The sequence below is a fragment of the Vicugna pacos genome, chromosome 5 (assembly GCF_048564905.1).
Source record: "Vicugna pacos chromosome 5, VicPac4, whole genome shotgun sequence".
Classification (NCBI taxonomy): domain Eukaryota; kingdom Metazoa; phylum Chordata; class Mammalia; order Artiodactyla; family Camelidae; genus Vicugna; species Vicugna pacos.
Genome location: NC_132991.1, coordinates 47,904,637 through 48,048,815, shown reverse-complemented (window position 1 = coordinate 48,048,815; position 144,179 = coordinate 47,904,637). Strand labels below are relative to the sequence as shown.

Below are 144,179 nucleotides of genomic sequence, written 5' to 3'. Positions count from 1 at the left end.
CTGTGCCTCAGGTGCCAGAAATCCCAGCACCAGGGATTCATCCCACTGGTCTTCAAGATGCCTCTGCTTTCAAGAATTTCCTCTTAAAAGGCAACCACTGCCTGGCAGAAGTAACCCGTTTAACACCTGTCAGCTACCACTCACCCGGGACTGATCAACCAACTATGTGATCAACCAGCAAAGCCTTCAAGGACAGGAGTGAGGAAAAGTAGAATCATCCAGTAGGTGGTGAAGAGCAGGGAAAAGGAATCTTGGATGGATTACTTCACTCTCAGGAAGTTATTACAAGAAGAGCTGCCCTTTTAAGTGACCTCTCAGAGCTTGGTACTTTAACACTGCACCTCATTTAATTTTCATAGCAGTGCTTTGGGGTAAGTATTATAATAATCTCCAGTTTACAGATAGTTAAAATGATGCACAGAGAGTTTAAATAAGTTGCTCAAGGTCATGCAAGTTGTGGAATTGTGAGCTGGAACTCAAGTCTGCTGGTTCTAAAGCCCAGGCTCTCTCCTCTATTCCAAGTGTGTGTATGTGTGTGCGCACGTGCGGGCCGCAGCACAGACAATACTGGGAGAGGATAATTTGAAGGTACTTGTTTAAAGCATCAAAAAGAATAACTCTGGCACTTCTACTTTTTGAATTTTTGTAAGTTATCTTGGGAGATAAATCATAGATGTGTACAAAGATTTAGCTAGAAGGTTTTGCTAGAAAGCAAAGGAATCTAATATTCAACACTGGGGGATTCATTTAAAAACAGTGTGCCATTTCCATATAATAAAACTGCTATGTGACCATTAAAATGATGCAGAAGGAAATGGAATGAACCCAAAGAGTTCACAGTATGATGCTAAGTTTGTTTGTTTGTTTGTTTGTTTAAAGCCTGTGTTCTGGTTACTATTGCTATATAACAAAGTGCCCAATTACTCCGTTTCATTTTTCTCAAAAGCTTGCAGTTCAGGAATTTGAGCTAGGCTCGGCGGGGCAGTTCTTGCTGGGCATCTCTTAAGAGCTTGCAGTAGGATGACAGCTCAACCATCTGAAGTCTCACCTAGACCGGATATCCAGGACGGCTGTCAGCTGGAGGTGAGCTGGGGCTATTGGCTGCAGGGTCTACACATGGCCCGTCACACGGCTTGAGCTGCCATGTTTGGGGCTTCAGGCAACAGCAGTTTTTTTTTGAAGGAATTTGTTATTTTATAGCATGGAGTCTTGTTTCATGAAATTCACAGCCTATAGTCACAGAAATGATAGCAACAGATTTTTTTTTTATTCCTCCTTAAAAGATCTGAAATAATTTTACCACTTTGGCTTACTGTATTAGTCTCTCATGTTTGTCAATACAGGGAAAATCCTGTGGAAATTTACAGGAAAATGCTATTCTTTCTCTCTTCTTTCAGGTGTAGTAGTCTCCAGCATCTTCTACTCCTGGGCATTGGAAGAAAATTGTCCATCTACCTGGCCCGACTTTTTCCCCAAAGGCTGTCCCTTCAAGGTGGTCTTTTGTCTGATACATCTTTTTCCATATTTGAAGTTCCTGCATGGTGGCTCGGGGCTCCAGCACAAGTGTTAGGAAGAACAAGGCAGCAGAAGTGGAATCTCCGTTTCTGAACTAACCTTGGAAGCCACCTAGAGTCACTTCAGCCACATTCTTGCTCGGGTAAAAGGCAAGAGAACAACTAAAAGAGTGTTGAAAAGTTTGCCACCATTTCTTCAAGTTGCCACAGCATACTATTAAAAGTTCATCTTATATAGTTGCATTTTTGTTAGATTGACATGTGGCTGGGACAGAAAGACTCTAAGACCACAAATAAAATATTGAGAGTGGTTTTCTCTGGAATTTAGATGAGTTTTATTTTCATCTTTTTCCCTGAAATTTTATACAGACTCTCTATTAATTTTGTGAACAGAAATAAATACAAGTATTTAATGTTTAAAGTTTGAAATGAACACTTCAATATTCTCCATATTCTTCACTAGGAACTTTCCCCCATGTATCCATCTTCCAAAATCACGGCAGAGCAATCTGTCACACATAAAACCCTCAGATACAAATTACACATGAATTCATACTTGTTTGCTATCACATTCACGTCAATAAATTTCCTCAGTGTCTTAGACAGCTGGTTATCTGCCATGCCTAGCAATCCATAATAAGCCTGGGAGCACAATCAGTGCAGGACACACTGAGGAAGTGATCATGGCCATGGCCTTGCTATGCGACACCTCCAGAGAAACTCACAAGAGCCCCAGCCTTGCTCCCCTGAACATGGCAATGTTTTTGGCAGCTCGGTATGTTTTTTCTCATAGGAAGTAAAACAAGATCTCAGAGAAGTCAGTAACATCTGCTTTTGAGAATGTTACACTGGGAAGAAAAAAATCAACTCAATTGGCTAAGTCTGCCCAAAATGATCAATGCCTTTCAATCAAATTGATGGAGCCTGATTAGGATGACCTGTTCATTTAGGATCCCTTCCATGCCGATACCGACTGCTGCAGACGCAATGAACAGATGTCTTTCACTTAGTGAGTGAGGCATGTACGAGACCAACATATTCACAAAAGTCTCAGAGGTTAGACCATATTAATGACCCTCTCTTTTTCTTCCTCCTCCCCTGAAAACACTATTAAAAACCTAAGGTCACCAGCTGTTGCGTGCCATCAAAAACCAAAGAATTTATGGCAAGAGTCCTATTTAATTACAGCTCATGAAACTGATCCTATGGTATTGCAGACCTGATATATAAATATTATTTATATCCCCAACTTTCAGGAAAGCAAGGTCTATTTCACAGCCTTGCCAAAGGTCAGGGAACTGCCCCTGATGTTAAACATAAAAGGTGTTGTATAACATAGCTAAACAGATTACAGGCTGGTGGGCAGACATGGTTTTCTTCTCCACACAACTAACTATAGCCTTCCTTCTCTGACAATGGAGAAAGAGCTCCATTCATGAAACATCTCCTTACGGCCAAGACTACCTGTCTGAAGAGTGTGTGCTTGATTCAGAGGCCCATGGGGAGCTATTGAGGGCTTACCAAGAAGGGAGTGACGTGATCTAAACTGTACCTTAGGGGGATTAAAACTGAAATTAGTAAAATGAAAAACAAAACTACATAAATCTGGAAACTGGTTCTTTGAAAAGACAAATAGGATAGGCAGACTCCTCTTAAGCTTGATTAAGGAAAAAGGATAAAACAGTTAAATTAGGAATGTGGAAAAGGGGGAGGGGTAAAATCTCAAACTCTAAAGAGGCTAAAAGGGCCATAATAGAATATTACATAAAACTTACATGACACATTTGAAAACCTAGAAACAGATGATCGTCCAGAAAAATATGATTTTTCTAGTCAATTCAAGAAGCAGTAAATGTTAACAGACCATGTACACAGAGAGGTAATGACCAGCCACTTACCAGATGAATCCAAGAGATGCTTTTAGATTGGAAATTGTTTGTAAGGGGTAAGAAACAGGTAGTTGAGGGTAATTCATTCTAACCTGGCCTGAGTGGGAACACTTATTTCATGCAGAGAAACCAGGAGGAGGAGATGGATTTAGGAGAAAGATAATGAATCACCTTGGAAACATCATAAGGTACAGCCAGTGACAATGTACATCCAAGCGGCATAGAATAATGGGAACCAAGTGTGGACCCTCACAGACTAATCAGGCTGATGCATTGGTATGCGAGGAAAAACAGGTTATATTTTGATCTCATCTTAACTCCTAGATGTATATGTAATTTTATTGTGTGTAAAATAGTGCTGTTGTCCAAATTTACCGAATATATGTATAATGCGGCAGATGCTCAAAGATTTTTTTGTAATATGGATGAGTAATGAAAAACATTTAGAGGTATATCCAGCCAACAGAATACTACTCAGCAACAAAAAGCCTGGAAAAGAAACAGTCCCAACTAAAGCACATCAGAAGGCTTGCTTTCTTTCAGAAGATGCCATTGATGCTTAATGCATTTATTAATCTATTAAAAAGAGATTTGTGCAATTTCGGGGAAGTTTAGATTGAATTCAGTGATAAGGACATAGATATCAAAAAACAACAATGACTTTAAGACAATGATAAACTCTAGGATATACAAAATATCGAATGAAACAGAAAAAGCATTAAATTACACTACATGAATAGCATTTACATAGACATAATTATTTAAATGCAATGCAAATGTTCACATAAATAAAAGTACCATATAACTACACTGAGTTGGATGAGGACATAAGAAATGTGTCTGTATTATGGGAGGAAGGTGAAAGAGTTAACAGCTCCATCTTCCAAGTAAGAAGTCAGTGTGATAATGACTGACATGGAACAATATAAGCAGGAAGTACCCAGAGAAGTATAAAATAAGAAGGTAAATCCCAAGAAGAAGGAAACATTATGCTTGACTTCAAAGACAGCAGAGACTCAAGGGAGAGAAAGATGAGTGAAAAATATTTACCATAAATGTAGAACCCACAGAACAGAAAAACCAATTCTGCCTAAGGACCTCTGGAAAGACTTCGCAGAGATAATGGGAAACCCCATCATCCTCCTTTACATAGTAGAATATGTTCCACTATGTCCACTTTGGGTTTTAACTGAGCATAAAGTCAGTAGAGATTCTATTTCCAGCCTCTCTTCCTGCTAATTAGGACTGTGTTACTAAATTCTGGAGGGAGCAGATGTGATGTTTGCAAACCTGGATTATATCCTCAAAAAGAAGCTTCTTGTTCCTTATTGCCTATTTTAGCTCTTCCTGAGGGCTGAGATGCAGATGTTAGTAGTCTATTTAGATCATGCGGACAAGGACAAAACCTTATGGGATGGTGGAGCAACAAAGTAGAAGGTATCTGGGCCCTGGATGACCCAGTGGAACAGCACGGCCAAACCCCAGCCTGCCCAGCAGCTCAGGCTTTCACATAAAATAGAAATAAACCTTCCCCTTGTTTGTCACTATTACATGATCTCTGTTAAAGTATCCAAATCAACATCCTAAGCTACACAGGGAACCCCACCTGGAAGGAGTTCATAGGCAAGGTGCAAAAAAGAGAGGCTCAGGGGGTCAGGAATAAGGAATGTGGGGGCCAGAGTGAGGATGCCAGAGGAGGCTGAAGGGAAGCTGGAACTCAATGGTGAAGCCATGAAAAAGAGTCTTCAGTTTATCTGATAAGAAACTGGGAGTTACCAAAGGTTCCTTCACATGGGTAGTGCAAACTCTTTCACTAAAATGACTATAATTATCTGAAAATAATCTGTAATCTAGTGCCTTTTTAAAACTACGTACAAATAGGTTATATGCAGATTATATACAACAGATTGCATACAACACTTGCTGTCTCTAAGAATATCCTGGTAGAAACTAGCAGCTTTTCTACTATATCCAAACGGGTCTTCCTGCATACCAATGATCATTTTAAAGTCTTGGGAAATCATTTACTTCATATGTAATATAGGCATTTCTAGTGATAAAGTTATCTTCATGGTATTAGCAAAAACTTATTATGAAAATACTATTGCCTTATTAAGCAATGTTTCTAAATAGTCTATAATACTGAATAGAAAGTTTAAGACTAATAAATTGATTGGGAAGAAATAAATATTTATAACTGCTGGAGGAAGGATTACTTGGATATCTGTATGGGAAAAGAAATTAAATCCACTTTACATATGATAAAATAATATAAAAATAAAAAGACTACAACTGTCATCCCAATAGTGGTACAAAGGAATTTATAGCAATTGAAAAATTTATAGCAATTGAAAAACATTATTGACAAGGTAGAGGAGAGCAACTAAAGAAAAAATGAAAAATGTATCCAAAGTAGGAAGAAGACAAAAGAAAAGAAATGTAATAAGTAGAATTACTTGCATTGCACATATCTATAATTCCACTATTCAGAGGCAATCACTCAATATTTTCACAAATTTCCTTCCACACTATTCAGAGTCAAATCACTCAAAATTTTCAAATTTCCTTCCAATGGTTTTCCAGCATACTTTCGTTCTCATAGTTGAATTCATAGTCTATATATAATTTTATACCCTGCTTTTTATTTAACATTACATCATACCTGTAAGTTTCAATGGTAGTATGATATACTATTATATAGATAGTCCATCGTTTCACATTCCATAGATAAATATTCTACTAATGTACATTTGGATGCTACCAGTTTTTCTCGATTACAAAAAACACCAACGGTTTATTAAAAATAAACCTTTTTAGATGCAAATCATGCTCAGCAAGAAAATCAGTTAAAAGACAAATAGTTGGAATAAATGGAATGAGAATTTTTAAGACTCATGTTACATTTTGCCAAATTTCTTTCCAGGAAGGTTGCATCAATTTATACCAGCAGTGACTGGGAATGTTGCCTTACAACACCCTTATCATGACTATTGTTACATTTAATCCTTGCTAATGCATAGGTGAAAAATTAGGCATACCATTCTTGTTTGAATTTACAGGTGGAAGTTGCTTTTATACATGTTCTTTTTAAATGCGATATTCTTCTTCAGAGCCCATGCTAATTCCCCTGGATTATTCCAGTTTTAGACATGTGAAGCAATCATAAGCCCTTGAACTTCCTATTACAACATGCTGCCTGCTGAAATAAAGTACATCAGCCATCTTTATTTCATTCATTCACCCTCTTTCATGCAATCCTTAAACACACTTTAGGTAAAGCACTTTGACAAAAAGTATCAAGTCTTTAAAGTTGTCGTACCCTTTAATCCCCTAGACTTTCTCCTACTAAAATGCCTTCTGAAGACTAGTTACATTTGATTCGGTCTCTAAAGAAACTTGAGGAAAGTAAACCCAAGGAAATAGCCCTCATCTTTTGCTTTTCTTTCTCTCACCTCACTTAGGAAGAGGAAAACATGACCAAGAACAGCTGTCTTGACAATGGTGGAAACTAAGCAGGTGGTGCCACCTGTAGCTATGTAATTACAAGCTCTGTAAGAGGCTACCCAGTTGGGCTGATATCCAGCTAGTCTCGATTTTTTGGGGAACAGCGCCAAGCCTGAACAAGAGTCTAGTTCAGAATTAGATAGATAGATAGATAGATAGATAGATAGATAGATAGATAGATAGATAGGATATAGATAGTAGCTGATGCATAGATGATTGATAAATGATAGATAGCTTCTAAAATAGCAATTAACAATCATCTCACTTTCTAATGTAATTTACTATGGAGCACATGCTCTATTAAACAGCTGTCATATCCGTCTCTATCAGTACGTCCCTGCTTGATCTATCTGTAAACCCACTACCCACCTCAGGTCTGTCTAACAACAGGTCTCTTGGTAAGAGAGAGCAGACTGGTGCAGATTAATTCTCTCACATCCACGGTCATTTCCTCTGCAGCATCACAAAAGTGCTGTTAATGACTTGTATGTGTGTGTGCTGGTGGGGACAGGTGGGTTGGAGAGGATTCTGTGAGCCTTAAATTGCTACACACAAATAGGCCTTCAAGCCTTATACACCTAAGCATGGATGCATTTGTTCATTTAACAAATGTGTTAGGTGCTTACCATGTGCTAAATTTTAGAGATAAAATAAGGAATAAGATGGATAAGATCCCTATACTCAAGAGAAAGACAGACAACATCAGGAAACAAATATATACACAAGAAAATGTCAGACTGTCATAAACATCAAAAGGGTCATATGGTAGAGTAACCGGGTGGGGGAAGGTTTGTCCAATTGAAAACTCCCGAGTCCAGGAGGCCTCTCTGAGGAAGTGACATTTCAGCTGAGATCTGAAGGGTGAGAAGACCCGGGAATCAGCCACGATAAACCTCCAGGGAATAGGGTCTCAGGCAGCAGAGAGAGTGGGGTCTCTAAGGAGCAGAAAGGTGACCAGCGTGGCTGGAGTAATGTAGGGGCTGAGGGACGGGAGGAACGAGAAAAGGTTTGAGAGAAGAAATTACCTCCTATGTGATCCTGTTAAGTGTTTAGACTTTCCTGGAGGAGCTGTTGGAAGCCCTTGGAAGGCTTTAAGTGTGAGGGGGATATCAGGGAGAGCTGCAATCGGACGGATACTTCTCCGGTCTGCATGGCTGTCTCCCTCGCCTCTAATTTCGTTTTAACTATTACCTGCCCACTGAGACCTCCTCTGACCGCCTTATTTAAAATTGTGGACACTGACCCTCCTCTCCTACTGCTCTCCTCGTACTTCTGATCCCTTGAAGCAGCTTGACCTTTTCATTTGCCAGGACACTTAGCACTTTCTAACATACCATGTAATTCACTGACTTGCTGCATTTGCCTTTTACTGTCAGTCCCCCGTGTGAATGTAATTTTCATGGGAGAAGGGATATTTGTTTGAGTCACTGACCTATCCCAAGAGCCAGGATCAGTCACCAGTATGTAGTAGTCCCTCAGTAAACACACTGATTAAGTGAATACATTTACTTGAGAGTAGTAACTAGTACATTCATGTTTTAAACCAGTTTTCCCCCTAGAATGATCAGAGAAAACACACTCTTATCCACAGCAACAAAGAACTGAGATGGGACACTTCAACATCTGATGTCACTCCTCTGTCCCCATCATCTCAATGGCAATTTTCTCACGGTATTAAGAGCCAGCTTCCTCAAGGGGTGGACAGATGCTGGTGCTTGTCTGTGGGCATTACCCGTGCTGGTAAGCCCCTGGACTGGCGCCGCGGCACAAAGCAACATACATTTTGCTTGTGACTTCTTGTGCTTTACCATGTAGTCCTGCTTCCAGTAATAATGGGATCATAAAGCTCATTTGTTTACTGGAATGGACTGTTCTGTATTATGCAGCTGTAGCTATCAGTACTGTTGCATAAATTTGGAGGTGTCATAATTAGCTACTACAGTTACTAAGGCTTCAAGCATGGAGGAGATGGACAACTTGCAGGATTGTTACATATTATTATGTAAGATCTGCTAACCAGCTCTGCTTCTGTTCCTCATACATTCACATGCTAGGCAGGGACATAAAACAGGACCAAGATGACAAGGCAGCCACGGTGAGCCTCAGATACAAGTGCAAGATAGACACCTGAGGGGTGTGGTCCAGACCCTCCTGGTGTGAATGTCATTTTGTTCTACAGTGTCTACTGTTTTCATCTGCAGAAGACAGAAAACACTCTGGCCATGCCTCAAGATTTCTGGTGAAGCCCCTCTTAATTATAATCTATTTTATAATCCCAAAAAATGTCATGAATAGAGCTAGAAAATATCAGAAGAGTGTCCTGAGACACTGAGAGTTCAAAGTCCCTGGTTCTGACAGTGGCAGCTGATTGGTTAATCAAGAGCGCTGCTCCCACTTTTCCAAAGATGCATCAGATGCTGCTGGTTGCCTGCCTGAGAGCCATTTCCCCTTGGTCCTCCTCCTGAGAAATCCCCATTACTTTGGCTTCCATTCTCCCTCAGTCCCATACTTCAGAGGGTGAGATGTGGTGTGCCACGATCTTGGCCAGTAAGACACAGAATCTTCTTGTGGGGATTTTGTAAAGATTTTCATCCCTGGTAAAGAGATATATGAGAAGAAACAGCTCCTTCACATCCCCTGGTTGCCTCTGCAGTATCTGAGAATGCAGCCACCTTGCACCAAAACCAAGAGACAGACTAGCACACTGAAGATGGCTCAGCAGAAAGACGTGAGAACCTGGGTGCATGACGACTTTGCACAGCTGATATCCTCTTAGAGCCACTTTGCTTCTGAACTTGATACGTATAATAATAAAGCCTTTAATGGGTAGAATGATGTGGTTGGCTGGGTAATGGCCCCGCAGCAATGTCCACAGCCTAATCCCTGGCTCCTGTGAATATGTTAAACTACAGGTCAAACAGGAACTAAGGTTGCAGAAGGAATCAAGGTTGCTAATCAAGTGACCACCTTAAACTAGGAGGATTATCCTAGATCATCTAGGTGGGCCCACTGTAATCACAAGGGCCCTTCAAAGTGGGAGAGGGAATCAGAGAGAGGACCAGAGAGATGGCAGCATGAGGAGGACCCAGCAGGACCCTGCTGGATGAAGGGGCAATGAGCCAAAGAATGCAGGCAGCCTCCGGAAGCTGGAAAAGGCAGGGAAAGAAACAGATTGTTCCCTAGAGCCTCCAGGAGGAAGCAGTGAACACCTTCTAACCTACAGGACTGTAAGATAACAAATTTGTGCTGTTTTAAGACTGTAAGTTTGTAGTAATATGTTACAGCAGCCATTGAACTAATATGGATGACCATACACTTTATCATCCAAATCTGGGCACCCCTGAGAGTGAAAGGGGTGTCATTGATTAGGACAGAAAAGTACGGGTAAATTGCAAATGTCCTGGGAACACCCCACGTGTTGCCTATATCACTGTGAACTGGGCTTTCTGACATTTGTGGTCCAAAATATCCTAATTATAGGGAACTCACCAACAAAATCCATATATTGGCAAAAATTCATTTTTGGAATGCTTTAAGATATTAATTTCAACACACTAACAGAGCCAACAACACAGGAATTAGTAGTTACCTCAACCCAGGAGCCAGCTACACATGTGGAGAGCTCCCTCACAGTAGAGAGTCCAATGCCAAAAATTAGCTCAGAGCATGGAGGAAAAGGAAAAGGAAAAGAAAAAAGAAACTGGCCCCCACTTGCAAAAAGTTTATAATCAAGTTGGAAAGACAAATGTCACAGAAATTAAGGGCCTAAGTAACTGATTTTTAGAAGTAGAGGTTTCTTGGCAGCCCTCAGAATGTTCCTATGGCAAATCTTTTTATTTTCCGAAAGACAAGAGAAACGCCAGACTAGTATTTTCACTCCCTGGTCTAAGCATCCATACTCAGACGCTGTGAGAGTTCTTTCCCCAAAGTGAGCCAAAAGAAATAGAAAGCAAAGTTTCATTTTGAAAAGCTTGATTAAAAAGGATTTTGGCATTATAAAAGAATGACATTCAACCTTTGAATACAGGAGAAAATATATACGCAAGGAATCTCACTTAAAGAAACTCTATCTTTAACGCAACTCTATCTTTACCCAAGAAAACAAGAATTAGAACTGGAATGAGCTTAGGGAATTTGCCTTGGGTATAAGTGGAGAATTCAGCAGCAGAATTAAGTGGCAAGGGCTAAATGCATAAGAACCCAGAAGGAATTAACTCAGATTACCTACCTATGAAGTAATGCAAGAAGAAAGAGGGACGTTCAGGGCTGCCGCTTGGGAAAGGAATTCCATTTCCTGGGGTCACTGGAGCAGCGCCGAGCCCTGCACCCAGAGCCGTCAGCCTGCGGAGGGATCAGAGGACCCTGATGCCGTGACAAGACTGGGTGTTCCTGGGGGTGGGGGCCCCATCTACCAGAACAATTTCCAGCATTGGGAGGAACAAGGGAAGATGAAGGGAGAGTGTTGATATAGGATGTATGTAGGAAGAGACTCAACCTCCTGTAAAGTCACCAAATCTGTCGGAAGCCGCAGGATGACTTTTTCTTTTAATTGATTTGTTCAGGTGTATTAGGAAATGTTTGGAGAAAAGTCAAATGCCCTTTGAAGACAGAAGGCAAGTCTATAAAAGACTAAGCAGTTTACAGGGAACAACTGCTGAGGCTGTGAAGCTGAGTTAAAGAACACTTAGGTATCCCTTGCAAAATAAGGTTTATGCCAAAGCAAATGTGTCCACGGGGAGCAAGCCACCTGGAATTCAGCTCCTTGATGGGTTTACTCCTGTGAGCGGGGAAGCAGGGAGCATTAAGGATATGAATATTGATTGGTGGAGAAGTTGAAGATCTGGTGTAACTAGGACATCTAATTGAGTCAAAAAGATCCATTCTCTCCAGCTTAACTTCCACCTGCGCCACCACAAAAAGAAACCACGGTTCCCATCTCCTTAATGACTTCTCCGCTTTTGTAAAGAAAAATGGCTCTACTCCATTCTGAATCTTCTTGAACTTTCCACAGCTTCCAGCCACTGATCAATAGCTATTATCTTGCTCCTGCGTCTGAAACATCCCCCTACCCCAGTTTAGTCAGTGTCCTTTCTTCCTTCCTTTCCTTCCTCCCCTCCTTCCATCCTTCACCCATTCATTCAATAAATATGTATTGATACCCCCAGAGTGCCAGATACTCAGGGAAGATGAATAAAACCCAGTCTGATTCACATCCCAAAGTAACACACTCTCCTCTGGCAACAGAGACAGAAAGGTCATTCCCATTTCTTTGGATTCACCTTTTCCAAATTTTCCCACTTGCCACCCTAAGCAAGACCCTCCAAATATCACACCAGGGCTTTATCAGCCACCTCATGATAGGCCTCCTTCCCCAAATTGCTCTTCAGAAAAGTACAATGGAAGTCTGGCTCCAACCCCAGTTTCCATCACCCAACTCCAGAGACCACAATAAAGTGACACCTCAATTTGCCCCCTGAGTTGCTCCTGTTACCAAGCAAGGGCTCACTGCCTGATGACATGCAGAGAAAGCAATACTATGGCACCGGCTCTTGAGAAAGGAAAGAGCTTTGTTGCAAGGCTGACCAGCATGAAGACAGGAGGCAAGGCTCTCAAATCTGCCTCCTCCATCCAGGCTCCAAGGAGAAATTTAAGGGTTAGGAGAATTTCAAACTTGGAAGCTGGTTGGCTACTCTTCAATTAGTCCATATGAGCTACTCGTGCTGCTGGAAGCCAGATTTTCCATATTGAAGGACTTCTCATTTTGTAAAGGGCTCCAGTGACAACATTCCTACCTCTTAAGTTCTGTAGACTGAAGATTCTCGGTTCCGGGTCATCCTGGAGACAGGGGTTCTGACTTGCACACATGCAGTGCTGTCTGAGCAAACTAGCTCAAGGCCTGAGTAATCAACAACCTATTTAAGGAGGCAAAACCAGTTTAAGCTGGTGCTATTTCACACATACCAAAAAATATCTTCCCCACCTGCTTCTACTGATCAGGCGAATTCTTAGGAGCTTCACTCAAAACTTAACAGATCCGAAACATTGCCTCGGGCCACCCCACTTAACTCATTATCTCTCCTGTTACCCGTGATGAACGCCCAACAAACACATCCGGGCACCTCTGTCTTCTCTTCATGTGTTGCTATTTAATTGCTCCATGGTTCTATGTATTTTGGCTTCCTTTTATTTGATATTCTCAAAGTACCTAGTTCAGAACTGTACTTAGTACATTTAAAATGTTATTCAACAAATATTTGCCTCACCATTAATTAAATGTGGAAAACAAGGAAATTTTCCTCTTCCTTCCCCAATTTACCACAGTGCTCTACTTACTCATTCCCATGGCAATAGCGGCATTTCAGATTCCTCCAAGGCCAGGAAGAAAAAAAAACAGACCAAGAGATATGTTGAGCCCACATTGTCTTCTATGCATCCTCTGTGACCACAGAGAAACACTACTGCTTTGAATGCCCACATCCTGTCCACTCTAATGACACGAGCCCATCTCCAAGAATTGGAGATAACATCCACCACTTCTCCCAATGGTCTCAGCAAATGAGGCGATGTGTTGAGTGCTCTGAAGATGGCCAGAGCACATCAAACATGCAGCATTGTGGACAGTTTCTCTCCCCAAGTCTTCCACATTCCAAAGTACTTTCTGGATCAGCTCCAAGTGGCAGAAAGTCACCATTGGCCTCTGGAGCTAGATAGGCCCAGGTTCAAAAGCCAGATCAGCCACTTACAAAGCATGTGAAATGGGGGACAATACTTATCCTCTCTGTGCCTCAGTTTCCTCATCTATGAACTGGAGATAATGCCGCCTTCTTCACGAGATCACTGGGGGCTTTAAACGAGATGGTGAATGCCAATGTGGTAGCTGTTTAACATTAATTCCCTTTCCTCTCACCCTGCTCTACCATGGCACCCACCTTACCCCTTGCTTCTTTGAAGGGCAGGAGTGGCTTGTCTCTGCCATTGGATAATGTTTTTGTTTTCATTAGATGAAAATAAAGGGATTTTGTTTTCTGGTGAAAATCAAAACATCGTCCAGTGGCGGAAAGACCTTTCTGAGGCAAGTGTCAGAAAGCCCAATCCAAACTCTTTCAACAGAATGGGACTTAATTGGGTCACAGCTGAGAAGTTCAGGGCAGACCCCGAGTCGAACCCAGCTGGACTGGGTGGGGTTTAAGGATGTCTCCAGGACCCAGCCCTTTCTGGCTCTTCACTGGGCTCTGCTCTGCTCCCATTGTTGATGCCCCGCTCAGGCTCCATGTGGTCCGTGATGGTAAAGCTGTTCCCGCCTCCTAGGTTCAAGTCCGCAGGAAAAACCATCCTCCTTTCTTTTGACTTCAAAAAAAAAAAAGATTTAGATGAATTCTGATCAGACTAGCTTGGGCCATGGACCCATTTCTGAACTCATTACTTCAGACCTGAGCTGGATTGGTCAAGCTAGCAAGTGAACACCCGTGAGCAGCACCGCACCGCGCACATGCTGAGTTGAGGAGACGGTCAGTTTCCATGGTAGATCTCGGCTTTAAGTTGGAGTAGTGGTTTGTGTTCAGCAGGTTAATGTCCAAGGGCCAGGAGAGGGGTGCTACTGAGCAAAGAAGCAGAAGGAGAATTTTGGAGATCTGGGAATGACTCTTGAGGGCTTCACCCTTTTGCTCTTGGCCTGTCTGGGTCATGGTTAAGTACACAGATTCTAGGCTGCCTGGATCCAAATCCTGGCTCTGCTTCCCTCTAGCTTGGATACGTCTCTTCTCTGTACCTCGTTTTCCTCGTGTGTGAAAGAGAAATAATTATGAGTCTTCAGTAAGCAAAGAGCTTAAGACAAGGCTTGCTCTTGTAAGCATCCAGTGAGCCTTCTCTGTTACTGGAGACCTTAGGGAAAGCGCCCCCAACACTGCCAGGAGCATCTATGTTGGATGCCAAGTGTGTGAGTAAAGCTCTTCCTGTGGAAACCTCTTTGGAGAAACAATGACCCAAACGTGGCATTCTGAGTTTCCAAAACCCCTCTGATGTAAGAGCAAAAACTTTGTATTATACATTTTTTTAAAAAGTGTAATTGAAATGTGCATCAGGTAAAAATTCAAAAAAGAAGGATGGCTATTGAATTTTCTAGGTCCTGGGCGCCTTTGCTCACTGAGCTCTCACACGCACAGGCATCTAACTTGCATTTCATTAAACCAGGAAAGCTAGAGGCTGGCTAATTGCATACCTGGTAGCAGTATGCATTACAGAGGCCCCTTAATCAGGTGGTTAGCATGAGTGATTCCCCTTAGTAGGTGACCTGACTAGTATCTGAAAACACTCAGATGTCCCAGCCCGATTGATGGAGGGCAGGAAATGTAACCTTTGACCAGGCAAGTGGTAACAATGTTGCCCTTTCCGCAACCAAGAACCAAAGGAATTAAAATTGAGTCAGTCACCAAGTAGATTGCATTTAGGGTCACCTATAAATCTCTCAGAGGCATTTACCAAAATGTTTACTTTTCTTAGTAATTTAAAACGAATGGGAACTGGCTTTGTACCAAATGTTGAAAAAGAAACTGGGTTCCTTCTTCGTGGTTTTATTCCAGCAGTCTGGCTAGAGTTCCTCTCGGGGCACGCTTTCCCAAGTTCCTTCTCCACAGGACCACGATCGTGCAAATTACAGTGAATTCTTCCGCGAATTAAATATACTTCTGCCCTTCAGCCCAATAAGCTGAAGTTATTCTTCAACGATGTACAAATGGGGATGACACTGAATTTCTCACAAACTGAAGCAAGGATGATGAAAATTCGTTTCATGTTATTTATTTTAAATCCCCTTTTGTTTTCCACTTCCCCTTTAATAACATTCAGGTTGTGTTTTGCAATGCCACCAAGAATCTGAGTGGGACACAGGGGACCCAGTTCTGTGGTTGTTCCTGTTTGTAGTTTCGCTGTTGATTCTACCGATGGGGGTAGGTGGAGGATGGAGATGTTCTTTTACAGTTAGGTTAAAACCAAGCCAATGTAAGTATGAAAGCAACTGAAATCTGATTTTCGGCTTCATCCTATATCGTAAGGTTTGGTTAGCAGAGTGTAAAGGTCAGATTGGAGCTCTGCTTATGGACCTTCCTCTCACAGATGTTTCAGCACTGAGCAGACTACTTAAGGACTGATGCGAAGTAAATGTAGCTCTCATAATGCTTCCTACTTTGACACTCCATCGCCATATCCTTCTCAAGCAATGTATTGATTTTAAAATTGGCTTCCTGACTGCTAAGTAATTGTCAATTCTTTTTTTTTTTTTAATGGAGTTCCTGTCTGGTGAATATACATTCTCTTTTTGTTTTTCTCCTTCTGTAAGTGAGGTACAGTCCGAGTCTCTCAGATTCATTCTTGTACTCTTCGGGTAAAAGAATCAAGGAGAATGAATGGAATGCTAATTCACCTCCAGGAAGTTTACTGTTTCATGAAGATTCTCTCCCCCTTTTCACCCTATCCTGAACTTGCACCTCAAAACCACATGTAACAGTGGTTTAGTCGTAAGAGAGATGGTTTTGTTTGCCTAGAGCCAAGATTTCTGTACGGGTTTTATATTTGTTGTATTAGGATGGTCCAGTTTGCTCGGCCTCTACCCCATAGACCCTGCCGGGACAACATGAGCCAGAAGGAATTTGCCTTGCCCTGCAATTTCACTTCTAATCTGGGCTTTATACATGTTATCAGGAATGAGTTAGAAATGCCATGTGGATCTAGAAATTAATGGTCACAGAAAAGGAAAGACTGTGAGGGTCCAGGTTAATTCTCAGAGAGTTCAGCTTCTATTAGGTTGAGTCATTTCTGAGAAGGCCTGAGATTATCTCTTTATGAGACACCCAGGTAGGTGGAAGTTTTTGTACAATGAAGGCCTTTAAAGGTTATAGAAAAGAAATGAAAAATAGTGGCAAGAGTACAATAAACTGCAGTGAGTGTTCCACCCAGGGCCTGCCATGGTCCCCCTAGACTGCCCTCTCTCACAGGGACACCAGAGTGACCTCCTGCTGTCAGGCCCCCAGAAGTCACCTTAATGCTATCTCTCTGCGGCTTTGCTTCAGCAGATTAACTGTCAATCATTCATTCAACAGTGTGTCTCGAGTGTTGGCAACATCTCCCTGAGACTCCAGCAACCACCACGCCTGCCCTGGGCCCGCAGTCTAGAGAGCGTGCTCTGGCCCATCCCCCCTTTTTTAAGCTGTGCTCCACGTACCCAAGAACCCAGAATTCCCTGTCCAAGCAGCCCTGAGGAAGAGGCAGAGGACTAGCTATGTTGGGGTAGAGGAGGATGGAGCTTGAGTGTAAGGCTGGGATGTTCGGGGGCAGAAGAGAAAAGGGAGTGGACCAAGGCCCAGGGCCTCGGTCAGCGGCTTAGCCTCAGGCCCTGCACGCAGTGTTGGGTATGAAGGAGAGCGACCCTCCCAGCACCCCAGGGGCCTCCAACCCAGCTAGGAAGGCCGATGGGGAAGAGTAATCAGATGGGTGATGGGTTCTGCAAGTAGGAAGCACAGGGTGCACTGGGAGCTTCCACTGGGGAGCAGGGGGTTGCAGGGGTGGGGTATGTGTGTGCGGTGGTGGGACGGGCAGGCACACCCAGCTTGAGTGGGGGCGGTTGGAGGAAAGTGAGAAAGCCTTTTCTGAGGAAGCCCTGCCCACAACTGCCCACATACCCAAACCAGAATCCATACACTAGGACTCAAATCTGTGATTTCTGTACTACGCACAATTCTGGGGTGCTATAGGGACTTTGTCACCTTTGATTTCAGCCCTCTTTTCCAGGCTAACTCATTTTCTTTCATGTTCTCCTTAATTGAAAAATACATTTTTTTCTTCCATCAGCAGCTGAGTGGTGTCTCAAGAGCAATATAAGATTTTTCTTTTTTTTAAGGAAAGAAAGCTATTTTTTTCTCTTAAATTGCAGAGTGCACAGTCCCTACCTTGCCCTCCATTTCAGGTGTAGCTTGACTCCCAGCTCTGCGACCTTGAGCAAGTCCCCTCATCTGTAGCTGGGAAAGAACAGTATTCGTTTCAGAGGCTGGCAGGAGGGGTAACGAGATGAACCCTTAAAGCAGATAGCACAGAGCCTAGAATGGGTTACATTTCAGTAAATGTCAGTCACACTTACCTGTCTCCCATTAACCTTAGAAACCAAGACAGAAACCGACTATTTTTTTTTAACTATTGAATTTAAAAGGAAAAAGAAAGAAATGCTATATTCTTCACACTCAATAATAGTCTGGTTACTTTAATGCTAAGAAGCCATGATTATATTTTCCACAAAGACAAGTACCTAATAAGAAATACATGCACACATCTATAAGAGAAAGATGGAAACCGAGAGAAAGAATGAGAAAGGTACTCCTTTAAGGTGAAAAGAAATACAACTAATGCAAATAACATTATCCAGATTTCTGTGTTATTTGCAACTAAACTTGTAAAGTCAGACAAATGAATTCCTGACCTGGAATGGCATTTTTGGAAAGATACTAAACAGAAGTCACGTGGTGTTGCCAGGGCTAAGGGCTGCAAACAAGTGAATGGATGCAGAGACATGGGTATCTCGCTTGACACTTGGGATCCCCTTGAATCCGAATGTTTCCGCGCCTTCTGTTGCTGTTTGGAGTGCAGACTCTCCACATCTTCCAGTCATCCTATCCTTGTTCCCCATCAGGCTCCCACGTTATAGACCCTACTTCCTAGTTTTACTAAAAAGCTTTCCAAAGATGAAGTTCTAAGATTAAGAATCAAATTCTGAAATTATCTAAACTCCAGTAACTGAAGACAAGAAAATCCTGGGTGGATTGATAAATAGCACTTTTAGCCTCACCTGGGGTTTCTGGTGTGTTATGGTAACATAACATGCCACTTTTCTCTACTTACTGTCTCTGCTTCTTTTATTTACAGGAACTGACAAAAGCAAACATCGATATTTTTGGTTTTGTGTGGTTTTGAAGGAAAGGTGTCTCTACAGGGATATAAATGCACTATTTTCAAGGTAATGTAGTAAATGCAGCCTAATAACATTTTTCTAAAGGCAGTGTGACTACCTCCATAAAGTAAATTTAAAGGTACATGCTGTTTGGAAGCCTGTTTTTAGTTGTTGGAAAAAAATAAGGATGCAATAAATAAAATGTTAGGGAATATGTATATAAAAAGCCACACGCACGTTTTCTCCCACTCACACAGTTACTTCCACTATTTTCTGGGCCATCTTTGTGGTAAGTGTGTATTTTACGAAGCCATCGTAATTTAAATGTCATTGTTCTTGCTTTCTAAACTTATAAACATATCCCTAGTTTTCTACAGAACAAACAAATTTTGTTCACTCACTCTGAGCCTGAATAATTTAATTACCATTAATAACTTCAGACACAATGAGTTATATTTTTAATAATCTCTGTCTTCTAAAGAATTCAAACTGTTTTAAGATAGAACCTTGGAAACCACAGCATAACTCAGAAATCCTCATAGTGCAGTGTTCCAGTTTTAGAAATGGAGAAACTGAGGTTCAACAGAGGTTCTGGGACCAGCCAGGATTATTCTTGGCAGATCCAGGACTGCAATCCAGGATTCCAGAACCTCAGACCTAACCAATCATAGCTGCCCAATCATAGCTGCCTCTTGTCAGCCTCCGTATGGCCGTCCATCCTGGGTGAAACTTGGAGTGGAACAGAGGAGAGGTCACAGAAAGATAACATCCCACCATCAGTTCTTCCAACTCAGGTGGACCGAGTACCTGCTTCTACACGGGGCTTGTTTGAACAGCATAATCCTCACCTGACTGTCCAACATCTGATTACCTCTCTGTCTTTGAAAAACTCTCCTTGATTTCATGGGAAGCCAGGACTAACTGATCCCAACACATTGCAGTCCTGAAGATCATGTCCAGATCTGGGAGCTCTGTGAACATGATATCTCCCTTTCTGCAAGTTTTATTGCCAGCGAGCCAAATCAAAGGACTGCGCCGTAACTCCCTGGACGTACCTTTGGGGAGGGACGAGGGCCTGGAGGAAACTCAGGGCTGCGTGACTTGTTCAAAGACATGGAGTCAAAGCCGGAAGCCAGGTCCTCTCTATGCCAGCACGACTCTCGGCAGCTGGATTCATGCATGAAAGATTTTCCTCGGGGCTGAAGGAATCGGTGCAGCCCACAGAGTCACAGGTCAGGCTCTCTCCCTGCGCCCGTCACGGGCCGGCAGAGCCCTGGGGAGGCGTTAAGAAGGCGGATGGCGACGGGGCTCAGCCGATCGGGAGCGTTCTGGCAGGTTCAAGTTTCCGAGATGGCCAGCTGAAATGGTGGTCCTCCTCGCTGGGTCCCAGCTGCCAGGCTGTCTGCACGGGAACCGAAGGCCCCCTCCCGGCTTCCCAGCTGGCCTCGGAAGCCACCGGGGGCGGTGACTTGGTCGTGGCGGAGCACAGCTGCATTTGAACTGCTGACCTACTAATCTGCACTAGAAAGGTCCGTATCCTTTTACAAATCCCCGGAGCCTCGGCATCTATTTGACTTGTTGCTCTTAAAGTTTCGCATCATTTTCAACATGCTAAGCCACCACTTCAAGAGTATTATTGAGCCTGAAGGAGAAAGCCGCCCCTGAGCCCGTTTGCCACGTTTGCCCTCTGCCTTCCATTTCACAGTTCACACACCCGGAGCCGGCAGGCCTGCCGCTGGTTTGGGGATTCCGAGCTGCGCTGCTCATTTGGAGGACCTGTCTACTGATTATCTATAGAGAAATCAGCACTTGAAGAAACGCATTAGAGAACACCTCCAGCCCGGTGCAGACAATCCTGCGTGACAAATAGTGACACAGCATCATCCTTGGAGATCTCGGAAGCATACAGATGGCTTCCCCCGAACAGTCAGGCATTTGTCAGGAATGTTAGACAAAGAGAGTTTTATGTTCACAACATTATTACTGCTGCCAGCAGCATCTGTTTAATACAGAACTAGCTGGCAAAAAAAAAAAAAAAATTCGTCTTACTTTCGCTTCGCGAGTAATATTGCACTTCACTGCGTGGCCCCGGAAATGACATGCTTAAAAATGCATTTCGTTCCTTTCCCTCCTTTCATCCAACCAACATATGATCATAAATACTTAGTGAATCATATGTATGCTTATTAAATATATATTATCTACTAAATACCCCAGAAATTGTATAAAATCTGACACAACTAGAACTTCTGGATCACTTCAGTTTGTTTGTGTATTTAATATTCTTGCTGTTTTATACAGCTTCCTAGTACTTAATGTATTTAAAGATGCCAAAATTTATCTAAAATCTAACACAATTAGCAATTCTGGAGCATGTTGGAATTGTGGTTTTCTCTTTTTTTAGTACGATTGTCATTTTTGCCGCTTTCTGGTGATTTACAGATCTAACGGCATTAAAATCTTTTACATTCCATCAAAATTGACAACTAGCTTTTTGCCCTGGTATAACTCTACTTGAAGAATTCTCCGGTGGTGAGGGTTTGGCAGCATTGTTTTTTATCTTATGTACTGATATTTATGGCAAGCCTGAGAAATGAATGTTCAGGGTATACAAACTCCTTCCCTTCACCCGTACACCCATTTTATTCCAAAAGAAAAGTGATGTTCTTGCTTATGCCATTTTGCAAAAGACCTAAAAAAGGGAACATAGGCAAAAAGCTTTCACAGTCTTTTGAATGTGGGGGTGGGGGGAGAAACATAAAGGCTTGTCATGAATAGTTTTCAAATAAACTGGCAAACAATACACACATTCTAGTAGCATCTTAAATTTGAAAGTTCCAGATAGAAGGAGAATTTTCCAAAGCATCTTTTTCCCAAGAACATGGGTCGTGGTCCCTCACTGTGGCAGCGCTGGGAAAATGAGTACAGTTTCCCTGGTGACCCTTAGAATTGCTGGAGCTTACTTTCCAAAGTCCATTTTCCAAAAGCATAGTTGTCTTTTTTTTGGGTTGTTTTAATTTATCCCCACCAGGTAAGAACAGAAATTTTCTTCAAAGTAGACATCTTCCAGCTAAAATGGCTTCACTACTGACCATGCCACAGGCCAGGTGTTAAGCCAGAACTGCCGCCCTTTTCCCCGTGCTGTTACACCTCAGTCTAGAACGTTGCCCGGAGACACGGAAAGCCAGCAGGATGGTCAGTATTACTTTGGTTACTGCATTTGACCTGGATTTAAGGAAGCTGGTGATTGAAGGGGTGAGCAACACTGAGGAAATATTCCTGGAGCCCTTGGCAGAGAAATTCAAATTGGACTGACCATGAGGGGAAATGTGATGTGCACAGAGGGGACATTAGATCCTGCACTGGATGACTCTTTTTGCTAATGGCTCTATGCAAAGCAAATATTTAGTAAACAAAGAATCTTTTGACGACCAAAGGGATTTTCTCACGTATCAATATTCCCAGGATGCCATGGGCCACAGCAATTACACCATATTAGTCAGCTCAGGCTGCCACGATGAAGTGGCTTAAGTAACAGAAACTTGTTTTCTCACAGTTCTGGACGCTGGAAGTCCAAGACTGAGGGGTCAGCTGGGCTGTTTTCCTCTGAGGCCCTCTCCTTGGCTTGCAGATGACTGCCTTCTCCCTGTGTCCTCATAGGGTCACCCCTCTGTCTGTGTTTGTGTCCTAATCTCCATTTTCTCTAAGGACACCAGTCAGATTGAACTAGAGCCCACCAATATGACCTCATTTTACTGAAATTGCTTCTTGAAAGGTTCTTTCTCCAAATTAGTCACATTCTGAGGTACTGGGGGTTAGGGCTTCAACATAGGAATCTGGACGGGGGCACAATTCATCACGTAATATATGCTTATGAGAAACACAAAGTAACTCTTAAGTGGTAATCTTTGTTTTGGTTACTCATAATGTTCCTATATAAATGTAACTTAGTGGTGGCACTAAGTTATTTATCTGCCTATATGGTGCTGAAAGACTGTTAGACTTGTAATTCAGGCAAACTTTAGAAAATTTTGCTGAGACTGTTAGAAGTATTTGCTATCCTGTAGCTGCGAGATGCAGTATACTCCAGCTGATAACAGTAAGGATCCAAAAGGAATTGCATTGTATCTGACATGTTTTTATACAGTCTCATGAGGTAGAATGAACGTTGTAGAGATTGAGAGAGCTAAGTTTTACACTTTTTGAGGAGAAGTGACTTGCTTTAGGGCACTTGTAGCTTATTTCCTCAGCAGAGGGAGGGTAGCATTTAAAAGAGTCGACTTCTGGAATGAAAATACCTAGGCCCAAATCAACCACCCATTAGCTGTGTGATCCTGGGCAAACTACTTAACTTCTCTGTTGTTTTGTTTCCTTATCTGTAAACAATCACAAAGACAGTGAGATTAAATGACGCTGAATATTCAAAGCACTTTTCACAGTGTTTATCATCATAGTATTCACCATCTTTATGGTCTACAAAATGCAAGGATTGAATAAGATACTTTCTAAAAATCTCTTAAGACTCTAAAATTAGGGTAGGAATGTTGCCATTATGTCTTATGATTCTCAGAGTTGCTACTTAGCAATTGTGTGTCAACATTTATGGACATTATAGCAATTTAGAAGCAAATTTCCTTTAGACTATTTACAATCATCTACTTTTTTATACTACAGAGCACCAAATGTTGTGAGTTATTCTGTCCATCATATTCCCAGAAACTCCTGAAATTATTTTGTATCAGTTCTTCAGTGTAATACTGTTTGCCCTAAAACACAAATAAGTTAGTGCCACATTGCTTTCTGCTGTGTTTTTGTATTATGCTGTAACATATTTCTCTTTTACTCTTATAATATCCAATATTTTATGCTGGGTAAGGGAAAGTAAGTAGCATTTTTTGTGCTTAATTCGTGAGGCTACTAAAGCATTCTATGACTAATGAAAAAGACAAACCACTATGAAGGTCCCTTTCATTCAAAAAATCAGGTATTCAGAGACTCCATCCTTTCAATTACAAATCCTTCATGGAAGTGGTTGACAATTAATTTGATAATTAAGTAACATGACAGATGAACCATGGACTGGAAAGATGAGAAATTATACCTATTAGAAGACAGTGGTCTGACCATTGGAATCACATGGCAAGATTGTTAGGAATACAGATTCCCAGATCTCTCTTTAGAGCTCTTGGGTGGGGACAAGTAATCTACTCTTTACTGAGTGCTCCAGATTATCCTTATGGCCAAGTAGGTTTGGAAAACACTGCAATAGTCCAGGCAAAAGACACTGGAGTCAGTCCTTGAGAGTGGCCGTAGGGATGGAAAGGTGGGGTAGAGACAGACACATTTAGAAGACAGAATTGCGATGGGCATTGACTTTAATGGTCATATTTCTATGTATTTTATTATCATTCCACTACTCTAAAAAGGGCTTAAAATATATTTAAAGGCCACTTCAAAACATCATAAATTTCTAATGAACGCCCCTTCTTTAAAAAAGAAAAATCTTTTACTTTCAGGATTCTTAAAAAATGAAACTTTTAAAAACTCACTTAGAAATTATTTTTAATCAGAGGAACAAAGCATGGTACATTAAGTGACATTAATTGTGCAGAAAATTCAACTCAACAAATACTTTTTAAGCATCTTTAAGGAACCATGGGAGGTGCTGCAGGAAATACAAAGATGGAGTCCTTGCCTTCAGTAAATTTTCCATCTAGCAGGAGACAGAAGGTAGAGTCCCGTGTAACTCTAGAGAAGGATCATGTGAAAAGTGGGAAAGAGGAAGATAAATAAACCATCATGGGGAGCCCAAGAACAGAGAAATGACATATTGTTCAGATATTTAGAAGCCTCATGAAGAAAGTGCTATTTGGGGTGATCAGAAAGACAAGGAAAATTTTTAACAGATGTATGGAATGAGGACATGCCAGGTAGAAACAAACTGCATGAAGGAAACTCAGAGAAAAGAAGGCACAGCGTGGGTGCAGGATTCAAAGGATTCTGGGACTCAGCTCCAACATGGGGGAGGGGAGTTCCCAACACCCCGAGGCAATGCAATTCAACTCTCATTCTCTACCTGGAGATAGCGTCAGGTTCCCCAGGTTAAGGGCTCAGTCCCACAAGTCCGCCCTTCACTTCAGACGCCACACCAGCGCTTCTGACCAACTGGGTATAGATTAGAGGTTCCGACAACCCCTTCCTTGGTTCTATTGGTTTGCTAGAGTGGCGCACAGAACTCAGAGAAACATTTTACTTACTAGTCACAGGTTTGCTATGAAAGAATGTAACTCAGCAACAGCCAGAGGGAAGAGGTGCTGGGGCAGGGTAGGGGGAAGGGGCACAGAGCAAGCATGCTTCTCTGAGAGCAACACTCTTCCTGCATGTCCACGTGTTCAAACCTGGAAGCTCTCCAAACCCTCTTTTTTGGGGGGGTGGAGGTGGGGTGGATATTTATGGAGGCTTCATTACACAGGCAGGGTTGATTAAATCATCAGCCATTTGATTCAAGCACCCACCCCCTCCCTTCCCCAGGGGTCAGGCAAGCAGGACTGAAAGTGCCAACTCTCTAATTATGTGGTTAGTTCTGGCAGCCAGCCCCCTAGACTTGGGTTCCATCCAAAAGTCACCTCATTTACATAACAAAGGGCAACTTTTCAACTCTCATCACTTAGGAAATCCCAAGGGTTTTAAGAACTTTGTGCCAGAAACAGGGATGAAGATAAAATATTTATTTCTTATTGTAAATCACAGGATATTATGAGTTGTCCAGCTTGATAGACTACAGCCCATATAGGATGGTAGCAGGTAACAGGGCTTGAGAGGAGGTAATACCATTCAAGTTCAAGCTAAGATGCTAAGGCTTAACTCAAGGGAAGCAAAGAGTCATTAAAGGTTTCCCTGGAAGTGATATGATGGGAATTTTCTTTAGGAAAATGTACCTAGTGATGATCAAGAGGATGGATGGATTGGAAGAAAGGACCAGAGCTAGGGAGTTTCAACTTCATAAAAGAACTCACATTTTCTCCACTTTCAAAGTGATTTCTTTCATGAAGTTGAAACTGAAAAATAGTTAAAGGTACTTCTTCCCAAACTTCAGCATGATCAAAACCATCTGAACATCTTGTTCAAACACAGCTTGCCACAATTACAGCCAAGGACTTCAACATTCCTCTCACCAATTGATAGAACCACCAGACCAAAAAAATCAGCAAAGATATAGAAGAACCAAACAACACCATCAACCAACAGGATCTAAATGATATTTATAGAACTCCATCAACAAGAGCAGAATGCCACATCATTCTTTTCATATGGCCATGGAACATATACCAAGGAAGACCATGTGTCGGGTCATAGAACAAATGTCAACAAACTTAAAAGAATTGAAATCATACATGTATGTTCTCTGACCATAATAAAATTAAACTGGAAATTCATAACAGAGAGACAACAGGTAAATCTCCAAACACTTGCAAATAAAAACAACACATTTCCAAATAATCCATAAGTGGGAGAGGAGAAACTCAAAAAAACTTTTCTACATTTATAGAACTGAATTGAAAATGAAAACACAACATAATAGAGCCATGGGATGCAGCAAAGGCAGTCCTGGGAGGGAAGCAGTTTTATATTAGAAAAGAGAAAGGTCTCAAATCACTAAGTTAAAGTTACTATCTCAAAAAACTAGAAAAAGAAGATCAAATTAAGCCTTAAGCAAGCAGAAGGAAAGAAATAATAAGAAAAGAAAAAAAAATCAATGAAATTGAAAACAAGAAAACAATAGAGGAAATCAATAAAGAAAAAGCTTTCTTTTTTAAAGCAATAAAGTTAATATAAAATTCTAGTAAGACTGATAAAAAGAAGACACAAATCATCTATATCAGGACTAAAATAGAAGATTTCAATACAGGTGCTGCAGCCATTAAAATGATAATAAGAGGTATACAAACAACTTTACACATAAATTGGACAACTTGGAAGAAACTGGACAATCACACCAGCAAATCACAAATTACCGAATCTTAGCCAAGACGAAATAATTCAAATGGTCTTATATCCACTAAAAGAATTAAATGCATAATTTAGAATTTCCCTCCCCAATTTCCTCATTCTGTATAGTTTCACTGGAGAATTCTAGCAGACACTTAAAGAAGAATTAACATTAATTTTATATACACTTTTTCAGAGAACAGAAGTGGAGGCAACAATTCATCTTACAAAGCTAGTACTACCCTAATACCCAAATCAACAAACAGCACCAAAAAAGCAACCCACAGACAAATATCCCTCATGAACTTAGACACAAAAATCCTCAACAAAATTTTAGACAATTAAATTTAGCAATATGTAAAATTATATACTACAACCAAGTGAGATTTATTCCAGGCATACAAGGCTGGTTTGCTATTCAAAAACCAAAAAGTGTAATCCAATAACTCAACAGGCTAAAGAAGAAAAAGCATATGACCATATCAATAGATGAAGGAAAAGCATTTAACAAAGTTACTCAGGCATTCATGATACAAACTGAGCAAACTAGTTTTTGCTGATGAGAAATTTCTCAACTTGATAAAAGCATCTACAAAAAATCTACAGCTAACATCATACTTAATGGTGAAAGACTGAATGCTTTCTCCCTAAAATTGGGAACAAGGTAAAGATGTCCTCTGTTACTGCTCTTATAGTTAACTCAAAAGGATCATAGTCTTAAATGGAAAGTAGAAAATTATAAAACTTTTAGGGAAAAAAAAAGAGGAGATCTTTGAGACCTAGGGCTAAAAGATAAGCTCCTAGACTTGACACCAAAAGAACAGCCCTTGAAAGGAAACTTGTGTAAGCTGGACCTCATCACAACTAAAATTTTTGCTCTGCAAAAGACCATGTTAAGAGAATGAAAAGATAAGCTACAGACTGGGAGAAAATATTTACAAATCACACATCTCAAGGACTCTCAACACTCAACAGTATACATCAAACAATTCCACTAGAAAACAGGCAAAAGACATGAACCAGCATTTCACCAAAGAGGATATACAGATGGCATATAAGCATATGAAAAAATGTTCAAAATCATCTCCTAGGAAAACACAAAGAAAAACTACAATAACACATTACTATACAACTATCAGAACAGATGGCTAAAATTAAAAACAGTGGCCAGAAACTGAATCACTTACACATAGCTGGTGTGAATATAAAATGATACAACCACTCTGGAAAACAGTTTGGAAGTCTTGGGAAAAAAAAAAAAACCACTAAATATGCAACTACCATATGACCCAGTAATTGTACCCTTGGCCAATTTCCCCAGAGAAACAAAACTTGTGTACACACTAAAGCCAATACAAGAATGGTTATAACAGCTGTATTCATAATAGTAAAAAAAATTGGAAACTACCTAGATGTCTTTCAGTCAGTGAGTGGTTAAGCAAACTGTGGGACATCTCTGATGTCATGGAATACTACTCAGCCATTTAAAAGGATCAAACTGTTAATTCGTGCAACAACCTGGCTGAATCTCAGAGAATTATACTGAGTTTTTGTTTGTTTTAATGAGGGGGGTAATTTTAGGTTTATTTATTTGTTTATTTTTTAAAACACAGGTACTGGGAACTGAGCTATACCTTCCCCCTCTATACTGAGTTTTTTAAAAAGCCAGTTCCAAAAGGTTACATACTATTCCATTCCATTTATATTACAAATTATATTATATTCCATTTATATAACAAATATAAACTTACAAATAATAAATAAAATTGAAATAATGAAATTATAGAGATGAAGAATAGGCTGTGGTTGCTTGAAGTTAAGGATGGGGTGAAGAGAAGAAGGGAATGGATGTAGTTCAAAGAGAGGACACAAGGGAGCCTTGTGGTGATGAAACAATTCTGTGTCTTGATTGTGATGATGGTTGCATAAATTACGCAAATCTGTGATACAGTTGCATAGAAGTACGCACACACACACAGCTGAGTGCATGCAAAATTGGTGAGGCCTAAATAAGTTCTGTAGTTTGCACCAATGCCCAGTTTCCTGTGTAAACCTTGCACTCTAGTTACACAAAACGTTAGCACTGGGAGAAACTGGGAGAAGGACCTCCCAGTACATTTGTTTTATGCAATAATCCATATCTTGTGAATCTATAACATTTCAAAATTAAAAGTTAAAGAAAATGAAATCAACTATTTTTACAAAGGATGAGGCACTCAGGAGAGGGGACTGGATGGGATCTGTCATTTTTCACTTTATGCATTTCTATAATTGATTGAGGTGAATATACCATAAAAGTACAGGTCTCAGGAGGAAAGACACACAGAGTGGTGGGCCCCACGCCTAGAATTTCTGATTCAGTAGGTCTGGAAGAGAGCTTAAGAATTCGCATTTCTAATTGGTTCCAGGTGGAGCTGGTCTGGAACTCACACTCTGAGAATCATAGATTAAAGGAAATGAGAAATCAATTCAGTCCTTGCTGTTTGATCTGACCTAAACATGTTTCTTAATCTGGTGGTTGGATAGCTGTAGAAACTAATCTGAGCTCTCATTTCTAATTTTACAGAGGCTGTTCTTCTCAAATAGACAAATATAGACAAGTAATCAGTTCAGATCTCATGTCTTTCAACTCAAACAAATGGCTGCTCAGCCCAGTCCTGGAAAATAAGTAAGTTAACAGAAATAAAGTAGAATAAAATCCATTTGTAAAGGGAGATAGCCAGATCTAATCTGTATCTTAAAGTGAATCCATCCTTCTAAAACATCAGGCAAAAGGAGCCTTTGTGAAAATCTCCTGCTCAACCAGGTCACCCAGAGCTTCATATTTTTATATCAACCAGCCTCAGGAAGGAAGGACACCCACCAGCTCCTGGAGAGAGAAGCTGAGTGTAGCTCAGTGAATAAAATGTTATTTTCTTTTCCAGTTCTTTTCTCAGTCACATTTCATGCCCTCTTCTCAGGATGTTTATCACCACCAAGAGTCATATTTCTGTCTGACTATCTGGCAAGTGACTCCCTGCTGAACAGGCAGGGCAGAAGCCCCATAGATCAGAGCCCTGCGGTCCACAGGCGGCCTCCCAGCCTGTCGTGGGACCCTCACACGTTCTTCAAACCTAAGGACTTCAGAGCAGCCCTCTTAAAAATAAAGATCCAGTTACTCAGAGCTGGAGAGCATTAGAGCGACCCCAAAGCTCCAAGCCAGGGGACCCTGAGAGGCCGTGAGTAGTTCCCTTGGCTTCCCAAGAGTCCCGATCAGTGCCAGCCCTGTGAGTTCAAGGCCTGCCTGCAAGACCGGCCTTCCCTGACATGAAGACTAGTTAGGTACCCACTGGGACAGCGGGAGATGGAAATAAAATACAAAATCATGGGTCTGCAATTATCAATAAGAGATTGTGACAATTCAATATAAGGAAGTTTGGCAAATCTGTAGTACTTTTACTCTTAAAAATAACACTTTGGGGCATGAACAAATTCTTCTAAATATTCCTATATCTCTCCTACGCAAATGGTGTTCCTCAGATGCCAACAGAGGCATCACCTAGCAACTTCTGCAAACTGAGACTCTCCAGGCCTAGCCAGGCCCAGCCTATCAGAATCTGCATGTTAACAAGATCCTAGGTGATTCGTTGGCACGCTGAAGTTTGAGCAGCCCTAGGGCCAAGGCAGCATACAACTGTTAATTAATTACAGCGGGGGGAGATGCTGAGGAAGGGGGAAGCAGAGATCTTGTGAGTGATTGGGTCATGACCACAAACTCTGCAAAACTACACTGGAAACTTAAGCAGTGTGGAGTCCAGGCCTGAATGATCCGGAAATCTGCTGTGATCTGTGGCGCTCTGCCCTCCTAAACATGCCCCCAAAGCCTAGAAAGCTCTGAGGCTCAGTCCTAAATTCAAACCTCACTTATTCCCAGAGAAGCATCAATGCAACTCCACTTATTTCCTAATTGAATTTCTTCTTTCTCAAATAACTGGTAGTTGGACAGTTTGCAGAGGTTTCTTGTTGGGAAAAATTTGGAATAACTGAATAAAATTCCAGGTGAAATGATTTGGAAAGACTGGAAAACGTATCAGGGAATCACTATGAGTGGTTCCTCATTCTTTCTTTGCTTGCAAACCTCTTGTTATTAGTTTCACTGAGGAAAAGGCAGGTGGATTGTGAATGGAAAGATGATGAACTTGGCTTTGGACCAATGAGTAGAACATGGCCATGAGGCATGGATTGCTACACATCTACACATCAGTGTAAAATTAAGTGTGAAATGGACAATTAGTACTAGAGGAACTGAAAGGGAGAAACTGAACAGACAGTCAGTAATAAGCAGTGACTGAGAGCTTTCTGAGAGATCTGTGACTTGTATTGAACCTTAACAGAGAAATGAATTGATTCAAGGTGAAGTAGGGTCAGATGATGGAGGGTCATGAAAGTACAGCAGGCATATTAGATTTGAATGGGTAGGAAATAGACACTAAATGTGGAATTTGGGAGCAGGGAAAGTTTTTGTTCAAGGCTTCCAGAGTTAAAATCTCTGTTGGGAGGAACAGATAAAAGATATATTTCAAAAGAAAAATAGATAAAACTTTGATTCCAACCATCAGGCTGTTGGTAGAGAATTGACTCTGACAAGGAGACTGGTAGTGCCAATGACAAAGACCAGAGACACAGATGGGAAAAAAGAGAAGGACTGTGAATAGAAAGGTGATGAACTTGGCTTTGGACATGAGCAAGTTGGAATGATAATGAGATAGTCAAAATGGACATATGTACAAGGCACAGGTGCAAAATTTACAGTGTCCCTCTCAAGTCTGGGGTCACACAGCCCTGAGGCAGAATGCCTCCTTAACTTTTGCACCTGGGACTTCAGTAGCTTCACCCTGCCCTGCTGGGCTGATGGAAATACGGAACTTGAGTTGAGATAAAAAAGATTGAAGATACAGGCTTGGAGGTAACAGCCCAAGAGCAATTGTATTCATGAGATTTTCAAAGTAGACACCAAAGAGAAGAAAGGACACAGGGCTGAGCCTTAAAGAACTCTCCTTTGGAAACCAGAGAAGAAAGAAGGGCAAACAAACCAAACATAAGAAGGACAATTGAAAAGTTAGGAAAATGCTCATTTCTATTTAAACATGATAGACTTCATAGATGCTCTTCCTGTTAGTCCCTTCCAAGTAACCACTGAAATGGTAAACAAATGATTTTTGAAAAAGCTTTCACTCACAAGGATTCAGAGAACAGGTGAGGAAGTGGCCGTATTAAAATTGTGGAAGCTTAGAAAGCAGTGGACAACTCTTAACTGTCGAGGCAGACTCAAGAAAACAAACTGAAGCCAGCAGTGGGGAAAACCCAGAAGCAAATATACTGGTACCACAGAACCCTGAAAGGTTCAGGAATTGGAGGCACTTGGTACCTCTGGTTATGGGGATGTGAATGAACTGAAAACAGAAGGATTGGTTAAAATTCTATGTATTCTATATAGCAATTATATACAACAGAACCCCTTCCCCAACTGAATTCCAAGAATGCTGGGAGCCTGTCTTCTATCTCCCAGGCAAGATTCCCCTCTGAAAAAACACTGAGCAAGCTAAAGGAAAGACCAATAAATGTGAACAGCTCAGCCACTGCCCTAATGAAAGAATGTGTCTCAGAGCGAAGCCTGGTGCTCATCCAGCCCTGAGTTGGACGCACGTGGACTCAACTTCCGGATCACATGGCAGAGACTCACTCTTACAAGTGGACAGACAGCCAAGGATCATTAGACATTCCAGAAACACATCTAGCATGAAAGACAGAAAAGAGAAAAGGAAGGAATGAAGGGCAGGGTGAATCAGACTTGGGGAAAACAGAAACAGTGCAGGAACAGATCAAACATTTAAAAATAAGAATGACCTTCAAAAATACATGTGATTTAAAAACATATTCAAAGAACAACAAAGTATTTTGGAAGTTATGATCATGAAATTTTTCTGAAAAGAAATAGAATGGTTGGATGATATAGCTCAGGAAAATTCCTAGGAATCAAATTTTAAAAATAAATATATGACTGTAGAAGAAATAAAAATGAAAAACTCAGATGATCTGTTTGGGAGGTTTATCCTCTGTTTATATCAGCTTAACCAAGAAAGAACAGAGAAAGAGATGGGGAGGAAATCACTGAAATAACACCAGAAAAGAACACACAGAGGAGAAAGGCACGGGGTTCCAGATAGGATGGCTCTTCAAGTATCCAGCAGAGTAAGTGAAAAAAGGCTGATACCAAAGCTCATAATCATGAAATTTCAGAGCTCTAAAAACAATGAGGAAATCCAGAAACTGCAACTTAAGGGCCACATACAAAGGATGGCGTAGGAAATCTTAGCAGTGAATCTGGGAGCAAGAAGACAACGAAGCAACACCTCCAAAATACTGAAGAAAAGTTATTTGCATATAAGAATTCTGATCTCAGCCAAACTACTGATCAAGTGTAAAGATAGATAAAAATATTTTTGGAAACGCAAAGACCAAAAAAAGATCTCCTGCTTTTTTTAATTATTAGGAAGCTAATCGAGGCTTACTACCCAAAGGGTAGTACAACCCAAAAGGATGGTAAAACAGGAAACATGAAGATGTGGGCTCCAACACAGAGAAAGGCACGGGGACTCTACGTGACTCTGGTAAAGGGCACATCTAGGGCTGCAGCCCAGAGCCCGTCCGGACTGCTGCAAGGTGAAAAGGGGATTCGGGAGGACGTAGCTAAGAAAAATGTTTTGTTTGATGGTAGTCAGAGAAAATTCACCCCTTTGTCCAAGATTTGGGGATAAACTAGAACAAAACAGAAAACTCAGCAAACAAAAAAGAGAAAGTCTGTTAATTCCAGGGAAAACAACAAAGTAGACCATAAAGGAAATGATAGATCATATGGCTTACCTGTGAAAAAGAATTACATAGTTATAAACGTCAGATACTGATCTAACCAAAATGAGTGAAGGTGCCTGGAGGCAGGAAGAATATGAAAGCCAAACCTCTTCATTAAAGGTAGAAAACTGATAGATAACACCTAAAGCTGAAAAAAATTTCTTTAAATTGTGGTATAGTTGATGTACAATATTACATAAGTTTTAGACGTACAATAGAGTGAATCACAAATTTTAAAGGTTATATTGCATTTATAGTTATAAAATATTGGTTACATTCCCTGTGTTGTACAATAGATCCTTGCAGCTGATTTATTTTATACATAATAGTTTGTACCTTTTAACTCCCTACCCCTATATTGCCCCTCCCCCTTTCCTTCTCTCCACTGGTAACCACTAGTTTGTTCTCTAAATCTGTGAGTTTGTTTCTTTTTTGTTATAGTCACTGGTTTTATTTTTTAGATTCCACATGTAAGTGATATCATACAGTATTTGTCTTTTTTGGACTTATTTCACTTAGCATAATATCCTCCAAATCCATCCATGTTGTTGCAAATGACAAATTTTCATTCTTTTTTATAACTGAGTAATATTCCATTGCATGTATATACCACATCATTATCCATTCATCTGTTGATAAACCCTTCTATATCTCAGCAATTGTAAATAATGCTGCTACAAGCATTGGGGTATATATATCTTTTCAAATGTGTGGTTTTTTTAAAAATTTTAACAGCAGTGTAAGGATGTTATTCAGAAACACAAATACGAGAACAAATTAGAAGAGTTACAGGCAGTTGCCACTGAAGAGGACCCAGGAGGGAAAAGTTGAGTCAGGTTCTGCTGCTCTTAATTTTAAGCCTTTAAAATACTTTGTCTTTTAAAATTGCATCTATTTACAAAAGTTTAAACAATAAAGAGATTAAAATAAGTAGAATCATAATATCCAAATAAGTCCACATTTTAGAATCAGATGCACTTATGATAATGAATGCATGTTCAAATTTAATGACAAAACTTAAACAATCTTTCAAGTCTTACAATTTCAAGTAAGTATACTTTTTTAAGGAAGAAAACTGAGAGGATTATGATAGTCTTACATAGCCACAGTATTAAATAAAGTGGTTATTGAGATAGTTTCAATTACATTAAGGACACTTCAAAATGAAAAGTGTGTGAATTCTTCTTTATAACATGTATCAATCGCTCTTTCCCAAGTACATGCTCACTCTGGTGAGTATTTAGAAACAACACTGTATTTACACTGATGTGTAAATTGTGGGATAGTTGATGTACATGTATTTTTCAGTTAAATTCCATTACTGATGTGTAAATACAAGATCTCCAGTCCTCAGAGGTTTAAAAAATTCATTTCCCATGTTTTCCAGATGTTTATCTGGTAGAATTCTTCACTGATTTTTTTTTTTTGACTCACTATTTGTATAGTTTTTCCCATTTGTAAATATGAATAGCTTCAAACCGTGGCTCACAACATATTTCAACTTAAACATGTAAACATTTTGGTGGGACAAAATACTGCACTTTATTCAAACAGTAGATTAAGGATGAAGTAGTGGTTTTAAGGTTGTTTTTGACATTTAAAAAGGCCTGAAGTATCTTTATCCCATTGCTGCCTGTTGTTTCTCTAGATACCCAATAACTTGGAAGAGAATACACTGCACATTATATACACTGAAACCCTGTCCAATGCAAAGTGATATTTTCCTTTCTATTCTTCATTTGTGGATGCTGGCTCCAGTCAACAATATCATCATTTTCTCTTATTGATTTTCTTATAAAATGCATCCTTGTTAGATTCACTGATGACTATACATCACCGAAGCACCTGATAAAATTTCATTGTGCTATTACCGCCACACAGGAAATGCCTTCTGCTGGATGAAAACGACTACATCTCAAGGAGAAGATGAAACTGGGTTTAATGCAGAATTCCCAAGAATGGCATCCTTATTTGAAAACTAATTATAAAGAACTCCTACCCTCAAATCAATTCAGTATTATTCACCACTGAGAAGATGCACTGTATCATTCTAGCTTGACCTCGGTTTCCCAATCTAAAAAAAAGAAAAAAAGATGAATTTTCCCACTTTAAACACTTGACAATTTAAAGTTTTAGCTCTTTAAAAGAATTCTGATTCTCTCATGACAGGCCTGTGCAGGGCACCTCCTAAATCTCTAGATAGTTTTTGGTGGCCTGTATCTCGTTAACTTGAATTGATTTGAGCTAGAAATTTGTTAAAACAACTCAAGTCAAATAGTGACTTTGCGTTTGTAGGATTGAATAATATATAACCCATAGTTATTTTTCCTTTTTCACTTGGGTATCATAATAAAGTGTATCACTGGGTTCTCCGTTTTACTGAGAAATATTAAAATTGTCTCTTTCATTTTACCTGAAATCTAGGCTTCTTAAAATTCCTAAAGCACCACACTGACAATAACAACAAAAGATACATTTATCTAAGTTTACTTAAAGGTTATGGATTATTCCTAGGAAGCCCACCTAAAAAGGAAAAGAGAACATTAAAACTTAAAAATTTGATATGACATACTCTTACCTGATCATGTATTTTTCAGTTAAATTCCATCTCAGCCTGTGCTGTTCCCTGTGGAGTGTTTTGTGAAGATACTGTTTGAAAGCATGAAGTTAAATTTTCTTCTTGGTGGGAAATGTTTTTTAAAATCAAATTTTTAAAAATTAGAATGATTATTAATTTTAAATAATGAGTGTATTCAGAACCCCAAACAGATTAGACAACAGCAAATGTACGAATAAATCTTTAAAATTTAATTTTAATTAAAAAAATTAAGACACTTAAAGCTAGCACTTTGCTACGTAAAAGATGGCACGTGATACTGCATCATTTCTTCATTCAATCTCATCTGAATAAGAGAATATTTTAAATCACGTCATTTTATTTCTTTTAATAATGCACAAGAACTCTAATTAGGTATTGCTGATAAGAGATTATTTAGGGACCTGATTGACAAGTAGAGAAATAATTCATAATTAGCATGCCAATTCCACAAGACTGGCTGCTTCCCCAGGCTTAAAATAGCATGTGCACTAAATTGTCCTTTGTAGATTATTAATTTGCTTAACAAATGCTTTCTCTAGTCTAGAGGTCTTGTCTCCATTATCAGAGTTCTTCTGACTAAGGAGGTTTCTCTACTGTCTATAGGCAGCACGTTGGCTAGATTTTCAAATAACCGGACTTTGCTCCTGATTACCCTGCTTAAACTGGAGTAAGTTATTCATCTACCTGCAAGCCTTAGTTTCCCCACTTGAAAAGTGGGGCCAAGGGTCTGTGCGAGGCCAAGTGAATCAAAGTGTTAAAAATTGAATTGGATCCTAAAAAAGATGACCAGGCAGATGGCATGCTCTCCATAAATCATTTTGAGGGACTTCTGACCACAGTAACATCCCACTTGGCTGTTGTATTAAATGTGTAAACAAAGCTACTCTTTTAGGCCTTTCTGAAAAAATATGCACTTAGGGACTTATAAACAGCATATTTTTATTCATTAAATCATTTTTAAAATAGGCTGTGAATGAGAACTTTAAAGTGTTTAAGAAAATATTATTCATTCTGCAAAAGCTACCATGGCCTAGAATGCAAACTGGTCACTTGGGACTATTTTAAAGCTACAGGCAGAAGGAGGCAGAGGTCAATGCCTGCCTCCCTCCATGACAAGCCAAACCTCCTCAGACTTGGCCTGTCCACTCCTCAGCTGGGTTGGATCATCCACTGGGGGTGCTAAAGCCTGGACATGACCAAGACTTTTGATTTGAGCAAGGCAGAAAATCCCCAAACTAAAAACAAATCTGCTGGAAGGAGAAAAAATGTACTTTGCTTTCCAAATTTTATTTTAAAACATTTATTCAGGCTTCTCTATGATTTCAAGCCCCACAGCCCAAAGGCATTAAACTGTATTGAAGCTTAATGGACTGAAAAGTTTCCTTTTGAGTTAAAGCACATCCAGTTACAAAGAGGGGGAGGGGAGGGCATCTGCAACTAATCTGAAAATTCCATTTCTGATCTTGGACTTTGAGGACATAAAAATAGCCAGCAGAACACTTTCAAATCACATAGGGGAGAGTATGTCTTCTGGGAGCAGGGTTTCTATACCAATGCTTAGTTAAGAGAATTTTCTGTTAGTAAAGAATGACCTTTAACATAGAGAGGTTTAGATGGGAGTTGAGAAGAAAAAATATAAGCTACATATGCTTCTCCAGACTCTGTTCTCGCTGAGTGATTCATTTATTTAGAGGCAAATTCTAGGACCTTTCATTTTATAGATAAAATGGGGACCTTAATTCCAACCAGTGGGCTTCAGCATAGAAATGAGACACTGGGTACAGGTAGAAAATTAATTTTTTTTAATTGATGCATACTACCTAGATCATCATCTTTAATTTTTTGTTTGGTATATACAAAGTACATGTAACATCCCCTCAAATAAACAAATGTACCTATGCTGGGGTACTTGATTAAGTAGATCCAGAGACAACTCCCCTAGACACTATACCTGAGGCACAGCGAAATTGTTCTGAACCTTCGTCCATAAAAGAATCCCTTGAGTGCTGCAGACACAGCCCCCACAACTCCAAAAATCTGATTAACAATAGCTCTACCCACTGGATTTTTTTATTATTGCATCTTGCTCCTTTTCCTTTCATAAAAATTAAATTTAGAAAAAGGGCTACTGTGTATCGCCAATAAGGGACTATAAGGAAAGCGCAAACAGATATGTCCTGTGCAAATCTTTTATTATCAACTGTCACTGTAAAATACGTATATTTGTGTTTGTGCCAAACAGAGAAACTCTGACACAATTGTGTTCCTTTTGATACCCTATTTATTATGGTAGCATAGATTATCTCAGGAACAGAGGCAGAGAAATGCTCATTATCAAAGTGAATGTTTTTAATATCAACTTCAATCTGCTATTTTTGAAGAGCTATTTTCATCCTCTGTACAAACAGGATATCAAGTACAACTTTCTTTTGTTGATTAAGTGTCAGTGTTTCCTCTTTTCAGTGTAAGTTATTTAGCAAAAAAGGAGAAGGGGTAACCTCTGAGAAATACGGATTTTTTTCTACACTTCAGGATGTTCAAAGCAAGAAAGAGTAACACAAACTACTATTTAAGGTTTTGAAAAATGTATTTTTAAATATCTAGATGCCTTAACATTTCAAAGTAAGGAAGAATCTCCACCCTCCAAAAGACATAGTTTCACATGAAAGGTTTCCAATGATCCTTGCCCACAGACATTGTATTTAAACCATTTTTGCTTTTAAAAATACACATTCTCATAGTTTTATATTTCATATGTTTTATTGAGATATAATTGACATAATATTATATTAGTTTCAGGTTTACAACATAATGATTCAGTATTTGTATATATTGTGACATGGTCACCACAATAAGTTTAGTTAATAGCCATCACCAAAATAGTCACAATTTTTTTCTTCTGATGAAATCAAATTTTAAGACCTACTCTCTTAGCAACTTTCAAATATGCAATATAGTACTGTTAACTATAGTCACCATGCTGTATGTTACATCCCCATGACTTCTTTATTCTATAACTGTAAGTTTGTACCTTAATATATTATGTTTTAAAGATAAAATACCTAGCAAAGTTAGCAAAAAAGTTGAGGAGGAAAAAAAATTCTCATGATTTGAGTAACACTTACATAGCATTTGCTCTTTACTGGGTCTGTTCTAAATGCTTTCAAATACTATTAACCTGTGAAATAGATACTACTATTCACATTAAAAGATGAACAGATGGAGGCCAGAGAAGTTAAGCAACTTGTCTGAGGGCACACAGAGACAAAGCGATGGATTTGATCCAAGTAGTCTGCTTCCAGAAACTGTGCTCTCAATTATGACTGCGACCGCCTTCATCCTGAGGCCGGGATGGGATCGTGATAAATAAGACAACTCCTCTCCATGGGAGAATTTATACCATGAACATCAGTCCTGATATCATCATTCTGATACTAATGATCCCTGGGATCATTAATGAGCTGTTTTTTTCTATCAGAAGGAGTAGAGAACAGGTGGGAAAGTGCTTAGGATAAACCCAGAAGTTATCTTTCCAGCCAAGCAGAGGGGCAGAAGCTAAAAAGGGGAGTTGGGGAAGGAGAACTGGGGACAGGATCTTTAGACCCTGAGCGTCGGGTCTTCCTGACCAGACATGCATGGAGTGGGCGCTGGTGGACAAGGTAGGGAGAGGTGACACCAGGCCTGGGGGACACTTGTGAACAGAAAATTAGCTAGAAGTAGAGATTAAAGTCTACATGAACTGATATAAGGACACTCTGGCTCTCTGTGGGTATGGCACATTGGAAAACAAAGCCAAACCACTCTCATCAGACCTTGGCTTCTGTGCCCATTCCACTCAGCAGACACTCATAAAAGGTCTCCTGTGAGGAAAGCACGACACATGACAGAAAGAACTAAGGAACACGACCCAGATGTTTCTCATCTCAGTGGAATCTTGATTGTGGGCTTGGTGTGCATGAGGTGTTTGGTGGGGACCTTAGCCACCAAGGGTGCTTGAGAGCATCTGACAGCGCAGTCGGAAGGGCTGAGAGCAGTGGGGCTTCTCGGGAGGACCGACCGTGGGCTGGAGGGAAAATAAGTAAGTAAATAAATGGGGGTGGGGAGCAGGAGCCAACATTAGTCAAGACAAAAGAAATCCACAATAGGAAGGTCAGCCACTCTAAGAATAACTGTCCTGCAAAAACAAAACCAGGCCAAGTATAACGCCTCCCACCTCAGCCAAAATCATCTGCCTTTTGAAGTCAGTGTTACATTCTGGTATTTTTTTCTCCTTTATTCCCTATAGGTACTTCTAAGGTAGGCCATTCTCTGTGAGAAGATATATGTGAGCAAGGTTTCATTTGACATCCATTTTCCAGCTATTAAATTTGTGGTGGTTATTTTTAGAACAAAGATAGTTTAAGAAATAATTAGGTGCCCATATATGATACAGGCCAGAGAGCAGCAAATGTTTTTAGGATTATGTCTACAAAATTCAAACTGACTGAAAAGTGGGAAAAAATAATGTGGATTTGAAGTTTACTAAAATGATCAATTTTTTAAAATTCAACAATATAGTGTATCTGTACCTCAATTTTCCTGTTTGCATGCCTCACTGTTCTTTGCATAAAACAATCCCCCTGACCCCTCCCAGCCCCCAGTCTGTGAGACCAGCGTGATCAGTTGGGTTTCCAGCAGTGGTGATGGATTTGCTGTGATCCACCCTCACCCCCTCTCCTGTTTCTGCCCATGATGAATGGTCACCATTACAAGATGGCGTCTGGGGTTAGGAGTGCAGCCTAGGGGAGCTCACCCCCAAGGGGGAATCAAACGCTGGACCTCGGCCTCTTTTGTGTGATGCCTTAACCTACTGAACTAATCGGTCACAGGAAAATAAGGATGCTTATCACTGACTTGCCAAATAGAAGTGCTGTGAGAATATATTAAAAAGAAAAAAGAAAAAGAAGGGCAATCTTAGAAGTGTTGCTTCCACAGTAAAACAGCTATTTAAATACCAACTAATATTAAGTCAGGAACAGAGGCAGTAGCAATAAAAGCTGTGTCTCTAAGTCAACAACTGGCTAGAGACTACATGTGTCTACAAAATGAGTTTCATAAGATCATGCTTATTTTAGAAACATCAATACTAAAACAGCAGTACCAGTTTTTCTCCTTAGTTTAAACCCTGCTTGGATATGCATTATATCCAGCCAAGCAATCACTGAACAAATTCCTCTCAAATTTCCCCAAGTTCAAGTACACAGCTTTGAGCACACCATAAGCTTTATAAAACAGCCTAGCTTTAAGTATGCAATAATCGCTCATTTCCTGACCATTAATTCAGACATCATGCAATCACTCAAAGGCATCCATTTTCCTTTGCTGCTATTTTGGGGACTGCCGCCCTATTGTCATCCCTGCCTTAGACCCCTGGCTTGGCTGTCTTTTAATTAGAGCCAGCAAGAACGACAGGCGGAGTCAGCCTGCTAAGGGTGATCCATCACAGGCTCACTTTGCTCCCTGGCCTCGCAGATGACAGTTTATAAACAGGACATCTTGGATATCAAGATAGCTGCTTAAGGAAACAGGAGAACAAATGGTGACCATCTTGTAAGCCACTTGCCTAAGATTACAAACTCTAGTCTAGGGCTGTATTTAATGACACTGTGTTTTGATTAAATTTCCAAATAGACTTTACAGATGATGATTCTTTGGAAGATGTTTTGTCTGAGCTTGTCCTCAAAAAACTGACGTCATAACCTAAGAGTTGCTCAAGGTGTTAACTCATATTCTTACAACTGAGCAACTGGACCTGTTTTTAATGGATCTGTTTTTTAGCTGAATCGCTTCCACACTGGTCAACAGCAGCAGTCCCAGTTCTGAAAAAGAAAAAACTCAACACTGGTAGCCTCATTCATTGTCATTACAGGAAGTACTACATATTAGCCGACAGAGTATTTAAACTTTGTTTTTTTGTGGAGGTGGGAAGGTGAGATAATTAGGTTTACTTATGTATTTATTTTCTTAATGGAGATACTGGGGATTGAACCATTGAAGCATGCGCTTTACCACTGAGTTATACCTTGCCCCCCCACTTCCATATTAGCCTACAGAGAATTGAACAGTATTTTCCAGGTAAAACTGAAGGACTGATTAATGCCTGCTGAAATCTAACTTCATTATAATTGGAAAGAAGACATATAAGACCCAAAGTTATACTGGGTTGTAATTCAACTCTACACTGTGATGAGCTGGTACACGTGCTAGGTGCTGGGTTACAGACACCCAGCCTTGCAGTGGGGAAGCTCCCTGTTGGAGGGAGTGGTGCTGGTGGGGCTGAGGGGTCCTCCAGCAGGACACACACAGAACCAGCAGTGTATGGTACAGAAGATGCTAAGATGCAGGCTAGAGCTGTTCTGCCTAGACTTGACTCCTAGCTCCTCAATTTAGTGTGGAGTATGACCACGGGCAGTTTACTTAAACTATCTCTGTTTCATTACTATTTTGAGGTGTTTCTTTCCAGGCTTCTGAGCATGTCTGTGTCTAATATATACACACATATACATACAACAAATTTGAAATCATTTTTCACATATTTATATCATATTTTATAAAGAGTACATCAGAAGCATTAGTCCATGTTAATATTATTTCTCATGCCTTGTAAGAATACATTGTGATATACTGTATGATATATAATAATGTATGAATATACATTAACTTATTCAGCAACTCCTTATTGTTGGACATTTACTCTGTTTCCATTTTTCACTATAATAAATTGTGCTGAATATTTTTTCCTACCTTCTAAAAGAGTTTAACAGCATTGGATTGAAATACTCCATGAAAGATTTTTAAATCTCAATAACATTGTTAAAATCCAATAATTTAGGACATAATTATTCTATAACTTTTTAATTCTTCCTTGGTCATGTTCTATTCCATTTTTTATAATAACACAGACTTTACAAAGACTGTACAATAGAAACTAAACTCAGTTTTGAACAATGGATGTTGACTGACCTCTTAGTCTATTTCTAGGCATTGATCTAAGTGCTGAGGATACAGCAGTGAACAAAACAGACAAACTTCAGCCTTCAGAGAGTTTACCTCCCAGTATGGGAGACATAAAAACAAACACATAAGTAAACATAAAGTACATCAGAAGGTGATGAGTACTTGAGAAAAAGCTTGAGAGGGAGACAGGTAGTATCTGACAAGGTGGGGGAGGTGCTATTTTTCCTAGAAAAGCCAAGGAATAACCCAATAAGAAAGTGATATTTGAGCAGAGACTGAAGGAAGAGAGGTGGGAAAGTGGTCCAGGCTGAGTGAATAAGAAACAGCATGGAGGCCCATTTGGCTGAAGCCAAGAGGGTGAAGAAGGACGTGGTAGGGGGTATGTTCAGAGATGTAGCAGGACTCAGATCGTGTCAGGCTTAAATAGACCTTTGTAAGGACTTAGAGTTGAGTTGGCAGACATGGGTTCTTAATAGATGCTTTCATAAACATGCTGAAAGTATCCACTTTTTTCTAAGATCCTTATACTCCAAATAACATTATTTGGTATGAGTTCTCTTTGATGTATTTTTATAGACCTTCATCCCATTCTAATCACCCAATGTAAGTCCTATGAGAATCATTCTTATCCAAATGCTATTCAAGAGTTTAAGAGCTCTGTTCTTAAAAGCTTTGCCATTTTGTCAAGAAGAGAGACATATAAAGGCGTTAAAAAAAAAAGGCAAGTAGAAGTAGACATCTTCCTGGACACAAAAATGAGTTTCCATAGAGATCAGAATTGGGACCATCTGATGTTTTATAATGACCCACAAGAGAGCACAAGAAAAGGCTCCAGGATTATAGACGATACTAAGATAGCTGAAATGCAAAATGCTCGTAGAAACAAAATACTAGAAGAATGTCTAAAACTCTGTGATTTCATATAAAATTGGGAGATAAGTGTTCACATTTAAAAGAAGTCATGCAAAATGTATCTATGAAACTCCAAGATCTCATTTTTCAGTTTTGCCAAAGGGTTCAGGGTTTTTCTCAACAGACACTGCCCTGGCTGGGAGTCAAGGGGATGGGGAAAGAAGTGAATAAATGTGGGATGGCATCAGAAAATGTAACAAATAAGCATTCTTTCAAATAAATATGTAGTGACCATAGACTATGTACCAAGCACTGTGCTTGCTATTGGAAATACAAAGTTTATAGTCTTACAGCATGACAAACTGATGGAATGTGATGAACCATCTCCTAGATGACACTACATGATGCTATATGGAAAAAGAACACATTATCTAGATGGTTGGGGGCAAGGAAGGTGAAAGAAGTGGTGGGAGTTATCTGGATGCAGGAGAGTTAAAAGGATTTGGTGTTCCAGGAAGAAAATAACTACAAGGGAAAGGGCTCACAGGGAGCCTGGGAGGTATGGATGAAGCTGTTCTGAGTGGCTGGAATAGAGGTGGAGAGATGGGGTCTGGGAGTGATGAGGGGTGAGAGGTGAGTACTTGTTCTTACTTCCTGGGCACAATGGTGCATCCATATCTGGAAAAGTGCATACAGTTCTGGTCCTTGTACTTCATGTCCATACACAGCCAGAAGCCCAGATAAAAGGCAACTACAACGATCATGTGTGTGAAGCAGTTTTCATAGAAAGGAAGATTAAGAAAATTAAGATTCCCCATCTACTAAAGACTAAAAGGGAAAATGTACCAAAGTTTATGAAATTGAGATAAATAATGAGTAGGGAACCATGATGTACTTGCTCATCAAATCCCACAGATCAAATTTTAGACAAAATCCAGCCAACCAGGGCATTTCCTACATTAACCCTATCTAAAGTCAATGTCTTCTAAACTTGCAGTTTCCAAAAGATGGGCTTTGGTATTTATATTTTAATACATGTCTCAGATGCTTCTTATGCTTAGACGAGACATACGCAGCTTAATGAATATGGTACGTGGGTGCTTCTAAACATATTTGCATTTCAATAGTTTGTAGTAAGTGAATATGTTCTAAATAAGAGTTTAATCAACTAGAATCACAATTACAACTGTTTCATGACCCAAAGGTTTAGAACAAGGGTAAGAAAGATCTTCAACAGTCTGAGTCAAATTTGACCCCCTTTCTTTTTTGGACATTTCACTGCTTGCTAAAATCTTCAACAAACAGCAGAGGAAAGATCAAAAATAATGACAGGTGTTGACTCACTATATAGGGATACTCATGGCCTGAAAAATCCAGAAAGACCTTTTCCTGGATAATTTAAAAGACCAAGAGAATTTTCTTCTGGGCAAAATTTCTCATATGCTAAACAAGTGCAACAATTGTAGAAACAATGTTTACAACTTAAAAGCTTCCAGCCAAGATCAGCATCATTCTACTACAATCAAGTAACTTCTTAAGAGAATTACTTGAATTTCTTATATAATAGGGAAAGGATGCCATCGCCAAAAGGAGGCTCTCCCATGCTCAACTTGTTATTTTTAAAACACATATTGCCCTCACGTGACAAGTCTGTAGGCATTTGATAATGGTAATTCACCTGTTCAGATGCTTTCCCAGGAATGGGCTGTATTCACCCTACCACTTCTGTTTCTCCATATAATTAAAGGCTGGCAACTTGTGATGTAGACTCTTATTTAGAAAAGAGGATAGTTCTCTAAAAATGTCAGCACTACTCATAGGTACCTATCAACCATCTTTCATTATTCAACACTTTGTATTACAAGACCATTTTCAAAATAAATTATAAGCCAATATATTCGTTCATCTGGTATGTTTATGGACCCTAGACACACATCAATGTTATTTTCTTATTTCCCCTGCAATTCACTGGATGATAGATCTTAGTGCTGAAATGCTTCTTTCAATTAAACTTGCAGTAGATCTGAAGATTCAGGATTGTAAACTCATTACAATGGCAGTAACATAGGAGAACAATACCACTGCTGGTGGCCCTGAATACCCAGATGTAAGAATACCCTTATAACAAGTTTCAAATTGAATCTTCGTGTGAGCAGTTTCAAAGACTATGAAGGAGACAGAATCAGACATCAAAATCCAATCAAAGGAACTCTGGGCGTGCAAAATCTGTAGTTGTGAAATATTAACAAAAGCCAAATACTGAACTTGGGCTGAGGGAGGAACACTTTGTTCCTATGGTGACCTGTGGGAGGTGAAATGGAAATGCCCAGTCGCACGCAGACTCAGACAGCAGACAGTGGCTGTGCGATCCAGCTGTGAGAGACTGCTAACTCCCTGCGTTCGGGGCTGTTTTCACTCTCAGAACCCTTCCCCTTACTATTTAATCACTCTAAAGTTTCTAAGTGATAAAAAGTAAGTTGTACCAGGGCCTTTGGACAGGGTTAACAGACAGATGTCTGTAAAAACAAAATAAACACACAGTTTGGGCTTATTTTAGCCACACTTCTGTGTTAAACTTCATAGATATGTAACCAACAACTAGGGTTGCCAGAGTTAGCAAAGAAAAATACCAAACACCAGTTAAATCTGAATTTCAGATAAATGATAAATAATTTTTTAGTATTTAAGTATGTCCCATATAATACTTGGAACATATAAAAACATACTCATTCTTCATCTGAAATTCAAATTTAACTAGGCATCCCATATTTCATCTGGTAACTCTACCAACTCACTGCCACAAAAGGAGACCACACTTGAGTCTACAGCTAAGAAACTACATTTGACCTAATTTGCCTGGTTCAATATTATCTAAAGACCAGATGTGCTAAGGCCAAGAGTAATAGACTTGGAATAAAGGAAAACCTCAGTGATACTTGTTCTTGCCTAAAGTAGAAGGGTACTGCATGTTATGATAATGCTTTTATTTTTGTTAAGTTCCCTTGAGTTAATATAACACAAAAATGTAATACTTTGCATTTTATAGTAGCCTGCATGAAACAGGAGGAATGCCACCTCTACGGGACTTTATGCACATTTCTAACAAGACTACGTACGTGATGAGGGTCTGAGTACACACCTCAGTTATATTTAACACAGGGAAAGAAGAGATTGTTGATGTGGCCCTCATACTTACAGATTGACAAATCTGGAGAGAGTTTACTTGCTGTTTGGGGTTTAGGGTTTGTGTATATGTGTTTGAGGGTTCTTCCTTACAATAGGGTAAATCTCAGAAAAGCACTGACTATTGCACCGACATAAACAAGTTACTTTTTTAAAGTTGGCAATAAAATACAATTATAAATATTTGGGGCAATGCAGAATATGTTTCTCTCTTTTTATAAACAGGTAATTGTAAAGGGCACAGAACACCTCTGATTAAACATTTATTTAAAAAATCAATTTTGTAGTAAAAATGACAAGGTGACTCAAGAGCAAAGATTATCATATATCATTCATTTCCAGTTATATGGGATATTTTTAAGACTGAGAAAATTATTCAGCCACCTACTATATTTCTTGGGTATTTGGATTTTTCTTTAGTATACGTAGAATCCTATTATTTCCCACTATGCATCAGGAAATCAGAAACTGATTTTAAAATAAGACTGAAATTGAACTTCTTTATTACACACATTAGTCTCCCTCTTTTTATCCAGAAATCACTTAAGCAGAAGAACATCTTAATTGTTTTTTTGTCCTTGCAACCTGACAGTGCCTCACTCACCACAGGTGCTCAGTAAGTTATGGCAAATGGATGAATCGATTCCAGCAAGATTTGTTTGGAAATTATCAGATATTATACACAATACTAAAAAGTGTTGACTGCCTTTTACTGGAGTTTCATCAGATAAGATTTTAAATGAGGTTTTTGTTTTTGTTTTTAATCTATATAGTCAGAGTCTAAAAAGACTGAAGTCAAGGCTGAGCTTGGCTTCAGGCTGTAGCTCTAAGCCAAAATGGTGCATTGGTTTTCTCTGCATCCAGGAAGGATTCCATTTGTGTCTGTGGGAGGAAAGCAGCAGGCATTCCTGGATCTATTCACTTTCAGAGGGAGACTCCCCCTGAAAGAAGATGGTTTATCTACCACTATCTACTTCACCAGCTCTTGTTTCAAATACCATTCTAGCAAAAAGACACATTCTTTTTTTTTCTATAACATTCTAACTCCAAATAAAATGAAATTAAATGTGAGTTTCTCCACCAACATGGTGATAATAAAGCCAAGATCACAGCTTTAACTTCTGGATGTGTCCCTTGGCATACTACAGAGAAAGACCGGGGCATGAAAATAAACCATAGCCCTCTCCATGCACACCTGCATTCACAATGCCTTAATAAAAGACAAGAGAGAGAAGAGACTAAAGCACGCCTGACATTTAACCAGCTTAGATCCTACAAGGTAAGCATTATATGCTCATTTTACAAAGAAACTCATTTCTAAGGTCATAACTAGGAAGCAGAAGTGCTAAGATTTGAACCCAGGCCTGACTGATTTCAAAAGCAGTGCTTTTGCTAAGGCATCCTGATGCCCCCAACCATCATACCCAGGGCAGATGGCTCACAGCAGGCCGTCACTGCTCGTGGCTAGTTAATTCAGGACATACATCTGAGTAAAACTGGATCAGGGGTGTCTTTCTACCTGAAAGGGCAGCGGACAATTCTGGTTTTTTTTTCTTTTATGGGATGACATAAAAGATGCCAGTTAGGACAAATCAGCTCTCACTAAAAACTGCAAATGGGCACATAAAATCAGATCAGTACAAAAAGAGTAAGATACATCATTATTTCTTTCATTGTTATTTTTGGATTTCTGTTCTCTGCGTTTTTCATACTAGCTGGCTGAAACATCAAGGTTAATGTCTCAGTCAGGTTCCAACTTCCCAAATGACCTTTATACCAATTACCCTTTGATGCAACACCTGCTTCGGAAAAATTAACCTTCAAAATGCTACTGAAATGGAACTTTCTTTATAGATCTGTATCCCCCCCAAAATAAGTACCTCCCACTCATCTTCCACTCACTTTTGGAGTTAAACAAGTTGATTATAAATTTCATTTGAGAGAACAAACAAATAATAGCCAGGAAAACAAAGAGCAATTGTGAGGAGGCTGGTCCTACCAAATATAACACATACTATAAAGACCTAAATATCAAAACAGTATCATTTTGGTGCACTAATAAACAGAATAATGAAACAGAATGAAAAACTGGAAGTAGCTCCAACTGCATATGGAAATTTAGTATATGATAAAGGCAGCATCTTAAATTAGTGAGGAAAAAAGGACTTTTTAATAAGTAGCATCAGTTTAATTCAAGAGCCATATGTAAAAATATAAAACTGAATGCTTTCCTCATGCCACACACCAGAAGAATTTCCAACCAGATAAGAGATTTTATACATAAAAAAATGAAGCCATATAAGTACTGGGAAAAAATGTGGATGTGTTCCTCCATAACTTGGATGTGTTCAACTGGTAATTTGGAATATATATATATATATATGTATATATATATATATATGTTCAAATTTATATATAATATTCAAACTCTCTCTATATATAATCAAATTCATATATAAACTTTCACATGATAAACAATATCATTAGAAAATAAAAAATACAAATGACAAAATGAGAAAAAAATTAACAACTTATACTGTAAAGGATTAATACTCCTAAATATATATATTTAAATAGAGAAGAAGATATCCAATAATATGATAGAAAAATAGACTAGAAAAAGAAAGAAAAATTGCCTTTAGCCATATGATAGGGTTTATGAAATTCTCATAATAAGAGAAATAAAAATTAAAAGTACAATGAGAGAAGAACTTGCTTCTGATCATAACAGATTAACTGGTACCAGATTTGCCTGCCCACTATATAATCTGCTAGAAAACTGGGTAGAATATATGAAACAACTGTTTTCAGACATTGGACAGCAAGCAGCACATGAATATGATCATAGAGAAAAGGGAAACAACAAAGTGGGCCCTAAATCACCCCAGTGTTTTGCCTGGAGGCACTTATAAGATATTTTGAACTGAATGATACTAAAAAGACTTCATAACTCTAAGCAGTGGCAAGAAAGACTTGATAGCTTCAAATTCTTATATTAGCAAAGGAAAAAATGTCTAAAATAAACCATGCTTCCACCTTAAGAAGTAGAAAAAGAAGAATAAATCAAACCCGAAGTGCATAGAGAGAAGGAAATCATAAAGATGAGTATGGAGATAACTGACATAGAAAATGGACAAAGTATAGAGAAAATCAATGCATCCAAAAACTGGTTCTTTAAAAACATTAATAAAATTAATAAACCTTTGGCCAGACTGAACAAGAAAAAGTGGAGAAAACAAATCAATAATACTATGCATAAAATAGAGGGTATCATTATACACCACACAAATATTAAGAGGAAAAGAAGGGAATTTTATAAAAAAAAATTCAGGCCAACAAATTTGGTAACTTAGATAAAGTGGACAACTCTCTTTAAGGACACAATTACTAAAGACAAGAAGACAGAAATTCTGAATGGTCTCATATCTGCTAAATATATTGAAATCATTATCAAAACTCCTAGAAGGAAAAGTCCAGGACCAGATGGTTTCACTGGTGAATTCTATCAAACGTTTAAAGAAGAAACAATGCCAATCCTACATAGAAAATAGAGGACGGGGAAAATTTTTCTAAATCATTTTATGAGGCCAACATAAATCTCTGTGGAACTAAAATAAGACAAAGGTATTACACATTTTAAAAACTATAACAGTTATCCCTCAATAACATAGGCGCAAAATTCCTTAATAAAACATATGCAATTTGAATTCAGCAATATCTAAATAAATAAACATGTCATCACCAAATGGGTTTATCTCAGCAATTCAAGGGTGGATTAACACGTAAAACCAACCAATGTAATTTATTATATTAACAGAATAAAAGAGAAAATTTCATTTTAATAGAAATTAAACAGAAAGAAAAACCACAACAAAATACAGCTAGAAGGGAAACTTCTCAACCTGATAAAGGGATTCAGAAAAAATTACAAAAAATTTCATGTAATGGTGGACATCTGAGATTCTAATATTGAGAATAAGGCAATATTTGATCTCACTATTTCTATTCAACAGAATACTGGAAGTCCAAGCTAGTACAATAAGGCAGGAAAAGTTAATAAGGGACATGCAGATGGGAAAGGAAAAAGTAAACTGTCATCATTTGCAGGTAACGTGATCATGTATGTAAAAACATCCTAACTAATCTACAAAAAAAGATAGTAGTACTTAGAAGTGAATTTGGCAAAGTTGTAGGGTATAAGAGAAACACATAAAACTAATTAAATGTCTATACACTAACAATGAATAATTAGAAAATAAAATTTTAAAGTGATAACATTATAATAGGATCAAAAACATGGAATACTTTTGTGATAAGGTTAACAAAATGTATAAAAACTGTACACTGAAAACTATAAAACATTGCTAAGAAAAATAAAAGAAGATCTAAATAAATACTATGATAATTAGATGGAGGAAACTATTTTTTGTTGTTGTTTAGATATCAATTCTTCCTGAATTTAAAGAAACCCCAGTAAAAATCCCAGAAAGGTTTTCTTGGTAAAAATTGATAAATGGATTCTAAAACTTGTATAGAAATGTAAAGGACCTAGAATCACCTCTACTTTATTAAAGAAGAATAACATAGGAGGACTTACTCTACCTGAATTCAAGACTTACTATAAAACTATAGTAATCAAAACAGTGTAGTACTGGCATAAGAATGGACATATAGATTAATTCTAATAAAGTGCCTAGAAATAATCTGACACATATGCGGTCAATTGATTTACAAGAAAGGTACCAAAGTAATTCAATATGGAAAGAACAGTCTTTTCCACAAATGGTGCTACAACAATTGAATATCCGTATGAAAAAAAAAAGTCTCTAACCCTCACAACATACACAGAAATAAATGTAAAAGTTAAGACACTAAAATTTCCAGAAGATAGTGGAAAATCTTCGTGGCTTTGGGGTAAGAAAAAAAAATTTTTAATGGAACATAGAAAATACAAACCTAGAAAGAAAATAATAAGTTGTACTTTATCAAAACTTACAACTTTCCTCTTCCAAAAACACTCCTTATAAAATGAAAAGGCAAGCCACAGCCTGGGAGAACATACTCGTAATAATGACAAAAGGCTTATACCTAGGATATTTTTAAATTTGGACAAAAGATTTAAACAGACACTTTGCAAAGGAAGGCAAATGACTGGCCAGTGAGCCTAGGCTAACATCATTCTCATCAGGAAAATGCAAAATAAAATCACAATGAGATACAACTACTCATGCCTAGAAAGGCTAAAATTTAAACACCAACACCAAGTGATAGCAAGGATATAGAGCAGCTGAAATTTTCAAATGTTGCTGGTAGGAATGCCATACAGCACAATCACTTTGGAAAATATTTTGTGGCTATTAATATAGTTAAACATACATGTATCATATGACTCAGCAATTCAACTCCTAGATATTTACCCATATGAAAATATATGTCCACACAAAAACTTATACACGAACATGAATGAATGTTTCTAACAGCTTTGTTCAAAATAGTCAAAAACTTAAAACAACACAAATGTCCATCAAGAGGTGAAAGTATAAACAAACTGTAGTATATCCATATATACAATCCATATAAAATGGATTGTAAAAAATAAGCAACTAATACCTGGACAACAGGGAGGAATCTCACATAGTGTTGATTGAAAGAAATCATACACAAAAGAGTATACAGTATGATTCCATTTATATGAAATTCTAGAATAGGAAAAATTAATCTATAGTGATAGAAAGCAAATTAGTGGTATCTGAGATCAGGAGTTAGGCAGGCAGTGAGGGTTGATAGCAAAATTTCATGAAGAACTTTCAAGGATGATGGAAAAATTCTAGATGTTGATTTTGATGATAGTCACACAGATGTACACATTTTCTATACTTGAATACTGTACACCTAGAATTTACATTTACTATACATAAATTATACCTCAATAAAATTGATTTTAAAAACTAGAGATACTATTTCTTACCTATCAGATTAGTAAAAATCAAAGAGTTAGAAAACATAGTTGGTTGATGAGGCTGTGAGAGGAAAAGAAACTCTCATACAATGGGACAATGCAAAACTGGATCATCCATAGGGAATTTGCCAATAGTTACCAAATGACATATACATTTACCTTTAACCCACATATCTCATTTCTAGGAATTTATTCCAAAGGTATATGAGCAAAAATATGAAAATATGTATATAATATTTTCACTAAAGTACTCACTGTTCTGCAATAGAATGCAGAACAATAGGAAAACACTTAAAAACCTCTGGAATGTGGTATATTCAGGACAGAGATACAAGTTAGACCTCTCTGAATATGCCTTGTGTACTTACACATATGAATATACTTATATTTATATTTCATAGTTCTGTTCACTAAAAATGCCTAAAATAATGATCAGCCCCAGTAGCAATGAGTATCTCAACTGTGTTCTCTAAGTATCATTTCCCACCAAAAACAGCCAGAGTTTTTAAGAGAGATAGCTGATCCCAGGTCTGAGAAAGAAAATGTAAAACTGAGTCACAGTAAAAACCAAGGAAGCTACCAAATACTATTCCAGTCAAAAGGACTCAGAAGCCAAACTGGAGAACCTCCCACTGGTCAAAGATTTGAGCATCAGCAGAGATGATAAATGCACGGATTGAATGAGCAAATTTTTAAAACTCAATTTGTTCATAATGATTCTAAAAATAACAACAAGAACAAATGTACCTGTTGGTCACTGAAGGATGTTAGGAAACAAATTCATTTATTTGGAAACTGGTAAATAAAGAGAAACAAGATGCCACCCGCAAATCCAGACTGCAGAAGAGGCTATGGGACAAATAACTAGTTTTTTCCACAACACTATGCCAAGAAAAAATAAAGAGATGGATGAGTTCTCCACAGCTTATACAAGAGTAAGTGACTCATCAACTTGACAGCAATGTGTGGACTTTATTTAGATCTTTATTCAAACAAAAATAATTTTTGAAATACCTTTATGAGACAACCAAGGAATATGAACACTGACTGCATACTAGATGATAGTAATGTGTTACTGTCAATTTTGCTAAGAGTTATAATGGCGCTTAATAAGGTTTCAAGAGAGTCCTTATCATTTAGAAATTCATACTAGGTTCAAAGATGGTATACATCATCTAGGGTCTGATTCAGCACAACACAGAGACCAGAGACCATGGGAATGGAGGTATAGATGAAACAAGATTGTCCACAAGTTCATTACCGTTGAAGCTGGGCAATGGGTACAGGGAGTTTATTATAGTAGGTTCTCTAGACTTTTCTATGTTTAAAATTTGTCATAATAAAAAAGTTTTTTTTAAAGTACCATATGCTAACATGAAAGAAAAAGGGAAATCAAAATATGGACATGTGAGCTAAAAATAGATGCCACGTACAAGAAAGATCAGACTTGGTGAAAGCTACAATACAGTGTAAAGAATTAATTCTAAAACCCAATCTATGCAAAAATTTAACAGTAAGACAGTATTTGATAAGTCTTGTTTGATGAATTAGTTAATTACTTGAGGCCGTGAGGTCACTGAAGCAGGAAGAGAAAAGCAGCACGTGGACCATGAGGAAACATGTACCCAACGAGAGCAGATGCAAAAAGAGGGGACCTCTGTCTGGAGGGAATAGTTAGCAAAAAATAATAGAAGGACAATGAGGATGTGAAACCAGGACCAAAGTAGTGGAATAAAAATGATGGGATGAATTCTAGAGACTATTCACAAGAAAAATTGGAAGTACTTAATATTGAAATGAGGAGGAGAGAGGAGTCAAAGATGACTCAATTCAATTCAACAAACATTTACAAAGCATCTGTGTGCCTTTTAGGGTCTCCACGATCTGGCAGTCTAACTGAAGAGATAAATAATTAAAACTATAACATATACAAATGTTTTATAACATAAATTAGCATGAGAGTTGTAGGAGAACACTGACAAAGGAGCAACTGAATAAATGGTGATATTAACTGAAATGGGGAAACTACTGGAGGAACAGTAGTTTAGAAAGGACTGTATTTTTTGAGGCTTATGGGACATTCCATTGAATAGATTCAGTAGGTTAGACATAGGGGTCATATATCAGCATGTAAGCAATGACTTCCAAATAAATAGATTAGTTAAGTTTGTTAGAAGACCCTGCCATCTTTAGACTTTGGTCCTATGAATACAATATTTGATATTGTCAGCATCTTCATCAAGTTTAATTATTTACTTATTTAAATCTTTCCTAAATGCTAGGTAAAGAATATTCTGATTTAATGTTACTATGAAGACTTCCTGAAATCATCTGAACCTAATGTAAAATTCCCTGATGCACCATTTAAGTGCATCACTTAAGACAGATTAAAACAACTTATTTATAAATGCTTGCCTTACTGCACTTATCAGTACAGATATAAAATAGCACAGTGATAATGGCTACCTTCAATGAGAAAAAGGGTTATTTCAAAGACAGAAATGTGATAAATCTTTGTTTTAAGGGTTACATAATGAGAGAAGGCAAATGCAGCTCTGCTGATGTAACTGAATGGGATAACTTTTCCAAGTGAAAACAAACCATATTTCTCTTTAAAAATTTCTGTATTCAATTTCTGAATGCTCTGTTTTAGAATTTATAGTTTTCTATAAAGTTAGAATTTACAGTTTTTGTGAAAACTCTGGGAAATTGATAAACTGTCTCTAAAGTTCATTCATCAATATTCCAAATACATGCAACAGAGCAATGACTCAGGAGTGTCTATAACATTTGCTATGTATGGTTAGACTGAAAAACACAGTTTTCAACATCAGTTGGCATCAGGAACTCAATATGTAAAAAGTGCAACACATTATGTTCATTTGGTAGGAACAGAGACAACCCCATCTCATTTTAATCACCATTTACAGTTATTTTCTTGGATTGTGAAAGAAATCCAGTAATACCATACGCAAAATTAAAGATGGCTATGAGCTATTGTTGAATATTTGCATATTAATTTCTTAAGTTTATTAGAAAACATAAGAAAAATCCTTATGATGGGCCATTTTCACCTTAAACGAATTCTATATATCTTTATAGTGAGAAACGAAAGTGAATACTCTAAAAAATAACCTCACCAACTTGAAAAATGAACCAACGTTGAGTAATGGTGTGGAAGGAAAGGTTTACTTAACTACCACCTCACGGAGACAGGGAACGGAAGGAAGTCTGTCTCAAGATTCCCAACACACAGAATGCGCGTTTTTATTTTTATCTAATCAATGTGCACAAAACAGCCCATGACTAAACATAATCCGATTTGATTTGTGTTGCAGTGGCTCTCCGAAGAACAAATCTGTAAAATTACAACATGTGAAAGCTTAACACAGTGATATAAAATGGCAGTGGCGCGGTTCGTATCTTAAACTGACAGACTGATGGTGATTATTGCAAGGACAATGCCCTGCATATGTCAAACGATTTGCAAATAATTTATGTCACCTTCCCCTCCACTATTGTTTTTGCAGAGGACATAAACTGTGTCACCAATATTAAACTGTCTGCAAAAAGAGCCGAGCTCAGCTCTCTCGTCTCTGAGAACACAGAGCCATCTGCACCAGACAAACATGCATATGGCCGTCATTTGTCCAACATCTTACACAGTGTGAAGGTTTTTTACTTGAAATGCCAACCTGGTGGCAGATGATGTATGTGTTTCCTCAGTCTCGTGATTACCAGGCGCGCGCCGCTGTGCCGCGCTCTCACCTCATCAGTTCCACAAGCTGCGCTCCAAGGTGGGTGAGGCATTTGCCGCAATATGGCTTCTGACACGCGCGGGGCGGGGGCACTGTGGTGTGAATATCCGGCCCCGGGTTTTGTTCCAAGCAGGGTCAGAGTCTGACCCGCAGAAATTAGTGTGGGCAGAGATTTAGGGCTCAAAAACAGCCATTTGAAAACTGGAATGAATAGATTTTGATAAAGGGGAAAGCAAAAGGGCACTCTTGCTGTCCCCTGGTTAACCGCTGTGCCAAATGCCTCGGAAATGGCCTGTGTTTTCTTCCTTTGGAAGAGAAGTAGTGTAAGGTATACTTGAAATTGCCAGTGGTCAACCCAAACGGCTACACCTACAGCTGGAAGGTGGCATTAGTTTCAGGGATTGCCATTACTGCAGACTGCAGGTAGAGGAAATTGTCATCCCTGCAGAAACACAGACACACACGCGCGCACACACACGCAAGGGAGATTATAAAACAACTTCTAGAGGGGAGGGTATAGCTCAAGTGGTAGAGTGCATGCTTAGTATGCATGAGGTCTTGGGTTCAATCCCTAGTACCTCCTCTAAAAATAAATAAATAGACCTAATTACCTCCCTCCACAAATAATTAATTAATTAAAAACACACACACACACAATTTCTAAACTAGTAAGATAGCTTTTAAGAGCTCTCCAGAATCCAGGCAGAATACAGTATTTTCCTCAGTTTTTATCAGGGAGGGAAGGGGAGCCATAGAGAAGAACCAAGAAGTTTAAAGATTGTCCCAAAGGGATCTGTATAGACATCAAATAACTTTTACAAAACCACACATTTTGATGAGTTAAGCATAAGTTCATTAGAAATATATGGATTTACTTTTCTATAAAATTGACATGGACATTAAATATCTCCCCAACCTCCCTTTTTTTAATGACAGCAGTGGGGAGGGGGAGGGTCACTAAAAGACATGATGTTTAGTTCTTGCCCACCACTTACCAGATTTGGACAGAAACGAAAAAGTTTTCAAACATGAACTTTGAAAATTAAAACAAAAGTACCTAATTTTAATTTAAAAATAATTATATGACAATAATATAAAATAGTAATTATAAGATGAATTTATAAAATAAAAATCTATGTACTTACCAAAAATGAAGCCTCCCATTCAGGACTAGTTATGCTTATGGGAGTAAGTGAAATAGAAGCCATTAAGGCCATTTTGTAGTGACTCAATATGATATGATTTCCAGAAATTGAATATTCTCAATTGAAAATAACAGGCAGTTAACAGAATTTCCATCAAGATTTGCCACTTCTGATTACCTGTAATTCTTTCAATTAATGACAAGAGGGAAGAAAATGGAAACAAACATATATTAATAATAAAATTATAGAAAAAAAAAAACAAGCATGATGAATTTTGTGAATTAACATTTAGGGAGTTTTTAAGATGTGGCCCACAGCCCCTCAGGAGTTTATCCTGACAAGTTTAATTTGCATGTTTTTAAATGAGCATTGTCAAGGTTGGCAGAGCTAAATTACACCCAGTTTACTGCTTCCCCGTCTCCAGGCTTTTTGTTCTCCTGTACTCTAAAAATACCAAGGAAATGATTATTAAAAATCTAGGTACAGAAGATTCTTTGGGAAATTCATTAAATTCAAATTGTGGAAAGTAATGTCTTTTTAAACTGCCTACTAGACATTTCCATTTGGATGTCAAGCTCAAGATGTCTAAACTGGCCTCCAAACTGTCAATGTCTCATGCGATTTCTGGCAACTCTCTTTTCTGCTATTGAGGCTCAAAATCTTTGATGCCATTTTTTCTCTTACCACGTCTGATTAGCTCTCAGCCCTGTATGCTTTTCCTTCCACATTTTTCTCAGATCTGCCCTCTATTTCCTTTTACTTGGTGATTTTCCTAATCCAGGTCTCATTACCTCAATTTAAATTAATCAAAGAGCCTTTTATTTTTGTCTCCTAGCTGCAGGAGGCATATGACACCTCACTTCCTGATCAACAGCCAATTTAATCATTTCATACTCTTTTCTCCAATCACACTTTGGACTTGTGGATGCTTCATTATCTACAAAGCACTTTCACATTAATTAATTTGTTTGATCTTTACACCAAGCCTGTGAGGCTGGCAGAACAGGTATTGGCATTTCCATTTTGTAGATTAGGAAGCTAAAACTTGGAGAGGGAGTGACTTGCCTGAAACCATGTACAGAGCCAAGGGTCCCACTCAAGACTTTTGACTACAAGTCTGGAGCAATTTCCACTACACCATTCTGTGTAGGATGACTGCACATTGCCTGAATGTTGAAATTGCTGAAGTGTACTCAAGGCCTTTTGTAATCTAGTCCAAATTTACATTTATAATTTCATCTTTCATGGCTATCCTACAGAAACCTTCTGATCCAACCGCAATCACTTACCTACTGTCCAAGAACTTGCTGGGCACTTTTTATTCATACTGTATCCTTCTAATAAGAGTTTTCCCCTATTCAAAGTCTACCTACTTACTCTTCAAATGTAATTTAGTTTACCTTCTCAATTAATCTTTCTACAACCATTCCATTAAATGTCTGTAATTTTTCACATGTTTAAACTCAGTGATTTTTTTTGAATACTGAACTACAAATTACCTGCCCCTTCTTAAATTGTTGCCTTTTTATACTCTTATTTAAATTTCCACACATTTTTGTCTGATCTACCCATATAAATTATAATCTTCTTGACAGCAGGAGCAATGTCTATCTCTCATCTCCTTCAGAAACTAACAAATGCAACATAAATATATAAAAATATTTAGCAAATACTTGCTTAATTGAATTGAATTCATTTTGATTTGAGTTTTGTTAGCAGATGGTTTTTAAATTTGGAATTTCCATTCTGGCATTGTAATATGGTTCCATAGACAGATTTCATGACTACCCTCTCTTAGATGCTTCAATGTAATTTGATATATTTTTAAAATTTTCCGTTAAATACTATATGTTTTATTAATAATCATTAAATGAGGAGTTTAAAATAAAGTAACTTTTTTCTTGGTCTCTTTTAGAAGTCAAGTTTTCATGTGACACATTATTTTCTGATTAGGTTTACAGAGAGAGGGTGTATACTGAATGCTCTTAGAAAACCAGTTGAAACAACTTCTATAGGAGAAATGTGTCATTAATCAGTAGCAATTATTAAACACAGTATAAAGCTTTGACAACATACTAAATGAAGAGGACATAAGCCTACCATTTGTTTATTCCTTTGTATATTCTTTAATCATCGTAAGAATTTTAACGCAAGCATAAACATAATAAAGTTCAGCATTTAAATTTGCCATTTCTATTGTTTGAAAATACAAATGACAGATATTTCAGGGCTTTCTCTTCTTATTGAAATGCATCTTCTGAAAAGTCCATCTTATTTGCACTGATTCAGTCCTTAGCACACTACCAAAGTTCTAACATCAGTTGTCTACCTAGAACAACACTTATTTTCCATGGCATGCTCTCGTCTACCTTCTTGAACATAGGTTATATATTTATAATAGCTGTTGTAACAACCTTGTGTACTAATTCTTTCATCTGTGTCATTTCTGGGTCCATTTCTACTGATTGATTTCTCTTCATGTTTCTTTGCATGCCTGGTGATTTTTCTTGCATGCCAGACATTGTGAATTTTACATTATTGGGTGCTGGAGATCTTAATGTTCCTTAAATATTTTAAGGTTTTGTTCTGGGATGCAGTTTAGTTACTTGAATTATTTTAGTTCTTTTGAGGCTTGCTTTGAAGCTTTATAAGGTAGGTCCAGACAGCCTTCTGTCTTTTTAGATCTGTTTAGATGTTTTACTTAAAGGTCTAATTTGGCCTTAATCCCCTTCTGAAGCAATATCCCTCTGAGGACTCCATTTGATGTCCATGTTTACCAGGTGATCTTTCCACTCTGAAATGGTGGGAACACAAACTATTTCCAGCCCTCCATGAGCTCTAAAGATTATTCTGCTTGTTTTTTTCCAATAGTTTTTTTTTCCTGAGTCTTGGTAGTTTCTTCATATTCATGTGATGATCAACACTCAGTTAAACACTAGAAGGGGAACCCTCTACAGCTCTCTAGAATTCTTTCTCCATACAGTTAGTTCATCTCCAGTACTCTGCTTTGTGAATTCTAGACATGTTGGCCTTTGTGAACTCTGAACTCTTTTGTCTCCTCAACTCAGGGAATCTACGGAGCTCTGTTTGGATTCCTCTCTCCTTTGCTGCAGCATGGAAATGCTCTCTAGGCAGAAGCTGGGGCAATTGAAGGGCTCACTTTGTGTTTTCCTTCATGCAAGGATCACTGTCTTGAACTGATTCTTGTTTCATATCTGAAAACCCTTGTTTCATCTGTTTGGTCTGATGTCTTCAGTTGTTTAAGGCCAGAAAATAAATCAGTCCCTGTTACTTCCATTATGAATGGAAGTGGAAGCTCTTAGATGGCATTAATGAAAGGTAAAGATTGCTATAGGAGTCAAAGTGAGCTTTTCTTATTTGGAATTGTCAAAACAAAACAACTAACCAACAGAAATGAAAGTTTACCCTTTCTAAAATAAGTCCTTCAGAAATGGTATTTAGTTCAAAGTAGACAAAGTAAAATATAGTGACTCTTTAGAGTAAAATCTTTAATTTATTCACATATGAAGAGGTAATTCAATAATTAAAATGTAATTTACCTAAACTCTTTTGAACTTACTTTAATATCTTAAAGATCACAAAAAATACTGCTTCAATAGCCAGAAATACTTTCTGATGTACTATTAAAATATAAAGAATTTGTCCATTTGTGTTATTTCAAAGCAAAAAACAAACATTGGTGTGACCGGCTAAACAAGACTGTTCATAGTCAAAAAAAAAAAAAAAAGAAAGAAAAAAGAAAGAGAATGGGGAAAGAGCAAGAAAGGAAGGAAGGAAATAAACAGAAAAATTGGTCTGAGCAAGCTGGTAGGTTTTTTTTTCCCTTGCATGCTCCACTTTGTATTGGTAAGACCAGATAATGTGTAGCACTTTTCCTTTGTAACAATTCATTAATCAGAGAAATGATCCTTGCTAGTGTTTAGATGTTTTACTTAATTTGGTACCTCTGGCCTGCTGCCCCACTAGTGCCAAAATTATTATTTCTCACCCAGCAGGTGATAAATAACAACTTCAGTTGTGATTAATACCATGAATCCTTCAACCTGACTAACGCAAAAAACTTGAGACCTACAGAACAAGTGGGTGATAATTGTTGTGAGAACTGTTGAAACTCTGCTCAGCTTGTGAGGAAAGAAATCCACAGGAAATGAAGCGTCTGCTAGCAGTCCAGCTGATCCTAAGAGGCTTCATTAAGCCCATCTCAGCAACACTCACCATTTGAATACCAGTGCTAGATTTTCTCCCCCCAACACTAAATTTTAAGTATCTTCAGAGAAAAGAAACTACTAACTCATTTTGCATACATTTAAATATTTATCAAATAGATGAATGAATGGATGAATGAATAATAAATGAGAAAATGGAATTCTTGCCCAAGTACTCGACATTGTAATATGGGTCATTTGAGAGCTACATATGGTTATCTCTTGTCATTTCTCTAATAATACAGTTGTGCACAAATGTTTTGCGTTTTAAAACCCATAGCAAAATTAACATTCTCTGCTGGCAAAAAGAAAACTGTTAGTAATGGCCAGTAACTAAAGCCACATGGTGCCATCAACTTGATTATTATTATTTAGCACTGGATACCAAGGTAGTATACCAGTCATCCTCAACTAAGCAGCTGGTACAGGGAATATGTATTGTTTGAAAAGCTTCCCAAGATATTTCATGTCTCCTAATTGAGAAACTTCTTTAAATGATACTATATATTTTAAGTCACAACAATGGATTCATAATGGTGGTCAACCAGTTGAACATGGCCTAACGACATTTGTTTGGCAGGCATGTTGTTTTAATTTTATGTTATTTAAATGCCTTAGGTAGAGGATGTGTTCTCTAGTTTGGCACTGCCCCCTATTCTCTGTTATCTTAATATCCTGTCTGTCTCACTGTATTCACTACATGCCTGACTTCTGAATTGAGTTTGTAATCCCTAGCTAAATGAAGAGATATTAAATAATAATCAAGAAAAAAACTAAAGAAAATATCAAGATATGTGGCTAAATATATCCTGAGATTTTTTTTCCAGAATCACAAATTATCTAAGCATCAATTTCCTCAGTTAAGAAATATTTTACCTCTACCCTCATCTAAACAAGCAATGCCTGGCATGGTATCAAGATCTCTTGAAAATTATGCAATGTCATAAGTGATATGGAAACACAGAAGAGGGGTATGTAACCCAGCCTAGATCTCAGGATAACTCTTAAGAATAGCTTTAGCCAGGATTTGAAATAAATGGAGAAAGGAACAGAATTAAACAAGAGCCCTCTTCACTCAGTAACCAAACATCTCATAATGCTTAATAAAAAGTGAAAAAAGTACCTTAAATTGAAATACTAGACTATTGATTTATCACTGATTTCACTCTTTAAGAGAAAATAGAAAACCTAAATAAATTAATGACAAAAAATTTAAATTGAATTGGAGTCAAATATCTACTCCTCCCCTAAATCCAGTAACCTTTAAGAATGACAATCCTTATCTTATATAAGTTTCAGAGACCAGAGTGTCACCTAATTCATTACTTCATATCGATTTTATTGAAGTATAATTTGCATAGAATAAAATTCAGTTTAAGTTTTGACAAGTGTATGCAACTTATAAACATCAAAATCAAAATATACAATTGTTTCATTCCCCCTTAAATTACTCTTATCCTCTTCTGTATTCAATCAAAAACAAAACCAACTTTCCACTGCCAAAACCAAAATACCTCACCCCAGGCAACCATTGATCTGTCAGTATAGATTAACTTTTCCTATTCTAGAATTTCATATATCCATACATAAAAGGCATACTTTCACTTCTGGTCTCTTACCTTCAGCATACATAATGGTTCTGAGATTCATCCACATAGTTGCAAGTAACAGTAGTTTATTCCTCTTTACTATGAGTAATATTCCATTTTTTTTTAATAAACCATATTTATTTATCTGTAGATGGTCTCTAGAATTTTTTTCAAATTGCAGGCTATTACGAATCAAAATGCTATGAACATTCAGGTACAAATCTTTATATGGATATGGTTTCATTCCTCTAGGGCAAATACTTAGAAGAGGATTTGCTCAGTCATATAGTAAATGTATGTTTACCAAAATGCTTGTATCAATTTATACTCCCACTATCAATGTATGAGAATTCCAATTGTTCCACATATTTGTTGACACTTGGTAATGTCAAACTTTCCAATATTAGCCATTTTAATAATTATGTAATGGCATTTTTTTGTGGCTTAATTGACTTTTACCTGGTGATTAATGATTAAGCTTGTTTTTGTTGGCCATTTATATATTTTCTTTCATATAATGTCTGTGTACATCTTTTGCTCACTTTTGAACTTGTGTTGTCTTTTTATTAAGTTCTAAGAGTTATTTATCTGTTCTGGATAGGAGATCTTTATCAGATATATTATTACAAAATACTTTCTCCCAGTCTGTGGCAAGCCTTTTCACTTTATAAAGTGCCTTTAGAAGAGCAGAGTTTTAAATGAAGATGAACTTTTCAATATTTTCTTTTTCTGTAAGTGCCTTCTGTGCCCAGTCTATAAAACTTCTGCCTACCCAAGAACACAAAGATTTTTTCCTTAGTGTTCTCTTCCAGAAGAGTTTTAACTTTTACATATAGATCTGTAAGAGATTGAGTTAATTTTTATGTATGACTGAAGTAAAATTTGGGGGGTTTTTTCCCATATGATATTGAGTTGTTCCAGAACCAACTGTCTAAAAGACTATCCATGCTCCTCTTTGAATTATCTAGGGTTTAATTGATTTTTCTCTATTTTGTCTGTTTTCTATGTCATTTTGGGTTTATTTTCTCTATTATTTGTCCATTTTCTATTTTACTGACTTTCATTCTGTTATCTCCTTCATAGTACTTATTTTGGTGTTAACTGCTTTTTTGAGGGGATGGATTCTAAAGGTGGAAGCTGAGATAATTAATTGCAAACTTTTTTCCTTTTTTTATATGAGCATGTAAAACTGTAATTTTCCCTCTAGGCACTCCTTAAATCAAATCTCATAAACTTGGATATATTTTCATTATTCCTAAATTCAAAATATTTTCTAATATCCTTTGAGATTACTTCTTTGACCCTGGGTTATTCTGAGGTGTTCTATTTAAGTTCCAAATATTAGGGGATTATCCATGACCCATGAACAAACGAGTTAATTTACTTAGTTACTGTTTTTTGAGCATCTGCCACATGTTCAACACGTGAGTAAGCTTCTGGAGCTAAGGGACAAAGAAACAGCAGATCTTCATACAGACTACTTAACCTTGCCTGCACAGTCCCTGGCAAACTAAAGATATTTATTGGGTGAATGAAAATAAGCACTTTGGGGGATGTAAACATGAAATCTGGCTAGAACTTAACTCTCAAGAGTATTAGTTAGTGATGAAGAATATGATTGATACCAGGGGATACAGACTACATGGGTATTCAAGACCTTGCCAAAGTAATGCTGCTTGTGCTATCTAATGAGAAATTCAACACTTATAAATTCTCCAAGGGAAGAGATAATGGATGCCTAATCTGTTACTGCTCTTAGTAGGAAAAAACTTTTAACATTACACAGTCAAATGACTGCCAAGAAATGATACAGTGGATCTACCCTATATGGATAATATGTTAAATTGTTTACATAATTGTGGCCTTATACGCAGGAATATATCATAGATTGTTAACTAATTTTCCAGTCTATTAAAAAAAATCAACTATCATGGTAAACAATTAGCTAGTTAGAGAATGATCTTTCCTATCTAAAAGCCTGGAAATTTAAAAAAATTCATTAATTGACTTACTTTCCTTATTTAGCTCTGTCTTTTCACTTTGATACTCCACTTTTGATACTCCATGTGTGGTCAGTATTGAAACTCTTGTATGTTCTTCCTCACGGCATTTTCTTCTTGTCTTTCAGTTTCCCTGTTTGTGATACAAATTCTCAATAATATCCTTAAGTATATACCTTGCTTATTCCAACAGAAAAAAAGTAAATAGGACTGGGAATTCAAACTAAATGTGTAAAGCAAAAAACTAAAAAATAGCAGTATCCTTAACGTTTTACTTTTAATTCTCTCTGGTTTTACAGGAGTGAAACATTACACTGATGAAAGTATATTTTATTAAACTCAGTAAGCCACCATTTCTGATTTAAAGAAAAAAAAACCACCAAAAAAATTACTCATTTTTCTTGTCTAGGTTATATTATAATAGCCTTTTAGACATCATTTTTAAAATAACTTTTGTTTAGTTTGCAAACCTAGGCAATGAAAAACAATAAGGAGCTAATTCCCCCAAAACAACTTTGCCTATGAATGGTATTTCTTTTGAATGTATAATTAAACCAAAGTGAAATAATTACATGCTCAACATTAACAAAATACATGTTATGTAGGGGCAGAGAGATTTAAGTATGCTCTCTCCACAGGAATACATTTCAACTCAATAATCACTGAAAGTACATATATTAAATATTTGGGTGTGAAACTCACAAACATACTGAATAATACCTAATATACCAAACTTAGGACATTGATCTAACAGTCAGTATAAATTAAATTAAACCATTTACCATTACCTAGTAATTAGGTAATATCTATAATTTAACATAACTGGTAAAGTTTTCAAAATACTTAGTAAATACAAAGGGTTTGATTGTTTTTTAATGTGTAACTTTTTACTTATTCTCTCTCACTGATGGAGGAAGTTAGGAATCAGGAGGAAGTTAGGAATCAGGAGGGAGAAACAGTTTTTCAAATTAGAATCAGTATTTTTTCCTCCAATACAATTACATCAGTAGGTAGGCAAGGATAAAATGAATACTATATACCTTTAGCATTTAAATAGAATGTGAGCAAATCAAATAAACTATGTTTTAGAACTTTACAAAGATTAATAATTGTGATATAAACAGATGTATCTAGAATTGTAGCAACAGATGTTATCAATTGGCACTAAAATTCTCCATTCTAATTATAACTGACTTTAGTAAAAATAACCATAAAGCATTACAATGTCCTAGAATACCTTCTTATTCATTCTGAAAAGTTATGCCTGATATAATTTCACTATTAATTACATTCTACTGCATTTTAATTATTTGGTAACTGAAAATCCATGTAATAAGTAATACTATAATTTATCATAATAACTAAAGTTAGTATAACATTCCTGGACAAAATATCAAATTGGAATTTAGTATGATAAATATGACACTTCGAATCAATGAATTCATAAAATGCTGTTGGAACAACTGGCTAGTCATTTGCATGAATAAGTTAATTAATTAATTAATAAACAATGAAGCCAAATCCTTAACTCTCTCATTGCTGGCCTCAAGATAATTTTTGGTTAGACCAAAGGAAGCACACAAATCAGGAAGCCATAATGAAAAAGAATGATATATCTCAATACACTTAAAAAATAATAACTTACTTCTGGAAAAAATAAAGTCAAAAGCAAATGGCAAGCTGAGGATAAAGATTCACAACACTTATGAAAACAATGGGTTAATTTATGCATGATACAAAGATCACATGTACATCAATAAGGAAAGAAACAACCCAAATGGCAATGAATAAAATCAGAGATTACAAATAACTAATAAAGGTATGAAAATATGTTTAATCTCACTTACATAGTGATACAAAATCAGAGTAAAGAAATACTATTTTTCACTTAGATTGGCAAATATTTTAAACATTTCATGGTAAAACAGTTTTATGGGATATAAACTGATAAAATTTAGCTATGTGACCTGAAACAAATTTCTTAATCTCTGAGCCTCCTTAGTTTTCTTATCTCTAAAATGGGGACATTATATCATAGGGTTATTGTAAAGAATTAATTTGTACCTGTAAAGAGCTTAGAATAATGCCTCATACCTGCAAAAACTGTAAGTCTTTATTAGATACACACACTTTTTAAAAATTAAGACTTTATTTTTCAGATCAGTTTTAGGTTCACAGCAAAATTGATAGTAAAGTACAGAGATTTCCCAGATACTCCCTGCCCCTACATAAGCATGGCTTCCCCCAATTATCAACATCCTTCACCAGAGTGGTACAATTGTTACAACTGATGAATCCACACTGACACATCATAATCACTCCAAGTCCATTGTTTACATTACTGATCATTCTTGGTATTATATATTCTATGGGTTTGGACAAATGTCAATATACTTTTTCGAAGGATAATTTGACAATGTATACTTTTAAAATTTATCAAAAGCAAGAAACATATTCTTTGACAAAAAAATTTCCACCAATAGAAATTTACCCTTCAGAAATATTTACATATAGATTTAAAGATATATGTTCAACAATGTTCATTACAATATAACTTATGTACAATGTAAACCACCTAAATCTCTTATTAATGAGGGCTGATAAACTACTTATGGTACACCCTCCTAAAATGAAACATGTAACCACTGAACGTGTGTCTACAGTATTCTACCCTACAGCCCATAAACTGTCAGAAAAGATATTTGTTTTTAAAAGAACATACCTGTAATAGTGGAAAACAACAAACAAAAAAAAGGGCTACCAGAGGGGCAGAAATTCTGAAGAACTTCTGCTTTAAAAAATAATGCAAATGGCATAAGATTGACACAAAAATAAGTTTGGAGGAAACCGAAGCTCCAAGTAGTAGCAGAAGGCTATCACAGAAAATAGCAAAATTCCCAAGAAAACTCCACTGGTAAGTGGCACCTTATACAAAGTGCAGGAAGGGATTTTGGTATTCAAGTGATTAACAAGGAAAATGAATTCAGACCAGCTGGGCTAGTGGGGCTCACCTCCCTCCATCTCCAGCTTTTGCTACAAATTAAGAAGCAAGTGCTCAACAGCAGTAGTTGCTCTCAGGATGATGTAGTGAGCATAAATCTGGGATTAGAGAGACAATGAAGTACACAAAGAGCTGATTCCAAGCATGAGGAACAACACACCCACAAACTGCCACCAAACTCTACTTAGAAGCACATCATGGAAAATGAGAAAAGCCAGATAAGGTACTATAATTGCATCCACAAACAAATGTTTGGCAATTCTCAAATACAAAAAAACATAAGCAGACAACCAAGAATTTGTAAACGTATAAAGAAAACCAATTCTATGAGAGAAAGACTCCCAAATTCAACAGAAAATTATCTACAATAAGAGTGAATTATGCAACCTAAAGATGAATTTAAAACAGTATCTTCACAGACTGAAGAGACTACTGTACCTGCGAAATCTTAGAAATTAAACATATTCTTATTTGGATATCAGCTTCAGCCAAGATAGATATAACAGGACCAGATTTACCCTCCAACTTGAAACACCCAAAACTCCAGATGAAAACATGAAATAATCACAACTGAAACATTATGCTGTACACCAGAAACTGACACATTATAACTGACTATACTTCAATTAAAAACAAAAAATACATGAAAGAATCATTTCAAGACATTGGATATCAGGCAACAAAGGACTGTGATCTCTGAGAGATGAAGAACAAAGTGCATCTATGACTGCCACCAGATTACTACGTTGAGTTTCCAGGACAGGGCAAAGGGAAGAGGAACCCAAGCAGAGCCTAGTAGACTCCCTAAAAGGAGGGGGAGGGGAGGGTCCAGGAGAACAAAGGCAGCTAGTGTTTGCAGGGCAGAGAAGTGGAGAGGGAAGAGAACCCCAGAGATATGCAGACAGTCCTCCAGCAGAACACTGATCAGTGTACATGAGTGGGAAACTATCTGAGGTTGAGGCCAGGAGAACACCAAAAAGGATTAGAGGGAGCAATACCCAGAGATCACAGAGGGTGAGAATAGTGTCTAGTCCTACCAGTGAGATTTTAAAATTTCACGAATCATACATTTGGAAGGGTCTTGTCTCAGAAAATAATTAGCCCTAGACTAAATGTTGTTCTTCCCATGTTTAATAAACCTTAAATACAAGACACCAAAAGACCAAAATGTTCCCAAGTAATTTAACTGCATCCCACACAAAGCTCAAGAATATTCACAGGCATATGAAAATATCCAGCCCCACCAAAGATAAAATTAACAATAGCTGACATCAAAAGTTATCAGGGATGCAAAGAAGCAGGGAAATACAACCTGTAGTAAGAGAAAAAAATCAGTTTACATGCAGCAAAATATAAAGTTTTCAAGAAGTTCACAAAAGAAAATCTAAATGGAGAAATTTACCATGCTTTACGAGCAGAAACTCAGTATGTTTAAACTGTCAATTCCCATCCAATGAACCTACAAGAAAAGGAACTTCCATTTTTATTTAACATTAATATACAGGTGCTAGTTACCATAATATGAGAAGAAAAAGAAACAAAAGCTTAAAAGCAACAAAACTGCCATTACCTAGGGATTATATTATTTTATCTATAGAAAACCAAAAGGGATCCTTAGAAAGATCATTAGAATAAAAACATTCAACAGGATTACTGGATAATTTCATACAAAAGTCAAGAACATTTCTTTGTATCAACAATTTAAATTTTTAATTAAATAAGTTATAATTTATAATAGCTAAAAATAGAAATTTGAAATTACCTAGTGAAGTTAAATAGACACATGCATGACAACCCAGGAATTACACTCCTAAGATATACCCTGGAGAAATTCTTGCACATTTATACCCAGTCATATGTACAGGATTATTCATAAGCATCATTTTTCATAATAGCAAAACTCCAGACACAACCAAAATGTCCACTGACAAGAGATCAGAGAAATAAAATATCATATTTGCATATAAAATACTATATAATTAACCACTGTTAGGTGCAACAAAATGGATGAAATTCTATAGTATTGTGTAAAAGATGCAAAACACAGAATAATGCATACAGTATAATTCCATTTATATAAATATCAAAAGCAAAAAAGTTAAGTCACGGGAATGATTTAACACAAAATTCAGGATAGTGGCAACCTCCAGTAGTAGAGTAAGGAGCTGGGATTAGATGGAAATAATGTTAAATAGAGGTCTTAAGATATGAGTAATGTTCTATGCTTAACCTAGAGGTGGATATGATCTACAAAACACCAAAATATTTTTTAAAAGAACATGTTTGTGTATTACATCTTAAAAAGCAGACTTACATGAACTTATGTACAACATAGATCATAAAATAAATAAAGCATAATAAAGAAGAATGGGGGTATAGTCTACCCTGATGGGAACTGCTGAAGCAAGGCAGTGGTTCATAGGCATATGGGAGTTCTTTTTATTATTTTCCCTTTTTTTGTATGTTCAAAATTTTCCATAAAACCTCTTTAAAATTCAGAACTTTTAACTCAATGACCATTTCTTATCTCAAGAATAAAAAGCAACCTATATATCCACATTTACCATTTTAGAATGTAGAAAGCTAGAAAGAGCATTTCTCCCACTCTTGTAATAATGATGAACACCATACAATCTACAAATTCACCCTGGTTCTTGAACCCAGCAGAGAGCTGAATTTGCAGGGTCAACAAACCCAAAATCTAAGGAGAGAAGGAACACAAGCACTTGTTTACCTGAAACAGACACTACTGAACAATGGTAAGAACCTACAATAATTTAAACCAATGGCTAAAGGCTGACTGTGAGCTAACAAAAGACTGTTAAAACCCTGGAGGCCACAGACCAAAGAGGAATTCACACTTACACACAAGATCCTCTAGAAGGACCTCACAGGAAGTTCACCAAAACAAACAAACAAACAAACAAAACTGGAGCCGTGGTGGGAATCTGAGAAAGTGTCCCTTGTGGTCCCCTGGAGAGGAGAACAGCAGCAGTTGCAGGAAATGCACAAAACCCTCAACTGGATCCTTCTTCCCTATTTCTCACATGGAACAAATATATCAACAAATCAATTGTACATCCACATGCAAAAAAGAGAAAAACAAAACTTAAGGTTCTTACCTCACCCCCATTAAAATCAACTCAATATAAATCACAGACTTAAATGATATAAGAGCTAAAACAACAAAACTTCGGAAAGAAAATATGGAAGAAAAACCTTAGGATTTTGGATTAGGCAAAGATTTCTTACATATAACAACAAAAGCATAATCCAGAAAGACAGACTTGATAAACTAGACTTCATCAAAATTTAAAATTTCTACTCTCCCAAAGACACCACTAAGAAAATGAAAAGACAAGCCACAGACTGAGAGTAAAGCAGTATGTATTATTTGAACACAGGCTCTGATTAAAGATATATATTGCAAATCCTGAATAACTACTACAAAGAAAAAATTTTAAGGCATAAATAATAAGCCAATAGTAGAAATAAAATGGCCTCATTAAATTAAAAAAAAAACTCAATTAATCCAGAAGAAAGAAGAAAGCATTAAAGAAACAGTACGAGAGAAAACAAAATATCTGGCATGATGATATATTTTAATACATCTATATCAATAATTACATTAAATGTAAACACCCTAAACACACCAATTAAAAGACAGAAACTGTCAGGTAATTCAAGATCCAATTCTAACCTGTTTATAAGAAAAACATTTTAAATGAAAGCAAATAAGTAGCCTAAAAAGAAAATAATAAATATATACAGAATTTGCAAACATTAAAGACACCTTGAGTAGCTTTATCAAATAACTAAATTAACTGAACTAATTAAATTAATATTAAATAACTTCAGAGAAAGAAACATTACAGGGAAGAAGAATAGTACATATCAATAAAGAGATCGGTTTTCCAAAAAGAAATAATAATCCTCAATATATATAGATATATATACCTAACAAGAGATCTTCAAAATGTATTAAGCAAATTGATAGAAATAAAAGGAGGAAAAAAGTCACAATTCAACACTCCTATCTCATCAATGTAGAACAAGTAGGCAGAAAATTAATACGGATATAAAAGACCTGAACACTACCAACCAATTAGAGCAACTTGACATTTATAGAATACTCTATCCAATAATAGCAAAATGCACACTCTTTGTCAATTGCACATGGAACATTCACCAAGATACACCATACTCTGAACCATAATGCAAACCTTAACAAATGTAAAAGAACTGAATTATAAAATATGTTCTAGAAATAGAATATAACTAGAAATCAATAATAGAATATCTGGGAAAACCTCAAGAATTTTCAAATTAAAGAATACACTTGTAAATAGCCCATGGGTCAAAGAAGACATCACAAGTGAATTAGAAAATATTTTGAACCGAATGACAGTAAAAGACATTTCAAAATTCCCTCCAAGCAGTGCTTTGAGGGAAGTTTATAGTATTAAATGCTTATATTAGAAAAGAAAGCTTTGAATCAGTCTAAGGTTCCATATTTAAAAACTACAGAATGCAGAGCAAGTTAAACCCAAAGCAGGTAAAGGAAAGAAACAATATTTAAGAGCAGAGAAGAAACTGAAACTAACAAAACTAGAGAAAAAAATCAATGAAACCAAAAACTAGATTTTAGAGTAAAAAAATCAATAAACTTGATAAACCTAGTGCACTCATTATCTATTCATCAAAAAAGTATGAAAACATATTAATTAGTCAATCTCTCAGACTGACATGTAATTTCTACTTTTCCTGGATTTAGGGTACCAAATGAATTAATATAATATCTACTCATCCAATATTCAAATCAATTAACAAGTAACAAGTTGGACATCTAGAGTTTCATAGAAGATACAAGTTGGCCCTTCATATCCGCAGTTTCCACATCCAGAGTCAACCAACTGCGGATCAAAAATATTCAGGAAAAAAATCCAGAAAGTTCCAAAAAGCAAAACTTTAATTTGCTTCATACCAACAACTTATTTACACAGTATTTACATTGTATTTATAAATATTTACATATCATTTACATTGTATTAGGTATTATAAGTAATCTAGAAATGATTGAAGTATACGGGAGAATGTGTATGGGTTATCGCAAATACTATGCATTTTATACGAGGGATTTAAGCATCCAAAGATTTTGGTATCTGTGGGAGGTCCTGGATGACTGTAGTTACATTAAACCCAATAATGCACATCATTCAGAAGTCATCAAATGACAGGATAGACTGTATCTATCTTGATTTAAAGTTTCTTACTACTTAATGACTTTAAATCACAGATCATGCTACTTACTTTAAAAATCAGTACACACCTAACTATTTTGGCAGCAAAGCCTTTAACTCTTTGGTCTGCAAACTAGCTTTCAGTGATAATTTTTAGCTTCTGTTACTTGGCTTGATGGACCCAAATTTAAAAGACAAAAGCAGGTAATTAAATCACCATAATTGAATGTCAAGTTTTTTATTTCTAATGCATTCTATTTTGATGGTGATTCACTCAACACCAGAAAGAAACAAGACCTCTCTCAGAGGGATCCAAAGTAAGTCTTAAGAGTAAATATCTCAACTTGGAATAAACAACAATTGTCTATCAATGTTCCTCATATTAAAATAACACAGCCAGTTGTGATGACTAAAATATCATAGACCATGCTGTAATATCTTTATTACAAAAAACTCAACGAAAAAAGTCTAGATTTTATATACTGAGTACAAAAGGTATTTGTTCAATGAAATTAATATTATGGGATTATTAAAAGAAAAAATTATCATTCAGAATAAAACAAATATACAAAAATATATACAAAAAAACTGTCATAAAAATTGTGCAAAAACACAAGTAACTTGGGATTTTTTATTTTAATAATAATACACATTACAAAATTAGTTCAGGAAAGCTGTAATAAATAGCAGTACAGTCAAAAGAGACCCAAAGTTTATGTGGAATTTAGGCTAAGGAGAACCTAATACATCCCTTATGAGGTATAAATCTATAATCTTAAAAAAACTTGTAGACCTCTTTAAAAGCCAAACAGATGCCAGACCGCCTGGATTTGAATTTCCACTCAGCCACTTACTAACTCTATGACCTTGGGCAACATATTACCCTTCTTTTTGTCTCCATTTCCTCTCCTGTGAACTGGGAATAGTAACCTTCATAGTTTTTGTAAGGATTAAATGAGTTAAAATATCTGGGGCATAAAGAGAAAACATAAAATACGACTACTCTAGACATTTTCAAGAAATGATTTTTACATCTAATTGTTTCATAGCATCCCTGGCTTTATGTAAAATATTAGATAAATTGGCAAAATATAGCATATAACCCTTAGTGCTTATATATAAATTTTTGTTGATACTTCTGTGAAAACTATCCTCACTTCCCCACAAAAGCAATAAAACAGTATTATTAAAATATTCTGTCTCAAAAAGAAGTTTCAGAAAAAAAGTTCCTTGAAACTATCCCTTCATCAAATTATAGCTGTTCTGTTAAAATGTTTTTAAGTTCAATAAAGTTTAGATATAAAAAATGCTCTTAAATGGTAACCTGTTCCAGAAGTTACTCACTTTATAATCATTTGCATTTTCTAAGCACATATTGTTAAGAACATTTTTCCCATGACTGGGCTCACCGTGTATCTAGCAAAGTAATCTTGGGAGTATGGAACACAAAGTATAGCCTTAGAAAAGACACTGTTTATTCCATATATAAAGCTCAGAGAGTGGCTTTCAGAAAGATGGGAAGAAAGTAAAAACACCAGCCATACAGTGGTTTGAGCTTTATTTTTATAAGCATATATGTGTCAAGAAAACAAAAATTTCAAAATATAGAATGCTACATTTCAAATGCCATTTCAAATGAAGTCATTCAAAATTATTTCAATGTGTACACAAATAACAGTATAAAGCACATGTATATGATACATTATATAATTTGTTTTGGTTTTAAGGTTTTGAAAAGCAGTGTTTTTGGTTTTAAAATTTTGATACCACTATCTATTATATCATTCAAGTAACATATATTTATATATTTCGAAAGTTAAACTTTTTAAAAATAATAACTAAATTAACACATAACACTAAGGCAATCTGATAGATGAGCTGCCTTTACCACGATCTTCAAAATAGTGTTGTTCAATTCTTCTACAGAAAGCAAGGAGGTTGCTATAGTTTTTCACCTTCTCAGAAAGTTCATCATTGGTCAGCTGCGTGGTAAGAATGGTGTACAGATGGCCAAATACCAGCGCATCTAGTTCAGTTGGCCTAAAACAAAAGCAGAAATGAGAGTAACATGAACAGTGTTCAACTTGTATGGTAGAATATATACTATTTTGTAAACATTTTATTCATCTATTTAAATGGAAAAAGTCACATAAGAAATAAATCCTACCCCAACTTGACCGAATTTATTCTATTTTATTGGAGTTTCTCTTGTAAGATATGAAAAAAATCTTTTAAACTAAGATTTGTTACTCGTGAGACTTGCTTTTTTAAATAGTAGTATCATTTAAATGTGTTAAAGTAATATTAGTGTAAATGATCATATTCATTTTATTAATTTATTCACTAAATATATACAGTAGGTCTCCATTGTGTCCAGAACAGTGCCAATTGCTAATGATATATAAATAAGAAAGATACTCTAAAACACAGACACAAAACATAAACTACCACAACACACTAAGTGCTTTAATAGATGCATAAGCAAAATGCTGTCAAAGCAGAGAATTTCACTGTGGCACTAGGATAACAAAATGGTATCTGACTACCCAATCATATTAACAACATGATTTAACTTTAATTTTACCACTTTTAAAGTAAACTTAATTTTCTAAAGAAGATATAATCATAAAGATGGCTTCAACAAAAACTTTTCTAGGGTTTTTTCCCTTTAATTATGTATCACTAACAAAAAAAAATGAAATTTATCTACTTTACTACTAACTGGTCTATAAATGGGACATCACCAATCTACACTGTATTAAAATAATTACAGTTGACCCTTGAACAATACTGGGTTTGAACTGCGAAGGCCCACTTACAAGTGGATTTTTTTCAATAAATATGTACTACAACACTACGCAATCTGTGGTTAATTGACTCTGCAGATGCAGAACCACAGATGCGGAGGTCGGAGTGTAAAGTTATACATGGATTTTTCAGCTGCAGCAGAGTGCTTCCAACCCCATGTTGTATTGTACTAACACAATATTATTGAAAGGAGAAAAGAACACCATTATTATGAACTAATTATTGCTGTCAGACAAAATTATTATTGAGAAAACACGTCAGTCCACTTGAAATGTGAAAATGCGTTACAGTAATCTGGTTTGGTAGAATAGATTTTGGGGTCCTTCAAATCCTAATTCTGCCACTTACTAGCTATGTGGCCTTGGCCACTCTTGAAGAATGACCTTTTGTAGCTGCATGGCTTTCTATCTGATCTTCATGCCATTAATTCCTAAATACTTATCTCCAGTCCGAGTCTCTCCCCTAAACTACAGAATCATATATTCAAAGGCCTACGTAACATCTCCACTTGAATGTTGAATAAGCATCTCAAACTTGCTTGTCCCCTCATCTTCCCAAAATAAAAGTCACCACTATACACCAGCTGTTCAAGGCAAAAATTTCTGAGTTACTGAGTCCTCTTTCTCTCACCTTCCCATATCCATTAGCAAGCTTGCAGAGACACAATCACCAGAATATATCTTAAATACCACCACTTATCTATTATTATCTCATCTAAGCTACCATCATCTCTCACCTAGACCACTCTGCACTAGCCTCCTTCTGAGACTTCCTGCTTCTACTTACTGCTTCTATTTTTTTTAAGTCACCAGATCATACCACTTCAAGCATAAAATATTCCAATGAATTTCTATTCCACTTACACTAGCATACCAAACTGCTTACCCAAAGCATACAAATCCTAGATGATCTTGCCCTGGTTTACCTCCTCCTTAGCGTCATCTCCTACCATTTTCAATACACAACCATACCTGGCTTTGCTTCTTCCATTTCAACTAACAAACTCTAGACAATCTTAGAGCCTTAACGCAACTATTCCTGCTGCCTGGAATGGAACACTCCTTCTTGACCCTTACTTCATACCACTGGCTCCTCCTTGTTTTTAAGAATATAGCTTAAATGTCACATTTTAAAGCCTCCCTTGACCACTTAAACTAAAGTGGCCATAGAGTCACTTATTGTGATATGATCCTATTTTAATTCTCCATGTGGCACTTAAAACTATCTAAAATTTGTTTTGTCTGTCTCCCTCTACCAGGATACTGTCTACTTGTTTCCTGCTGTGTTTCTAATACCCAGAACCATGCCTGGCCCAAAGTAGGTTCTCAATAAATATGTGTTTAATGAATCAATAAAAAGATGATGTATTTCTCATACCACACTATAACTGTTTACTTAATGTTTTCCCCATTATACTCTAAGCTCTTTAAGGTAACACTGCATGTATCTTTATACCCCCAATTCTTAGCAAAGTATCTAAGAAAATGAATAGTTATTTTCTGAATGAATAAATGAAATAGAAAAGAAAGTATCCTGCCTAAGTTGTGTAGGATATTTAATTTTTCAACAGTAGTTATTCACATTCTCCCAAAGCCTTCCTTATTTTGACACTTTCATGAAGTATTAATCAAAGTTAGATGTGCAATTTATGGCCGTGTTTCAGGGTAGTCAACAGGATAGCTTAAAAAAATAACAAGTGTCCTGCTGACACAACAGCATCGTGATCCTATCATTATAGATGAAGAATCAATAACAAATGGAAACCTAAAAAAAAAAAAAGGATGTAAAGATGGATAAATGTAGAGTTGAGGCACTTTGTGAGAAGTAATACAAACACCAACTTTTCCAGATCCCTAAACATATTTCTTAAAAGGTGTATCTTATCTTACCAATTTAGGATTTATTTACCTAATCCTTATTTAGGATCAACTACCCTTCTTGTACTAGAGCCTAAAAAGAATATATTCTCTGATTTAACTTTCAATAGTATAGATGGGCGTCTTTTATCAATAAATGAAGGCTCTGAATGAGGTCAGGTATGAATGTATGTTCAAACCAGAGTGGTCTAGTACTATCCCTGCAGTGGTCAAAATGTTATTTGCTGCAAATATATATCCACATAATTCAAAAGGTGCTGAATTATAATATGAGTAACGAGTATACAAAAACTGATCTGAAGTTACCTAAAGACAGCAACTTCGTGACAAATTATTTTTAGCACATCTAATAGGAAGCAGAATACAATATACTAAATCAAATAAAACACACACATAACTTTTAGTGCATATTTTTTGTAATCCTTACAAATTTCAGCAACTACTTATATTAACTGACTGATATAAATAAATGATGGATTCCCGTAATTCCTTTTTTTTAAAAAGTACACTTAGCAGTGGGGACACAACTATGTATTGCTGATACTCACAGAATTATACACATTTAAGTGTCAGTTTTACTACATGTAAATTACATCACAATAAACTTGACGTGAAAAAAAAAAAAGACAATAAATCCAGAAAAATACTTGCAACTCCTATGAGAGACAAGGACAAAACATTACACTTTACCCAATATTTCCACTGAATTGTTTAATCAAGCCAAGATCTTCATGTACCTCCAGTTTTAATTACCTTTCCTATATGATATGAAGAGAAAACATAACATTTCCACCCTTCTGTGAATTGTAATTTGGATATAGAGAGCAACTCTCTTCCTAGGATTTTTAACACCTTTCATACATATTATTGCATTTATCTTTATAGACTTTTTATTAGGTAAACATTCCAGGGTGACAAATATAATTTTAAAATCCTTACAATTTGTTGCCTCTTCATCTTGCATTATCATTCTTTCCACATTCCAGTTGGTTATCTACTATTATTTTTTTCCAGTTTTATTTAGAAATAATTGACATACATCCTTATATAAGTTTAAGGTGCACAGCATGATGGTCCAATTTACATATACTGTAAAATGGTTATCACAGTAGGTCCAGCTAACATCCATCAGTCATCTACTATTTGAATATCATGAATATTCTCACTTGAATATCAAAATAAAAGCAATACCGTAAAATGTGAAAGTTTTCCTAACCTCTCCCATTAAAAAATGTTTTGTATTCATCTTTTTTGTGTTCTTCACTTATTATGGTTCCATGTTTCTTTCTCTCTGATACCTTTTACAGTCTAGTTTCAAAAACATTAATTTTGTCTGAGTGTTCCCTAATTTTTCCTTCCCATTACACCATTAACTGATCATGCCTTCATACTAACAAAAATAATCCTTATTTTATTTTATATTTTTGGGGGGGTGGTAATTAGGTTTATTTATTTATTCATTTTTTTAATGGTAGTACTGGGGATTGAACCCATGACCTCGTGCATGCTAAGCATGCACTCTATCACTGAGCTATACCCTTTCCCACCTACATATCTTTTCTTTATATCAATCACTGATCTTTAGGACCATCACTCAAGTTTATAAATCAAGCCCCTTGCCATCAACTTTGCTATATTTTGCCTTTGGATATTTTTGAGAGATTTCTCCCTAATTTTCTCAACTAGTGATTTCTTAATTGAATAAACCTCAATGGAAATCCTATTTCTCCCTGAAATTTTCCTTCTTCAGATTCTCAAAACTGCAATTTTTGCATCATTTCTTCAAAATACTTTCCTATCAGTATATGAAGGCATATTTTCAAATTTTACCATTTACTTAATAGTTAATAGCATTTTTTCTTTTTCAACTCTAACTCCTTTTCCAATTTCTCATTCATTTTAATCGAGTTTTAACCAATATTTATTCCTTTAACTAACAGGATTTATTTGGAAAACACATAGACCTGCAAGGAGCTCATAAATGTTTTAGAGCAATATAGCTCTATCTTAATTACATTTAGAAAAATATATATATATATAAATTTTCTATTTCTTCTTCCCCTTTATTAAAAAGGTAACATAAAAACACCACTTTAAGTTTTAGTTTTTTATTCCAAATCCACACTCACCAGGTGAAAGGGAACAAATGACCAGCTCTTTGTGTAGGTGTCAAGAGATATCACATCAGCAAGGTCACAAGTATACAACAGATAGCACAGACTTTGTTTCAGTTGCATTTTAGAAATAGGATTTAAATATTTAAAAGCTTTAACATCATATATTATGAAGGATAAAAACCCAACAATTGTTAGTATCTACCCTGTATTTTTCCTCTTTTTTCAGATTCACTTTCCTTTTTCCTTTCTACCATTTAGCATCTTTGTCCTCTTTTCCCAATTACCTTGTGTTGCAAGATCTCCCTCAACTACCTCTCCCGTTCTCTCATCAAGTAAAGCCACTGAGTTTCTTTTGTGAGGCCTCTCAACATGACCAATATGTAAGCTAGGAGAAAAGCTAATTCTAATTTTAGAGGGTAAGAGGAGGATACATAGGGAAATAAATTTTAATATTAGTTAAACAATTGGATAAAATTAAAATTAAAAATTAAATCTATTGTATTCTTCAATCATAACTGTTAGTAAAAATGTTCATCTAAGTCTCATACAAGGTAAAATTATTTTAAAAACCTACATCTTAATATCATTTAAACAGTTTCTCAATAGCAAACCTTGGTTTTTTTTTTTTAAACCTTGGTTTTTATACCTACTTTAAATTTTGAATTTCTCATTACAAGTTTAAACATAATTGTACTCTTATGAAGAAAAAAAATCTTGATATTTCTACTGAATCACATGCCAAATGATACCTGGTTACTAACTCTTTGACATGGAGCTTACTTAAATGAGGAGAAAAATAAATTAGAGCTTTATCCTGGCCTCCCATGGATACAGCATGCATAACAAAACTAACTCCTAACACAGCATAATATACTTCAAACAATAAAATACACCCCTTCTGAGCTTTTCAGCTCCTAAGAATTCCTATAGCAGAAAGAAAAGGAACTACAAAATACTAACATTTGAATACATTTCTTTTGTATTAGGGACTAAACAACTAGAATCAGCATAGCAAACATCACTAGAACTAAGAACATAGATGTAGAAGTTTTATCTACCAGGATTTCATGGTTTAAACTCTATGACCATTCTGCTTCAGAGAGCAACAGACCCCAATTCTATTTGAATATCAGTTATATAGCATATACATTAGTATCACTTCAATATTTCCAAGTTATCATCACATTTTTGCTACAAATATTAATATCTCTACCAAAATATGTCTGATATAGCTATATAGATAAATGCCTATGAAGATATAATGAATAATACCAAATAAAACTTTTTAAAAATTACCAATCTAAAAGTCAGGAGATTTTTATTAAAAAGCCAAGAAAATAGAATTCTAAGCAAACTATTGAGTTAAAATGCTAATAATTTAAACTCATCTTAAACATGATCACAGGATAGCTGATTCTGATATATTAAAACTGTAACTTAAAAAAAAGAAAAATTCATTCTTTGCCTACATTAGATATTATTTTCCAAATTACAAAAAATTCTGTCTTAACAAAACATGAATTACTCAATTTACATTTATATACATATTTAATCTATATCCTTCACAGTCACCTCTATGCTTTATAAATATTTTTATTAAAATTTAAAAGAAAAGTTCATAATAGTGCTCATCCATCCTACAGTATGTTTTATTGTTTTTTATTCACTTTTCTAGTCCCCAGAGTATCATTCTATACAAACAGATATGGCTACACTTCATGTTTTAATAGTACTTTGCAAGTTCAGAATTTTGTTAGGATGTCATAGCTCCACACACAGCACTTTGAACTACCTCTGGTAGAACCTCTATCACATCATACAATAATGACTTGTTTACATGTCTGCCCTCAGGAGAAAATTCGTGAAGGCTAGGATGGCATTTTAGAAATCTTAGGCTGCCAGAAGCTAGTGCTGTGCCTGACAGCCAAGAAATTAATTGGTTAATGAGTGCAAAAATGAACTTCAATATAACTCTTTTCGTAAATAATTCTTGATAAAACAATTTCTCTATGATATGATATGTATGGCAAAATAATATAGGAAAAAAACTAACTAAAAAGAATAAAATTCTTACTGCTTATTGAAGAAATATGGCTGTGTCCCCAGTCTCTGAGAAAGAGCTTGACAGCACTGGTCTACATCTTCTAAGACCTAACACAAACAACAGACCCCAAAGAAAAATATTTAAATTAGCAAAACAATAAAATGTGTCTAAAACTTGATTTGTATCATAGTTTATAATAAAAATATAAATTTAGGTAACTTTTTATAGTACATTTAAATCAGACTGTACACCACATATAAAATAATACCTTCTACATAAGAAATAGGAAGAAAAAATTTGAGAGCATATTTCCTTTAAGTGCAAGTACATTTAAGTTACTTATAAGAATTACTATCAAGAGTTTTTATCTCAAAACTCTACTCCCTACAAAAATGTCTTCCTGAATTCATATAATCAAATGACTTCACATATATTAAAAAATCTGCTTCATAAAGCTGGCACTGCTGACCCATCATGAGTTAAAGCATTTGAATTGTTTTCTCAATAGTGGAAATAGATTTTATTTACTCCATCCCTATTCATTTATCCAATCCCCCTTGTGGCCAAAGGCACAACATCAGTGAGCTGGCTGGCTAGAACTAGGGGTATCCTTGAAAGAGATGCTGATTAGCTTAATGATGCTCAAACTCATGAACCTGGTAAGATATATATTTTTTAAATTTTGCTATTTCAGTAAATTTAAGACCAAAGAAAAGCAGGTATATTAAGCACTGCATTTAACAGAGGTTTTTTTTTTTTAAAGCCCTGATGCTGCAGATCTATATTTATTGGCATAAAAAACAAATGCCTACAATGTACTGTTAAATAGAAAAAAAAATCAGGTTATAGAGCAGAAGGTATAATATGATCCCATTTAAGGAAAATAGTATTAGAGACACCTAGGAGAATGTTCTCTGCATAGTTAACACTGGCAATTTCCATGTGGTAGGCTTTCAGATAATTTTTATTTCCTTTTGAAGTTTTCTATATTACATAATTTGTTTTACAAAAAGCATGAGTGATTTTTATAAAACAAAACACTACTTCACATCAGAGAAAATAAGAGCAAATGTCTTGTTAATTTTTTATTATGCTGGGATTTTTTATAGGACTAACAATTAAAAAAATAAATTCCTTAATGCATTAAAATTGAGGCTTTTATCAACTTCAATCTGAACTGACCTGGTCCAGAGTCTTGTTACCCCATCCAATAGCTTTCATCTTACGTTTGACTTCCCACTGTTTCTGATAGGCCAAAATATGATTCAGAGGCCAAGGGTAAGGAGATCCATACCTAGCATGAGTGATCTAAAGCAAAAAGATTATGTTAAAAACATAATTTTTTCTAAATACAAAGCCTGTTTTCACAAACAGAATTCTAAGGGAAATATATTTTCAGAACACAAATAGAGCAATCTGAGATTTAAAAAAAACATAGTTTGCAATCTAAAAAATTAAAATTTTAAACCATTCCCTTTAAAAATACATAAACTTTTATGTACTTTGCAACCAACCAGTTATATCAAACAATGACACATAGCTTCCCTAAAATGTATGTGCAAGCAAAATTAAAGTAAGTGAAAAACTATATCACTAATGGTATAAACCACAATGTTTCATTTATGAGCAGGGACTTAGGATTCTGAGCAAAAGTGTTTTCTCATTAAATTTTAATTAAGATAAATGCTGTAGAACCACTCACCTCCCCTACTGTAGCTTCATCACACCACTGAAGATACAACTAGGAAAAAAAAACAGTCACCAGAACTTTACTATATCAAAGAGAAACTGGATAGAGAAAGTTATTTCTTGCCGTGGTAATTTTTTATAAGCCAACTTTATAAAAGTCATATATGTGAGGGTTTTTTTTTTTTTTGGCTAATGTTGCTATTTAGAATTATTAAACTTAGTGGTGGTACCTCTAAAAATATTTCTTATTCATAAAATATATCGCTAAATACCATTAAAGTATTTTATATATATTATTTAGGTAAACTTCATAAAGCCAAAATAAAATAATAAGTGGGCAGAAATCACTCCTGTTTACAAACAGAAAAACTAGAACTGAAAATGTCAGACAACTTGTTCATAGATAATGATCAAATAATTTGAGTAACCACATTAGCCCTAAAATTGCTTGACTATTTTCCTGTTTTCTCAGTAACTTTAAAATAACCCATAAGAAAGATTATTTTTCATGAGAGAAAAAGCTTATTTTCAAGACCTATTATCTTCTATTATACCTCTGCAGTCAACAGCATATTGTTGACTAATTCCATGTAGGCTTTCATTTCTGCCTTTTGGACTTCATCCAGCCCATCACTAAGAGAATGGCCCTAAAAGGAATTTAGAAAAATTTTAAAAAGCATCACACTAAAATATACAAAAACTTTCAATTATCTTACCACCAAGTAATATAGCATCAATGTTATACTGCAAATGTCCAATGGATTAATTTCCAAAAAGCCTCCTAAAAAAATCACTCTTTTATGTGAAAAAAGTTAATACTCTACTACCACTATAAAATATTAATAAGTCATACTTATTTATCATTATAAAAATGTATCTTTCAATGAACAAAATTACATTATCAATTATTTCACAAAAGAAGAAAACAAGGATGGTCAACAAACCTTGTTTTTTAAGAGACTAACCTTCTTAGTAATAAAATAAATTCCAAAAAACTGACATGTGTTACAAATTGGTCAAAGATTTTTAAAAATAATTATCAGTAAAGGTATAGGGAAACAGACATTAATTTTTAAATTCTAATACAGCACAGTAATGAGTGGATACATAAAATGGTATAACCTTTAGTTCAATCTGACAATCTGTTGTAAGATTTTAAAAATGAATACCCTATAACATAATATCACTCTTAGGAATTCATCTTAAGGAGATAATCTGACAAGCATACAAAGTGTAGGTACAAGAATATTTATCTTAGCACTCAATAACTGCAAAATTTGGCAACTTAAATGTCCATCAATAAAGACAAGAAAATAAAACATAATACATCCATATAACAGGATATTATACAACAATTTAAAAAGATGATATATCTTTATTTCCAAACATACTGATGATTTTAAAAGGCTGGTTGCAAAATAACACATAATAGTATTGACTATTTTTCTACATATGTAAAAGTATGGAAGAATTTTCTCCAAAATGTTAATGCGGATTGTTCTTTGATAACTATTAAAATCTAAACTGAATCATTCAAATGGATAAATTAGTACATTCAACTTCTAAGCAAACTTTATAATTCCCTTCTCAAAGGTTAATCTGGTATTTTACAACAACCTAATAGTTTTCATTTCTGATCAAAATTCTCATAAGCATGAGTTAGAAGGTTATCTTATCATTTTGTAAAGGTCAAATGGCATCTTTTGCCATTGATTTACATTAATAAAAAAACTCACACTTTAGAACTATTTCTCTAGTAGTTTATGTCTGCATTTTATAAAACTAGGTTAAAAATCAGTGTAAATGTTAAGACACGCTAAAGAATGATGTATGACTTGTTTAAGAGAAACTGTGATCAAATGCATTTGATATCTTTTTTTCATTACCTTGGCTTTAACGAATTGGACTATTGGACCAAGTTCTGATACTACTTGATTTCCTACATGAATAAAAGGTACTTTACCTGTTGAGAAAAAAAAAAAAGGTGAAAACACTCTCAGTAAATTAAAGTTTGTGCTAAAAAAGAAATCAACACAAAACTGGGATATATATTTTATAATAAAGAGTTTCATAACACTATGACGTTTGAAAATTACAGTTAAATGTGTGCATTAAATTCTATAAATTTTAAAACACTAATTACTAATTTTAAAACAGAAGAAAAAAGAACAAGGAGATTCATTTCTAGAGTTCTCACTTGTATATAACAGATCACAATATTCCCTTTTTAAAGCTAACGCTAACAAATCACTATACAGCAGTAAATACTAATTATTCAAATTATATGAACCGAACCTGGATGTTGGGTCATGATCACTAAAAGATCTGAAAAAATTTAACTGGGCTTTCTCTTCAGAGTACAATGAATCAACCCATATTTAAGTTATCTTTATGAAGATCTTTTTTTACATCTTCTACTTTCAAATCTCAGATATTCATTGATATTCATCTCATTCATTCATATTCATCTCATTCAGGTCAATTGTTTAACCACATAATGGTGCATTAATAAATGTCTCTAACTAAAAAATATCAGGAATTAAGAGAATTAACAATCTTTGAAGGTATGCTAGCTTATGAATTATAATATGCAGTATGCTCCCAATATACATGTAGGGGAAAAAAGAACAAGTAGTATGCTTATAAAAATTGGTTTCTCTAAAAAAATGTTATATTAAAAAAGTAGTATTCATTTTTATAAATACTAATAATTTATGAAATTATTAGAGATGATGAGAACAAAATAGTCTCCAAAGAGCAATAAAGTCCACCTCAAATGGTAGAGGATGAAACTTTGTTAGACCTAGTTCAAATAGAGTTCACACTAACAGCAGGCTTCTTCATGGTGCTTTTAAATAGACTGACTCCTCTGGCTCAGACAGCCTGAGGGTAATGGATGAGGAGCCCAGCACCAACAAAAGCTTCCTCTGCATCCAGAGGATAACATTACAAAGGAAAGGGAGGCCTTTTGGAATACAACTTAACAGACGTATTTAGAAGACATTTCCATTTACCAATATAAAAACACTGAATTCCTCATTTCCTTTCTTCTACTGCTTTATCAATCTTGCCAAAGAGAAAAAAAACTTCCTATCTACTACGTAAGCATTAGGTCATACTGTTTGTTAGCTTGGGATAAAATCTTTGTAACTACTATACTGCTAGAAATACTGCAGGTCTTCTGAGACAATCTGATCTGAGAATGAAAACTGTTTGTAAGTGAAATGCCTGGACTGAAGAGTATTTTGGGGTGGAACATTTTGAGAGCAAAGTGTCTTTCTCACTTTCAATAACCAGTCTGGAGTTCTTGGTAGAAAGAGTTCTTATGGGTGTACCTCGTTTTATTGCACTTTGCATTATTGTGCTTCACAGATACTGTGGGGGGGGGGGTTGTTTTTGTTTTACAAACAAGGTTTGTGGCAACCCTGCATTGAGTAAGCATATTGCATTGAGTAAGCACGCTGGCGCCATTTTTCTAACAGCATTTGCTCACATTATGTCTCTGTATCACACTTTGATAATTTTCACAATATTTCAAACATTTCCATCATTATTATATTTGTTATAAATATAAACCATTAAAACATGAGGAGTTTTTCTAATGGATGAGTAAAATAAGAGGTTTCTTAAAATGGAATCCACTCCCAATGAAGATGCTGTGAAGACTGTTAAAATAACCACAAAGGATTTAGAGTATTACATAAACTTAGTTGATAAAACAGCAGTAGTCTGAGAGGATTGACTCCAATTCCGAAAGAAGTTCTACTATACGTAAAATGCTATCAAGCAACATTGCACACTATAGAGAAATCGTTTGTGAAAGGAAGAGTCAATAAATGAGGCAAACTTCAATGTCTCAGTTTAAGAAATTGCCAAAGCCACCCCAGACTTCAGCAAGTACCACCATCAGTCAGCAGCAATCACGACCCTCTACCAGCAAAAAGGTTTTGACTCACAAGATGATTAGCATTTCTAATCATTTCTAATTGAGATATGTATTATGGTTTTTTAGCCACAATGTTATTGCACATTTAATAGATTACAGAATAGCATAAACATAACTTTTATATGCATTGAAAAGCCAAAAAAATCCATGTGACTCACTTTATTGTGATATTCACTTTGTTGTGGTGGTCTGGAACCGAACCCTGCAATATGTCCAAGGTATGCCTGTATTTTATACCTTTTCTTAAAAATACTTTGAGCATTATATAGATTGTGAAGCAGATAAGCAGTTCGGGTAGTCAACTAACTACTCATATATCTCTAAATATAAAGAAATATGTAAAAATCAAGGCAACAAATTAGAAGTGAGTAATGTTTTCTGCCTGACAAAGTGGAACCAATGTTATACCCTTATTATTGCAGGTGATCAGGCAAAAGCTCAGTGAGACAGCTATTCTCTGGTACCAATCAGATAGAGATCTTAAGAGAAAACTGAGGGCCCTGCTTCTCATTTAGGCAGAATAATCATGCTTAGAACTTTTACTTTTAAAGAAAGCAAGAAGATGTTGCCAAGCAAGTTTATAGATTCAGAGGATACTAGAAGTAGAAAGGACTTTCGATATGATCTACACACTTGACCACATCTGACCAGAGTTGAAATGAGTAGACATGTCACCCCAAGACTGTCAAGTTTCCGATTGTTACTTTATAAAACTATGGGGAAAATTCTTTAAAGGGTAAACAAAAAAAACAGGCATTCAAAAAATCTAGGTACAAACTGGACTACCACTACAATTTTATTAATGCAGAATATTAACAGAGAAATTAAAAACCAAAAAACACTTACCAGATGGAGACATATATTCTGCATTTGCCCTGCAAACCACTTTGACAGGCAGATTACACATCTGCAAAAAGGCCTGTAAATCAAGAGAAGTACATAGTAAGTCTAGTGAAAGTATATGCATATTCAAACACAACTTTTATTTATTTATTTTCTAAATTTAAGTAATAGCTCAGGAAAAGGAAAAGAATGAATCAATTTAAAGTGAAAGATTTGTATTCCAAAACAAAAATAAAATGTCACTGCAATACTAGAAAATCAATGACTTAGATACCAGTAAATATATTAAACTTAAAGCATTTATACATACAAATGTAAATTACTTACACTTATTTTACTGCATTAGTTTATGAAGTCAGCAATACTGTATATTTCTTTATTTTTTTTTAACAGATAAAGTCCATACTTGATAAGCTATTGCTTAATTCCATTACCCTTTACAGGAACCATATTTTTCTTATTTTTGGAGAAAATTCTAAAAATGTTATTTTTACTATTTCAAAGTTCTCTCCAAAAATACTCAGTATCCTAATATGTAAACTTTTATGCTGACTAATTCAATTTTGAAAGACAAATTATTTATTTTCACTTTGTTTATAGCAACAAATATTTTATATGCAACTAAACTGTGTAACAGGGAACCACTAAATCATTTATGGTAAATCCAAACCATGTAATGTTATAAAACAATTTTAAAATCATTAATTACAGCTTCACACATGGCTGCCTAAAGAACTTTATTTCCCTCATTTCCTTACAACTGAGTGTGACCAATGTCTAAATTTTGGCCAATGGGACTTAAAAGTTCTGGGCATCTACATGGGAAGTTTCTCTAAATGGAAAGGATATGACCTCTCCTCTTTCTTTCTTTCCTGCTGATTAGCATGTGAAAAGGATGACTATAGCCACAGTAGCTAAACTGAACCAGAGCAGAAGTTGAGTGTTGAAGATGGTAGAACAAGAAGAGTAAAGAAATCTAAGGTCTTTGATAATCATGCAGTCACCAAACCTGAATTACCTGTAATTATAAAAGAAGGAAGGAAGGAAGGAAGGGAGGGAGGGAGGCAGGAAGGGAGGAAGGGAGGAAAGAAAGAAACTTCTGTCTTTTTAAGCCACTGCTATTTTCAGTTTTCCATAACTAACAGCCAAAACTAATCCTAATTCACCAACAATGACTGTTTCTAGGTTTAAACAGCACCTTATCCAACCAAAAGTTGATTTCTCTATGTCTATGTAAGTATACACTAACAGTCCTCTAAATACTATAACCTGTGCTCCCGATTTATAACAATAAGTGAGCTTCTTGATTGACCCACAAGTAGGGACTCCGGGTAGCAGTTCTCAAACTTCAGCATGCATAAAAGTCATGTAGAAGGCTTGTTAAAACACAGATTGCTAGGAAGGGAGGAATTAGAAAAAGTATAATGAGACCGTTTGAGAAGACTGGATAAAGAAGAAAAGGAAAAAGGGTCAACTCCCTTCTGTTACATATGTATCTGTTCCCAATGGTAGAAAAAGGTTGAGCTCATAAAAACATAAACAGGAAAAAAAAAAAAAAAAACAGTGGAAACAGGCTGAAATGACAAGAACCAGGTAGAATAACTGACATACAAGGTCTATGAGAAGATAAAAAGAAATGAAATAAGAGCACAAGTGGAAGCATCTGTTTTTAATCAGGAAACAGGACACTTTTTCCACTATAATTGCAAGGTGTGGTCAGAATCAGTGACAATGACTGCAAGCCAATAAAGAAGCACAAGAAAATGAGGGAGCGCTCCTATTCTGTGAAATAGGAAGAGAAACTGTCTGCTGAGAATGAAGGATTAAGAGGGGACTGAGGCCTTCAGAAGAACAAAAATAACTTGAAAGAATTGTTTAATGTATCTTCTCAAGGTCATAATATTTAGTTGTTAGTTAACAATCATAATACTATACAAAATAGTAAATATGGTGTATTTTGCTAAACTACATGTATATTGGTAACTGTACTAATCATTATTCCAAAAAGCTGTGTTTCACTAAAAAAGATTAAGCAAAATTGTAATGTTCTGCAATCAAAGCCATGTTTCCAATCCCGTGAATTTTTCACTTCTTTACTTTTCTTTACTTAGTTTTGATCAATTTAACAACACTCAACTTATCACAGATCTCAATTAATGGCATAATTCTACTTAGAGAAAGATTAATTTTATAGCACTTACTACAATTATTCTTCATCCCTGATTCAAAACAAATCTCTGACTTAATGTGAATCAATCACAAATTCTGATGTCATAAACACAGTATTTCATACAAACATTAAATATGCAAAACAAAACATTACCATGACTGTCTTTAAGAATATAAAAACTCTAAATCCAAACCAGACTTTGATTCAAACAGTATTTCTCCTTTCTCTTATAGGATGGGAAAAATCCCTGAGAGGTTCCAAGAGTACTTTCACCTTTTACTTGCATTTTCAATCTCTTATCCTGCCCCAATACTCCAAATAAAACTGGCATGCTACACCAGCCTAAAACACGTTTTATTTTCAGTTCTGAAATAGCAATTGCATACTTTTATTCTTATGTAAATCCAAACAAAAATGTAGTTCTAATTATAATTAGGAAAGTTAGGATAACCCAGCCAACTCCTATTCCTCAGTTGGATACATTATTTCAAACTAATTCAAGTGAATGACAACACAAAATTATTTAAATGAAAAACTTAGCACATCCTATCAGAACAATGATCTGTAACTGTGCTGTCTAATATGGTAGCCATTAGTCACCTGTGGCTAATTAACTTAAATTTAAATTGATTAAAGTTGAATACAATTTTTAATTCATTTCCCCAGTCACATTAGCCATTTCAAGTGCTCAATAGCCACATGTGGCTAGTGGCTACCATATTTATTGGACAGTACAAATAACAGAACATTCCCATCATCAGAGAAAGTTCTCTTGAACAGTGTGGGTCTATTACAATGGTAATCAGTGCATAAAAGACATCTCAGCAAAACAGGCTGACATTGTCTGAAAGTGATTAGGCTAAATATTAAAAAAACAACCTGCATAATATTACAGTGTCTACAAACCCTGCAAGTGATCAATCATCTTTTGATGACAGTGACACATTAAACACCACAATATTTTCAATTTCAGAAAAACCTAATACAGGGTTTACCTATTTGCTGAGCAACCCCAATTGACAAAATGGTCAGGTAAATTTATTAACATGTGAAAACTAAGAACTTAAGAATGAATAAATTAAAACCACAGCCAATAAATATATTCATTCATGAATATAAATTTACTGAGTACCTAAGCCTATGTCATGGTAGGAATTTTTTAAACACACACATACAAGCATACAGAACATAATATCCAGTACCTGACTTTTAAGACCCTGAAATTTAATAAGCTTGATGTAGTTTCAACAAATTGAATTAATTAATTAAATTCTTAGTGTAAAAAAAATTCACTGAAGGGGTAGAGTATCACTATATTTTATTCCCCTCCCCCCCAAAAAAAACCTCAAAGGAAAAAAGTAATACCAGATCATCAATAACCAGTTAAACATGAAGGACTGAATTTACACATTTATCTCTACAACCTTTCAAAAAAATCCACTGAAATAATAGTGAAGAGATAGAAAATGTATAAACCCAGAAAAACACAAAGAATGGAAAAGCAGACCAGAGACGTCAACCCATTTTTGTAAGATGAAAAGCAGACTTGGCAGGGCAGAGGAAGCTTAAACCTAAGAGCATGCAGAGGAGAAAATCAATACAACTGCATCACAGAAATGAGGAAGATTCCAAAACTGGAGGCACCATGTACCACAGAAGGCAGAGGTGAGGTAAAGGACAAAAATAGGAGAACTGGATGAAAATCTGTGTAAAAGTCAGACAGCTGGCAGGAGACAGGTTTATACTCTGAGAAATCCAACAGAGAGTTCTGACTCAGTACCCAAGCACAGCAGAGAGGCCTGGAAAGAGGGTCACACTGAAAGGAAAGTTAAGGGAAAGTATGCACACTGACTGTAGAGACCCACAGCACCCCTCTCCCTTCTCAGCTCCCAAATACTGCCAGCCAAATTAAGTACCTCCAGGTATCTCTCCCAGAAAAGGCCTAAAAATACCAATTTAGTGGGGGGTAGGGGTGGGTGGGACACCAGCCAAAAAAGTGGTAGCTCACTGTGCAATCAGTCTACAGTGAAGCCTACATGTCAAAAATCTCCCCTCATCTCCCCATCAGCTTTTTAGGACTTCATTCTTAAATATAAATTGTTAGCAGAGATCAATATATAGTTGAGGAAAGCCTCAAACATACAGCGCCAAAGCAAACCACAAAAAAGGAATTGAGAGGAAACAGAAAATGCAGACAGCAGAGAGAAACTTCAAAGAAAAATTATAATGGCTAATATTTATTAAGCACTTACCATGTGCCAGGTACATGCAGAAGAGCTTTACCCTATGAGGTAAGTACAAAAAAAATTCCTATTTTAAGATGAGAAAACAGAAGTAAAGAGAGTTAAGGAATCTATTCAAGACATGCAGGAAGACAGGAAAGAAGGGAGGGAGGGAAGAAGGGATAGAAAAGGTAAAGAAAGGAAAAAAGAAAAAAGGGGGGAAAGAAAAATGAGAAGAAGCGAAGAATACAAAGGACTGAGATGACACTATATGTCTCAACAGCAACTCTGAAAGCTAGATGACACAAGGTCTTCAAAATTCTAAGAAAAAAATCTTGTCAACCTAAAATTCTACATGTGCCAAGGTACCAGTCAAGTGTGAAGACAGAAGAAAACACCATACAAACAAGGTCTTTTTAAAAAAGCTAAAATTAAAAAAAGAACCAAGAAAAAAAAGAACATAGGACACAGAAAATTAGGGGAGCCAACATAAAAGGAAAACAAAAAATTCCCTGAATGATGATGAACAGCAGTCATAAGAAAATAGCTCTGAAGCCAACCAAAGAAAGGAACTGTTCTAATTTAAGTAGAGGGGACAGGGCTTTCTAACACAGTATTTCCAAAATAAATTTCCAAAAGAAAAGAAAAATACATAAAGAACCTGATGTGTTCGACCATTGTGGGAGGGAGTTTTACAGTCCAGTCAAAGTTCAGGGGAGAAAACTGCTCAAATGAATTAAATAAAGCAATGATTTACTCATTGGGAAAAAAAAAGAAATAATATGTTCATAGTATGCTGAACCACTCAGCTGGGATCAATATCTATATTCTAATTATAATTTAAACACCAAATATTAATTTAGCCAAAAAAGTTAAGAGAACTACCAGGAAGATGGGGAAGGAGAGGGTGAGGAGAATTACAAGAGGTAAATTTTACAGTGGAAATCAATAGATATGTTTAAATTAAAAAATGAAATAGCAACATAAGCATTTCACTTTGAAATATAGAGGTGAATTACCCAGGAAAAAATACAGCTGAAAGAATTGAACGTGATTGTCTCTGGGTATCAGTATTTGGGGGGAGGTAAGAGTGGGACAGTAGACAGTGGTTTTTTGTGTGATAAGCCTCTCATACATTGCTGGTGGGAGTGTAAATGATCCAACCACTCTGAACTGTTTGGTAATATCTACTACTAAGCAGATAATTACTCTTATCAGCCAATAATTCCACTCCCAGAAATATACCAAAAAGAAACCGATGCATATAGCCACTAACACACAGGAATGCTCCTAGCAACTTCATCCATATAATCAAATAATAGGAACCCAAATGTTCATTAACATAAGTAGCAACTCTAAAATTCCTAATTCTAAGCTAAAAAAGATGTATGTCACCAATTGCTATTATAAAAAAGAAGAAAAATGAACATAAAAAGACGATACACTTTTCCTGATTCTTAATTCTTTACAAATAGCATTCATTGAGAATTTTTAAATCAGAGAAATTCTAAAAATAGTCCCAGAAGATGATACTATGACACTCTATGAAGATTCTAAATTCTATTTCCTCAGTAATTACTTCTGAATCATAGCTTCTGGAAACTATAGCTCAGATTTTTTGTAAAAACTAGTTTTGAGAAATAAAAAATATTTCATTTATAAATAATTGAAACTAAGGCCACAGTTTAAATAAATAAGAACAATCTGTCACCAATCAATTCAAACCTTACAAATATTCTAAATTCTAGATTCAAAAGTTGTCATTGTAGATAACAATGTCACTGCTCTGATTAGATTATAAAACTAGCAGCTTAAATATTGGGGGAAAAAACCTTTCAAATGTTGCTGATAAAAAAAACTGTCAGGAATATAGACAGGAATCCTATAATAGCAATCCTTCAGTAACATGGTGTCAGGGATTCTGGTTCTTCTTCCTTCTCATTTCTTCTTTTTTTTTAACATTTTTTATTGATTTATAATCATTTTACAATGTTGTGTCAAATTCCAGTGTAGAGCACAATTTTTCAGTTACACATGAACATATATATATTCATTGTCACATTTTTTTCTCTGTGAGCTACTATAAGATCTTGTATGTATTTCCCTGTGCTATGCAGTATAATCTTGTTTATCTATTCTACAATTTTGAAATCCCAGTCTATCCCTTCCCACCCTCTGCCCCCTTGGCAAACACAAGTTTGTATTCTATGTCTATGTGTCTATTTCTGTTTTGTATTTATGCTTTGTTTGTTTTTATTTTGTTTTTTCTTTAGATTCCACATATGAGCGATCTCATATGGTATTTTTCTTTCTCTTTCTGGCTTACTTCACTTAGAATGACATTCTCCAGGAGCATCCAAGTTGCTGCAAATGGTGTTACGTTGTCGGTTTCTATGGCTGAGTAGTATTCCATTGTATAAATATACCATATCTTCTTTATCCAGCCATCTGTTGATGGACATTTAGACTGTTTCCATGTCTTGGCTATTGTAAATAGTGCTGCTATGAACATTGGGGTGCAGGTGTCATTTTGAAGTAGGGTTCCTTCTGGATATATGCCCAGGAGCATGATTCCTGGGTCATATGGTAAGTCTATTCCTAGTCTTTTGAGGAATCTCCATACTGTTTTCCACAGTGGCTGCATCAAATTACATTCCCACCAGCAGTGTAGGAGGGTTCCCTTTTTTCCACAGCCTCTCCAGCATTTGTCATTTGTGGATTTTTGAATGATGGCCATTCTGAGTGGTGTGAGGTGATACCTCATCATAGTTTTGATTTGCATTTACAATGGAATAAAGACAGTCTCTTCAGCAAATGGTACTGGGAAAACTGGACAGCAGCCTGTAAAGCAATGAAGCTAGAACACTCCCTTACACCATACACAAAAATGAACTCAAAATGGATCAAAGACTTAAACATAAGAAGAGATACAATAAACCTAGAAGAAAATATAGGCAAAACATTATCTGACATACCTCTCAAAAATGTTCTCCTAGAACAGTCTACTCAAACAATAGAAACAAAAGCCAAGAATAAACAAATGGGACCTAATGAAACTTACAAGCTTCTGCACAGCAAAGGAAACCATAAGTAAAACAAAACGACAACCTACGGAATGGGAGAAAATTTTTGCAAATGAAACCAACAAAGGCTTGATCTCCAGAATATATAAGCAGCTCATACGACTTAATAAGAAAAAAACAAACAACCCAATCCAAAAATGGGCAGAAGACCTAAACAAGCAATTCTCCAAGGAAGACATACAAATGATCAATAGGCACATGAAAAAATGCTCAATATCACTCCCTTCTCATTTCAGATCCCCCTAGCTTTTACTGTTATAATTCCCAGTTATGTGCCTTGTACTCATCTAGCAGATAATGATTATCAGCTCAATGAATAAATGAACACATAAAAATCTGAACAGTACATAAACCACAAAATGCACAAAGAGTAGAGAATCTAAAACTCAAATCTTCCAGTTCTAGTCATAGGTGGAATTTTTCTAAATGAAGTAACTTCTAAATGAAGAAACTTCTGATAATAAAAACATAAGGGAAAAAAGGCTGCTTTTGTCAAAATTCAAAACACAAAATTTATACTCAACCACTGGTTGGGGTATAAATCAATGTAATCTTTTTAAAGGGTACTTTGGCAACATCTACCAAAATTCTAATTGTACATATCTTTTGATCCAGCAACTGTATTGTTAGAAATATATCATACAGACACACTTACATAAAATTATGTAAGATATATGTAAGGATATTCACACCTAAGCCCTATTTACAGTAGCAAAGTAGTAATTATAACAATAGCCTAATAGCCATCAATGAGACTGGTTCAATAAAACTGGTGAATCCACTAATGGCATATTTGTAGTCTTCAAAAAGGAAGGAGTTGCCCCTCAACTGAACTTCTCATACTAAATTCCGAAGGCATTTCTCATCTGGCACCTTCTGTAAGGGCTACTGAATGACATGAGACAATATACACCAAATGCAAAATTCTTTTTTGTGTTATTTTTCTTCTAAAGGCCTGGCGCAAATCACTAAAACACAGCATAATAAGGCCTACAAAAAGCTAATTTATTTGGTCCAATGCATAGTTTCCTGTGAACTAACTAGGAGGATATAATTTTGAATATCTAGAAGAATGAATGGAAAGCACTTATTCATTCATTCCCTCACTCAATCCATATTTATTGAGCATGTACTATATATCAGGAACTATTCTAGGCAATGAGAACAGAGTGGTCCCAGACCTTACAGAATTTACATTCTAATGGCGACAGATGATAAAGCAAAAAAAGTCCATGGTGATTCCTGCTACTTAGAAATACAAAGCCATATGAAGGTACTGCTATTATATGTAGGATGGTCATATAAGGGTTCACCAACAACATAATACTTGAGCATAAACCTGAAGAAAGTTAGAGAGCAAGCCATGGAGATTTCTCAGAGAAGGACAGTCCAAGTTCAAAGCAGTCCTGTGCTTCAACTGGTATGCTTGAGGAACAGCAACAAGACCTGTGTAACGAAGCAGACTAAGTGAGTGGTAAGGGATGAGATCATGTAGGACTTACAGATAGTTGGAAGGATTTTGGCTTTTACTTTGAGTGAGATGATCATTAGAAGATGTTGAGCTGAGGATTGCTGGAATCTGACTGATGTTTTAAAGGATTACAAACAGCTGTACAGAGATTAGATTGTAGAGAGTAGAAGGGTGGAAACAGAAGAACTCATTAGGAGGATTCTGTAATAATCTAGGCAAGAAATGATGGTGGCCCAGACCAGATTAAGAGTGCTGGAGGTGGTAAGAAGTCAGATTCTGGCTATATTTTTAAGGTAGGGCCAAAAAGATTTGCTGATAACTGGATGTGAACACAGGAAAAAGAGAGGACTCCAAAGGTAACTCAAAGTTCCTGACATAAACAACTAGAAAGATGGAACTGCCATTTACCAAAACAGGAAAAACCGTGGAATGAGCAGGTTTTGGTGGGAGGAGGAGGATTCAAGGGTCTTTAGATGGTCTTCTCTATCACTTCTATGTTAGATTTCCAACAGGCAATGAATAGCAGACAACTCTGCTCTCTTTGCAAAGGCCCAGAGTTGCTATGGCACAGTTATATGCTTTGAAACCAGATAAGCAGATTCTAAGGAAACATTGAGAAACTCAAACTTGTAGGCCACCCATCTCTTTTATGGACAGAGGTGACAGAAATACCTACAAATCAGTATAATCTTTCTCAACACTTTCCTGCAAATATGATAATATCAAAGTGTTAAGAAATAGGTAGAGCTACAGATACTATGCAGAATAAAAATACAATCAAGGACAGTTTTTATCTTTGGTCTTTTCCGTCTCCTGCAACTATAGCTCATCAAGTTAAAAACCTGAAAAATCAATTTAACATCTGGTTAAATGAGAAGCTTGAAAAGGCTAAGAAGCCATCTGATAAGAATAGTATTATCTTCTGAAAATTTACTGAGAAGTAATACACAAAGGAGCCACTGTCAGCCAGAGTCCTTTAAAATCTCAGCAATTATGGCCCAATTGTCAGGAAATTTAAAATAAGCATGCAGGTCTTACAATAAAAGTAAGTAAGCAGATTAACATTAATGAGCAAATCAAATAAAACAAAACATCTCAAATAGTATGCCTACCTAGTTTCTTCAAGTCTTTATTCCCTAAGAAATATATTAACAATATTCCAGAAAGAATCTAGGGGGAAACCAGTGAATTTAAATTTAAGCCTAAAAGTCATCAATTTCTTTAAGAGAGAACAATAATTATGATGGTTCCTGATAGAAGTAACAAAACAGAACCTACAATCTTAAAAGCCTTAAAATATCAAATATCCTTTGTTTTAATTACATTATGTTAACAACAGCCAAAAAGGTAATTAAAAATATTCAGTTCATGAAATGGTAACAAGGGCTCAACTCTGGTTGAATGGAAACAGCCAACCAAGCATAGGCCTGCCCTCGGCGTGGTCGCTACATTTGCACACAAAGGATGTTGCCTCCTTGAGATGCTGTCCTTGCTATCATTTAGAGCAATTTGACTTTCTATTGTTGACTCATAAGCCATACCACTCTTATGACTGGGCTACTATCCCACTCCTTATTTGTCACTGGTTAAATGCCCTAGCAGAATTTAAGGGATCCTAACAGAGTAAAGATTTAAGAATCAAGCTGTTAAAGTGGAAGACTAGAGTGTCTTTGAAAAACGGGAATCCTCCGCATCAGTCTTAAAAGGAGAACAGTAAGAGTTAAAAGAGCAGAAGCCTCCCAGCGGGACATCTCTTGGTATAATCTTGGTGACTGACTGTGGTAGTCAGAGAAAGTTCCTTTACCTCATAAGCTTTCTCATTTCTAAAATGAAGATAATTTATTATTAGGCAGGCTAATTGAGGCGCTGTATGTAAAATACACACCATCTGGCACACAGTACATCAATAAATAACATTATTATTAAAACTAGTAGTAATAATATCAGTAATAATAAACACTCATATATCTATCTGCAGAAGAAGAAAGACTATTTAACCTTGGTGATTTCAAAAGAAAACTTCACTTATTTTCTACCTTTTAACATCTCCTTAAAAGAAAAGGGTAAATAATTATATACTTAACTTAGTTATATTTATTTATAATCAAAATAGAAAAATTGTGCACTAAGATAAAAATCTCTAAATAGGTATCAAAAGAATAAGGGAGCATAACCAGAAGCACTTTTTTTTAACAATAATAAGATAAAGAGTAAATATATGATTTCTATGTTTTCAGTATGCATCTTATACAACACAAAATCTTTTCAACAAGGCAAAAACAAATGAAGATATTTTGATACTGACATAAACTTTTGCTTTATAAATAATTTTTCAAAGTCATGCACACTAATGAAACTGACAAAAGGCCTTCTCCTCCAGAATATAAGCTCCATTAGCACACGATCACCATGCTTACCTTGTTCACTACTTTATTCTCAGCACACCATAGGTTCTCTTTATAAATATGCCACAGATATTTATAATAATAAATATAAGCATACCTAAGTTCATAGAAAACTAGTAAGCTACAACAAAGATCAGCATTTTGTTATCTTATAGTACCAAAGCTCACTGCATTTAAAAGATCAATGTAACTCCTGTTAAATTCAGAGGTATTTAAACAGATGATGTTTTAGAAAAATGATAACAAGAATTCAACTTTTTAAAAAATTAGTTACGCAGAAATCAACAGAAACCAAAATTCAACTAGCAGAAAAAGCTTTAAATACAGCAAATTTGTTACCAAAAACATGAAATGCTATTGAAAGCACATACGAAACAGATCACATCAGAGAACAGAACCTTCCTTATTAACACAACTCTCACCTTAATACCACTCTTGGAATATCTGACTCAATTTTAGATACATCAATATCTGACAGCTTCAGAAAAAAGTCAAGATTAGAAAGAAAGCATCAAAAAGGATAATCAGAATAGGAAAAGATACAAGCTTTCCCCCAAGAGAATTAAATATAAATAAAAGTAAACTGTAGGGTCAAAATTAAGTAGAAGAGTTATAAAACAGTCAAAGTGCAGAAAGAATAATTCTTATAACCCAAGAATCTAATACAATACCAGTTACATAGCTGACACTCAATGAACAACTTGGGAGAAATGACAAGAAACTTAACTTTTTTCCTGAGTCCTTATAATGAGTGCTGTGAACTTTTGTGATTTACAGATAAAATAAACATTCCCAACTGAGGAAAATAACAATTACAACGCCAACAAAAAAAAACTACCTCTTAATTTAAAATTATTAGGATAAACTAAATAGTAGGTGGTAGCAATATAAAATGTACTCATTTCATTTTAATAAACTAATGCAACTCAATATTGAATCATTTACCAATGAGCAGCATCAACTTTCTTTTCTTTATTCCAAAAACAAAATGAACATTTGCCTTTAAGTTAAATATGTAACAATATTCTTTAATTGCAGTTAAGTAATAAAATCAACATTGCTTGCCAATAAAACTTAAAATAACTCAAAATTTAAAAGAATTTTTCTTAAGTTTTTAAAAGATTGGGTGCTTTACATTGATTAACACTGTGGAATTGAAGGTATCATAAACATGGCTTCTAAATGTATGTAAAGCACATTAACAAAATTATCCAAATTCAGATAGAGAACAATCCATTTTCAGTCCAACCATTACCAGCTATCCTTAGCCAGCAGACTTCAGGTTTTCTTCTTTAGGACAAAGCTTCTATTCATTTCATAATTAAATTTGAAATATTTAGGTAAGAACTCACTAAGGACTATTATAAAGCATGCAAATACCATTTTCAGGGCACAAAATGAAAATGGTTCTGAATTTTAATTCATATCTTGCTTTACCAGGACACAAAAGAAAATCTGTGACAACAACTGAAGAATTATTTTCCACCTTTCTAAAGAGACATGTTTTAAAATTAAAAACCATGAACAAATCTATCTACAAAATAATTCATTTTTCATATCAAACAGCTGCAGACCCTGTAATTGAAATAATGTATCTAAGGTTACAAATGAAAAGTGTTAGATATCATTCTTGAAGTGACAGATTAAGTTCCTAATCCAGTTAAAGTAATAGCCATATTTGTAGTTTAACATAAATTAAGACCTTAATTATATTTGTAACTATTTTAAACAAAATAACAAATTCCTTTGTACCTGGGAATGTAATTTATAGCAAAGCCAGGTTCATTTTCCAAACCAATCTATTTCACACTGCAGAAGTACTCTGGTATAATGGTATAATGTAATTCTTATTGTAGAGTGTTGAAAGAGTAGATTCACTAAAAGCACAGAAGAGGTTTGAAGATAAATGAAGATGCTATTCATTCAAGGGTAATTTCATCTTAGAACCATATGAAAGATGTTTCGCTCACATAGGGTAGTGTATGGCCTCAAATTTAAGTGTATTTTCAGCTCAAATATAATGCTGCTAGATCGATTATGTTGATATTGTATATCTAATAATGAAGAATTTTAGCCTTTTTCTGTTTAAAAAATAGACTGTCATTTTTTTCATCTTACTGCTGTCTTTATTATTCTGTTTAACAGCAACAACAAATTCTTAGATTCTGCTTGCTATTGACTCTTTAAACAGAAAAGTATACAGTTGATATTCTAACATCCAATCTCTCAGAACTACAGAAGTGTGAATTTTTGCTAAGTTAAATGCATATTTATATTAGCAAACCACTACCCTGTATAACCACTTTACATTATTTCACTAATTAGTAAAAATGACAACTCTAATAGCTACCTAATTTTATTTTGAAAATACTTCATTTTCCCAAATCCTATAAGACTAATTTAAATGTTTTATATACATCATACCATTTATGTGTTGAGGGATTAACATTAATACTGAGAATTTTTTTAATCTGCCAAATTCTATTTGCAATGTAAGTTCACAGTTGTCTTTTCTAAAGATCACATTTTATACATTTAAATCATTTGAGGTGTTATAAGCATGTATCACCAAATTGCTTTATAATACTTCCAGTTTTGAGTTAAGAATATTTCTTTTTTTTCCAATTTTTTACACTTTTATTAACACACAAAAAAAATAACATTCAAACACAGAGAAAATTAAGTAACTTTGGAAGCAAAGCTCGTAACTTTCTGCTTACATACAAGTGACAATTTTGGGCTGTTGGCACAAAAAAATAACATTCATAAAGCTCTTACTACTATATATCAAACATAAGTTAAAATCATAGAGGGAAGGGCATAGCTGAGTGGTAAAGCACATACCTAGCATGCACATGGTCCTGGGTTCAATCCCCAGTACCTCTATCAAAATAAATAAATACCTAATTACCTCCCTCAAAACAAAAAACAACAAAACAAAACAAATTTTTTTAAATAGTCATAGGCACTAGTTTATCAAGTTCACATTTTGTCTGTAAGACTAACCACAGTGAATCCTTAGATTTTCCCAAACACAAACACTGGCAATACACAACGGCTTTCTAGTAAAAAGGCAATTTTTCTCTTTAGGAAACTAAAAGGTAATGTAATATAGCACATTCAATCTGAAAAATTTAAATTCAGTGACATCAAGGAAACATCTATCTACAGCCTCCATTTTGCTCATTTTAGAATACTGAAAAGGATCCACTAAATTCTCTTTACCCCTTAGCTTTCCTTCCCCTGATCATGAAAGTGAACACAGAAGCCTCATTTTGAAGAAAATGATGAAAGTGGAAGGAATAAACATACTTAAAAAAGCTAAAATTTTACATTTTAAAAACTTTAAAAAACTTATATCAATTTTAAAGTTTTGTCTATAGTATAATATTCTATTAATTCTCTATTAAAATATATCTACTGATACCTTCCTACTCGTATTTATATCAGGTTTAAAGTGCCACTTAGAAATTGCATACAGCCATGAACAAGTTGTTTAAAGCAAAAAATGTCTCAAACCAAACTAAAAATTCAGAATAATTTCCTCTAAAATTCTGCAGGTAAGTTGTACACTGTGACAGAATCTGAATGACATGTCAAGTTTACAGCAGCTACATTTCATAATCACAGTTTTTCTTCCATGCAACAACTGACCTGCAGTCCCAAAGGAAGGAGAGATACTCCTCTCTTCTGCTCTTCCTCAATCGCTACATTAGGATATTACCATTTAACCTCAAATTAGTATGTCCCCCTAAAAAGCATCATTTTGCTAAAAGAAAAAAGCAAAGGTCAGCTAACTTTTTATCAGCAGATCTGACATGTTAGTGTTCATGGCCCAGGATTAATGGGGCCTATAAAAATGTGGACTTTTTTTTAATGATAAAACATGCTCAAGAGAAAGAAAATAGTTTTCTTCTGTTGTCTTCCCTTTCACTTTCAAAGATTAAGTATTTATTCACAAAGGATAGGAAAGAATAAGAATATTAAATGGAATAAGAACATTTCCCTTAACCTGAGCTTAAATGTTATTCTTACCTGAAGGAAGTAAAAACAGAAATAAAAAGATTATTCTTTCATGCAGCATTCTAATAATCATCAATTTGAGATACCCTCTAAAAACTAAATTCAATAACTAAACTTTTACAATATTTAGATTAAGCCACACAAGAAAGGAAAACATTTAAATTGACTTCATAAATACTAACCAAAATCCTTTCTAAAACTTACTAGAAAGTAACATTTTATTATACAGATATTCACAAAATATGTATGTCTTCAAAGTAAAAATAGGTACTAATTCAGCATTCAACATCATCTTGTAGTTCTATTCCTTGCACTTTTTACAAAAGAATTTCCCACTTATTACCTAACTTGAGCTTCACAATAACTCCTAACATAGGTAAGACTGCTTTATCACATTTCAAAGATCCAAAAGCTGAATATGTCTATCTTTCACATCTTAATGTAAACTATAAATTATAAAGATGCAATTTGCTAGGAAATGTCAGAAATAATTTTTGAATTAAATGTCTACTTATTTTTGGATAAAACTCCAAAGCTGTTATCACTGGACTGGACTGATACGCAGCAAACTATTACAAGTGTGGATCCTCAACTCAGGCTCCCTGGGTTTGCGTTCCAGCTCTGTCAAGTACTAATTATATAAGTTTGGGCCAATCGCTTAACCTGCCTGCCTCAACTTCCTAATCAGTAAAATGGGAATAATAACACTACCTACTTCATATGGTTGCTTTGTATAAGAATTATCTATGATACCTAAAGTACATATAACAAATCCTGGCACAAGGAATAAGTGCTGTGTAAATTTTAGCTATAGTTATTATTATTGTTCTTAATAATAGTATCTGCAGAATAGGGATTATAATAGCACCTACTTCATACAGTATTGTAAGGATTAAATGAATTCATAAGAATTAAGTGCTCAGCACAGTGATGAGCACATAGTAAGCACTCAACCAATGCTGTTGGTGCCTGTTTACCGCCACAATTGTGGGTTCTATGATCTTGGGCAGAGCTTTCCTGAGTTTCAGTTTCCACATCTTTAAAATGAGCTTATTAATAGTACCCTATAGTAGGGCTATGGTAAGGATTGAATGAGATACTTCACATAAAAGCTCTCAACAGAGTGCCTTATACAATAAAAGCACTCAATGAATACTCAATTTTTAAAAACCATATTCAGTATTATTAAAATAACATTTTACTTGAATTAAAGCATTCTGTATTAACATCTTTTAGGTATGGAATGAAAAAATACATTATAAAAATTATTAATGCTCATACAGATTCAAATCTGTCCAAAAACAATTTTTACACGTGACATTTATTTTAATTACTTTGGTGTTTTTTAGGCATTACAAAGCCTGCCAGCTTCCATTCCTCCTGTTGACCCTGACTATGTGTACTTCTGTCAAAGAACCAGGAGAGGAAGAAATGATAACCAATATTCATTGCATATTGACAACAGGATTTTTCTAAGTGCTTTAATTTATATATATATTTTACATATTTTTAACACGTTCAATTCTCCTGACACCCAACAGGATAGCTTCTATTATATCTCCATTTTACAGATGAGGAAACTTGAAACAAAGAGTAATGTTTAAGGTATTTGGAATAGAGACCAAACGTCCATTTTATTTGTGGAAACTGCTATAAAGACAACATACACTGAATCAGTTAATACATAAACTTCTTGAAGAAAAATCAAGTAAAACATATTCTGCAGAAACTTTGAAGTTCACATGTATTTGCTCATAATGTATTTCTAGATGTGTGCTGTCCAATACAAGAGCCACCAGCTACATATGGCTACTGAATACCTGAAATATGGCTAGGACAATTTGAGATGTGCTGTAAGTGTAAAATACGTATCAGATTTTGAACTTAATATAAAAAAAGGTAAAACATCCCATTAATAAATTTTGTATTGATTACACATTAAAATGACAATATTTGATAACATTAAATGAAATATATTATTAAAATTAACTTCACTTGTTTCTATTTCTTTCAATGGGGCTACTACAGATTTCTCTCCCTCATGTTTGTGTATGTATAATACTGTGTGTGTGTGCACACTGCTATATATATATATATATATACATATACATACACACCACTCATGAGAACCAGAGGAACACACTACTGTAATACTTCCCGATACTGGACATACAAGATTATTATATGACCAGGCAAACACTTCAGGTAATACCAATAGTTTGTGGATGAAGGAAGAAAAGCAAATCTAAGAGGAAATAACAGCCATGGGGGGAAAAATTATTGTTTTAAACTGAAATCATTAAAAAAAAATTACTTGGTTCCAGGGATATAATAAATTCCAAGTCCACGTGGTAAGTAAAATTTAAATTTCCTGATGGCTTAATTGGTAGACTATTAAAATATTTGATGCTTGATATCTGGCATCTTCTAGAAAATACCAAGTTTATAGATACCTGTCACATTGTTTTGAACAATTTTATACATTTAACTGATTCTTCTAAATGGATACTGGTCCACTATATAGAAGAAAATTACTCCATAAAGTTTATATCAGATATCTGGAAGTCACATTTATAGTCATGGCTACTATCAGCTGTCAAGTCAAAGAATATTGAAGAAAACCAGGAATTTTTAATATATGCTGGTTAATTTATCATCTAAGTGACATATGTAGGATAACAAAAAAATTAAAAGTTAAGCAGTAGTCTGCGTTTTAAAAGGTTCTTTTTTTCTGGTTTAATTGCAACTATGATCTGAAATGCCACAGTGAGAGCAAACTAACAGGAACAATAAAACCAGAATTACTAAATCAGGTACACAGTAAGATTTCTTTTCTCTTCCCTTCACTGGATTATCTAAAATGTTAATTTTTTTGGTTTTAATTTTTTTAACAATAATATACTGATATCTTGGTTTGTGCTGAAAACTAGTTAAACCATCTATTCTAGGGATTTCTCAACATTGACACCATTTACATTTGGGACCAGATAATTCTTTGCTGTGGAGGGACTGTCTCATGCACTGTAAGATACTGAACAGCATCCCTGATGTCTATCCAACAGATGCCAAAAGCAGCCTCCGTAACAGTTATGACAATCAAAAATGTCTAAACACTGTCAGATGTCCTCAGTAGGGTAGAAATCTCCCTCAGTTAAGAACCACTGGTCTATTCTTACCCAAAATAACTTTCTTATTTGGTGAAAATTACTTCAGTATTTTCTACTCTACTATTCTTTAGTTTTAGAGGCTCTTCATGGGGGATCCCCAGATAGCTCCAGCAAGGAGATCAGTAAACCACATGCAGAATAGCCTGGGTATGTTTATACTTGTGTGTGCACTGGAATGTTTTCTGGAGAAATATTCCATAGCTTTCATCAGATCCTGAAAGAGTTATCCTAAAAATGACAACTAAAAAAGGGTTAAGAACTAGTGTTTCAACTAAAATTTTCACTGTGCCCCGAAGCTATCTTTTCAAAAATATAAAGATTGAAGACATTGTTTTATATACAGCAAAAAATTTACTTGTGCTATTGGTTACCAAGCAAGATTGTTTCTACCACACTTACAAACCCTTCATTCAACAAATATTTACTAAGTACATTTTATATGCTAAGCACTATGTCATTTGTATTTGAAAACTAAATTTAAATTCCATCTCCTTTACAAAAAAAAAAAAAGCAGCAGCATGAAGTCCACATTTGTTAAATATAACCAACTAAGAATTTCTCCTTCTCAAAAGTTAACATAAGAAAGAAAATAGACTAGTTATAATACTAGTGCCTGAAGATAAAATAAAGGTAAGTAAATAAAATAAACATAATTTATATTCTTGGTAAAAAATATAAAATAAATCTTCTAAAAGAAAGAAATTTAGAGATAACACATACAAATAAATTATTGTCCAGACACATTTCTTTCCATCTTTTCCTTCTTTCCCTGCGTTAAACAAAATTAAAATTTACTGAATGACATACTATGTATCAGGCATAGTTACTATGCCCATAGGATATCAAGTTAAAATTAATTTTTAATTTTTTTAAATTAAAAAAAAAAGAGATGACCTAGAACATGAGATGATGATCATGCCTAGGATACAGCAAAAGCAGTCCCTTTTCTTCCTTTCCTTTCTGTCCTCAAGAAGCTCACAGTCTCATCTCCAACAAATGCCACGTCTTAAATTTCTCTTTTAAGGTATCTTTTAGGTGCTGTGCAATAGAATCCTTTGTGATTCAAACTGTGTAAGCTAACCAAATAGCAGCTAAATATCTAAAATGTTTGAATAATTATAATTCTATAATCTACATAAACGTTTCTTTTTTTTTTTAAGCAAACAATCCCCAAATATCCTATTTTTCCTATAGTGCAGTTTAAAGTTTATAGGGCCACTAATCTTTTGGAATACACAACTGTGACACACAACTTGAAGAGCTATTATACTCAATAAGTGGTCTGGGGATAACAGATACTAATGTAATCAATAAATATATAAGAAATGGCTGGAAAAGGACATGTCTGCTTCATGATTACCAAACGGATTAAGGCTAGAATGAGTACAACGAGAAGATGATGCTTAAAAATATGTGGTGAATAAATCTTTACAAATAAGTTAGAAAACAGTTTTGTGCCCTTAAATAAACATACCACCCCAAATAATCAATACCATCGTATCTAGCCAAAAGTAAAACAATTAATAAAGAAAGAGACTGCTCCTATAACATAAATGACATTTATGAAAAGAATATTTTTATGTTTATTTTATATACTCACAATTATCTGAATAATATTACATAATAAAATTACACTTCACAGAAGAGACGTTATATTGATAGTGATAAATTGCACAAAAATTTCTAAATTTGAAGTATCAGATTGGAGAAGGAAAAAAAAACTGCAACTCAAAAAAAATTATATTATTTACATATTTACCTGCACAGCAAGAGAAGCTGCATTGTCAGAAAGCAAAATTTGCTCCCCTGTGGAAATATAATGAAAGGTTTGTGTCAAAAGGATGATTGGTAAACAAGTAAATACACTTACAAATGTTTTTATTTTTAAATACTATTCCTATTTCTAAAAAGAAAATGTCATCATGAAGTCCTATACTAATGCTATTGCAAAATTACAATTTTGATTAAATTATCATAGTGTATAAATAGCAAGGAAACAAGACTATTTCCGCTAAAACTATTTGATCACTTCCTATATCTTACCAACAATACATAATTAAAATCGCTCACTTAAAAACAAATTTGTTTTTCAAGTTTTCAAGAAATACTCCTCTTCTTTTCATTAAAATTAAGTAAAATAGTATCTCTGCTCAAACCTCTTTAGTTAAAAGTAAAAGCATTCAAAATCATATAAAACTGGCTTACAGTTAATACTGCACAGTGTGTCCAGGTCTGTCACACAAAAGAAAGATGACAAGTTCTCTGTAATAAAAATTCCATGCTTAGAAGACTAGGGCCGCTGCCTATTAGTCTTCATTACTTTGCAGTCTTCTGACAACTGTAGCAGGCTGCTGAGCCCCAAATGGGGTCCATAATGTGATCTGATGATATATGAAGAGCTGCTAAAGGGAGCCTGAACCATCCTAGCCTATACATTTTAACAGTTCCTTTTTACTGAGAGCCCACTTTACCACAAGACTTCAAAAATCTGCTGTGTCAGCTATTGGTGCAGTAAATCTGCCAACTTCTCCAGCAACCACATCATTTTACACTGCCTACAACAGCCAATATAATGAGTCAATAATAAACTAAGGACCTTATAGGCCATGATTAGTTGGTTTATACTGGCAGACACAAGTTTAGATAAAATCTCCTAGACAAATTATATAAGGGAATCCCTTCTTTATGTTTTATGTTCTCTTTGCAATAAATTATATTACTGAAGGGTGTTTTGGGTAATAAATATATTTTGATACAAAGCCATTTTTAATTGAAAACAAGTACCCACCTTTCAGTTGCTGATATAATGTAGCATTTTCAGGCCAAGGTTCTGCAGCTGTGGAAACAAAGCAGTGATAATTAGGCACACAGGGCAAAAATATAACCAACCAAATTAATAATCACATACATTTGCCTACAGCATTTAAAGTCAATTGCCAAGGATATCTTAAACATGCCAACTAGCCACGCTGCTTTAGAGTCTTTGGGAACTTTATAAGTAGGTTAATTTCTTTTAAATGAATATTTGGTGGCAGTTTTATTTTTTATGAGGAGGAGGTAGAAGATACCTTGCCCAATCAAAAGTGAAAATTTTAAAAATAAAACAGCCTCTATGCTATTATTCCTTTAGCCTCCTTCAAATGCAGACATATCCAAAATGTTATTCATACATAAAAAAGATACTGAATTTCAATTCACTATTTTAAAAAAGTGAAACAATATTTATCGAATTTTACTATAAATTTCTAAGAAAAATAAATTTTCAAACAGACAACACTGTATGAAAGAATCAAATATATCTGTATCAGGCTGTGTATCTTTCCTTACAAGCTGGTAGTATTTAAACATACAAGGAATCCTGTTGCAGTCTACATTTCATTGCCTTGGCCCCACCAACACCATCTCACAAAAACAAAGGGAAATAACATGACGACACAGTTAAGTACCTACCATGTGAAAAAGGCTAATTTTAGGCCTGAAGCCAGGCTTGACCCTGACTCAACCTTTCATTTAGAGAAGACTCAAGCTACAAAGAGAATATGAGCAAACTATCAGTGCTTAGAAAAGGTACTAGATCTGAATTTTGTCTAATCAACTGCACTTAAGAAGTAATGCCTCCAATGACAGAATATGTAGGATATCATTTGCTAAATTCTTCTTTGTAAAAGCCATAAAATATCACAATCACCAATTCTAACACTCTATATTTGCTCTCAGCAAGAAAATAAGTCAAATATATGAAATTTGATAATAATTGGTATTTTTTTTACTGTATTTAACACAGTCTCTGTGACATTAACAACAAATTGGTTTTTCTATATATGCTTCTAGCTGTTTTTTTAAAAAGAAATTTATACACATGAAGCATTTTTTTTCTTAAGACTGATCATTTAAAATGCATTGAAAGAGTCTTAGGAGTGGGAGGGAGGGGTGGATCTCTTAATTTGCTTTTACTTACACCTTGGAATGAAAAGAAAATCATTCTACTCTTGTTATAAATTATAAACACTACTTTTAGTTTGGTTTGGGCTACACAAAATTAAACTCATACTTAGAGATAATGCCATGAAATCATGAAGCAAATCATGGACCATACATAGCTTTGTACACTGTCATCCATAATATTACAGATCTTCTTCGATTTACCATATCCTTATAAACCCACTGTAAGTTGAAAATATCATAAGTTGAAAATGCATTTAATATATCTAACCTACCAAACGTCATAGTCTAGCCCAGCCTACCTTAAATGAGCTCAGAACACTTACATTAGCTTACAGTTGAGCAAAATAGTCTAACACAAAGCCTTTATTATAATAGTGTTGAATAGGTCATGCAATTTACTGAATACTGTACTCAAAGTGAAAAAGAGAAAGGTTTTATGGGTACAGAACGGTTGTAAGTATATCAGTTGTTTACCCTGGTGATTCCATAATTTTGTGGCTGACTGGGAGCTCTGGCTCCCTGCCACTGCCCAGCATCAAGAGAGAATCTCTTCCATATATTATTAGCCTGGGCAAAGATCAAAATTCACAATCTGAAGTACGGTTTCCACTGAAGCCGTATCGCTTTGCACTGTCATAAAGTCAAAAATTCATAAGTCAAACCATTTTAAGTTAGGGACTGCCCGTATACATATATGTAAAGATTACTGAATTTCAACTCAGAAAGCAAAAAGATAGTGAAACTAAATATTTACTATAAGTTACTACAAACTCTTTAACAGAGTAAAATTTCAGTAAGAGCCCAATTAACCTGTGTAATAATTTTTAAAATAAAAGTCAGGGAAACAAAAACAAGCTAATATCACCAAATATTCAAAAATTACCTTTTAGGATAAATTGTATGGCTAGCATACCTACAACATTTACATCTATATGAGAAACAATACAATGAGATTCAGTCGTTGTAAGATCCTACATCATCAAAAATTCAATTGTATGCATTATATGAATCTTATCAAAACAATAAAGCATTGGAAAAAATTAACAAAAATTTCAAAGACACTGAAATTATGTTCCTTGAGGGCACAAATGTGTCGTATGCATCTGTGTATGCAACACTGGGCCATGTTTTGCATACAACCAGTGTTCATTAATTGTGCATGGAAAGAAAGAAAAGAGATATTTAATTAAACCTACCATTCAATTCCCTAAACATTCTGGCCAATCAGAATTTTACTGAACTTAATATTATCAACTACATTAAAGTAACGGTGTCCTAATTCAACATTCTGATAATTTTAACTTTTGGTTAGCTATTTTGTGTGCATACTAGATATGAATTACAAATTTTCAAAACAATGGAGTAACATACATTTAGCATTAAATATATGCTGAATATAATTTAAGTGTTCTTTGATAAATCAGAAGCTTACGTCACTACTGCAATATCAGAGTTCTCGTACGAACAGGAACTTATATGTTCAATAATTCCAGTTAAAAGTTCATTTATCATCACTCCCATGGATTCTCTGATCTAATACACAGACATATGTAAAAGTAAAATAAATATTGTGACATATTACCTGACTGCAACCAAGAATAAAGAAGTTACCTGCAGAATGTGGAGAAGGCAGAACCCTCCTACACTATTGGGAATGTTGTTTCGTGCACCCATTATGGAAAACAGTATGGAGATTCCTCAAAAAACTAAAAATAGCCTTACTATATGATCTAGCAATCCCACTCTTGAGTATATATCCGGAGGGAACTCTAATTAGAAAAGATACATGCACCCCAATACTCATAGCAGTGCTATATACAACAGCCAAGACATAGAATCAAGTTAAATGTCCATCAACAGATGACTGGATAAAGAAGTTGTGGTATAGTTATACAATGGAATACTACTCAGCCATAAAAAAGAATAAAATAATGCCACTTGCAGCAACATGGATGAATCTAGGGATCGTCATTCTAAATGAAGTAAACCAGAAAGAGAAAGAATAATACCATATGATATCACTCATGTGTGGAATCTAAAAAAAAGGAAAAAAAGAAGCCACTAATGAACTCATCTACAAAACAGAAACAGACTCACAGACATAGTAAACAATCTTATGGTTACCAGGGGAAAGGAGTTGGGAAGGGATAAATTTAGGAGTTTAAGATTTGCAAATGTTAGCCACTATATATAAAAATAGATAATAAAAGAAAAACAAATTTCTTTTGTATAGCACAGGGAACTATATTCAATATCTTATAATAACCTTTAATGGAAAAGAACATGAAAACAAATGTATGTGTGTATATGCATGACTGGGACATTGTGCTGTACGCCAGAAACTGACACACTGTAACTGAGTGTACTTCAAAAATAATAATAATAATAAAATAAAATTCAGCTTCATTGCATAAAAAAAAGTTACCTACAAATACTAAAAGCTGTTATTAAGAACCTAAAGCTGGAAACGGGGCTGATGGAGTATATTTTCCTTGATCCAACATACAAACTATGTTTCAACTCAGAAATTATTATTGAAAACAAATTCTCAAAAAGTAACTCTGCCAAAACATTTGATGTTATCTTCACAAACAGAACCTATCATTTAAAAAGAGAAGGCATATAGACTGATATAAACCTATTATAACCATGCTATTTTAGCATCTTGGAATTCCAGTGCATCCATAGACCAGAAGGCAAGGAATGGCAGAGTATGCAGGGACTGATCAGCTGCCTGTCTCACCCATGAGCAGCTCAGAGTATACAAACATCACTGATTTAAGTACATCACATATATGAACCATCTCAAATAGTTACATTTTAAGTATGACATGGGAGAAGAAATGGCTGGCATGTTATTCGATAGACAGACAACAGTGAAAATCCTAACCTGTGTGGCATGCAGTAGATCTACAAATCAACCACGGAGCTATCTTTCTAGGAAATGAGCCTTCATAAGTAAGTCTATGAATCATGAACATTACCCACACATGGCAAAGTACAAAGCCTATTGCTTGGTTTGGGTAATATTAATTAAAGCCTTTTCATTGTGAATGCCTTTTATGTGAAAGACAAAATCCCAAAATACAATTTCTTCCCTACTCCTCTTTCTCAAGGGCCAGCAAGTCAATATCCACGCTTGCCTCTGATCATGTGCAAAAGAGAGGGATATTAAGAATTCAAAATCACAATGTTGGTAACAGACCTTAAAAATCTATAGCATTTAAAAAGAAAAATCTTTTTAAAACAATAATAAAACATTTTCATCTCTTACTAGTTTTACTTCAGTTGACCTACAGTGTTTTAGACCACAGACTAACTCAATAGCGAACCCTGTTTTCAATTTCTACCACCAAAAGCACTCCCTGATGTGAACCGCCTGCCTTAGAGAAGGGCCAACCTTAGAATAAATATAGAAGATGAGACTAAAAGTTTCTAAAAGGAGGCTGGTAGAAAGGGAGACTGAGGGAGAGCACTGTCCAATGCTGTCAAGGTGCAAATTACTGGTACTATTGGCACATCAAAAGTACTCTTTATGCTTAATACACATCAGTATTTGTGTGGCTGTTGGAATAAAGATCAACTTGGTCTTACACATCACCCTCTCTACATCTCTGGCCTCATCATTCCTCTCCACCCACTCTGTACACCAGCCACACTAGCCTTCACTCCATTTCTCAATTTATCACTACCCTTCCTGCCCCAGAGACTCAGTTGAGCTGTTTCCTCTGCCCAGGAGCAATCTTCCCCTCCTATTGTGTCCTCATATCTCAGCTCAAATATCACTTCCTCAGGCTGGGCCAGCTTCATGGATGTACAACCTGCGCAGCTGCACAGGGCCTGTACTTAGGACTCCATGATTGGTTTAATGTTCTACTGTGGCAGTCTTGGAATTCTTTTAAACAAGGGGCCCCACATTTTCATTTTGCACTGGACCCTACAAATTATGTAGCTGGTCCTGTTCTCAGGGGAGACTTCAGTGACCTCCCTGAATAGTTCAAACCCTCTCTTTCCAAGCTTAACTAGCATGCACACTCCTTTGTACCACTTAACACAGTCAACATTTTTACATGGATTTGAGGACTATTTGTTTATCTCCCCAAGTAGGACATAAGTACCATGAATCCAGTGTTCATGTCTGATTTTTGCTTACTACTTCATTCCTAGAACCTGGCCCCAAACAGGCAATTAGTAAACGGTGGCTGGATAAATGTTTGTGTTTATTATTACCAGTATCATTATTGTTATGGTTCTGTACTGTTTAGGCTAAGAATGCAACAGGGAAGGTAAGAAAACTACACATTATAGCCAAAAAAAGGAAACTTTTACCCAGAGAACTTCAATATTACAACCAATAACAAAACTATTAAAATATTAAACAGCTGCCTGAAATAGTTGGCAGAATCTAATTCTGTAAACTTACTCATGCATCGACCCTAAAACTGGAAATCTTTTTCTATGTTTAATATTAAATATATAATTTTCATTGGCCATTACTATTGTGACACTCCTAAGACCAACACAAGGCCCTCAACCATTTGACAAGTCATCTCACTCTTCCCTTTTCCACATTCTTTAACTCTAACCTAGAGATTACCACTTTTTAAAATCTCATGTCCCCATTAAAAAATATTTGAGTATGCAGACCCAAATAGAGTTGGAAATCACATGGTTGGTATTACTAACCTAATGAATCATGCACATTATAAAACATACACTAAAAAAGAAAGCAGAGGTAAAAAATAAATTGAAACCTAAGTTCCAATATTTTCTTCCTGTGCTTCAAAGGATTGTCTTGCATAAAACAGTGTATACATCTCACCCCACTTTGTAAAATACTGTTCTAATTAAATAACTACTTATTTGAAGTCTTAGCTGGGAACCCAGCCATTCACATGTATCTGAACAAAGAAAAGTCATCCTGTATTCTACTGAAATCATCTTTTTTGACCATATGTAAAGCTTGGAAAGAACAAACACGAATTCTTCGGCGGGGGGAGGGTATCCACCTACCCATCTACCTAATAAGACCTGCGTATCTTACCAGAGTACTTAAAATTTCCCCCATATTCTTCATACTTTCTCACCTAGTGACTTTGTTCAAATTATTCCCTTCTGTCCAGAATAGTCCTTCCCCTCCACATACCCAAATACTGTATCTTTTGTTTAAGACCAAGCTTAAATACTACCTCCATCAAGGCTTTTGTAACTAAACAAATATAATTTCTCCTTTATCTATACTGTTCATAGCAGTTTGTACTTGTCTTATATCATATATTGCTTTCTACTCTATTCTATTATGTCAGTATTTTATCTCCCTTTCTAGGCAGTAAGTTCCTAGAATGTAAAAAATTCCTATGGTCCTGAGATTATTTATTAAAGATTCAGCTTCTCAATTCCTCCAAACTGAATATGGCATTCATTATATGCCAAAATATGAGATTCAAATTAAACAAGATTTAATTTTTTTTGGTCTAAGTATCATTTAAAACTAATATCTTTACCACAAGAGTTCCAAAGTAAAATTACCCATCTGTCAGAAATTAATCCTCTCACAATCAGAAACTATTATATCATTTTCATATCAAAACAATAACTTACTTTACAGTACTCTTAGTGACCTACATTAATTCATTCTTGAAAATGAGAATGACTTCTTATTCCCTAACATAATATCCATGAAAGTTCTTATCATTTTTATAAAAAAGAAATATATTCCTATTTTATAGATATAAATTTTAAAACTCTAGAAATAAAATCTAGAAATAAGTAAGCTCATAGAAATAAAGCAAATTATCAGAGCACCTCATAACTTTCTATCAACTAACATTATCAAAAGTCTTTTACCCCCTTTATCTTTCACTTTCTTTCTACTTTTGCCCAGGCAAAATTACCCTGAGTATTTTATACTCACGTCTCTTCTACAAGAGCAAAGGAGATTCCTCTTAAAAAGTTTCAATCTTTAGTGAGAAAGAGAGGTTTTTTTTTTTTAATCTAACTGAATGTTTTTAAATTTTTCAAAGAAATTTTCTACTTCCTGTAAGTATTTATGTTGGAGTAGAACAAAGTAGAAAAAGAGAGAGAACATATACTCTTGGAATTTTGAAAGCCATAAGATAAAATAAATAATGCATAAATAAATATAAATCTGTGCTAGAAATGCACGTGCCCATCATAAAGTAACACCCATTGCCCCCCAAAATACATATTTGCTTCTCATTTAACTAACTTTAAGGTACCTACTATTTTTAAGCTTTATTAACCAAATAACAAAAACATCAATATTCTTTACTACTAATCCATTACAATTTTTAGAGAAATGACTACAGGCCAGCGAATTCACATGTATTCTCCTAGGGGTCTCAAAGACTCCATTTTACCTGCAGTATTCTCTCAAGTGTTAAGTTGGGTGATAAGTCATTCTAGTGGCAGATGATCTATCTATTATATTCAATTCAGGGTATTTCACAGTACGAAAGTGCTATGACCTAATAAACAAGTCTTATTCCAAAGTCCATTTCTTGACGATCTAATCTAACAGGACAAGAGAAGGGCCATGAAGAGATGCCCTCTGTTGTCATTTTTTTTTTAAGTTCTGCATTCTTAATGTACAACATGACTCCTCTGGCATATGAATGTAGGTGAAGACATAATTTGTAGAATAATAGGCACTATTATTACATGCTGCTTCAGTACTGTCATATTTCCAATCCATCAAATTGATTAATGCTATAATAACTCAATACAAACCTATCATTTGTGCACTAATGAAGTCAAACTCAGTTTATCCTTAGGCAAATAGATTCCAAAAGCTCATAGATGTCATCTCTTCAGTTTCCAAAGACTCTTTAGACATATACAAAAGGAGTAAGAAACACTTGTAACCTGTCTCCAAATTTGGATGTCTTTCTGCCATAAGTGTAAATGCAAATACTACTGATATAACAAAATGCTCAAAGAACATTTGGCAGCTCTTAAACATGAACAAGTTGCTGCAAGACACATAGAGAAAAGACAGAAATAAATTTACTGGTTTGACATAAATACTATACTGGTGATCTGAGTGATATCAACATAGACATTAAGTTCAAAATCTGTCAAGTTTTAGGCAGTTATGATATGAAGTCTTCATTTAAGAGATATTTTTAAGATGTTTAGACTTTAAAAATGATATGTGACTATCAAAACTAGGATTCTAAGAGCTATGTATTAGATTCAATAACAATTCAACCTGCAAACTATAGCACAGTTCAAAGATAAAACATTCCCAGCTAATACTAATCATGAAATGATTAAATACCAATGCCCCTAAGCTACTGTTTCTTAGGGGGTGTTTAATGATACTATACAGGATGTGTAAGCAGGAAGTGACTCTTCCCACAAAAGGAGTTAAAAACCATTCTCCCATCACCTCAACAGTCAGAGATCATTGTTCATGTCAGAAACTGGTTCATGTATTGAATAACACTGGGAATATACACAATATTTTATAATAACTATAAATGGAATATAACCTTTAAAATTGTGAATCACTATGTCATACACCTGTAACTTATATAATACTGTACATCAATAATATTTCAATTTAATAAAAAAGAAAGTAACATGTTAGATGATGGAGAGGGACAGTGTCATGCTGTCATTTCCATAAACCCACTGACAGGCAGTATTTCATAACATAGCAGTAAGGCTACTCTCTGTCTTAGTCCATTTGGACTACTATAACAAAACACCACAGATTGGGTGGCTTATAAATAACAGAAATTTATTTGTCACAGTCTGGAGGCTCAAATTCCAACATCAGGGTGCCTGCAAGTCAGGTTCTGGTGAGAGATCTCCTACAGTTTGCTGACTGCCAACTTCTTGCTGTGCCTCAGATGGTGGAAGGTGCTAGGGAGCTCTCTGGGGTCTCTTTTATAAGGGCACTAATCCCAATCATGAGGGTTCTGCTCTCATGACCTAATCACCTCCCAATGGCCCTACCTTCTAATACCATCACCTTGAGGATTAGGATTTCAATAAATGAATTTCAGGGGGACACATTCAGATCACAGCAGCTACTTAAAGAATATAGTGCAAAGAAGTGCAGATAGAAAGATTAAAGATCACTCTGGATTGAAATAAGGGCCCTGAAGCAAGAAGCAGATATTCTAGGATAGAAGTGTAAGACACAAATACAAAGGGATTGCCAGACTCTGGAAGAAGAGTCACACTAGAACTATTCCCTTGGCTGTAAGTTATCAGTTTTTATGGAAAAGAAACTTCTTGAATGACATTAGAATCCACTCTATAGTCTTTATTCTTCTTGTATATAAATATGTATAGTAAACTGTACATAGCTCTCATTTTAGAAAGTAAATTTAGCCACATTCTATAAATCTATTTTATCAGTTATTCAATAAATATTCACAGAATACACAAACACACATTAAAAATTCAGGAAAACTAGTAAAGGGCAGAACTTCCCCCCTTACAATCAAAGCTGGGGCCCAAATGAAACTAGAGAATAATGAGAATCTATCTCTTTCTGGTCAAAAACTACCTAGACTTCTACCCAGGCAGATGATGATGATGATGATGATGATGGTGGTGGTGGTGATAGCAGTTATGATTCTCCAAGACTCCTACAGCTAATATCCAGAATATATAAAGAACTCTTACAACTCAATAATAGAAAAAAGACAAGTAACTCAACCTTTTCTATGGACACAGAATATAAATAGATATATCTCCAAAGGAGATAAATGAATGGCCAACAAGCACATGAGAAGATACTCAATACCATTAGTCATTAGGGAAATACAAATCAAAACCACAATGATTTCACATCCATTAGAACAGTTATAATCAACAAGACAGACAATAACAAATGTTCAGAGGATGTGGAGAATTTGGAACTCTCAGTCACTGCTTGTTGGTGGGAATATAAAAAGTCTGGCAGATTCTCAAAATGTTAAACACAGAATTACCATTATGATTCAGCAACTCCACTCTAGGTATTCACCTAGAAGAAATGAAAAAAAAAATATCCACACAAAGATTTGCATAAGAATGTTCACAGCAGCGTTATTCACGATAGTCAAAAGGTGAAACAACCTAAATGACCATCTACTGCTGAGTGGATAAATAAAATGTGGTATGTCCATACAACAGAATACTACTTCGCAATAAAGAGAACCCAAGTATTGATACCTGTTACAACACAGGTGAACTTCAAAAGCATTATTCCCAGTGAAAAAAAGCCAGTCACTAAAGAAAACACATTGTATGATTCCATTTATATGAAATGTTCCAAACAGGCAAGTCTACAGAGACAGAAAGTAGGTTAGTTGTTGACTCAGGGTGGGATGGGAATGGGAAATGATTAATGGGCAAGATTTGGGGTGATGAAAATGTTTGTTCTACAACTGGATTGTGGTAATAATCACAACTCTGCAAATATACTTAAAAAATCATGTAATTGTACACTTTAAAAGGGCATATAAGTTACATCTTAGTAAAGCTGAAGTAAATAGATTTTAAAAGAGTCTTACTGCCTTTATTGTGCACAGAGTAATGATCTCACAACAACCTTATGAGGTAGACACTACTATTATTATCCCTATTTTACAGTAAGAAAACTAAGGCACAACCCTAAGTAATTTGCCCAAAGTCATAGCACTAGTAAGTGACAAGAGCCAGGGTTTGAACCCAGGTAGTCTGGCTCCAGAGTCACTGAACTCATGCAACTGTATTCACTAACCCTTCACAGAGCCATTCATGGGTAATAATAATTATAATTAATTAATTATAATTAATTATAATTACAATCATCCTACAACAATAGTTCTCAACCATTCTTGTGTAAGAATCACCTAAGGAACTTCATAAAATTGTGTACTTCCACCAAACCCTAAACTCAAACATATTGATACTACAGAAATGAAGGCCAAGAATCCAAACGTGCCATAAGCACTCCCAGTAAATTTGATGCAGATGGTCTGTGAACACCACAAAAAAAAAAAAAAAAAAGACTGTCTCCAGGAATAAAGTACACTTGAAATAAGACTAAGTTCTTTCTTTTCACCCCTTTCATTCATTCAGAGAATGTGGTAGTAAGGATCTGTGCAGATTAATTTTATTCAAGAAGGTTTTTGTCCATCTTACTCTACTTAAGCATTTGTGGATATGGCTTAAAGCCATGTTTTAAAACATGCTTTAGTAACATGTTGCAATTTTATAGTGTTCCAGAATAAGCTTTTAAGATTAATGAACTCAAGCCACACTTATTCTGAAACCAAAAAAGTTATTAAATGATAGTTTTTCCATTAGATGTAATCAATAAAGAAAGTAAAATTAAGTTAGTAGTCATGAGACTTGAACATGAGCCTTCTGACGGCCTATTCATGTGAAACTAGAGATCACTTTCAAAATGGTGTTCAAGGATCAATTTCATAAAACTGACAAACTTCTGGAGGTTAACAAGGGTCAAGAAAACAAACTCACAGCATCAACAAGCCAATAATTCAGGCTAAAGTGAACACAAGTTAAGCTGAAAACCTTCCATTCTTACTCAGTAAGGATACATGTGTCATCTCAAGTGGTTATATTTCTATTTTGTCCCATTATAAAATTGATCCACCATTTTTCATTAATTTCCAACAAAAAGCAGGCCAACTCCAGGTGATTATAAATAGATATGAACCTTGTAGCTAAGACTCAAAATTTGAATTCTCTTTTTAAAAATGGTAATCTGTAATTCATACAAAAAGAAACACTAACATCATGTCTGAACTTTTCTCATAAATAGAGATGAATATGAGATCAACACCAGAACTATACAAAAACAGATGGTTAAGATTAAAAGTGCAATTTCTGGCCAAAAAAAACAGAGAGAAGACAAACAGTCCCACACAAGTATCAGACCCCAACATTATTAGCAATGTTAACCTTCAAAAATTTAATGGTTCTCTAAATCTAATTCTAGAAAATGGAAAATAGAAAATAAATGTCCCTATAACTAAGAAGCAATTCTTCCCACTACTCTAAACCAATTACAATCATTGTAATAATAGTACCTATTATTTTCAGTATCTATGTTCTCTAATATCAAACTAGGTAACCAAAGAACTCTCTGTTCCTCCTCCCTCACTCTCTCAGCCAGCCATGAAACAAATGACTCTCTACAGAGGATTTGATCTGTTTTTATATCTCCAGAAATCTTGGCAGAACTGCAAGATTCCCCAAGAATAAACGAAACAAAACAAAACAAAACAAACAAACCCAAGAAATAAGATAATATAATCTAACCATCACAGAATCCCTTCATGAACAGGACAGGAGCAAAGCAGTAGAAAATCCTCAGAGAGCTAGAAAAAAAATATTTTAAAGCACTTAACTGAACATCCATGGGTTATTAAACTTGTAAAATGTTTGTAAACTTGTAAAATATCTATGATAAAAAGATAAAGATGAATATAAAATTCACTGCTCTCTAGAATCTAATTTTGTTGAGCAGGTGAGAATCTAATTTTGTTGAGCAGGTGGGGCACAGAAAAGGGGGCGTGAGAAAGAAAAAGAGTTGATGGAGATAAACACAGACATTTACAACACAATAAGTGAATACAGGTGGTGTAGGAAAACCACATATGTCTTCAAGTCAGACCTGGGTTCCCCTCCCAACTCTACAACTTACTATCTCAGTGACCTTAGCCAAGTTGCATAACCTCTTCTTGCCTCATTTACTTCATCTGCAAAAAGGGGAAATATTATCTACCATGTAAAATTGTTGGAAGAATAAAATTAGATAAACTGTGTAAATGCCATACATAGTCTCTAAGCTCACAGAATGTACTCAGTAATTATTAACATAAGCACCAGACCAGAGGTATGTATAAAGCACTACAGGAATCCACTTGAAGAAATAACCTGCTTGAGGAAGACTGGAAAGAATTCGTAAGAGATAAAATCTGAGTTAGGTCCAAAAAATAATCACAAGTGTGCCAGATAGAAGGTGACGGGCAGGGAGAGGAGTTGAGATGTTCACTAAAAATCTAACACCCCTGAATCAGTTTGAGAGAAGGGAGGTAAAAGAATCAGTAAAGACTTCCTAAACTAGCATTTCTATTATACGATACACCATTTTATATTGAAACTAACTGTTTCAGTGGGTATGTCCTACACAAGAATGTAAGTTCATTAAAGGAAAGAACTGTGTTACTCTTTTTCGTACCCCAGCACCGAGGAGAGCACCTAACACAAATTAGACACTCAACCTAACAAATACATTCTGTGGAAAATACAAGCAGGTCTTTTGCTATCTAAAACCTGAAAGATATCTGAAAGCAAAAAAAAAAAAAAAAAAAAATTCTATAAACCTAGAAATAAAACCATCTAACCAAAATAAGGAATGATAACATTTCAACAATATGAACTAAATTCAACAGTGTAAACTCATGAACTCATTTTCTGTCCAAATTGTTCAATGATTCCTAACTAGGGGTGTATAGCCTAATCATCTATGGAATGTTTAAACAAATATATACCTGCCTTAGAGCTACCCTCACATACAAGTCTTTGGTGAGAAAAAAATGGAATGCATGTGCGAGTGTGTGCATGCAGGTGAGAAAGTGCAAAGGAGACAGCCTGGCTCACTTGAGAGCGCTCCACAGATAACTGACAGCAATGTGCAATATCACCCTCGCCCCCCCCCATCCACCCCCATGCCCCCAACCCTCATCCTATTTTAGAACCTCTATTTAGGTTATGAGTAGGACTAGTCAGGTCCCAGCTCTAATTAAAACAGACTCAGTTGAGCCCTCTGCACACTGTATTACCACCTTGGTGACCATGGCAGAGTATATTTCTTAAAGATGGCCACAACAGTATCTCCCACCCCACAAGCTCTTCTAGAAACCTCTCCCCTCCTACCCCGATCAAGAGGTAAAGTCTGATTCCCCTACCTTTGAACCTAGGTACACTTTTATCTGTTGTGACCAACAGAATATGGTGGGAGTGATGCCGTGAGACTTCCAAGGCAAGGTCTTAAAAGGTGATGCAACTTCTCCCTTGTTAGGCTGGACACATGTCTGGAGAATTGAGACATCATGTAAAAGGTCTGAGGCCTACCTACCCTAAGGCCACCAGGCTCTGAGAAAGCCCAGGTCACATGGAGAGGCCACATGTAAGTATTACAGAAGACAACCCCAGCCGAGTTCTTAGTCATCAACAATTGTCAGACACGTGAGTGAAGACACTTACAGATGTTCCCAGCCCTCGGCTGTTGAATCGGTCTTCCCAGGAGAGGATCCAGACATTGTGAAGTAGAGACAAGACAGTTCTCCTGTAGCCCATCTGACTGACAAACCTGCAGCATCCGTGAACATAATAAAATGGCTGTTCTACTCCTAAGTCGTGGTGTGGTTTGTTATGCTGCAATAGTAACTGAATAGTTACAGTTTTGATAGTTATTAAGAGTCACAGCTTTATTATTAAAGACAGAATTAAATGTTGTTCACCTTAAGTCTCAGAATTCCCTCTATTCATCTAAATCAATTGTAAACCTGACTTCTACCATGTCACATTTATAAATTCCACTTTACTGCTGTAAGCATAGATTTTAACATGTCCACCTTCCCTCCAGTCAGTTCCACTTTATTAACCCATTACTTTGAAATTTTTATCTTCCTAAAATCTCAGTCTCTAACTTCCTGACCACAACACTGCTCCCTGGCCTCTAGTCCCCAGAATTTGGAACTCAGTAACTAGAATGGCTTATTTCCATCATTTAAAACTCTGGTCTGATGGCAGCTGCTTCATTACTCAGGAAATGAGAAAAAAGCAAATTGAAGAGATAAATAGCTTAATTATGCTACATAAGCTCACATCTTATCATAAACCTTTTTATAACAAGCAGACCAGTAAAGTCATTTAACTATGATACAAAGATAATCCAAGACAATATAAAATGAAAATTATCTTTAAACTGTATTCCATGATTTCTAAAACTTATCTCCCTTTCTAAACATTTATTTTAATATTAAAATTATTTTACCTTCTCCAAACAGCCACCAAATGACAGTATGGGAAAATCAGTACAAGTGTATGGAAAGGATGAATCTGCTTAAGGAGAAAATATATCAAGAATAATTCACAATCTCAATTGTGGAATTAAAGAAGCTTCAGCTAAAACTGGAGTCAGGACATGCCTGTGCAGGGAGCTCTCATGCTCCCATCATGCACTGTAAATTATTCCAAACATTAAGACACATAAGCCTACATCTCCTGCACAAAGGTGTTGCCTACCTCTCTCTGAAGGATGACAGCCCAGCCAGCCAGAAACTGTTAGCAGCCCAATCAATGAGAAGCCTCGATACTTTGCACTCCCAGTTCCCTCCAAGTTCTTTTGGTTATTATAGCCTCTCCCAACCTCCCCTCTTCCAGCCTTCTCTCTATAAAAACAAGTTCCCCTTCCTAGTTCTCTGGATTTGCCCATGGTCTACCATAGTTCACATATCCTGAACTGCAATTACCCCTAGCCATTCCCAAATAAACTGGCCTTTGCTAGTAAAATAACTGACTATTACATTAAAGTTGATATGACTAAAGAATAAATATCAATTATCACTGAAATAATTAACATTACTTAACTAACTCTCGTCTACTAGCCAAACCACAATGTTGAATTGATGATTAGTAAAAATAACAATGATGATAATGTAATGAAAAAATAGTAACTTTTATTTTTATACTGTTTCTTATTGATATCTTTTTAAAATGTATAAAATAAGAAAATCAGGAATATTATTTATAATTCATGATGCCAAAACATTTCCTATAACATAAAGGCTTATAAATCAAAACAAAAGGAGGTCAAGAAAAGGCCAGATCATCAAAGCATCAGCTGCCAATATTACCTCACAGAAATACACACTGGAGTAATGATGGGCTCTTCATGTCTAACAGATGATACAATTTACTTGAATCAAGTTCTAGTCAGTGCTCTAATTTGACCAGGTAATGAAATATGATGTGTGGGAGGAAATGTCATTATAATATCTAACAATACTATATCCCCTGGGATAAATAAACACAACAGAAATCTTTTTTTTTTATCCAAAGGCAGGTTAAGTCATGAAGAAACTTCTTTAGTTTACAAAAGTTCTTAGACATTATAGATATATAATCAGCACAAAAATATAGCTAAGTGTATAAGCATAATAAAATGCTTTTTATGGTTTCTATTTTGCTAACGCAGTTATAGTTAATGGGAATTGCCATGACAAAATGACTTTTTATGAAAAGAACCTTCTTTATTACTAACCAATCAAATTTCATTTTTATTACTGATGTAGAAAGTTCAAAACCATGATTCATTTATAGAGCGTACAAAAATAAGAAGTGTTCAAGAATAGAGTAAAGGATCATTTACAAAGCAATAAAAAATTAAAACATGCATTTCTCTTACTGGCAAGGCAGATACTTCTACACATAAACGTCTATAGCTGGATTTGCTGAATATTATAACTTCGGTCTTTGAACAAAAAATGAGAAGCCTGACTTTAATATCTCATCTCCATTTGACATCTTCAGTCCATCTGATAAGTGCTTATCAAGAAACATCAAAAATATTTGAAAAATGTTAAGAAGTCTGATGATGTTTTCTTTCAATTTTCACTCAGATATGGAAGGCTTCAGCTAATATTAATAACTCAAAGTCTTCACAGAAGAAAGAATGACAAATTTTATGGGGCACACATCACTAAAATCTTTAAAGTTAAAAATGAAAAATCATGTAATTTCAGAGTATGGAATGTTAATAAAGCATACAAGAAAATCAAAACTCCCATCATGCTTAATATGGACTTAAAAGATCAGAAACAAGCCTTTCAAGTGATCTTAGCAGCATACCAAAGTTTTCTAAAAGGAAACAAAACATTGCCTCTAAGAATTTGGTTTCCAACCTATTCATGAATACAAGTTATGATAAAAGAATAGAAGGCCACACTGCTGTCAATAAATTGTATTTTGCCTCTAATCTTAAGTATAACCTATTATGTCTTTGTTTTGCTTCTCCATCTGCCTCCTTAATATCAACTTCACATGTACCAAGGTGATAAGCACTACAATGTAAGACAATTCATTTGACTAATATGAATGTAAAAAGATTCTCTGAAATGTTATGGCCAATTCAATAACTGTTCAATAATTGCTCAGTGTCTTCTTCAATACTGGACAATCCTCAGAATGCTGACTATAAATAACTAACAAAATATCTTTATTTTCAAGAATAAAAGATGAATTTTTTTCAAATATCTGCTGCAATTATCATTATTAGATATTCGATATACAGATTTAAGAGCCCCATTATTTTCTTCACTCTCAATAAACCTTGTGAGCAATAGAACCACTTCTATTTTATAAACGACTTGTCACCATCATTTTCCTCTTCTTTGAGCCTCTAGAACCCTTCTGAAATGCTTTCAAGGTCCAGTTTTCCCAGTATTCATGCAGAAGAAAGAAGGAATAAAAAACACTTTATTACTGATATTAAAAATTTTTTTAAACATGCCTATACTGATTATACTTTCAAGATGCTTGCATATGGGTGCCATGGAACCCTGTAAAACTACCTTCCTAGATCATACCATAAATTAATGCTACTGCTAGAATGAAATTATTAATAAATTTAAATAATTAAGCATCTGTGTGCCTACAATGAGATAAATGAAAGACTCCAAATCTTCTTTTTCATCCTTAATATAGTTTACAGAGCTTCTAAATAAAGAACAGAACAGATACTCTGCTTTGAAAAGAATAATCACAGTATGATGAAATTAACTGATATGCTTAAAATAAATCAATGCATTAGTGAAGTAATAAGATCATTCAGAAAAGACAGCACAGAAGTTAATAAAAAATAAAGACACTGGACATTTTTTGCTGTCCAAAATGGCAATGGGATAACATTACAAAGGCAGCATCCTCAAAGGTGCCTGGGCAACAAAAGTAATAACAGAAACTACCAGATACTGAACACCTGGTACAAGGTACTTCAAATACGTTATAAAATATACTACCCCCCTTTCATAAAAAGGGAAACTGTGGCCTAGAAAGGTCTGCACAAGATCATACAACAAAAGGCAGAAGTGAGCTCAGTTCTGTCTTACTCCAGTGGCCTTGCTCCTAACCTCTATTACCTAATGGAACTTCAATTTCCTCATCTAACAGAATCAAATTGTTAATATTAGCAATTATGTATGTAAATCATCTAGCACAATGAGTCAAAAATGGCCACTTACTCTTCTCATTAACCAGGTACTTAGCAGCTACATTTTTAAGCCTAGAACTTTTTGGCAATGTCTAATAAACAGATCACCACTGAAAAAGTCTGAGTATTTATATCTATGACCTACCCTGAACATTCAATTTTATGGTGAAGAGAAACATGGCTTGAGCTTATTAAAGCTATAATCTTGAAATGAATATCTTAGAATAATTTGTTATAGGAGTAATTTTAACACTATAATAACTGTTTATAGATGTTTTATATTACTGAAATAAATTACGTATTCTATTTATAAGTAACTTTTAAAAGCTTTACCAAACTTGTGTCTTTACACAGGAAGTCAGAGGCAAAGCCCAGTAAAAGAGAAAAACTGACAGGTAAATGGAACTAAAATTAATATTAATGAACACCTATTGAGTGCTTACTATGTGCTAGATACAATGCCAAGCATTTTCTGTCTTTTCTCATCTAATCCTTAAATAATCTATAATTATCTTTATCATTTTGCATATGAGACCCCAGAGGCTTAAAAAAGGCAAGGAATTTGGCCAAAGTCACACATTTAGCAAGTAGCCGAATAAGAACCCAGGTCTGAATCTAACTTCAAAGTCCACAGGAAGCATAAAAGCAAGGTGAAGGAAGTGAACAGCACTGTAGGAGATTCCTGCTGTTGGGCACTCAGCACCTCTCCTGCCTTTTGGGGCTATCTGGTGGCACTGTGGAGCCCTAAAGGCTGGAGCCACTACTTGTAAAAGATGGGCAAGTGAGTCAGACCTGTCCGTCACAGTACTCCACCCTTTTGGCTACAATGACTACTACAAATGCCAAACTGACAACCCAAATGGGAATACTCAGTACTCCCGGGGGATATGTTCATACCTAACTGACTGTTTAAAAAAATATATTTTTTAACCTGAAACTCAATGTATTGGAAAATCTTTCTATTTAAAAAAACAAGCAAGTTCTAAGAAAATTTAAAATACACAGGCTAATACAAACTTGTGGTTGCCAGGAGGAGGGACAGACTGGGAGTTCGAAATTTGTAGATACTGATAGGTATAGATAGAATAGATAAACAAGTTTATACTGTATAGCACAGGGAAATATATACAAGATCTTGCGGTAGCTCATGGTGAAAAAGAATGTGACAAGAAATATAGGTATCTTCATGTTTGACTGAAAAATTGAGCTCTACATTGGAAATCGACACAACATTGTAAACTGACTATAACTCAATAAAATAAAAATTTTTTAAAATAAATAAAATACACAGGCTGTTATAAAAGAGCTCAGAAACCGCTCAATATCAGGACTATTTTCATCCTTCTTTTAAAGTTCTTAAACTAGCATATCATTATCTAGAGATCCAAGCTATTAATTCAAAGTCATAATTTACCATTCCTTCCATATTACTGAGTTTAAAGAAAGATTCAAAATTCTCTCCCACTTAAAGAAATTTATCCAAGGAAACTACTCAGTTAGATATACAACTATGTATATGCAAGCACTGTTTAGAACAGAGAAAACTCATATATACCTAAGATGGATTTGAGGTGCATCAACCTGACTAGACTGAACTACATTTGCCAGAATTCCCTTTCTACTATGTTTCTGATTAGGGTGCCCTACAAGGGCTATCCACCAGCAGGTGATGGGAAAACAGAAGAGAGAGAGAATAGCTATTACGTAGCAAACACCTCCCAGATATTCAAGTGCTACTCTAGGCCCTGCTGTGAAGGGTTTTTGCTGATATAACTAAAGTCCTTGATCACTGACTTTATGTTTATCAAAAAGGAGATTGTCCTGGGTGGGCCTGATTTAACAGAGGGCCTAAGTCCTCCCTGAGATCAGGCTGCACTGCTCTCTCTTCCTCCAGGATCTCTCCCTCATGGCTGTCTGCCCTGTGGACTTAGCATTTGCCAATTCCATGCAGAGCCAGAACTAGAGCTAGAGCTCCTACCACTTCTGTTTCTCAGGTTGAACAAATACAACACTCCAAGTACTCATCAGAATAAGACTCAATAAGCTAATTATGATTTCTTCGTTACAACGAAATACTACACAACCATTAACAATGATGAAATCTATGTCACTCCATTCACAGACATGGAAAGAGATCTCAATATGTTGTATGACAAAACAGATTACCAAAAAAGTATGCATGTTATGTACTATATGTCAATTTTTTTTTTAATTTTTAGGGAGAGTACAAGAGGTAGCTTTGTTCACCAAAGTTTTAATGTTAAGGATGGGGTTTTAACCTTATAATTTTAGGTGATTTTTAGGAAAAAATGTCAGGTAGACTTACAGGCTAAAATGTGCTGAGTCTTAAAGGACAGACAGTAGTTATCCAAGCAAAGTGTACAGTTCAGGCAGAAGGCAACATTTGTCAAAGATGGACACTACAAATAATTCAGAAAGGCGAGCAATGAAGGGAAAGAGTGACAAGAGATGAGGCTGGAGAGACAGACTCAGACTAACTTATGGAGGGTGTTGTATGCCTCACTCCATCTACTGACAATGGGGAACCAATGATGGCATTAAAACAAGAGGAATCACATCTGCATTTCAGGAAAATAAGAACAAAACAACACCAACAAACAAAAACCCACTGAGGTTTGCAGTGTAGACTGTATTAGAAGGATACCAGACTAAAAGCAGGGAAATCCATTCAGAGACAACTGTACTAATCCAAGCAAGAAATAACAAAGCCCTAAACTAAGGTAATAATATAGCAGTGGAGGTGGATAGAGCAGCCACTAAGTCATAGTGAAGAGTAAGAACTGAAAGAACTTGGTGAGGGATATACTAGTAGGAAAGAGAGAGAAGTGGTTCCTTTAAAGGGAGTTCAGAGAAGGCTTCCAAAAAGATGTGCTTATGAATGAGGCTCTCAAGGAGGGCACTTCATGAATATCACAAATGGATGTAAGGTGCCTTTAAATGTTTCCAAAAGAAATATCAGTGTGGTGACCCGTTGAAATAAAGAATAACAAGCAAAGTGTTAAATACATTAAAAAAATACAGCTCTCAACCACAAAAAAAAAAGATTTACATTTACTTATTAACTTAAAATAGGACCATAAAAATATGTGTCTCTAATCTCTTTAGGTTGATATCTTCCAAGAAAACCATATTACTACCAGAAGTAGGATACTGTGAATAGTTGTTGGATTTAAGTCATACTTACAAGTCACTTACAAGTCAAATACAAGGTGTCATATAAATTATTGTTTTAGCCACCTTTTTTTTTGCTGTTGCCAAAATACAATCTTTGAAATTTTTAAAATTACAACCAATTAAATTCATTAGTAAAATAGTCTCACTCCACCAACACACTATCCTTATTACCCTGAAATTATTAGTTAAAATTAGTTGAATATTCTTCTATGTTTTTCTTTGTTTACATAAACATATACATGTTTATACAAGGCTTATTTATTTAATAACAATGGGTTCATTACATACATTACATATTCAATACACATATTATTCTATAACTTGTTTCTTCTTAAGATAATCAGAGTTTTCAAGCCAATATATTTAACAGATATACTTCTTTTTTGTATCTATAATAATGTGGGTTTCTATTAAATATGTATCTAGACATTCTTGGGTTTTTGCTATTACAAATATCACTACAATTATTATTGTTATATATTTCTCTAAATACTGGTCCTTATGTTTCTATCAGATAAATCCCATGAAAAGAAATTTCTGGGTCTATTAATAGCATTTAAATAAATGTTGCTATGTTAAGTTCCCAAAAAGTAGTGATAATTTACAGACTCACCAATACTTTGAGATAACTGTTTTCTCCATGCGGCTGTCAGTACTAGAAATTATCATACTCATTTTTGCCCAACTGACAAGGTGGAAATTAGCGATGGAGAGCATCTGTTCCTAAGTTCACTGATGATTTGCATTTTCCCATTTTGTGAATTGCCTGTTCGTGTCCTTTATCTTTGATTCTGTTGCGTTGTCTTTTTCTTATTAATTTGTAGAAACTTATGTCTCATCATACAAAGCTTTTAAAACTTATCTGCAATAAAATCTGCCCATTTCTTCTCCTATGATTTCTGGATTCTGTGTCTTGCTTGGGCTTCCTATGCTGTATCTCCTATATTTTTTCCTAATTATTTTATTACAATTTGGATTACTCCAAAAAGCTAAGATGGCAGACTAACAAAATTCTTAGAAATTCTTGTATTTCACTAACTGAAGCAAAGTTCCAAACTTATTAAAAGTTTAGTAAAAGACATTCATCATTTTCTCTTTACAAGAAATCACACATTAGGGAACATGTATACACTGTGATGATATCAATATCAGCATACACTGTGAAATTTTTTTAACATAGCAGCAATCTAAATTAATGATTTTTTTAAAACATAAATGGTAAAAATATAAATAATCATTGAAATCTCAAGATTATTCATTTATTCAGATCACAAATATTTATTGAGCACCAAATGACAGGTCCTCAGGATACAATGGGAGACAAAACAATTATGATCCCTGCTTTCATGAAAATTGCAATCTAGTGGGAGCTTCTCTCTCTTTTAGAAAACAATGTATTTATTTTAAGTGAAAAAAGGGAAAAAAGTATGTTCACACAAATGCAATGAAAAACATTTTGGCAAATTTTATGGCCCATTCGGTACTTTTCCATTGCAAAAATACTACCTTATTGTAAATGTACCTATTTATCCTGGTGACTGAATTTTTACTGTACTCAGTGAAAATACTACTGGGAAGTTTAACTCCATTTAAAGATTATCACTCATCAACCCACACCTACAATAGCTATGTCTAGTCTCACTTTCTCAACAATATTTCTCAATTTCTTTCACTACAGTAACTAAGAACCTCAAACAGAAAATATATTATAAACCTATTTACATCAGACATGTTCTGTCCGTCAAATCAAAGGTGTTCCCAACAATTTATGGAGATTTAAAAGTATGTGAATGAATCCTAGTGACCTAGAAAATGGCAGTATTGTTGCACGGAGCGGAAACTTCTGCGGCCCCTCAGTGACGACAGCGACTCACTGGTGACAATCACCTTAAACTTCAGGTCCCACACCTGGGACTGTCCCCACACTTAACCCTGAAGCCTGTGTAGGCCCGGCCCCTGTGACCACGCCCCCCACCTCAATCCCAATCCACGGCCTTCACGCACCCCATCACCTTCGAACCCAAAAGGCAGCGAGACAAAGCATTGCCCAAGAAAAACAGATGGGACTCCGGCCTCTGCGTGGTGACCTTGGCCAAGTTTCTTCCCCTCAGTTTTCTCAACCATGAGAAGAGGCTGGCAGTCAGTGCCGCCTCCGTCCCCAGGCCTGGGTTCAGCGTCTAATGCTTCAAATCTGGAGGAAAGCTGCGGTTCTAAAGCCCACGCTGCTCCCCACGACTGCCCCATGCCGCCCCCGCCTCCGTCCGGGTCCGCCGCCAAGCACGCTACCTGCGATCTGGGAGACGAAGGCTTCTGCCACTAGAGACATGTCGGCTGGGCGGCCCTGCGCCCGCGGTTCCCGCTCACCGCGATCCTCGGCGAACTCCTGCGCAACCCCGGCGGCTCCTGGCACCTAACAGGTCTGGCCCGGCTGGGGCGCTGACTCGCAAAGCCCACTCCGGCGGCAGCGGCGGCAGCGGCGGCAGCGGCAAAGACCCCAAGGTTACCGCCAGGCCCCTCCAAGAACTTCCGGCGCAGCTGACAGCGGCGCGCCAGCACTTCCGTCCGCTCCGCCTCCTGCCTCCTCCCGGCCTTCCAGGCCCAGGCTCGCCGCTGCTGGGGGCCCCCGGGGTGGAGGAGGGAGGAAGCAGATTGGTTCCCGACTCCGAGCTCCAGCCTAGGGGGCGGGCGGCCGTACCCCAGAAATTTTTAGTTTCCTTTGTAAGTGAGAATTTTGTATGCAAGTAACTTTTTTTTTTTAGTGATTTCTAACAAGAATTTATTTGCTTTTGATTCTACAGGTTGGTCATTTTTTAATTTTATTTTTTATACAATTTGTAAAGGCTACACTCCATTTACAGTTTCCACAAAATATTGGCTATATTCCTCTTGTTGTGCAATACATCCCTGTAGTTTATCTTACACCCTAAAGACTTGAATATAAGACCTGAAACCATATATCTCCTAGGAGAAAACATTAGCAATAAGCAACTTCACATCAGCGTTGGTAATGATTTTTTTTGGATTTGATACCAAAAGCAAAAGCAACAAAAGCGTACATAAATAAATGGGTTTACATCAACCGAAGAAGCTTCTGCCCAGCAAGGGAAATCATCAACAAAATGAAACGGAAACATACTGAATGGAGGAAAATATTTGCAAATCATATATCTGTTAAGAGGTTAATAGCTGTAATATATAAAGAACTGATACAACTCAATATCAAAAAAAAATAATTTAAAAATGGGCAGACCACTTGAACAGTCTTTTTTCCAAAGAAGATATACAGATGGACAACATGAAAAGATGCTCAGCATCACTAATTATCAGGGAAAAGCAAACCAAAACTACAATGAGATATACCTCACACCTGTTAGAATGGCTGTCATCAACAAGGCAAGAGAGAAGTGTTGGCGAGGATGTGGAGAAAAGGGAAACTTGTGCACTGCAGATGGGAATGTAAATTGGTGTCATACACCAGCAATTCCACTCGTGGCTATTTATTTGAAGAAAACAAAACACTAACTCAAAAGGATATATGCACCCCCATGTTTTCAGCCTTACTTACAATAGCCAAGATTTGGAAACAACCTAAGTGCCCATCAACAGATGAATGGATAAAGAAGATGTGGTATATATACATACAATAGAATATTATGCAGACATAGGAAAGAATGAAATCTTTCCATTTGCAACAACATGGATAGACCTTGAGGGCATTATGCTAAATTAAATAAGTCAGAGGAAGACAAATACCATATGATCTCATTTATGTGTGAAATCTAAAAAAAAATTAAGTAGAAAAGAGTTCATAGATACAGAGAACAAATTGGTGGTTGCCAGAGGTAGGGTGTAAGATCTGGGTAAAATGGGTAAAGGGAGTCAAAAGGTATAAACATCCAATTATAAAATAATTCATTGGGATATAATGTACAGGCAACTATAGTTAATAATACTGTATTGCATATTTAAAGTTGCTATGAGAGTAAATCTTAAAAGTTCACATCACAAGAAAAAAAATATCTGGAACTGTGTATAGTGACAGATGTTAACTAGACTTACTGCGGTAATCATTTCACAACATATACAAATATCAAATCATTATGCTGTACATCTGAAACTAATACAATGTTGTATGTCAATCATACCTCAATTTAAAAAAAATAGAATCACACAGTAAATTAAAAACCTGATGTTCTAAGAATTATAACCCAGAACATTTAGAAAGCTGTCTCCTTTCTCTATGCTTCCTTTGCTCTCTAAAACTCTATTATAGTTTATTGTTTATATTTCTGCCTCCTTAACTAGTGTATTTGTTTCATACCAGGTAAGCACAAACTGAGGGCTAAAAACAATAGAAATTTATTCTCTCAAAAATGTGGAGGCTAGAAGTATGAAATCAAGGTGTCAACAGCGCCATGCTTTCTCTCCAGGCTGCAGGGAAGAGTTCTTCCCTGCCTCTTTGTTGTTTTGGGAGGGTTTCCAGCAATCCTTGGCTTTCTTTGGCATACAGACACATCACTCAAATCTCTGCCTCCATCATCGTGTGACACTCTCCCTGTGTGTCTATGTGTCCATATTTCCCTTTTCTTATAAGGGCACCAGTCATTGGATTAGGGCCTACCCTAATCCAGTATGACTTCATCTTAAATTAATTTCATCTGCAAAGACCCTATTTCCAAATAAAGTCACATTCACAGGTACCAAGAGTTAGAAATTTGTACCTATCTTATTGGAGGGGTGGGGGACACAATTCTACCCACTACATTAGATAATAAGTTTTTAAAGCATACGTCATCAATACTTGTATCACTCTCTGCAACTAGGAAACTTGTTAAATGAAATTTAAGTTTACCCAAAAACTCACGTGGACATAAACATAGCAGTGTTTAAGAAGCAGCATCTTCTCACTGACTGAGATTCAGTGTTGCCAAGAAGCAGAAGTAATAGTTTTTCTCTCATCCTGAGGGAGGTAACACTGATAGTAAAGTGTATGCTATTCCTCCTCCTCACCGCATGGATGACATTGACCAAAAGAAATGAACTATTCCGGGTACTTTGGTGTCAATTGAAAGAAAAGCTTTAAGTTCCTGTCTGTGCTCTGCACAGCAGAGAATTATCTACAACTTGTAAAAGTGAAGAAGATCCATCATCTATTCAAGTTCTATGCCAAATTTGGTTGATCACCTTTAAAAAGCTGAAGATAGAATATCTTGACTGCTTTTTGACACAAGTAGTGTTTTTTTAATTTCTGTTACTAGATTATAGACCTTGTGTAGGAACCCAAACCAAAGTCCTTACAGAGTACTGAGGACTGGACTGGCAAAAACAAAACAAGTCCAAAGGGCAGAGGTGAGCCCCAAAATGGAAGAGAATGGCAAGGGCTAGGGACTGGCCTCATATGTAAAAGAAATGGAGCAAGATTAGAGGAAAAGGAGAATTCGCCCTCAAAATTTCAGTTAGGCATCTATGACTTGATGCATGGCACCTGTATGAACTGGGCTCGCCAAAAGATACTGGGTTAGGACTGACACCAATACTGTTCTAGACATTTTGGAGAAAAAAACAAGGATCTGCTGGGGGAACCGTCTATAATCAACCCTTTCTTCATCGTAGCCCGGGAAACAGAATCATCTGCACCATATGGATTCACTTTTTCTCCCTTACTGACGGTTCTTTGCTTCCCACGCAGGCTAATTTGGGCTGGAAAGAATCTGTAATGTGGGAGGTCTTTATTACTAAAAATTAAATCCAATAAAATGCAGATGTCTTGATGGTACCCACAAACAAGCTGTCTTTGTAATAAACAGCCAACTGGAGAAAATATATTTATGCTTCTATATTAGAACAACTGGCAGATTTAAAACTAAAGATCTGTTTAAGATCACCACAATTAAGGGAAATAAAAGAAAACAAGCCACTTGAATTCTTAAGAATGAAGTTATAAAACAAAAGTGCTAGGGAATTCATATGTTACTAAAAGGATAATCACACAATTATTTAAAATAAAATATTAACGTGTGACATTAATAGCCTTATTGTTTGCCTTAATAAAATCACTTTTCTTGTAAAACTTTTCTGTCATGTCATTTTCATATCTCTAATCTAGATTTTACATTATTATATTAAAATATATATATATACAGCTATCATGATGAATATATGCTTTATTAAGATTAAAGTTCTAAGGCATTTTGTCTTCATTTCACTTTTCTCTAACAGAATGTTAATATTTTTAATGTAAATATTTCCATTTTTCAAAAATGCCTGCAAGAGGAAATTTGGGGCTGGGGTGCCTTCAAACTTATACTATTTATTTGACAATAATATAATAAATTCAAGCCTTTTTTAAATCAAGTTAATCCCACTTCCCAATTCCCATTAACAGAATTAACTGTGATTAATTCAATCGATCCAGATAGAATGTTAATACAGTTAAAAACACTAAGGTAACCATGTTATGCCCCAGAGCTTTTCTGTTCATCTGTTAACACTTTTTACTTCTTTAAAAACAATGGAACTGTAGACAACTACAAGCAATCTAATATATTACAAAAATATTTTTTAAAAAGTACAGAAATGTGACAGCCATTAGTTGTTTCTGGTGGGAGAGGGAAGGGGAGGCAATTAAATTTATTTATTTAATCATTTTTTTTAAAGAGGCACTGGGAATTGAACCTAGGACCTTCGACTTGCTGAGCAGGCACTCCACCACTGAGCTACACCCTCTCCCCAGCCACTAGTTCTTATATCTCTCAACTCCTCTTTCCCACATTTTGTTTAATTCCTGAGAAATCATGATCAATCCAGGACTGTTATGTTCTTACCTCTTCCTCACTTCCTCATCCCACCCACTTGTATTTTAGACTAGTGCATCCTCATGTGAAATACTAGTGTATTGTACTACACTTGGGAAATACCTACATTCTAGATTCTAGTGAGCCTAGATTCTTCAAATATTAACTGGTTACCAAAAGAAATTAAAATGCTTAATTTCCAAAATATTCTGCAGAATATGTATGTTGCCTCACTTTCATAGCTTTATGTTATTATTGTCAGTTGAGTCTTTTAACCATATCTACTGAGAATGCTCTTCATTGGTGGTTGGTAAATGCCTTATCTACAGTTACAGGAACTGAATTAGTTAGGACTTTCCTGGTTGCAAGTTTTAAAACAATTACATATAACTTAAGATAGTTTGTTTTCTGCCTGATAGTGGCAGAAAAGACACCAAAGTCATTCCCAGAACCAAATGAAAAGCTCTAGAAACCAGGACCTTAATGATTCAGCTCTCTGTCTTGCCACCTCTCATCTCTGTTCAGCTTTATCCTTTTTAATTGAAGACACACCTTCTCCCAGGTAGCAAGAGTAGCTGCCAGCAGCACCAACTTAACATCTTCCTAGGTTGGCAACCCCAACTTCCACACATGAATCCCAGGGAAGAATTATAATTGCTTGGATGTTCTCACCTCTGGATTAAATACCTTGTCCAAGTGAATGGGTTCAGTGATCAACCAGGCCAGGAAGAAATGGGACCCGTTACAAAAAGGAAAATGAAAGAAAAGATGCTAGGAGCCAAAACCATAGTGCCACAGTCTACAGTCAGACTCAAGAGTGCTACGGCATGGCTGCCACTTGCTTTAAAACTAGAAAAGTCATTTAAGCTCTTCGATATTTATCATTTCCATAAAGGAGGTAATAAAATGTAATGCCTTAATTACAGCCTGTGAGGTGGGGGAGAGGGAGAGAAATTCAGATGATTGTGTTAACTAAAAGGAAGAGCTGAGAATACCTTCAACAAATTATATTTAGTATTTATTATATTATTATATTTATGTAAAGGATTAATTTTAATTACTTTCACATAAATGTAATAAGCTAACTCAGTCCTAAATCAATAGCAGCAAACTTACAGTTTTGCAAAACAAAACGAGAAACCCACACACAACTGTCTCACTCTTTGGTGTATATATTACCCTTCTAGAGCTGGCTAATAAGGATATACACTTTGTGAAGCTATAAGCAATATGTGTGAATATAACAACATGGAAAAATGAATGATGCAATGTTAAGTAATCACAGCAAAATGCATTTCATGGTGAATACCACTATGTAAAAACATGTATATGAAAAAAACTAAGTGAGATTTCTTAGATGTGATAAAGCTGTTGTAACAAGGGGATGGGATTTTCTTTTTTTCCTCTCTGATGAATTCTAAACTTTCTGTAATATTTTTATTTCACTTGTACCATTTAGAAAAAAAGAATTTTTTATCACTCTACGTAGAACTTTTTAAAAGGTGATTAATATGGCAAGCACTCTGACCTGCCTGCATCCAGGACTTGCATAATTTAGGTCTCATTAGTCTTAATTATACTATTGAGAACCTGTCTTAAACCAGCTCCATGTTCCATAGCAGAGGCTCCCTTCTATGGTAACACATGCAGAAAGAACAACATCCAAAATACGTTATTGTTTGAGCACATATTCTTATTCAAGGCTTTATACAGCTGAGTAAGACATATCTCAGCATATGACTCATATTGTCTAATACAGATTGATGTGTTGAACAGAGAGAAACTGGCAAACTTGGTGGATCGATTGTAGACACTCTTGCTTTTGATAATAGTTTGGCATTGATTTTATAGTTGAAAATCAGTTATCATATTTTACCTTATAACCCTTAAACAAAGCTGAAGAATTGGTGATGGTGATTAAGGAGCCTGAAGCAAGAGGGTCTACAACACGTGTGTCACCAGAACTGGTAAAGAGATGAGCCTAAGACAGCAGAGTTTTCCAAGGACCCCTGAGCACTTGGAGATGTTTTGAGAAAAAGGGTCCCGTGATGGTAAAATAAGTCACCTCTGATAAAAAGTTGGCATCTGTAAGATTATGTCAGTTGACATGGCCACCACTATTTTCTTTTGCCTTTTTTTCAAATTAGAACCTGTATTAGAGCATGAGATGTATTCACTCATTCATTCATTCATTAATCAAGTAATTGTTGGACTCCATTTTGTAATGCTGGGCCCTCAACAAGATCATGGAGATACTATGGTGAACGAAATTCAGTGTCTGCCCTGAATAACAATCCAATTGAGGAGATGGACCCAACTGAGGAAATGGACAAGCAAACAAGCCATTTCAACAGTGTAATAAGTGTTATGAGTGTCCAAACCCATTCAAAAATCATAGGCAATGTTACCTAAGAAAGGGTTTAAGTTACTGTGTTGCCATAGCTACCACAACTCTTCAGGGTAAGTGAAATGGCCTTGCCAGGACACAAAATGCCTTTTCTGAAATTAGATGTCTGAAAAATAACTGCTTAGGCTGATGTGAAGTGCACCTTCAGTAACCAGAAAGCTCATCGAATATCTCAAACAACCTAACTGTGGCACATATTTGAATCTCACAGTCAAGGGAACTGCATGCTTCTGTTCATGGCAGTTCTTCATTTTTTTCCTTTCTAGATAAAATGAAAACATCTCACCATATAACTCCTCAAAATTAAAAGCAACCATTTTATGCTGTTAGTTCAAATTTCAGTATGAGACATTTAGTATCTTACCAGCTTCTCTTTTTTTTTTTTTAAACAATATCCCAGAAACTCAAAAGGAATAGAAACAACTAATATTGGGTAGCAGCACTTCTCACCATTTTCTCTCTGGAAAGTTTTTTATACGGGACTGAATATTCCTCCCTTTGGAACCCAGTCATTCACATGAACCCACATGAACTTTTCTGAGATCTTCTATTTAGTTTTGTCTGTATTTTACTGTCAGTAAAGAACCTAATTCCAAATATAAAGATCACAAAGAACATCTAACTTTACTTTGTTTAAAGTCGTATTTATAACACTAGTCTAGTGTCATGTCAGGCTACTACTCCTGTCAAAAAAAGATATTGTATGAGGAGAACTCAAAGCTCATTAGTCACATAAAAACTGTAATCTAAGGCTGGGTATCGAATGTGAAGGACTTTCACTAGTTTAAGAAGGGATAAGAGAATTCAGTTTCTACACACAGGACTCCCTCATCCAGTTTTCCCCAGAGGATTTGTAGCTAAACTCCCCCATACCTGAGAATAGAGAACCTGCATATATAACGTATCTGTATGCATGTAGTTTCACACATACATAAACACAAGTATGAAAAACAATCTTAGTATCTTAAAATGAGATGAAGATAGAGTGAACAAGATGATACCTAAGAGAATTTTGTTTTAATAATAATAAATTTGCTTTGGTATCTAACAACTTAAAGGACATATAAGTAGCCTATATATCTTTCTTATGATAAACTAAAAATGTATCTTTCAATTTTTCTTTAATGCCCATTATGTTGGAGTGTATGTTAACAGCAAGATATAAGGCTTTTAGGAAAAGAATGACATACTGGAAAAAACTTTAAGCTTACCAGTACTGCCTGATCATGTTGTGGTAAGAAAGCATATTAAGGAAAGTGTGATTATATTAAAATGCACAATAACATGCCTAAAATTAAAATTAATATCATAGTCTTCCCAATATTTTAAAAAATTTCCATTATTGAGTACCAAAGTATGTCCTAGTAGCTGAAGTTGCATCCTTTTATCTAATCGTTTTTATCTTTTGTTTTAAATAATTTTAGACTTATAAAAAAGTGACAAAAATTGTACAGAGTTCCCATATACCTACCCTTCACTCAGTTCTATCTAATGTTTATATCTTACAGTGAAATATAATGTTGGATTTTATGCAAATACAAAATTGTATTTGCAAGTTTAATGTATTTGTAAAATGTATGTGTGTTTATAAATGTAAAATAAAACATAGTAAAATTACTGAAAGCAGGAAATTAACAGTGATATAAAATCATTAACGAATCTACAGGCCTTATATTAATTTCTCCAGTTTTTGTACTAACTTCCTTTTTCTGGTCCAGGCCCTCACATTCATTTAGCTGTCATGTCTCTAGTCTCCTCCAATAGGTGACAATTTCTCCATTTTTCTTTTTTTTTTTGTCTTCCATGACATTGACACTTCTGAAAAATACTGGTCAGTTATCTTGTAGATTGTCTCTCAATATGAGTTTTCTGATATTTCCATGATAAATTGAGGTTATGTGTTTTTAGCAAGAGTCCCACAGAAGCGAGAGTGTGTCTTTTTCAATACACCATATCAAGGGTACACATCAATATATCTTACTACTGGTCATGTTCAATTTGATCACTTGGTTAAATTACTATCTGTGAGTTTACTCCACTGTACAGTTACATTTTTTCCCTTGTAATTAATAAGTACATTGTGGAAGACATTTTGAGATTATACAAAACATATGTGTCCGTCTCTGATCATACTTTGTCTACTAATTTTGGTATCCATTGATGGTTCTTGCCTGCAATAATTATTACTTTGATGTTTGCCTAATAGTGACTTTCTACTTTTATCTTTCCTCCTACATTTATAACTAGAATCCTATTGCACGAAAGAGTTATGCCTTCTCCCTTTTTATTTACTTATTCAACTTTTAATTTATATCAGTATGGATTCATGAATATTTATTTTATTGTATTGGTTATAAGTCAAAGCTATCACTGCTTGTTTTGTTGCTCAAATTTCCCCAGATTTGGCTAATAGTAGATCTTTCAAGTTGAGTCCTGTGTCTTTTCAAAATTTCTCTAT

At 35.6% G+C, this 144,179-nt stretch overlaps 1 protein-coding gene across 2 annotated transcripts; it reads right to left on the bottom strand.

The window, feature by feature from the left end:
• Nucleotides 1-68,153: 68,153 nt before the first annotated feature.
• Nucleotides 68,154-135,042, bottom strand: MTX2 (metaxin 2). Of its 2 annotated transcripts, XR_012072691.1 has the most exons (11): nucleotides 134,807-135,042; nucleotides 110,921-110,968; nucleotides 109,892-109,938; nucleotides 89,595-89,667; nucleotides 86,689-86,765; nucleotides 85,357-85,449; nucleotides 84,816-84,854; nucleotides 84,296-84,421; nucleotides 83,144-83,220; nucleotides 70,430-76,307; nucleotides 68,154-70,339 (listed from the first exon to the last, which is right to left on the bottom strand). XR_012072691.1 is itself a non-coding variant. In XM_006204893.4 (10 exons), exons 1-10 carry the CDS (start codon nucleotides 134,844-134,846, stop codon nucleotides 76,124-76,126), a joined length of 804 nt encoding a protein of 267 aa, XP_006204955.1. In that variant the 5' UTR covers nucleotides 134,847-135,042; the 3' UTR covers nucleotides 68,154-76,123. The 2 variants fall into 2 exon arrangements, 1 of the variants encoding a protein (XP_006204955.1); XM_006204893.4 differs by having other exon boundaries at nucleotides 68,154-76,307.
• Nucleotides 135,043-144,179: the final 9,137 nt, after the last annotated feature.

Bases quoted from the DNA above. Each gene is read 5' to 3' on its own strand.
- MTX2 (XM_006204893.4), bottom strand. From the start codon at position 134,846: ATGTCTCTAGTGGCAGAAGCCTTCGTCTCCCAGATCGCAG. The intron at 109,939-110,920 runs GTGGGTACTTGT...ATATTTCCACAG, and splicing joins ATTATATCAGCAACTGAAAG to GGGAGCAAATTTTGCTTTCT. The intron at 83,221-84,295 runs GTCAGTTCAGAT...TGTTTGTGTTAG, and splicing joins GTAACAAGACTCTGGACCAG to GTCTTAGAAGATGTAGACCA.